At 30.7% G+C, this 144,179-nt stretch overlaps 1 protein-coding gene across 1 annotated transcript; it reads right to left on the reverse strand.

Annotated features, from left to right (window-relative positions):
* Window positions 1-4,941: 4,941 nt before the first annotated feature.
* On the reverse strand, window positions 4,942-69,549 carry RasGAP1 (Ras GTPase activating protein 1). Its single transcript, XM_075379584.1, has 17 exons — window positions 69,411-69,549; window positions 58,694-58,814; window positions 50,210-50,402; window positions 45,903-46,127; window positions 42,480-42,664; window positions 40,515-40,692; window positions 39,309-39,457; window positions 37,337-37,650; window positions 33,129-33,235; window positions 31,245-31,400; window positions 27,417-27,490; window positions 25,156-25,262; window positions 23,895-24,019; window positions 21,495-21,613; window positions 17,653-17,798; window positions 9,911-10,091; window positions 4,942-5,246 (listed from the first exon to the last, which is right to left on the reverse strand). Exons 1-17 carry the CDS (start codon window positions 69,463-69,465, stop codon window positions 5,114-5,116), a joined length of 2,568 nt encoding a protein of 855 aa, XP_075235699.1. The 5' UTR covers window positions 69,466-69,549; the 3' UTR covers window positions 4,942-5,113.
* Window positions 69,550-144,179: the final 74,630 nt, after the last annotated feature.

Here is a 144,179-nt window from a genome sequence, read left to right on the forward strand (position 1 = left end):
CCAAGATATGTAAATTTTACATACGTTAATTCATACTTATGCAAGAAATCTCAGATAAAACTAAAATTTATGAATGGTACTTGAAATACTGAAGTAAGAAATATTATTAAATTTCTAAATTCTATTTTGAGTGCCACATAGTGAATGAGGTATGAACTATGTGCTGATTTGTTATCACTGAATTTGTCATAAACTGTATGAAACTTGCTTGGGGGGGATGATGTGCCTGCACCATCAATCGATCTGCAACCTGCACATGTCTGGCAGAAGTAACGTGTGATTGTCTTATAGAAAGTAACAATTCCTGATGCCTAAAAAAAAGATACTTGTGACTCAAAATATGAACTGCCTCATAAAGAAGTGCAATTAGCATGGAACTAAAATTGCAAGAATTATCGAATACTGATTTAATGAAACTGGAAGACACAAAAATTGCTAATAAAATAACCAAAAATTCCAAGCTTGAAGAAGAGCCAAAGAAATTTGTTCTGAAAGAAATGGCATTTCAGGAATTACGTTCACGTCGACACAGTTCAAGAAGATGCATTCAAATGCATTGGGTTTCTTTAAGATGCAAACAATGGTTGAAAATTCCTTTACATGTTATAGAGAAATATGTGCGGAGAAAAAGAAAGCAGCAATTCACATACTGCTAGATATATTTTTTCAAAAGATCGATTGGCCTAGCAGCAGTCATCGAGCTGATAACATGGCATCTGCTTCACATGATGTCATTTCCTCTGACGTCACTGATGCTGCATTTGAAGACTTGGATGTTGATAATTTTGGTAATTAGATAATTAACTATTGTTAAACTGTTACTAATTACTAATTTTTTTACCATCAGAGTTGTTATGAGGTTCTGCATACTCTACTTATAAAATATACTACGTAATTGAGTTTTTGCAGTCCAGTATATTAAACTATTTTTTTTTTTTCATAATTTTACAACAAATTTTAGGTTAAGTAAAATTCAACTTGCACAAAGAGTCCGGAATGATATATTTATAAAAGTTTGAGAACTGTCTGTAAAGCCCTTTGCATGATGTGCAAAACCTTTTGAAATGACTTTTCAAACCTTTTGCTTAAAGTGCAATAATATCAATTATCATCCATTTGCACAGATATTAAAGATAGCAGTTTTTAAAAAAATATGTTATAGTATAAGAAAAAAATAAACAATTATTTTTGCTTCATGAAATAATTTTCCAGAGAAGCTTGTACATGAGAATATGAAAATGGAAATTTTATAGCGTATAAAAAATGCCGCGATTGACCAGGATTTGAACCAAGACCTCCTGACGAAAGAGTGAGATGCTACCACCACTCTGCCTCAGAGGTCAGCATATTATAATTATATAAAAAATAAATTTTTTAAAAAGATTAATAATTTTTTTTGAAATTATCTCTTTATAAAAATATAATTGATTTTGAATTCAGTAAGTATATTTTATAAATAAAAAAATCTATTAAAATTAATATTTTACAGTCGACAGCCATATATGATATAGCATGATTTTTAGCCTGTCAGTCAGCAACCAGATGAGATACGGTGTTGGGATTCCATTGTTCTAAATGAGTTTTCCTGTATGCTACTTGTTTGCCGAATTTATCAACCAATACAGTTCATTTTCTTTCCACTGGTGTTAATAGTTGCTAGTTCTGTTTAATTCAAACGATTTTTTTTCTTCTTCAATTTTCTATAATTGATGTATTGAGCTATTCTCTATATGGGAAGCCATTGATCTCCATGCTAAACACTAGTTTCCAAGACAACTTATTTCAGTTTGTAACATATACTAGCACTATAAAACCCTTTTTTGTATGTATGAATTTTGGTTTTCTAATTTAATTTTTTACATATATGTTATGCTAGATTTATACAAGTGTTATGATATAATTTTTTCCTTACTAGTTAATGTAAACATTTTTCAAAATAGGGAAAACATGGCATTATTCAATAAATAATTTTGAACAACGTAAAACCTAAGATGCTTTAAATATTATTTTAGTAGAAACACCAAGATCTGGAATTTAATTTTATAAAAATATTACAGAAAGGTTAAAAAGTAAATTTGGTATGATTTTTTGTAAATAGGTGATAAACTTCAGTCTGGAAGATTAAAACAGGTGCATGAGCTTAATCTTGAAAAGTTAAAATAAAAAACTACACAAAAGTTTACAGTTCACTTTTTAGTTTCTTTACAACTTTCAATGTTTATTTCTAAATCATTGTTCTTTCAAATTAAACATAATCTAACTTCTGATTTAAAGTTATTAAACAATTATACATTATTTTTATGTGACAGTTATTATTATTAACCACTACAAGAAAAAATTGGATTTTATTATATATAAATAAAAAAACACCATACATCGCCGATCTCCATGGCAGAGACTTGACCATTCATCTGAAAGTCCTGTGTTCAAATCCCAGTCAGGCATGGTATTTTTCATACGCTACAAAATTTCATTTCCATATTCCCACATAAAAGCTTTTTTGGTGAATAATTCATAAAAAAATTATAACTCAATAAAAAAGATAAAATACAATAATATATTTTAAAAACACTTAATACAAAACTAAAAATTAAATTACAACATAATAGGCCTACTAATTGTTCGGTAATAATTAAATTAAATATATATATATATATATTCTTTAATTTAATTATTTAATCCAGAATCTACAATGATAAATTTTGTTTTTTTCTTAGCATCCTCGCTTAGAAAAAAAGCAACATCGTTATAATTAACGGCAAATAAATCATTAAATAATTATATAAATGTTAACCCTACTTCAATAAATGATTAATATAAAATGGTCCTGTATTCAAACAACAAAAATTGAAATCATTACAGTGAAAATAGTATATTTTTAAAAAAAATCAGAGTAACAAGTTAAAATTTTCAATCAAAACAAATTAAGAGAAATTTTGAAAACTTTTAATAAAAAAAAAAAATATTGCATTACTTACACAACTTATAACATTCAGATCAAATGAATTGTTCATAAATATATTTTATTAAAAGGTCATGATTAATAAATAGTATCAATTAAATTACAAAAAAAATTTGTGCACTCCAAGGCAAAGCACAGATTTGATTAGTATAAAATAAATACACAACCAGTATCTAATCCAAATAACAAGTAATCAAAAAAGGTAAAAAATTAATCAAGTTCATTATAAAACCTTTTTATAACGTAATAAAAATAAAAAAATGGATAAAAAATGTATCTTACATAAAAAAAAGTAATTATTTATTTTTAATTAACTTTTAATATGGTTGCAGATATATTTTTAGAAGTACAAATATTATACAGAACTATTTGGCAAGGCTGATTAAAAAATCGGCTATAAGAAGAATTAAAAAAGTGTTTGTATGAATCTGGCATTGGAAATATTTTTTCTTGAACAAAATTTTCTATATATAATTTTCTTTTATCAAATTTTTATTATTGCAAATGAAATTTCTAAAATTTTATACCGTAAAGTAATTTTACAAATCCTGTAATTAATTCTGATATTTACCTATTGTTATTTTCAATCGTTTTTAAATATATATTTTTTTAATTTAATAGAAATACTGTTTTATCTTTATACCTGATATTTGACTAGCATCATAAACTTGCTGGCTGTTAAATTAAACGTTCTTAAACAAATTAATGAAGGTGAATTGTTAGCGATATAACATGATCATGTTTTAAGTGCAGTTACTGTGTAAACTGGGAAATGCAACAGTATAAAAATTATGAAATGATATTTCTTGCTATAATATTAAAAAATAGTAGCTTTAAAAATTTACTTTTTTTTAAATTTATAATTTTACAAAAATCTGTGGGCCTACTGGTCTACATTAGTTTTAGTGGTGATTTAATTGTATTTGTTACCATACTGAACCTAATTTTATTTTACAAGGTAAATATTTTTTTTTTTTTATAAATAAAAATATGAAATGGCAACTTGCAGAATTATAGATAAAAAAAGATTAATAATAAATTAACCGTGAAAAATCCTGAATCTGGTTCATTTTTTTATCGTTTACTAACAGTAATGAAAATAAAAAAGTAATGTCAAAGATCTCTCATTATTTACAATTTAGACTTAAATTTCAACTTCAAATGACTTTGATATTGGAAGTAATGGACATTTTTTAAAAGAAAAATTACCTGTATTATTACAAACACATCTTAGAAGTAATATATAATTTAAATAATTCTGATACAAAATATAATTATAAATTTTTTATGACAAAGGATAATTGAAATAAGTAACTGAGTGAATAATAAACTTGTTCATAAAAAAAATATATTGCATTACATTTAAATGTCTTTAAGGTATTATTAATGATTATTCGTAAAAAAAAATGTAATAAAATTAAACTGATGGGATGAGTTTAAAATGAATGACAGTTTTAACTGATTACTCTAAGTTAGTTTTCAAATAACTTTTTTTAAAGTTAAGAATTTTATACAACTTTTAATAATGAATTCATCAATATAAACAGATACATATAGTTAAAAGATATTGAACTGCTCTTGTAAGAGAAGTAATTTTTAAATAAAATAATATCGAATTTTAAAATTTCAATTAATAATTTTAAAATAAAAATTAAATGAATTATTATTATTATTATTATTATTATTATTATTATTATTATTACTATTGTAATATGGAATACCATAAACTTATTTATAAAATCACAAAATAATATGGTTTTACCACATTTTAAATTAAATTGTTAATTTTTAGGTAATATTTGTGCCCATTTCACTGTCAAAATATAAATAAAATAATAGGAATGGCATAACTATATTAAATATCTATTAAAAAATATTATCAGTCAAATAACCTAACTATGATTTGTTCTTTACAATGTATGGTTAACATGTAAATATTATATATAAAAAATAAAACATAAAAAAGATTTTATTTGTGACGAAAATTTGTTGTAAAGTTAAAAATGAGTACATTACATTTTTAATATTAAAAAAGAAAAAAACCAAGAAGAAAAGAGAAAAAAAAGTTATATAATAAATGTATATCTACATATAATTATCACCTTACAATATAAAAGATATACAGTTCTTTTACAAAGTACTGAACTTATGTCAGCATTGTTGATGCTGTGGCGTTTGTTGCGGTGTTTGCTGATTTTGTTTTGCTGATAATGGTCTTAATGGAGTTATTGAATCTAATCTACCAGCCAGTAAGAGATAATTATCATCACCAATAGGAGCTTGCCTAAAAAAAAAATTAATAAAATAAAACATAAAAAAATAAGCTATTTGTAAAATAAATAAAACCGTAGAATAAAAAAATCCAAACTTAAGGTCACTTAAGGAAAGGCACACACCTAAGAAACTATAGAAAAAATATATAAATTAAAAGTAGGCATAACTTTCCTGATTTTGCCTTTGAGAAAATTTTTGTTTCAAATATGACATTGGTTTTTTAATATTAATGATTTTATTATGCGATATTTCGATTGCAATTAAGAAAAAGATCAAAATATTCAGTGAAAAAATTTTAGGTTTGATTTGACCCCCATGATCAAATGACATTTTTATCTTAATAATTAAACTGTACTAAAAGTATAATTGACAAGAAAATCAAATTTTTAGTAAAAAACTTTGGGTTTCAGTTGAACTCCTTAATCAAATGACATTTTTTTTTACAAAAAATGAAATTTTTTAGCATAAAAACTTCAGTTTCATTTGACTATCTTGCTTGACAGCTATATCTCATATAACAGTTTTAATAACAGTCATGTCTTCAAGAACAGATAAGCATCAGAAATTAGAAAAAATTCAAAATTTTCTAATTCTTTGAAGACCACTTGACGATTTTTCGTCAGGTTCAGTTTATGGTATAAAGACCAACTGGCGACTTTTCATCAATCTCATTTTATGCAATTTGGTGAAATTTTGTCAGTGTCAAAATGATGTTTGTACTGATCATCTGTTTGATTGTCATGGCAGTTCGTTTGATAGAGGTTACGTTTGTTATTGTTTAAAGTCGCACATGACATCGCAATTAATATTCGGATGGCACAAAAATAATTATAATACTGATCTTAACGACTGTTTATGTTTTTATTTTACGTAATATATAAATGTCATTTGTTTGTTATTGTTTTGAGTTGGCCGTGAAATCACAGTTCATTCCGAGTGAAAAAGAATGCTTTATTTTATTTATTTAGTTCTTTTCCAATACTGTATTTATTGGTGTGTTACATACTACGTAGATGAGCCGAGAACATTGTGCGTTTATCATTATTTTTAGTTGTTTGTCATTTTCGGATCATAATATTACACTTATTTCATGTTATTTTTTCCAGCAATATTTATTAGCAAGTTGCTATACACGCAGAATAAGTGGTGTATTTCAAACACCAAGTGAAAATGATCACAACTTAGGAATGTTCAATCTGACAATGATTTGTGTACTAACAGTTATAAAAAACTTAATTTTACAAATCTGACTAAAATTTTTCAATTTCTTGCCAAAAATCATGAAATTTTCAGGTTTAACACAAAAGAAGGCAAAAATTCTAAAAATCACGAATCTCATAGTAAAATTGTTTCTTGATTTTGAGTTAAGTGACTTCAAACTCATTTCTTTTTGTTTTTTTTATTCCTTTTTTTGTGTTCTTTAATCTTTAAAAATATTTTTGAATAAGGTATAACGACCCCAAAAAAATTTGTTGTAGATAGTGCATTGGTTTTCTGAAATTTAAAAAAACTGCTAAAAATATTGATAATAATAAAATTTTATAAATTTTTTAGCACAACCTACTTTTACGGTTACAAATTGTCACCGTAAGACAGTGTACAGTTTTTTTACCCGCAATAATATAAGCATGCAATTTTTTTTTAACAATCTCCAAAAAAAGGTTTAGTCCTCAAAGGGTTGAATTCTTAAAAGAGGTAAGTCCCATCGGATTCCCATTTTTAAAAAGCTCCAAAGTCTTCAACTTTAATACTTATACACAGTTGGATTTTCAATCTTGAAAATTAAAGTTTTAGGTACTTTAAGTTTGGGTTGGGTCCCATTCAGTCTCCATGTCTTTTGGAGCTTAAAAATTTAGTCAGTCCGATTTAGTGCAATAATATCCAACATGTTTAAAAAAAAATTACAGTTAATTAAAAAAAAAAAATACCTATGGTAGCTTACTTAATAATCCCTTGTCTGATGGGGGTTGAAAATCAGGCTAAAGCTGGAATCTATATATATATATATATATATATATATATATATATATAACAAAATATTTATGGCAAACATCAACTTTTTTAGTTAAAATGATTTTTGAGATAAGAGGCAAAATTAGTTTACAAATAATATTGAATACCACCTCTAAATCTTAAATCTTTAAAAATTACTAAAATTTTTAAAGATTGGAATCTTAAATCTTTAGAATTTTAAATAACTTAATAAGTACTTTTGTCATATACAAGCTCAATTTTCTATGACCACTATAAAAGAACCCAAAATTAAAAACGGAGAAAACTATCCCCCTTTTTAAATTTGTCCAAAATTTAACGCCATCAATGTCCTACATATAGAAATATTAAAGGTATTTTTGAAAAATTTATGTTACATCAGTCCAGAGATATTCATCAAAATTCAGACCAATGCATGTACTTACATATATCTTCCAGAAATTTTTATAACTTTTTGTGTTCTTTGGTCTGAGGAAGTGTCAGCAAAAATCCTGATATCCAAAATTTTGGCTGATCACTATACGTTTACTTTATAGCTATTATGCTGTAATAACAATGAAACTGTACATGAGAAAACAGAAATATTAAATTATGATGCTTTTGAAGAACATAAGGGACGGATGCAAAGTATCTTTAAGTGAAAATTCATTATAACAAATACATTTTCACTAGATATTTTACACATTTGACATAAATACAAAGAATGTTTTGGAAAGTACGGTGTTACAGCATTTTACAAAAATCAAAAAATGCATATTTTAAATGAAATTTAATGACATATTACACAAGTATACCACTATTTTCCTACATGTCTGTAATTCAGTTTCCAGCATTTGGTCAGTTGAGGTTTCAACTTTCATATTCCTTATTACATGTTCTGCTGCCATTTCCTTTGACCATTCACACAAGGCATTCTTCACCTCTTCATCAATTGAAAAGTGTTTTTTTCTGCCCTTATGGTCTTTCAACAAACAGTGAAGTCACTTGCTGCCAGGTTAGGGCTATGAGTCAGATGGTTCAGAATATCCCAACCAAAAAGGAGATCGACCGTTTTGCATGCGATGTAGGGCCGAGCTTTATCATTCATGTCTATTGCATAAAGGGAGTGTCCCTTTGTCAGCTGCCTTCTTCTTTTGTTTTGAATGATCCGACAAATTTAAGTATTATCAGCATTTATGAATGGACCTGGAGCCAAAAATCTGATAAGTAAAATTCCTTTTTATTCTCAGAAAAATGTCACCATGATTTTTTTTCAGAGACTGTTGCGTTTTGAATTTTTTGCCAATGGGAAACCAGTATGACCCCATATATAGAATGCCTTTTGTATTAAAGTGTGTAATGAGCCACCTAGGTTTATCCCCAATTACAACAGATTCAAGGAATTCTTCACCCACAAGCTCATAACAGTCATGAAACTCCCGAGCACAATTAACTGGACTTGTTTGTGTTCTTCTTTTATAACATCCACTGCTGAAAATACAAACAATTGTTTACCATTTTATACAGTATAGTTTTATAGTTCTACTGACTTCTGGGCACATTTCATAAAGTTCGTCCACAGTCAAATGACATCTTCATGAATCAGCAGTTGGAGTTTGTCAACAAACTTGTCTGTGACAATCGACAGTCTACTGTTCCTCTATTTAACGTGGATGTTTGTTCTACTACCTTTAAATTCTGTATACCACTTTTTTTCTTTATCATGTGACATAACATCATCACAAACAGAAACAATTTCATGGTGGATGTTGGTGGATTTTTCATTTTTAGCGACAGCAAGATACCAGATGAGGAGTCACACTTCACACTTGGTGGGATCAAAAATTACCAAGTTCATGTCAGGCTTGTCCTCTTCACTTAGACCTCCATTTCATGCAGGAATGCCAACTTTGAAACAAAAAATTTCCCTCGAAGCTACAGACACATTGTAACTTAACTTTCTGAATATATCTTGTTTAATTCATGTACATCCGATTGTTAATAGATTAAAAACTGCAACAGTTCCACGTGTTAAAATTTATAAATGTGCATACTTTTGCTTACGGGATTTATCTAAATAAATAAAAATAGAAAAAAAACCAGTGGTAAAAACCAGATGACAAACATTTCTATGTTTTATAGGTAATACTTCAGCCAATGAGAAAAACTTATTAAGTAACTGTTTTCATTTTCAATAAATTAGCTAAATTTGAAAGATTTTTCAATCAATTTATTTAAAAATTTACTTTTACTAAAATCATTACTCTATAAGTTTTTAGATAAAATTAATTAGAAAAATCTGACTTTTCTATATAATCATTTAACATGTATTTACATATTTAACAATTAATTAACATCCTCAAAATTATTATTTTATTTTATACCGATTTTATTTAATAGTATTATTAATAATCGAGCAAATTTTATTCGTTAAGTTACTTCTAATCATTACCATTAATAACTTATTTACTCACATTAATTACATACAATACTTTTTTAAATATTCACTTTAACAAATTATGAAAAATGTTGGTTGAACAATATATAAATTTAAATAATAATTTATCTGAATTTCATCCAATAAAACAGGATAAAAAAATTCTTTTTTATTAAGAATATTTATCAAAACACCTTCACTTAGTTAAGATTAAATGTTTAAAAAGTTGAAAACAAAATTAGAAAAATTTATAAAAAGTAACTTACTTGCTGCCATATTTTGTTTCTCTTGCTACCATTCTTAAATAAGATCTATGCTCGTGTTCTAAAGTAAATGCAGCCTCCCTCAACGCATTCAGTGTTTTAAAACATGACTGAACATCTTCAATTAATGAATTTGGCAAAAAACAGATATCACCTGTATAAACAGCTTGGCACTCACATGCTCCTGCAAAATAAAAACAATAGAAATAGTAACTTTTCTGTTACGTATAATTATGACAAAATTTCATTAATTATTATCGTGTCAATGCTGTAACACTATGGTTTAGTAAAACAAGAACTTTTACTAGTCATTATTATATACCTATTTGTCTTATTTGCAAATATAATGGTAAAAGCCACATTATTATTGCGTCTTAGATGGTTTTGTTATGAGTTAAATTCTATCATAAGACAGAATCTAGTTTTTCTATGCTGATGGCTCATGAGGCAGACATTCCTCTTCTCTTATGTTAAATTTTCATTTACATTTGGTCATGACCACATCACTTGCCCTGGATAGGCATGATGCAATTTTTTTCAGCATTTTTCAGTAAACATCATTATTGACTGCACAGCCTCAAGGCAAATGCATATGTTCTAGTTGATGAAATATATCACCATTCTATAGACCAGGGCTTCTTAAACTGTGGGTCGCGACCCCCAGGGGGGTCGCGAGACTACTGAAAGGGGGTCGCAAAGATCTGATACTTTTCAATCATTATAAATAAAATTTTAAAATTAGTATACACACTACGTACAAATATAAATACAAATAAAAATCATACAAAATACTATTGTAGTTTTATTATAACTATTTTTTGAAAAAAGTGGCAATGCAAAACTGTTATGTAGGGCCTATAAATGAAAATATGGAAGTAGCATTTAAAATAATAAATACAACGCGCTCCTCGATTTTCAACTGAACGTTCGACATTGATGTCTGGCCGCCGGCGTCAGTGTTTGCAAGATAACTTAGTGATTATAAGTACCCAGACGCCGTGTCGCCTTACAGCTTACACATACAATACGGAAGCATAATCAAGCTAGGCTAGGCGAATCGGCATATTATTTCTATAAAAGAATAATAAAAAAAATTAAATGAAAGCTTCTTTTTCGGCGTCTTTGTGATACGGTGCCTTTGTGCGCTGCACACTTTGAACACGCCATGCGTCGGGGTTGATCTGATCGTAATTTGTTGTCATTGCACTGGTAAAGATTCGAGTGTAGTTATTTTTCTGTTTGTACTTCAGTTTGGACTCAGCTTTGTCTTCGTAGTGACATGTGTGTATTTACTGTGTAATTTTCAGTTGGTGTTTTTAATTATTACGTTAAAGTTCAACTACATTTTGTTTAATTATTTATTATTATTTAACCATCATGGATAAATGGCTAATTAAAATTCCAACTAATAAGTCTGCCACGCCGTCACAACCAAGTTGCAGTGCTTCAAATCCGACTTCTAGCAAAACAAAAAAAAGAAAATATGACGAATCATATTTGCAGTATGGCTTCACATGCTCTTCTCACAACAGTGAAGAACAACCAGTGTGCTTAATTTGCAAAGAAGTTTTGGCTGCAGAAAACATGAAACCGTCAAAACTGCAACGACATTTGAATACTAAACATGCAACGTTATCAAAAAAGCCAATAGAATATTTTGAGCGTCTTTTGCAAACATCAAATAAAGAAAAGAACACTTTGGAGAAGTATGTTACTTTGAATGATAAATATCTATTGGCATCGTATGAAGTTTCGTATTTGATAGCAAAAACGAAAAAGCCTTTTACTATTGGAGAGCAACTTTTACTACCTGCAGCTATAAGAATGTCTGAAATTGTTCATGGAAAACAGTATGCTGCTGAAATTAGTAAAATTCCATTATCAAATGACACTGTGTCCAAAAGAATTTCAGACATTAGCAATGATCAATTTCAACAGCTTCTTATGAGGCTTAAAGACAGCTCAAAGTTTGCAATACAACTGGACGAGTCGACAGACATTTCAAAAATGGCACAGTTGTTACTTTTTGTAAAATATATTTATGAGGGAAGCATTCATGAAGATATACTGTTTTGTCGTCCTCTGGAAGGTCATACTCGTGGAAAAGATATATATAAAAAAGTAAATGAGTTTTTTGAAAAAGAAGGATTAAATTGGAAAAATTGTGTTGGTGTGTGCACGGACGGTGCTGCAGCAATGACCGGACAAGATCTTGGTTTTACAGCATTTGTTAAAGCTGGAAATGATCATATTACATTTACACATTGTATGATTCACCGAGAGGCACTTGTTGTTAAAAAAATTGCACCAGAATTAAACACTGTGTTTTTTGATGCAGTCAAAATCATTAACTTTATTAAAAGTCGAGCACTTAATAGTCGATTGTTTAAAAATTTGTGCATTGATATGGATTCGGATTATACAAGTTTATTGTTACATGCTGAAGTTAGGTGGCTATCAAAAGGTCGAAGTTTGAAACGATTATTAACTTTAAAAGATGAAGTTCTTATATTTCTAACAGAGCAAAATTTTAATTTGGCCGATTATTTTCAAGATAATTTATGGCTTCTCAAGCTATGCTATTTGGCAGATATTTTTGATAAAATCAATGATATGAATTTATCAATGCAGGGAGTCTGCGTTAATATGTTTATGTTAAAAAATAAACTTGAGGCCTTTGTTAAAAAAATTCTTATATGGAAGAACAGAGTGGAAAGTGGATCGCTCGAAATGTTTCCATTTACTGACGAGTATATAATTAGTAACAATATTTCAAAAAAAGATACTCCTATAACAAAAATTATAGTTAATCATTTGAAGGATATGGAAGTTTACATGCATAGGTATTTTCCCAATGATATCGATACACAACAATGGATTTGCAATCCATTTTCAATTGAAATGGAAGAAATTAATTTTTTTAACTTAAAAGCACAAGAAGAATTTGCCGAATTAACAAGTGATACTACCTTGCGACTTAGATTTTCTCAAGTGCCTGTGCATGAATTTTGGATAGAAATCAAATCAGAATATCCCCTACTATCGGAAATGGCAATGAACAAATTACTGCCATTTTGTACAACATATTTATGTGAATCAGCCTTTTCCACATTAACTTACATAAAATCAAAATACCGTTCAACTTTAATAAACGTTGAAAATTTATTACGATCTGCACTAACTCAAATTGAGCCTAGATTTAATTATTTGTGTAAAAATAAACAATCACATCCGTCACATTTATTGTTTGATGTTAATAATATGTTTTTATTAAAAAAATTGTTACAAAAGTTTATTTTTTCTATTGAATATATAGATATAGTTTTATGTTTTCTTATAAAAAAATTGTTACACAAGTTTATTTTTTCTATTGAATAAATATATATATAGTTTTATGTCATTCTATTTATTGTGTTTTATTACGACCGATATCCCGTCAACGTTTCCAATTATATGTATGTGAAATGAATGGGTACGTATTCTTTAATCCTTATTTTATTTACATTGTAAAATAGTGCGATATTACATCTACATCTACGGTTAATATATATTTCATTATATGGAGGAGGGGGTCGTTTAAAATTTCGTAAGCTTGAAGGGGGTCGCTATATAAAAAAGTTTAAGAAGCCCTGCTATAGACTATCACTTCGTTTCAGGTGTTACGAGCAACACCCATATCTTGTCTGCAATGATTACACAGGCACCTTGATCTCTGTACCAATTCAAAAATCCCAATGCACTGCCCAACCATCTTGTTTTGTAGTTTTCCATAAGCATCTTAGGCATCCAGCATGCACAGAATTACCAGATAATTCAATTTTCCTAACACAATTTTCTATATCACTGATTGTGAAATTTCTGGAAAATACATAGAAAGAGAACTGATGGTGACTCATCTGTTCTTTCATCTTGTCATCAGTAGCATTCAACAAAATGCGGATAATCAAAGACGATTGATAATCTGCTTCTTTCATCATCATTGTGAATGTTATTGCATCCATCTCTCAACCATGAAATAACTCGCTGAATTTTCTTCACAAGCACTGCAAATCTGATGGTGAATTTCAGCTGGTTTAATATTCTGTACATTCAAGAAACAGGTCACAGGCCAATTTTCAAATCTGATGAGCGTCTCAGTTTTTTCAACCGTTGAAAAACACACATTAAGTAACATACAGATTAGATAACTGAGAAGGAATGGCATAAATCAGCACACATAAACAGAATCACAATCGTAGCACTGCAGTAGCAATATTTAGAAATGGAACTCACTCTGGATATATCCCGTAATTTGTTTTAAATATTAAGTTTTTGTAATAATTAAATTATTATTTTTACAATTGATCAATCCTAATCAAAGACAGTCCATCTAAGAATTGACCCTCTTCTTTTTTCCTAAGGGAAGTACTGTGGGAGTTGGTCAGTCAGTACTGTGGCCTGATTCAATCTATAGTACCTTTTGGGAGCTAGCAAGGTAACAACTTACCTAGAGCTTAAATGGACCTTTATTAGAGCTTAAATGGTTAAATAACCCCATATATTGATCAAAATGTACAAGTCTTTGTGTTTTCTATTTAGAGTAGGGGTTTCAAAAAATGCTAAACCGTTAGCTGAAGTAGCTACTTGTTAGAATCAAGCTTCCCATTCATTTTTTCTAATCAATCACATACTATTGCATCAAACTGTATATTTGAAAAATATAATTTATCAATTTGTATTTTATAAGGTATTTTAATAAAAAAAGTATATAATAAGAATAAATAACTTTAAAAATGTATCATGACTTATTCAGAAAATACAAAATTCAATTAATTAAAAAAAAAGCTTTTTATAATAAATTAAAAAAAAACAAAACAACAAATTTTATGTGAAATAACAACAAAACCTAGGTGAGACTTATAATTATATAATTGTAAAATTTATTTTATCTTGAAGTTTCTGTCCTCTAAATAAAATTATTGAGCAATTCTTTTTATAAATGTTCAAATAATTGTTAAAAATTCATGAATAATTTATGCAGGGTGTCCTTTAAAGGTGAGAGGCCAAACACTATGAAGTGATTCTACTTAACATACTAAAGAAAAAATGTTCAGTGAACATAGGTCCAAAAAAGCAATTTTTCTGTCAGTCGGACATTTTTTTTTTAAGAAAAAAATTATTTTTGAAGAACGGTTGGAGATAACACAATAAAATTTTAATCTTTGTTTTAAACTAACATTTTTTGATAGGAAAAAAGTGATATTTTTCATTGGCAAATTTAAAAATTGCAGTCATTTCAATTTTTTCAATCTTAAATATCCTAGGAATTATTAATTTATCAAATTGTGTTGTAGTATAAAAATTATGAAGGATTTTTTTTTAACAAAACAACATCTTAATAGTAAAAATCCGATGAGAAACAACAGAGTTATTGCAAAAAGTACGCCTAAACCGATATGGCAACCATTTTGTTTTTTTATTATCGTGGTTTCTGATTAAAACTGCTAATTTTAGCAATTTTAATCGGAAAATTTGATTTACTTACTAAGTGAATCACAATGATCCAAATCCCTTGAATAACAAAAATTGAAGCTTAAATAACATATTAAAAAAAGAACCTGGTAAAGTATTGCATGATTTTTCCAGCTCAGCCGAACAAATCATACACAATATTTAACAGTTAGAAAAATTGTAGTAATTTCTTGATAGTTCTATAAACTTTCAAAAAATACTTAAACCAAAGGGAAGTAGAACAAAATAAATATATATTTTAATTTTAAGAGGTGGAAATTGTTTGAAAAATATTTTTTTTACATTATTTATATACGCATATATATAACAATTTTTTTTTGAATAAAGTTTTCTCTAAAACACCTCTTAATAAAATCAAAATTGATTTATTTGTGATATCCCTTCACTCCCATAATTAGTTGTGAAAAAAAAAGAATATGATCAATGTCCCATATATAGAAGTACTTGAGCCAAATTTGAAGATCGATTTGGTCAATCCTCAGATACAGAGTGTCCCATATAAAACGCAGCCCATCTATCACTCATCCATGAAATTTCAAAAGTCAAGCTTACTCCCCTACTCGTTACTGAAATGGACTCGTCCAACATCTGAACATCGCGGCGACACAGTAGAACACTACCGATAGTAACAACAATGCAATCATAATTTTCAGTGTATTGCTAGAGACAAGATGGTGTTTTCGCTAGATGAACGCGTTTTCATTCTTGAGTCGTACTTCAGTACAAAATCAGCGGTTACAGTGCAAGATTTGTTTCGCCATAAGTACCCAGATAAACCAGCTCCTAACAAAACATCAGTATTAAGGTTAGTCGCAAAATTTAGAGAGACCGGTTCTGTTAATAACAAGGAACACAAAAGATCTGCGTCAGTGTTGAATACAGATACAGTCGCTGAAAACAAAGACCGATTACTCGCCTCGCCAAATAAATCAATCATACGTTTGTCTGCTGAAATTAATTTGTCTAAATCAACTGTTCGTCGGGCGACCAAATGATTACAATTACGACCTTATCGCATTCAAACGGTTCATCGACTTCTTGAGCCCGACAAAGAAAAACGGCTACAATATTGTCAACGTTTTTGTCGATTCCTGCGTGAGGGAATTAACGTTATGGATTCGTTATTTTTCACAGATGAAGCACGGTTTCATTTGGATGGCTACGTAAACAGCCAAAACAGTAGAATTTGGAGCGCTGGAAATCCCCACGTTTATCACGAAAAACAATTACACCCGCAGAAGTCAGGCGTGTGGTGCGCGATATCGCGGAAGAAAATAATCGGTCCTATTTTTTTCGAGTACACCATTAATGCAGAATGATATCAGGATATTTTATTTCGGTTCATCGCACTCTTGGAAGAGGAAGACAGACGCTGCCGGCTACAACATGATGGTGCGACATCGCATTACACAGGTTCAACTTCTGATTTCGTAGAGGAATTCTTTGGTAATCATGTTATTGGTCGAGGCTTGTGGCCACTAAGATCTCCAGATTTGACTCCGGCGAATTTTTTTCTACGGGGTTACCTCAAAGAAAAAAGCCTACAGCAACAAATCACGAACACTTGAACGATTGAAAGTCAATATTGAACGAGCTGTATTAAATATCTAGCCACAAACTTTGAAAAAAGTTGCAAGAAACGCTGCAAAAACAATTGAAGCTTGTATTCAAGAAGATGGCGGCCACTTCCAACATTTACTCTAAATGTAAGGTAATGGATGGTAATAATAAAAATTACATTTACATTTACACATGCCTTTTTAATATTGCAATACCTACCAATATAAGGTTGGGTTGCATTTTATATGGGACACCCTGCATAAGGCCAAAAGCAGTGCAACTGCTTTGTAAGCATATACATTTTTTTTTTTGGTCTAGATGAACTAGTGCACCCTGAAATGTAAAAATTTACAAAAAAAACCAATATCCCATTTTTGACATAATCATCAAACTTTACCTTTAATATAATTACTCTAGCTGTATTCGCTGGTAAAGAAAAAATCTAGAAAAAGCTATTAATATTGCAAATTAATTATTAAGGAAAAGGCAAATCTTTAAAGAGTTGTAAATTTAATTTTTGACTTCTCCCAATGAAATAATGTTTTAAACTCTGGCTTCTTTTTTTTTATATAACATTTTGATTTTATTGAATAGTAATTGATGAGTACTTTAGAAAAATATTCTTTTTTTACTGAATTAATTCAGAAAATAATTATATAAAAAAAAATACTTACTCATAACATTTTCAAGACGACCAATATGAGATATTGTTAATGAATGTATTCTTGCTAACTCACGTTCAGAATCTATATTTGTTTGTAAGTCTAAACTGTTTGAAACATCACTGCAACCTGCTGCTGATTCACTAACTGCTTTACAACTGTTAAAAGAAATTCATATATAAAAAAAAATAACAAAATTGTAATTGCATCATAAGACCACCTACCACATCTGTCAATTTATCAAGGTCAGCAGACCTGTTTACAAGAAAATAATATTTTGTTCTCAATAAATGTAGTTTGTTTTAATACCACATTTTTCATTATACACAACAGTGGTGTTTTATGTATAAATATATCTGTCATAAGGGGTATTTGCTAATTACCTGGATTTGTGAAGATTGCACCATAAATGAATAAATAACAAAAATAATAGTTAATACCAAAAAAAGTTATACCACTGTTTTTTTTTTTTTATTTTGAATAGTGGAACTGTCTTTTTTACTTCCTTGTACGAAGTAAAGGATATATATCACGAAAAAACTAATTTGCATATTATTATTATTATTATGAAGCTGAACTTTTCTTGTTCACGTGAACAAAAAATATTCACCTACAGTTTTTGTAAGTTTGGTTATAAGATTTCACCTTTTCTTCATCCACCGCAGTGGCCTTTGTATAGGCTAAACTGAATTATTAAATTTTTACATTTCAAATATCCTTTCAAATAAATAATTGAAAAGTTATTAACTGGATACTTCCAAGGCTTAAAGAGAAAAAAAATCACTGTGTATACTTTGAGTTGCATCAAATATTACAAAATACTTAAAAAAAACCTAGTAGGAGGTAAAATAATATCCCTAATAACCCAAAACCTAATAATATACCTTTTGGTTGAGTTGATTTTGTACTTACAATCTACATGGTAAGTACAGTTTGCATTAAAAATTTAAAAAAATAAATATACTCACTGTATAAGGCGAGATAAAAGAGTAACAATCTTTTAGTTATGCATGTTAAATCTTTTTTACTAAGTTTATCTTTTTCCTTAATGACAACAGCACTGTTTACAATTTATAACAATATTTTCTGCTGTATTATAAGCAAAGTTCAAATTTGGCAGTCGAGTAATTAGGACATATTTCATTTTATTAGGATATTGTTATATTGTGATTGGCAATTTATTTTGTTTGAAAATGATGGAACAAATAATTTGCATTAAATTTTATGTTAAAAATGAAATAAAGTGCAGCGAAGAAGTTATGTCAACACCAAAGGTTTATGAGTGGTACAATGGTTTCAAGAAGACTTGAAAACGACAAAAAGGTTGGACATCCCAACTATCAACATCTGATGAAAATATTGACAAAATAAAGGACAATATGATCAATAATTGTTGAATAACTATTACAGAAGTTACAGAAGAGATAAGAATCTCTTATGGCTCGCATGAAAAAAATTTGACCAACATTTTGGGTATGAAATAAGTAGCAAAAAATATTTCTTTCAAAGTTGTTGAATTTTTAACTAAGGCGAAATCATGAAAAGTCCCAGAATAATTTGTTAGCCGACATCAATAATGACTCAGAATCATTAACAGAAACATATTTTGTATGTTTATGATATTAAAATGAAAGTTCAATCATCCTGCTGGAAGCTTCCTGAAGAATCAACTCAATAGAAGCGCTTAAAGTTTGATCGAATGTTAAGGTTTTCCTTAATTTAAAAAAAAATTCAAAATGGCATTGTTCAATATACATTTTGACCGCAAGGTTATATCATCAAAAACATTACTTTTATGGCTCGGGTGAAGCAATTTTGACTGACATTATCGGGATGAAGTATGTAGCAGCAAAATTTAATCCAAAACTTGAATTTTCAACAAAAGAGACGTACAGAAAAATTATAAGTTGACTTTGCTGATAACTCAGAATTACTCAAATATGTCATAACAGGTGACAAAACACAGGTAATGATATCGAAACAAACTCCAATCATCCTGATAAAAAATAGAAACTTCGTGAAGAATGAAGACTGAAGAAAGCATACTGAGTTTGACTAAACGTTAAGGTTCTTCTAACAGTTTCTTTAAAATTACATTGCCATTTCCCCTGTTATATAGTCTATCCACAAGGTGTATGGCAAAACAACAGTTTTAGTGAACAATTTAACTCAATCTAAATGAGGCAGTCTGTTGAAAATTACTGTAAATGAGAATAACAATTCTTGGAATTTCTACCACAATAATTCTCCAGTTCACACTTCACTATTAATCGTTATAATTTAGCCAAAATAATGATGCAATAGGCTCTGTGTATTTTTCAGACATGGCACCCTGTGACTTTTTCTTGTTCCCATCGATTAAGAAAACATTAAAATAATAATGATTTGCGAAGATAGGTGAAATAAAGAAAAAAAAATCATAAAGTGAACTTAAGACTATATTAAAATTTCTTTCCATAACTATTTTGATCACTGGCATAAGCGTGTCACATCTCTGGAAACACACTTTGATGGGAACAATATCAATGTAGAATAAGTTAATTCTTTTTGATAAAAATTTTAATTTTAATTATTTTTTTTATCATATCTCAGCTGTACCAAGTATAGGCAAGTATTTCTTAGTCATAATAATTTTTTTTCACAAAAAGAAAGTGTTAACATGTATACTACAGTATAGGTTATCTGAACTAGAATATACAGATGAACATTTCAATAGAGGAGGAATATAATATACATATATTAATAACTATACAGTAACTAACATTAATAATTAATTTGTATTTTACTGTCACTGCCTTATCAGATTGAATTTTTCATCTAAATCATATTGTAAATGTTATACTGTATGTTAATTTCGTTAATTAAATAACAAATTGACTACTATAATTACTAACAAACGTTTTACATAATTGTGTAAAGTTTAATAACTTAGGTAATTTTAGTAATGTAATAAATTTGTCAGACATTTAATATTACTTGTACAAAAAGTAAATATTGCAGTAATTAGCTTTAAGTTTAATTTTAAAAATGAGATAAAATTGTTACTTATGTAATAATATATGCAGTCCATCATTATATATATTTAATATTATATGAAATATAAATCATCAAAATGCAGTAATTAGATAAGTTAAAATTACCTTATCAATTTCCAATAATTGATTTTCGTTGTATCCACATCAAGATGGTACTGAATTCTATAAGCCATTAAATTATAATTTTTTTAATCATTTTTCATTTTATTTTAAATTGTTTGCTGTTTTGAAATTTTGAATTATTTCAAAATTTGATTAAATTCAGATTCAATTCAGAAGTTCAAAACAATTAAAAAAAAATTACAAATTATGAAAAGAACATATTTTAATATACGTAATACGTATATATATATGTATATTACATAAAATATTATAACATTATTAAAAGAAAAAAAAAAATTGTAAAGGACGTGGCATGAGATAATTTCATTCCTGAAATTGGCATACCCATTCTTACGATAAAAAGTATCTTACGGTAGGTTATTTAAGGAAAAATGAGGAATGCTGTTGGTTCTGGTTGTCTTCTTTAGTAAACCAAACATAATTTTAGCATTCCAAAATTTGTTGAATTGCTGAAAATATTCAGATCTACAAATAATTCAGTTTGTCCAACATAAGCACTAGAATATACTAAACATCATCATCAACAGAAAGAGAAAAACTCTGATTAGTTCCTCTACTAACTGAATTGCTTCACAGCCACACAAATAAAAATTTAATGTTGCATATTCTTTTAAGAATAAATAATGAACTTTGTCCCAAAATTATTGTTTAACCCAGTAAATACTACACAATAAAATTATAATAAAACAGACGTACCATAGCCAGTGATTATTAATATAAGCTCCTGGATGATATTTTGACAACCGATGATCATTTGTTCTGCATATTTTTGCTAGCATATCAACCCACTGTTTTTCTTCTACACAGTTGCTTGCCTAACATAATAAGCAATTAAATTTAAATATAAGTGAAATATTAAACATAGTATATAAATAACAAAAAATAATAACTATTAATAAAAATTCTCAGGGAGGGGATTTTATTTAATGAATTTGAACAGTACACTAATATACAATAAAAAGCACCCAGTGTTAAGTGACCTATGTGCACCAGTTTATTATAATAAATGGTTTAAATGATTGAATTTTTCCATTTCAGGATGTTACTCCTTAAGTCTTTCCAAATATTCCAACCATTATGTTGTAGGATTCAGTTAATCATTTTACCCAGGATCTAGGAAAAATGCTATTTTTATTTCTAACTACAAAGAAAATAAATAAATTTAAAAATATACCTTTGCTTTTAATAAAAGTAAAGTCTAAAATAATATTAGTAAGTAAAAGAAAACATATAAGCTTATTAAAAGACAACTTGCTTGTAAGATATAATAATTCCTTGTCATGTTGACATAATAGTTTTAAATTGAAATAAACATTCTACCAATAAATGGTTCATTTTGGGATAAACCATGGTAAAAAATTAATCTACATAATCTTGTCAAAAATTACATTTTATATTTATCTGCTGAGGATTTACTAATTTTCCAAAAATGCTGTTTGTTAAGTGATCTTAACATTTCAATAATAGAAAGTACTAAAATTATTGAATAGATAAGTGATGTTTCTCAATGTAATCATTTTTTAATAATTTCAAATAAACACAACAGATAAGAACATCTTTTGGAAAACCCTTTACAAAATGTTCTGAACATACTGTACAAGCCCTTCTAACATCTTGTTAAAAAAATTTTGCTTCAGGGGTGAACTGGGAAAGGGTTGTATAACTTTCCAGCTTTATCCTTGACAGAGCTTTTTAAATATTAAATGTTAATGGCTTTAAATTAAAACTACAATTGCAAAAAGATCAAAACATTTAATAAAGAAGTTTGTGTCCAATTTGACATCTCTGATCAATTCAAATTTTACTATTAAAAGTAAATTGAATTTAAAATCATCTAGTGCTTTGTATGACACAGGTCCTTTACAGCACCGCTCCCTCCATCCATTTCTATCCCAAACTTTCTTCTTCTTCATCCCTTTGTAATTTTCAATCTTCACCTCAACTATTAACTTCATCCTTTTTTTCCTCACTTCCTTTCCCCTTCTGCTGATCCTTCCCATGCAATTATCAAGATTCCGTTTATTCTAACAACATGTCTTAACCAGTTTCCTTTCCTTTTGTGAATTTCCCTTTTAGTGCTTTTTCTTCTGTTCTGTTTCTTCTGTTCTTCTGTTCTTTACTTTCTTATTCCTCACTTTATCTGTCCATCTTACTCTCCCCATCCTTCTCCATATCCACATTTCAAAAGTCTCAACCAAGTCCCTCTCCCTTATTGTTTATGCTTCATTTCCATACATGTAATTAGAATATATTGTTAAGAAAATAAAATTTTTTTAATAAAAAGGTGTAGTCTCTTGTTTCAACAACTACCGCAAACAAAAAACATTTTTAATAACAGCTACAACTTTAAAAATAGATAAGGTATTGGAAATTATAAAAAAATCAAAAAAATTGTTTAATTCTTAAGTTAGAACCAATGGAACCCCCTTTTTAAAAATAGATTTCCCCGTTGTACACATTAATACTGGATAGTTGGATTTTCAACCTTGAAAATTTTTGCTTCAAAAAACTGATATTTTAAGTATGAGATCAGATTAAGTGCTGGAGTTATAATTTTAGATGACTTAAAATAAGTAAGTACTTTCAGCATATTAAAGCTCAAAATTTTCTATGACCAGTGCATAAAAACATTACGTATTTTCAGAGAATCTATGTTGAGCCAGTCTGGAGACATGAATCAAAACACAGGCCAACATATGTATGTATATATGTATGTACATACACCTTCTAGAAATTTCTGTAACTTTTGTTTTGTGTTTTTTGGATTACGGGCATCTTTTAAATGTCAACATTTGTGATCACTCTCTGATACCCAAATATTTTGGCCAATCACTTTATCTTTCCCTTGTAGCTACTGTAACAGCAACAGAACTATTGCTGGGGGTGAAAATTTGATCTATCAGAAACTTTCTATTACAATACATTATACACAATATTAACGTGATTGACAGTATATACATGATTGTCAGGGGGAGGGGGGAATTTTCATTAATAAATAAATAAAAATTATTAGTATTTAAATTAACAATGTTTTACAGAATTTATTAAAATATACATATAAATAAAGGTTTTATTAAGTTATTAACCGATACACACCTGTAAGTAAAGCACCCTGTGTGGTTGTACAATTTGAAACATGTAATTTTTTTTAAATGATTCATGATGAACCCTTTCTACAGCCAATATGTCTGATAGTGGTATTGAACAAAGAGGTTCTTTACCTAAAAATAAAACAATTTTATTTTCAAATGTTAAAATAATAATCTAACTACAGACACAAATTAAAATGTTAAATCATAAAATGTTTATTTTGCACCAACAAAAGTAACAAAAATAACTGAGTTTATATGCTGAGGTTATTTCTTATTATAATTGATACTTAAACAATTAAAAATTATTATTATTATTATTATTATTATTATTATATTATACAATATCAATAAATATCAGTAAAAAAAAGTGATAAAAAATGTTGTAGCATTAAAAAATGTCATGCCTAATTGGGAGTTAAACCTTGAACATTCAGGATGTAAAACAGAAATTTCATCACTCTGCTATAGAATTAACTTTAAAAAAATTTAATTAGAATTTTTAAACTTATTGCTAAGTTTATTAACACTAGTAATATAAAAATTGATGTAACTCAAATAATGGGATTAGGCTTTGCTTCAATGACAGGTTTTTTAAGACGACTCTAATGAAATCGGTAAGGAAATTTAGATTATATTCGAGAAAGGCATGTTTTTATACCATGATTATGCTGCTGAGCCCTCAATTCCTATCAAAACAGTTTAAAATTAGTATATATAAGATCGCTTAATTTTACCAGTTGTCTTAAACAGTTATGAAACGTGATTGTTTAGGTTAGTGACTGAAAAATGAGTTTGTTTTTTTAAAAATAAACTTCTGGAAAAATATTTTGTCCTGTAACTGAAGAATGTACTGGAGCGGTGGAAACAGGACTACTTTGAGCTGTAAAATTACATTCAAATTCAAACATAGTTAAAATGATCAAAAATAATTGTGCTGGGTGGGAAATGCTGCACAAATAAAAATAACTGCTACAGTTTTAGTTGAGAGACCAACAGAACAAGACCTTTGGGTAGACTCAAATTTTATTGAGAAGATAATATTATTAGATTTGATCTGAGGAAGAACTCAAGAATAACAGTCACTCGGGTTGCTCTTTCAACTTTGGTGGATCTTTGTTAGTGCAGTTATGAATTTTGATGAATTCCTAAGGCCATGAAGTAAGTAACATTAAACTACATCGATTAACATAAAAAATAGATATACTAGAATTAATAAAATATATTGAATTCATGAACAAAATTTAATAAAAGTAAAACAAAATTACCTTTAAATTTAGAATACGTTAAATCTTGTGTGGATAATCTAAAGTATCTTTGTTTAAAGTTTTTTCTACCAAACCTTTTCCTTCCTTGTGCTCTTTTTGTCATAAATCTAAATAAAATCAAACAAATAATAAAAAAAACATTATTTTAAATACAAAACAAAAGAAATTTCAAGATATATTTAATAATTTAAATACAAATATAAGAAAAAACTTATACAGCAAATAGATATCAAAGGAGTATTTAAAGTCTGTTAGATATAGAAGGAAACCCACCAGGCTGGTCTAGTGGTGAACGCGTCTTCCCAAATCAGTTGATTTGGAAGTCGAGAGTGCCAATGTTCAAGTCCTAATAAAGGCAGTTACTTTTATATGGATTTGAATACTAGACCGTGGATACCTGTGTTTTTTGGTGGCTGGATTTCAATTAATCACACATCTCAGGAATGGTTGAACTGAGTCTATACAAGACTTCATTTACACTCATACATGTCATCCTCTTAAGTAATACCTGAAAGGTAATTCCTGGAGGCTAAACAGGAAAAAGAAAGAAAGGTATAGAAGGAAACTTCGATCAATCTTTCTTTTGGTAGAAGCAACATTCAATATATACATATATTGATATATGTATATATGTATGATATATACATATGATATATGTATATTTATTAATATACTACGTATTATATTATAGTATATACTTCTGTGTAATTTCTATTCTTAATATATATAAAGTAAGAATAAAAATTAACAGTGCATGATGTAATACTCATCTAACTTTAAATTGAATAGTTTACAGTATTTAAAATTAAAGCTTATAGTTAACAACCTCTTCTTTTTTTTTAAAAAAAAGGTGAACAACCTGTTCACCTTTTAATCCACTGACAACTACATACTGCTGCCTCTATTAAAAATCCTTCAAGCGCTGAACACTTATCATTAAACAATAACTTTTTTACTGTTCTATTAACTCATAAAAATTAACATTACGAATATTATTAATTTCCCCAGAAATCAATTTAAAAATGCCCAAAAACTTTTACACAAAAAAAAGAAGAAACAATTATTTATTTGTTAATTTATTGGCTACTTTTTTCTTTTCACACCAGTTACTCAGCTGATGATTGTTCAACAATATGAAACAGTCATCTAGTGTTAGGTTTTAAGTCTCCCCACCACGACTTTCAATAACCACTTTCTTTCTCTTATTTGTTACAAAGGTTTAATAAACTCTTTTATCAAGTAAAAATTGTATTAAATGGTGTAAAATAATTGAAATTTTATCTTAAAAGAGATCTTTTTTAGTGTTATTGTAACTTTTGAAATTTTTAGTGATTCTATATCATTATTTTTTATCTACACAAAAAAAAATTTGTCCATAAATTTATATTTTCTTATTATCATTATGTTTTTGGGGTACTTCTGGTCCAATGATTTTCCAGTTACTTGCAATTTTTCTACTAATTATTTATTCTTAGAAGTTCAAAAAAATTATATTCTTACAATGTTAAATCGAATCAGAAAAATTATATGTTAAAAAAACTAAGCATTTTAGTATACCTATCGTAATTATTATTCTTATAGGAATGAAGTGTATTTGAAAAAAATAATTTTTAAAATAACTACTTCATTAATTGCCAGACAGAGTAAAGCACTTTAATGATAGTGTAAATATAATCATATGAGATACTAAAAAGACAAGAGGGCATGAGTCATTTTCCCTGTGAAAGTAAGTTAAATATTTCTACTGATGCAAAATATTTAACTGCACTTCATTTTCAAATACTGCTTCATTTCTAACATATAATTGTTAATTTACAATGCTATAAACATTTCTTTACAACATTTCAAAATGAACTAACCAGTATTTTTAATTAATTTTTAAAAACAGCATTACTAAGTGAAATATTTAATTATAGAAAAAATAGCCAGATGGAAAAATTAGAATATTTATTTAACTAATAATACTTAAAAAAAACAACTAAAAAAATTATTATGATGATTATTATCATTATCAAACTTCAAACTCATTAGAAAAGGTACAATATGAAAATAACACATCTTCCTAGAGCTGAATAGGCTTTATATAACAGTAGATTGTCATATAAGAGAAACAAAAAATCATTTGATACAATGACCTTATAAAGAAAGATAAAACACTTATAGACTAATTTAATAGCTTAACGAAATGAAGTATGTACTGTTGACATGTATCCACATCAGTCTATGTAAAAAAAAAATTAATTAATTAAAAGATAACATACCCTTCTTTTAATATAACAGGAGTATCCATACTTCTTTGAACGGGATTTGAAGAGGCAGATATTATTTCAAGAAACTGAAAATAAATAAATTTATTTAATAATTATGCATAAAATAATATTCTACAGAGGCAAAATATATTATTTAAAGTTCCAGTACAGAAAGAGATGCATTAATTTGTTATTTTACACCAACTATCCCAGTCTTTCTTATGCTTATAATCACGTTATAAGTAAAGCATCTGTAATGTAAGAGATACTTATAAAGTACTGCTTTCTCTTAGAGGAGTGATGCTCTTTATTCTGGATGGTGCTTAAAATTACCCACTGAAATTTGAAAACTGGAATCTTGTTTTAATACAGGTATTAATTTCTATCAATACAGTTTTTTTGTCCTTTATTATTACTTATTAAATTTATCACTAGAATTCCTTGGATGTCATTAAAACAGCAGCTAATAGTCCAACTGCTATTTGCACTCTTATGTATTCTGTTATTCATACTTATAAAATGAAGTGTTATTATTCAACATAAAATATTGATAAAGAACAGAATTCCTTATCCTTGAAAACCTAGTACTCAACTGGGTTTAATGCAACAATTAATAAATGGAACATTTTCACTCAGTACTACCTACTTACATAGCAGTTAAAAACATCAGAAAGTATTTAGAACAGTATGGTTTTAATGCCTACTGTCTAGGCTTGTGAGAATAACTAACACTAAAATGTTTGAAGGCAGTCATTCAGAGGTTTAGAAAAAATAAGGCTTTCTAGAGAAGAAAAAATTTCCAGATGTTCAGTTTAAACATTTTTACACAGGGAAAAAACCTTTGTGCTATTACACAAATATTTTGCAAAACAACTGTTTTAAATATATTTCTCTTCGCAGACGATCAGCTTATTACACAGCCCTCAGAAGGTTAACAGAGATCTTTATATGAATTAATTAATATATGTGGTCAATATAATTTAAAAATATCAATGAATAAAACAACGGTTTCCTGGCCTTCAGGGGCAAGGATCCGATAAGATCAAAAATAATTTTGGAAAACAAACCAACTGAACAGGTTTTAAATATTTAGAATGCAATATCAGCTTTACACCAGATGTAGATGCAGAAAATAAAATTCAGATTTTTCAAAATATGTGTGGACAATAACAAGATACCTTTGCAATAAAGTTAGAACAGATTCAATACTACAGGTTTAATGCCTGCCAGGATATTGAGAAGAACAAATTTTCTGTAACATGCATATCTTTCTCAAGAGTATGCAGTCTTCTAAAAAATTATCTTTAACGTAAGTCAAAGTTTTCATAATTGTTGATTGGTATATACTAAGACCATGATTGTGTTTCACACTACACTATAACACAGTATGATTTAATGAAGTCTTTCATAGCTGGGTAAAATTGGACAATAGAGTTCCAAAGAAACTGCTATTCAAGAGTGCCAGAGGTTATTTTACCTCTGGCTTATTTTCTGAAACCCTGATCTCATTTGGGAAATTAATAGAAATAATTTTGCTTGCTTATAATGAAATACGAGGTGCTACAAAATAGTTATATAATATCACATCATAGGAAAAATCTTATTTGCCACAATCACCTTCAAAGCAGTCTCCTCGGGAGATTAGACACTGATCCCAGTGCTTCTGACACAAACGGAATGAATCCTGAAACTTTCTTTTTTTGTGTATTAAGCAGTGCCTGTTATTTTGCTTTTCCTATACTGTGTCAAATCTTGTATCTTCAATTTGGAGAAGAGAAAAAAGATACACAAAGCCAAGTCAGGCAAATATGATTGGTAAGTAACAACCGACATTCTGTTTTTCACCAAAAACTTCTACATGATGCTTAGAGATATAATGTCCTGCACTGTCATGGTGAAGGACTAAGACATTTTTGCACCTCTTCTCTACATGTTTCCTTTTATATCCTCTCTTACCAGTCTTAGGACAATACAAAATAATTAATCCAATCAATTAATCGTCTAAACAGAAGATACAAACCTCTTACAGATAATCCATCAGTATCAAAGAAACAGTTCATTAAGGATTTGATACTGACTTGATGGACTTTTTTTGGCAGAGGTAAATATGTTCCACTGTAACTGCTGCTTAGTTTCAGAGTCATATCCATAAATCCAACTTTTGTCACCTGAGTTAATATGAGTCAATTTGAAGCAGTTCTTTCAAATTCACTCCAAAATTTATGCTGTTTCTGTTCATCACTCAGCAGTCACGGCATGACTTTGCACAAATTTTTCTCACGTTCAATTCTTGTGACAAAATCTGTTGAGATGTACCAAACGATAATACCACAATGTCACAAATGTTTTTTGATACTCTCTGCCTATGATCTTCGACAATGCCAATCCAACAGCAATGACATTTTCTGGGGCAATGCTAACAGATGATCTACCTGAACATTCATCATCACCCCAAACAGACATTCAGCCGTTTTTAAAAACATTTAAATGTGACATATGTTTCTGTCCAACCTAAATTTTTACTTGACCAGCTTTTTATTTTTACTTAGCTTTTACTGGGTAAAATAGCTGTATTATTAAAACGGAACTTGATACAGATACATTTTTCTCTCAGATAAGTTGTTGCAAAATTGTTATCAAATGTGACAATGGACAACATAATCAAATGAGATAATGAAAAACTGTCTGCCTACAACAAATAGATCTACTTGGTCCATAGTCATTAGGCACACTGACATGATGGATACATTATGCTGCTACTAGTCGTATTTTGTTGTACTATTATTCTGTATTCATTCAAGCACATTATACAAATTTCACAAACGTTTGGTTAGCACCTTGTAAATTCAGATTGAACGCTTGGTACACTTGTACAATGTGATAATATAGAAGGAAGACAGCATGAGTGTAAATGTTACTGAAAAAAAAAAAAAAAATGTTTTTGTTTCATTTAATGAATAGTTTATATTATACGATTCAATATTTACAATTGCATCATCCAATACAATCAGTTGTGATAAACAAATAATAGCGAAAACTGTAGATGTAAATTTCATCAACAGTTTAGTCCACTTAGCAGTCCAAGAAACACCAACATATTTGGCTCGGCAAATAAAACATTGAAAATTACATCATTCCATACTTTATTATCTAGCATACTTGCATGGAATGGCAAAACATCTTATACCAACCAACCTTACAACCAAAATAATACATTTATTTTCTACAGCAAATATTAATAGTCTCAGAGCTACTGGTGTATGTATATCTTTCTAAAGCTTACAGCAAATGTTATATAGATACATCTACAACTTTGTAGACATACATTTATAATATGTGAAAGAAGGTATCTACCTATTTTTTCACTTGTTTTAACAACATTAAAACACTTGGATATAACTCTTCTTATCTGATCCTTTGTAATGTTTTTTTTTAATTTTTTTAATACCATATTTTGCAAGTGGATGGCACAAAAATTACATTAATTAGCAAATTGAAGTTGACAATAAACATCAATCGGGGTAATTGTTTATCATTTCTTATATTGACAGTGATTAGGTAATTATCTTTTAAAGTTTAAAAAACAATGTAACTAAACATTTTTATCATTATATAATCATGACAGTAATTATAATGGATTAATGAGAAAATGCTAAATAACACAACCCAATGAAATATCACATAATCCTGATATATCATAAATACTGTTAATTCTTAACATACTCAAAAATGATCAACAATGTTATAACTTTTCAACCAATAGGAAACATTTTTAGTGATACAGATTAATAATAATATGTATATAAGTGTAAGTTTTATAAACTTTTAATTACAAATTACCTGTCTCATAGCTGTTATGTGAGTTTCTGTATAAAATGCCTGATACATTGAACTCATATATTCTTCATTACATCTAGGTGATCTTGCTGAAACTAAATTACATAATGACTGTATTGTTTTAGAGATCAACGTTAAAGTTCTATTTGTTTGTACATCCTGAAACAATAAGTAATATATATTAATCATATTTTTAATTAAAAAATACAAGAGAATCCTTCAAAATTTGGATTTTTTTATGAGTAATTATAACAGATTTATATAACTACTATTACGTTCCAAATTTAATTTAACCCTTCCAATAAATTTTGTAATTAAAAACCAAAAATAAGCATAGAGGCTGAGTTTTATAGTTAATTCTAATAAACGGTATTTCTTAGAATTTTTAATTGATTAAAATATTTATTTTCAGTAGAAACAACAGGGTGAGCATCCCTGATTATAATTTCATAAAGATATGCAGATTTTAGCGTATGAAAAAACCCAAGCCTGACCAGGATTCAAACCCAGAATTTTCCAAATAAAAGACAGGGACACTAGTAATCTACCATTCCAACCCCGTAGGGGAAGACACCCGCCTTGTGAGATGCTTCTGGTGGCCACCCACCCCTATTCCTAGCTCTGATGGGCTTTAGTGGGAGACTATTAATCTACCACAGAGATTGGCTATAAATATGCTGTATTTATAATGACGTATGGGTCCATAAATTGCTAAGCAATGTAGGATGAAAAACTGGGCTGCCATATCATCTTGTTATAAATAATATTCCTGAATAATGATTTTACGAAATATTGAACATAATAGGCAATTAAGATTGCCTGCATAAATTACAATAAACTATTAATAAAAGCACTTTATAACTACCCTGAAATTCAAAGTTGCCTATGTAAAATGTCAACTTCAACTTTAAATGTTTTAGAGATAAGACAAATAGATAAGGGAAAAATGTTTATAACTGTAAATAAATTCTTTTTTTAATATTTTTAAAAATCACTCAAATATTATGAAATTCAGATATTAAAACATGTATTTTTTTAAACTTAAATCGTTCTATTATTTTAAGTATACATTCTTTAAATTATTTCTAGATATAATCTTGTTTTCCAATTCATTTTAACAATTATTTAGTACAACTCTTCATCTGTACTATATACAATGTTTATTAAGAAAAAATCCCAATTTTCAAATATAATTTTACAAATGATAAATATAAAATATCACTTAAATGTAGAGATACTATGAAAAAATAACAATAAGTTCAAATCTCATTAATTTTTTTTTTATGAATAAATTTTGATGTGTACCCTGTAGCCATCCAATTGATAATCAATTTGCTATCACCATATTCTTACTGATATAATGGTTGTTATGAAATTAATAATCCTCTCCCATAATTAATCAAGATCACAAATTTTCTTTAGTATTCTGTAGACAAAGTTTTTTACATGATCCCCACATAAAAAAATAAAGACGTGTAATATCAAGTAAAGTAAGCTTTACAAACAAACAAACAAACATATCTTATATGTACAGATTTTATTTCAACTTCTTTTTTTCAAAAGTGAAGAATAAGGGATGTTACAATCATATTTATGATGAAAAGAATTTCATAAAATAACAACTAAATTAAGCATGTTATTTGATGCACTATTAACATGATACTGCCAACTACAAACCTAAGTGTAATTATCACATAGGAGTACCAACTTTTAATATAAAATTCAAATTTTTACGATAAAAATATTTAAAGTTACTGAACCTAGTTGAAAAATTGAACGTTTGTATCTTCATTAGTAATTAAATATAAATTTGTAAAACCTATTAGTTATATTTATAAATACACTATTCTCTAATAAAAATGAAAACTAATAAAATAATGTACTTACAATTTGTTCAGTAGTGAGATCAAATAATCTAGGACCAAGTATGGCCGGTGCAAAAAACCTGAGAAAAATAAAACCTGAAATAACTGAATATCTAACTTCTTTATTATCTGTAAAAAAAAAACAAAAACAAAAATAAATAAATATAAAAGTAAAAATATGTTAAACAGGAATTAATATTAAAAAAAAAAGAACACCCTAATTTCAATAAATAAAAAAGTAATTTTTTTCAGTAACATGTAAACTGTTTTAATATAAAAATACATGTATATTTAAAGAATGAAAAGTAAAAGGATTTAAGTCGTTTTACTTTTCTGATAACACAGATAAATTTTTTTGTTACATCTGTCTGTTCAATTTACAGTGAAACTATTTTTTTTAAAATTGACTAAATAAATTTAACATAATTTTAAGCTGATGGATCAAACCACAAAATATCTTATTTAACTTTATAAACGTTATATACCAATATCTACTTTAATAACATCAAATTATCTTTGATAGAAAAGAATTCAAACCTTTTGCAATATTAAAAAACTATTTACAATATGTATGAATTACTCACACATTTCATAATACATCCAGCAAGTATTACGATGAGTAGAAAAGTTTTTAGAAATGGAAAGTGAGAAGGATAGAGAGAATGAAGGAAGAATGTAAACAGACAAATACAAGTAAAAAATATGAGAAAAAACAAAAAGAATCAACGATAAGAATATTTAGAAGAGAGTAGAAAATTTAAAATCAAAAGAATTCTTGAAAATAAAATAATTGTTGCAATAAAAGATGTTGTTTTAAACCCATTATGCTTGAATGAACAATCGGCTGTTGTTATGTTAAACAATTTATAGGACCAAGGATATAAATAAAGAAAGGGTCAACAAATGGTGTATGGAAAATACTCTCAGCATCAAAAATGCATTCTGTTTTCCAATTAAAAAAGTATGACAAAAGTCCTATGTTCTGCAATTATGGGTAAGAACTTTTTATGAGTTCATTGTAAACAAGAGAAACTACTCATTGTTAAAGTATAATATTGTTTCCTTTTTGTAAATAGAAGGAAATCTTTCAATAAAGTTCATTTTTGATTTTATAATTGTAATCTCACAGCTTTCATTTCCTAATTTTGCGTTACTTTCATTAGTTATTATAATTTCATAACATAGTCAGTATTATTATTTGTGACTAAACATATTATTTGTTTCTAAATACGAGTAGTTTGATACTAAAATAAATTGTATTTGTAAGAATTTGAAATATATACACGTTCTGGCAGAATGATTTGACGATTTTGTAATCACTGTTATGTTGGCAAACTGTTAATGAGTAGACTGTCCCTCCTAGCATCAGTCATACTATTTCAGTTGCCTTCATGAGTTGGTCGGATGAACATCATGCATTTGTGATTGAAGCCTATTTTAAAAGTAACGATTCCCTTATCACTCACTACACAGCGTTTATTTTTCAGACATTTTAAATTTAAATTGAAACACATCTGTTCTCAGTAGGAATACAAATTACTGTGGATAAAAACTTTTGAAACTCATGGTTTATTTAAAAATGGTATCAACCTAATGTTAACACAGTATGAGAACACCCAAAAACATTGATGCTTTAAGGTTAACTGTAACACAGTCTTTACACGACATTCAGCAGTGAAGCATGCTGCTTCACTAGGTATTTCTGATTGAAGTGTAAGAAGAATTCTTCGTGACAACCTTCAATTCCACCAGATGATGTTAATGCAGGAATTCTATTAAGTGACTGGACATCTCATAAAGCAGATGCGAATTCATCCTTGAAAATGTCTGCCATGACGCCATTATTCTTTTAAGTGACCAGGCACATTTTCACCTCTCTGGAGGATCGGTCAATAAACAAAATTACCATTACTTAGCTGCCAATAACCCACAAGAACTTTACCAGCGACCACTTCACAGTCAACATGTTACAGTGTGAAGTGCAGTTTCAAAATTCATCACAATAGGCCGATATTTTTGTATGGAGTCAAATCACAGAGTAACAATAACAGCTGTTATATATACAATACAAAATAACAAAAATTCTTATCAAATTAAGGAAGAGGTTTGCCTAATAGTTCTATAAAGCATTAGCTAATTACCAAATGGATCTGAATCAAATGATAAGAAAGAAGAAAGACGTGATAACTCTGAAATGGAGTTGTAGAGAAGAATGGAAAAAATGAAGTGGGCAGACAAACTGAAAATAGAAGCGAACATTATTTGATGTAGCAATAAAGAGGAATAAAATTGTTGAGAGCCCATCCTAGATAGAAATTATTTTCAAGAAAGGATCAAAAAGTGAAAAATAAAACGAAGGGAAGAAAAATCAAGAAAGATTACAATTAGGGTGCTATCAACATTAAAGAAGCTACTACTAAGAAAAACAAAGAACTTCAGTTGTTAACTTGAAAGGTAGTCAAGAAGAATTTTTACATAATTTGCAATATATAGAATAGTAAAGAGTATATAATAAGATATTAGATAAAGGTGTCTAACCATACATGTATGTTTTACATGAAAATGTATTAACATGGTCAACAAGTTCAAAATGACACTCCAGTGTTGTATTCACAAAAACAATTAACACAAAAATTGGGTTTTTATTATATAAAATTAATAAAGATAATTAACTAAGAATCATCAATAATATTATTAGTAAAATTAACTTACCTGCTAAAATAATAATCAGACAAATGTAGCAAAAAAAAAAAAAACAAAAACAAAAAACAGGAAAATATATTAAAGTAAAAATAACTACATATATGAAACGGTCAATGCTGATATATATATACATATATATTTGGTGTGTTTGTAAAGTAAAAACAAAACTGAGAAATATGATCAAATATTATTACTTATGCATAAAAACTACATTAACTAGTTTTCTACATAGCTGCCTTAAACTTCAACACATTTTTCATAGTGTAGTTTTCAGAGCTTCTTCATTCCCCCCCTTCAAGTGATTTTGCCAGCGACTTAAACCATGCAGTAACACAATTTTTTCAATCGATCATCATTGTCAAACCTTATTGATATAAGCCAATGTTTAAGGTGAAGAAAAAGAAAAAAAATTGCTGGGAGAGGAGACGTATGTGACACGGTGAAACACCGGTTTCTGAAATTATTTGTTAACTTTTTCAAACAAATCATCCGTTATCATTGATGGCTGGCCTTCTCAAAATGAACACCACTCACTTAGTTTAACATTACTCATAATATTCAGCCTTTAAATGAACAAATTTCCCTGTGAATTTCACCACAGAATTGTTTTTAACCATAAAGAATCACATTACTCTTTGTAAGTCATACTTGGAGGATCATCAATTGTAACATTTATTATAAATTGATGAGTACAAACAATTAACAACAAAATGACCAAACTATTGTTGCTAATAGCCACTATTGTTTAAAATAACAGCTACAAAAACACCATCTATTCACATCACATATATAGGCAGCAAATTCAAAATGACCTTACTTTAGAAACATATCTTGTATATATATATATATATATATATATAATATAAATGAATAAAAGTTTTAATCTATATTAAAATATTTTTCAAATTAATACATTATAACACCATTTCTTTTATTAACATGAGAATTAATTATAGACCAAAATAAAACTTTATTCTTTGTGATTAATCCAATATCCCAAAGACAAGCTCAAAGCTTATGCGTGAACATGAAACGAAAATCTCCAAGATTGCGACTGAATTTCTATTTTTGTTCACTCTATTACTTCTTCATTTTTTACTCAATATATTCTCTCCAATCTCCTTCATGTCCACATTTTGAATGGCTACAACCTTTCTTTTTTTCCATTTCTTATTATCCATGTTTCACATCCACAGGAAATTCACTCAATAAAATAACACTTCATACAATATCAAGGTCTTTTCATCACTACGTAACTGAATTTTTGTTTTTAAGGCTTCCTTACACCTACTAATCTTGTTTACACTTAAGTACTTACACCATTTTATTTATTCAATTCTTCCTTCTTTTATGGAGACGTTCACTGGATTACTGTCTCCTACCCGTAGATTAAAATATAAGAGTTTTCTAGTGAACAATTAAACTTGCACTGTACTGAAAGAGTTTAAACTTAATATAGTATAGCAACTTATAAAGTATAATATAATAAATATATATGTGTGTGTGTGTGTGAAAGCTGTAACTTACCGGGAAAATAGTTTGTTGCCAATTCTCGTAAATCATGGAAAACTTGACACAATAAAGTAGGACAGCGTAATGCAGAACTAGTAATCGCTTTGAATATATTTTCAACATATTCTTTTAGATTAACAAGATTAGTTTGTATTACATTCGGATCTCTAACTCTAGTTGGATCGATTTCACACGGTTTCCTTTCACTAAAAACTTGATCGAGAGCAGGTCGTAAAGTTTCATGTAAATAATGAAACCCTGCCAACCTCATTACTTCATCCATCATTTTTGATACCAAAGTGTTACCACGAAATATAGTGTTTGCATCACTGAAAAAATAATCACTAACTGAATTAAAAATAGTTAACAATGATCTACATTATTAGTAAGTAAAAACAAGCACAAAAATTGTAAGACTGCATAATCTTTGCAATTCACTTAAACAATTTCAACCATATTTCATCTATTTATCAACTGATTTAAAGAGATGAGGTGTAATTTTGTTCACAATAAAAGGTTTAATATTTTATCTTATAGAACATAATTTGATAAAACTAATATTTATAGAGCTATTATTGATTAAAATATTTTTTAATGGCTGCAATTTTGGAATTTCCAAAGGTAAAATTTTAAGACATGTTTTTTAAAAATTTTGTCACAGAATGTTCACCAAATTTCATTAAGATATCTTAATCCATTTTAGAGTTATAAATTTAAAATAATATTACAAAAATGTTTAAAGATCTTTAAAAACTTGCTTTATATTTTTGGTCATACATTAATCAAATTATTATCATACATTGCATGATTTTAATTAGTAAGTTAATAACTGTGCCAGAATTGAAGGCATTTTTAAATACTATATTAAATACGAGCTTAAATCCTACACTATTTTTTTTAAACTTGTATTTAAAAGTACTCCTTCTTCTAATCTGCATTAACCTTCATGCAGATTTTCTCAGTTTCCATGCCACTGGCCATAACACACACATATAAATGGATAAATACAGTAATAATTTCACAAAACGTAACGTTCATGTTGTAAGTTATTTCTTCTGGGTGTGAAGCGAGTGTTTTTGTTCTTGATTTTCTTGTTTAAATCTGTGGTATCTTCTGGCATAAGGCCAATTGCCTTAAAATCCTCTCTTATTTATCAGATCCATCTGCATCCTGTCTTGGTGTTTTTTGAATAGAGATTGTACTGTACTAGCTGTTACAGAAGTCTTGAATCTCCATGATATGTCAATAGAATCCTAATCTCCTCTTATTCAAGGTACCAGTGATGGATTCTAACTCTTTGTACACGACTTTCGTCTGACAACTTATCGGACAAATCCACTACTGCCCATCTTTCTACTTTTTATTTATGCAGGTTCATCCAATTCTTCTTTAGATTCTCTGAAGTTTATCTGTTTTTTATTGCTTGTTCAGGTGGAAGAGTTTTTCTGCTGCATAAGTGGCTTCTGGTTTTAAAACTGTGTTGTAGTGTCTTATTTTTGCATTTATTGATAGGCATATTTTATTATAAGTGTGTAACAGGTTAATTTTTCAGATTCAGCTAGTTTGTTTCTTCTTATCTGGATCGAGGATTTTTCATTTGGGTTTTATTATTATTTCTCAGAGGTATTTAAATCGGGTTAATATTTTGGTTTTATAACCCTTTTATATATACTTCTTTTAATCATGTTGGTTTTTGGGGCATAATTTCTATCTTTTCAAATCATAATATATATATATATATATATAAAATGATTTATTCATATGTATAAGACAATTTTATTTCATGATATAGGTTTGAACAATTCATGTTTCTTGATACTGTATTATCAAATTAAGATTATTTTAATGCATACAATATATTGTTCTGTGGCAGATACAATGGCACAGATGAAATTAAAAGCCCAATGTTTTCTTATGTCGAGAAATAGTAAAAATAAAAAAAAAATTGATATGTATGAAAGAGAGATAATAAAACAGATCAACTTACGTCACTTTAGATATTTCCCAAGTAGCAAGAGCTTTAATCATTGGTACAATTTGCCCATGATGCATTAATATCCTGACAAGTGGTTGGGCAGCATCAACTTTACTGGGAATTATTTCACCAAGTAAATAGCAAGCACTAGATGTAACTGGCTGAAAATATAAGCCAAAAATACATTAATAACATAAAAAAAAAAAAACACTTTTAGAATTACTTCCAGATAATAAATTAAAGTATATAGGCCAAATTCTATAACAAAAAGAACTTATCAAATCAGTAGAATAGATTATTAAACAATAAAAAGTTTATTTAATTTTCTTTTAAATCAGTTTTCATTTTCACAAACTTATATCTGATGCTATAAAAATATTTCGAGTTTACACTCAACAAAAAAATTTTAAATTTGGAACTTTTGAATTAAAGCTTTGACCTTCACAATATAAGAAACATTATTCTTTTAAATATAATACATTGCTAATATCTCTCCGATTTTGGCTTCATGAATGTCTGATTAACTAAAGATATCCAGTATTACTTGTAAATTCACACATGATTTAATTTCAAACTTATTGAAACAATTATTAATTAATATTGATAAAAGAATAATTCAAAAAGAAATAATGGAAAGCAACAAACATGTTATCTTGATAATATGACCAATCAAACCAAATTTCAGATCATTTGCACAAAATATCCTTTTCACATGGCTCAAATACAATATCTTTCACTGTTGGAACTCTGACAATTGAAAATTTACAGTAACTGGAAAATGTTAAAAAAAGCATTGGAATTTTAATCCTTTTGATATAAGATGTCACTCAAAATACCTTCAGCCGGTTTACTCCTTTATTACTATAAGCTTATTAATGCATTTCAAGTATATGCTACTGATTTTGTGAATTTCATACAGAATTGTTATTTTCGCATTACTCACATAATTAAGATCTATGGGATCACAAAAGTGAATACAACACTGGTTCCAATAGGATCAATGCCAGCACAGTTAATGACTCTTACATATGATACAGAGATATCACCATCTGAGCTTCACTCATCTGCAAAGTTAATTTTTTGATCCACCGTACAACTTTTTTTTAATTTTTATATTTACTTAAATGCCTAAACAGAATATAGACTTTACAAATAATTTTAAGTCAAAATTAAAATCTTATTCACGCAAGAGTAATACATATTAAAAAAAAAATGTACCTGAACAGCTGGGCTTTGTATTATCAAATCCCTAAGTTGATTATACATTTCACTTGGAAAAACATGGTCAGCGGTATAATGAATTTTTAATCTCAGTGAACCCATATTATTTTCATCAACACCCAAAGCAGAAGGTGATAATTTTGTAGAACAACGTTTTCTAGGCTGAAGAAAATACCTAAAAGAAAAAATAATTATTAATATTTAAATATTAAAAAAAATTCATTTATGAAAAATCAATTTAGATTTTTTGTTTGTACTAGATGAGCCAGTAATTAGAAAACTGCTTGGAATGATCTTTCCTTAAAAGAGCAAACTATTACTAAAAAGAAAAATATTTTCATATCAACCTATGAAGATGACATAAACGAATAAAAGATAATTTTTGAATAAGCAATAAATTTGTCATACTTGTTAAGGCATAATCCTGAAATTTGATAGGAACACTTATTCCCAAAGATTTCACAGCAGTTTTTTCCCTTAACCTCCAATAGACAACAAAGATTTTTACTAAGAATTTAACATAAATACTATTTGCATTTAAGAGAAGAATTGGAAGTCCTAGCAGAATTTTAATGGGTAATCTATAGGAAGTTTCAATGGTTTAAACTATTTTTACGCCAACTTCACAGTTTAATGAAATTTTCTGAAATAATATTTCATAAGGAACAATCAACAGCTATCTCATTCTTTATTTTACAAGCACAAGTACAAACTATCATTATGTAGTATTTCATAAGTATTTTTTTAATATTATTATTATCTTTTATGACCACACAGGATCACTTAGTCAGTCCATTATCCAAGTCTCTTCAATGGGACTGTTTGGCCTTGCAGTCCTCCCAGTACTTTTTCATACATTTCAAACTTTGTGCCCTTTCTAATGTTGAAAATGATCATGTTGCAAGTGTTTCCTTGTGAGTGTGAAGCTAGTGTTTTTGTTCTTGATTTTCTTGTTTAATTTTATCTTATCACAGGTGATAAAATTAAATAAGAAAGGATTTAACGTAATCCACTGACATATTATGGCCTTATTCACTAGCACAAGGCCAATTTCCTTCAGATCCTCTCATTTCTCTGATTCATCTGCATACTGTCTTGTGTGTTTTTCGAGTCAAGATTATAATATACTAGTTGTTTCAGAAGACTTGAATCTTGCATCCTCATGATATGTCCAAAGAATCCTAGTCTCCTCTTCATGGTGGATTGTACACGACTTTGTTGGGTTTTCTAGTCTGCCTTTGATTGTTTGTTTAGGTGGTGGCAGAGTGTTTCTGCTGCATAAGTGGCTTCTCGTTTTAAAACTGCATTTATTGGCATGTTTTATTGTAAGTGTACCAGGTTAATTTTTGAGCTTTAGCTAGTTTTTTCTTCTTATTTGGATCGAGGTTTTTTTCATTTAGGTTGTTTGTTATTATTTCTCCGATGTATTTAAATCAGGTTACTATTTTGATTTTATTATCATTTATGTTTAAGTCATTTAATTGTGTTAGTTTTTGGGGCATAATTTTTGTCTTTTTGAATGATATTTTGCGGCCAATTTTATTTGCAATGTTTTGAAGTTCTAATATCTAATTACCTAGATATTATTAATCTTACCTAATAGATAATTGCTATTAGATACTTATTAGGTAATGATAACTACCTCTTCATTTCTTCTAAAATTTAACGCTAAATCAAATTTTAAGTATTAAAAAGTAACCTTAAAATGATATTAAATGTTTACCATTTAGCATCAAGCTCCAGTAAAACAAGAAAGAAAACATACATCCTCAAAATACAGCTAAAATTACACATTTACATTTCTATTCATATTCACTATTAAAAAAATGACAACATATAAATTAAGAATCATAAAATATCATTAATAAAATTTTAATGAATTGTATTCAATAAAATTAATGAATTCATTAATAGATTTCTTTAAAACAAACCATAATATTTAATACAAAAAACGTTATTTACCAAGCATTGGACGGAGTATGTTGCTGTTGTGATAAAGGAATAGTAACTTCACCTAAAAATACGTTATTACCAGTTGCATCATGATACAAAGTTACGACAATTTGTGACCATTCTGCATCATTGTTTTGATGATTAACTTTGTATCTACTATCACTACCTCGGCCTGAAGGTAAACTAGGAAGTAGCTGTAACAAATAATGGAGATCTTTTTATACAGTGGGTTTTTATATATAAATATCTAACTAATATATAAAATCATAATGGCTGATCTGTTAAGATTTTCTTATTTAAAAAAAATTCAAATAGTTAAGGGTTCAAAAAAAGTTTCAACTTCTATTAACTACATACTTAGAAATTTGTAAATTATTAATTCACTGATCAGAATCACAGGTAAATATATATTTTAGATTTACCAATAAATTTACTTAGGCTTACAACAAGAAATGAATCTATTCCATCTGCTGAAATTAATTGATAACAATTTCAAAGGTAAAACCTCCACAAATAAAATTACATTACTTGTATAATTAAATAAAAATATATCAATCCATATTATATATAAAATAAGATACATAATGAAACAATTACTATCATGAGTCCTTTTTCTTTTCTTTTTTCTGTTTAGCCTTCAGTAATTACCATTCAGATAATACTTCAGAGGAAGAATGCGGATGATATGTATAAGTGTAAATGACGTGTAGTCTTGTACAGTCTCAGTTCCACCATTCCTGAGATGTGTGGTTAATTGAAACCCAACCATCAAAGAACAACGACGGTATTCACGATCGAGTATTCAAATCCATGTAAAAGTAACTGAATACTATGACTTGAACAACGGAACTCTCGACTTCCAAATCAGCTGATTTGGAAAGAACAAATCATGAGTCCTAAATCAAGATAACCACACTCTTACATTTCCACAATGCTTGGAATATCTCGGCCAGTAACATCCTCAAAATTTTATTTTAAAGTTGAACAACCAAACAAGTTGCCCTCTTGCCAAACAAAACAAAAATATTTATTGAAAACAGAAACATAAACAGGCATTATAGAAGACACATAAAAGGTAATTTTCAAAGCACTGGCATACTTGGAAAAAATTAAGTGAAGGGTCATAAGAAACCCAATGAAAAAAGAAAGAAAAATAGAAATGGTGTAAACCATCATTGCATAAAACATATAAGTAATAAGAAAATAACCAATTTCTCATCTCAATCATCAAAAGAGAACAGTAGAATTAAAATAAAGAACTCAAAATTATTTAAAAAACAGAACATTCTAAAAATTGAGTAAAGTGGCAGTGACCTAGATCATCCATAATAACCTGACTCCTATTGATCACAAACAACATTAAATGCATTTTATAATATACTGTGACTTGGGTAAAAACTAAAACAATCAATACAACAACATTTTTACTTTTAATTTTTAAATAAATTATCCATTCCGTATTTTTTTCAGAATTCATCCCGAATCATGTTTCAAAATTTTATAAAAATATTAAAAATAAAACAGAACTCTGTGTGGCCCAACAAATAAATAAATATATATATGACTGACCTACAGAATAAAACTGGAAAAATTATAAAGCTAAAAGACAAAAGCATTAGATTTAAACAAAAGACAGACAAACGACAAAATACAACGAAGAGGGTGTTTACGGATGAAGAAAAGAAAGCAAGATCTGAACGTATGAAGAAATATTAGGCAGCTTGGAAGAGTAAAATACACTTTTTTCAGAAAAGATCTAACTAAAATTCAATTAAGTGGTCCCATGTTGGCCTTAAAAGCATAATAATAATAATAATATATATATAATATTTTTACTAATGTTGAGTTATTGTGGATCAGGGTTCTAAGATAGGTATTCTATGCTATAACCCATTTAATTTAATTATATCTTGGATGGAAACACATCATATTTTTTTTTAAGAAACTGGTTAGTCAAATCTGCCAAACAAAGATCTATGTTATATTACATAATGGTTGAATAGCATAATGTAGGATCCTCTGTCTATTCATCTACAAACAGTAAACTATATGTTCAAGAGTATGTGTGTTGTTTGCAGTATTATTTGTTTTTAGTATCCTTCATTTAATTAGGTTAGTAGGCAAATATTTGAATGATGTCATCAGTGATGGAAGGAAGATCTATGCTGACTACATAGTTGGTCAGCCATTATGTTAACCAACATTTGACTTACTTTTTCTCAAAAATTACAAATTTATACGTAAGTCTTTGTTCAACCACATCCTTCATTATTAAAAATGAGCAGATTCCCCGTTTAAAAGTACAGTGGAATTACAGTTCATGTATTGAAATTATGTTTACAAAATGTTATTCCGTGTAATGTGTGCTAGCTTACCTCATCTTCTAATCTAATAATTTGCATTGTATATCATTAAATTGTAGAATATATGATCAAAAAATACATCAGATTTTTAAATTTCCCAGGCTGTATAAGTGCAATTGTTACAATTTTATTTTGAATTAGTACACTTGTCCCTAACATAAGTTAACATTGGTAGCCATATTGGATGCTTAGTTTATTGTTGGCTGTCAAAAAGGTTGCACATGTTTTGGGATGGTTGGCGATTTTCAACTTGTGGAAAACATGGAATAAAGGATTTGCATTAAATTTTGCTTTAAGAATGGAATAAAGTACAGCACCACCATGGAAATGCTGAATGTTGCTTTTGGCGATTCTACAAGCGTTTACAAGTAGTTCAAATTTTTCCAAGAGGGCTGTGAAGGCATTGAAGATTACGAACACCCTAGACGTCTCAGCACATCAACTGATGATAATGTTGAAAAAGTGAAGAAAATAATTATGGACAATCGCTGAATCAATAAGGATTACTAACTGAAAGTTCTATGTTATTTGTGTAAAGCCATCTGAAGAAAACGCCCGCATCTGTGGTGAAACAATTCATGGCAACTACACCATGATAATGCACCTGTTCACACTTCACTGCTTGTTCGTGAATTTTTGGCTAAAAAGACTGATACGATACCTCAACCTCCGTATTCGCCGGACATCGTCCTGTGTGAATTCTTCCTATTCCCCAAGCTGAAAAGAGCCATGAAAGACAATGTTTTGCCAACAATGAAGATATAAAGACAGATATGCTGAAGAAACTAAACGCCACATTGGAAATTTCATTCCAAAGGTGCTTTAAAGATTAGAAAAAGAGCTGGCACAAATATATTATATCTGAAAAGGAGTACTTTGAAGTGACAAAATCAATACTGATAAATAAATAAAGATTTTTTGTGAAAAACTAAAATTCCACGTATTTTTTAATCAAACTTTTTATCAATAAATATGAAAAAAATCTTAAATTAAATTTGACTGGAAATAATTTTTATTTGAAAAATATATTGTTTAATACACATTTAAATAAAACTTCAATAGAACAAACCTCAAAAACAATTGTTTCATCAAACACAGGTGAATTAGTCTTCTTTCTAACCCTTGTTCGTCTAGTTTCAACTTTACCATTAGTTAATTTAACAGACACTGTAGCAGATGGATCACAGCAACCATTTATTAAAGTCAAATCACTACACTCACTTATATGTACGCACAATCGGTCTGACAATGAATCCATACAATGCTCAAGTTTAACCTCTATATGAACTTTGCCCTATGCAAACAAAAAATAAAATTTTAAGCAAAATATGAATATATTTGTTAAACACACTAAGCTATCATAAATATTTATTTCACTGGGTATTAATATTTTTATTTTTTATTTATTTATTTTTATTTTTTTGTTTGTTTTACCTCCGGGTCCGCATTCAAGCATTTCATTCCGCAGAGGATGAGATGAATGATTTGTAGCGTGTGTGAAAAATGCCATGCCTGACCGGGATTCGAACCCAGGACCTCCGGGTGAAAGGCCGAGACGCTACCACTCGCGCCACGGAGGCCGGCACTGGGTATTAATATTACATTTTTATTTTCACACTCTCATATTTCTTGATTCGTAGGATTTATGGTGAGATATCAATCCTGATGTAATTAAATAAAGAAGGATGTTGTCATCAAGAATTAAAATTTCTTTCAAATTTTCTTCACTTGTTAAATCATTTAGCACGTTATTCCTTAAACTGTTATACATTTTCATAGAAATCCTACAATTAAATATTTACAAATTCAATATTATCAACTAGTAAGTATCTAGAAAGTAATGGAAATACTTATAGAATGCGAACAAATAATAAAAAAATGTGAAGTCAATTAATTCCTTGTTGTATTAGCTCAAATTTGAACCACATTTCTTGATAACAAATATGTTATTGTCGTTTTCCTTAACAATTTAAAATGGCTGAAAAATTATAAATTTCAGTCAGAATTTGAAGTGTAAAAAATGTGAGTATCATTCATACTAGATCAATTAAGTTACTTAGTGACAAAAAAATTACGAAAATTCCAGACACTAACTCACTAAAAGTCAATTGTCTGAGAATCTATTAAAAGTAATATAATAATTACAGAAAATTTATCAGATAAGTTTACGCAACACAGAATGATTACCAAAATGACAGAAAAATATGCCAACCTCCATTATATCAGAAAGCAACCTATTTCTACTTTCCTAATAATAGTATTGCTCTTGTAGCAGCAGTGCTATAAAGATAAAATAAAAAAAAAATTTTAAAAAATATTTGATACATATAAAAAATTATTTTTTAAGAAAGCTTTTATTTAACTAATATTAATATTAACATTAATAAAAAAAGGAAACAAATTAGAAAAACCCTCTAAAAAGTAAAAAATAAGAATTAAATCAAATTGAGAATTTTAAACAAAAAAATATAATATATTAACAAATATAAAAATGCACTGAAAAGTAAAAAATAAATTATATAAATATCTAATAAAAAATAAATAAATTTAATAATTATTAAATTTTTAAATTAAGAGTAATGAAAATATTTAGTTAAATAAAAGTGTGGCACAGTTTTTATAATTTATTTAAAACAACACAACATTTACTTTTACAACAATTAATCTTCATTTTCATTTTCAATAATGACGCGAGGAGGCGGAAAGGTCTGCTGGAACCTCTCCAGTTGAGACTGACTAGCTACAAGTAACAATCTGGGAAAATGCCCCCACTCGCTTTCTTTATACGTGTTCTCACATAGTTGAAGTTCATCTTCAAATTCTGCTTGTAATCTAAGCCAAATTGAACACACTCTTTCCACTGAAAGTTTCATTTAAATTAATTATGAATTTTTATTTAATGAATTTATAATTACAATTACAATAATTAATCATTTTTCATATTACCATCAAAATGTAATAACTTTGTGCAAGATTTCTAAATTTAATTTTTATTTTTAATCTTATTAACCCTTAAAGGTCATTTTGGTGCAAATTTGAACCACCAAAGAATTAAAATTTGAGTTATTTTATTACATATAAATAATAAAATATATACATATACTAAACAACCTCATTAAACAAAAAAATATATTTTAAAATATGGCAAATGTCTATAAAAAGATTCGAAAAGATTGTTATAAAAACTGTGCCACGCTTTAGTTAACTAAATATTATCATTACTTTTAATTTTAAAATTTAATAATTATTACATTTATATATTTTTTATTTATTAGATATTTATATAATTTATTTTCTTAATTTTCAGTGCATTTTTATATTTGTTAATATATTATATTTTTTTGTTTAAAATTCTAAATTTGATTTAATTCTTATTTTTTACTTTTTAGAGGAGTTTTCTATTTGTTTCCTTTTTTTTATTAATGTTAATATTAATATTAGTTAAATAAAAGCTTTTTTAAAAAATAATTTTTTATATGTAATCAAATATATTTTTGTAATTTGTTTTGTATTTTTTACTTTTTAGTCTTAATGAGCAATAAACTTTTTACATTCAAAAAAATACTCTTAATAATATTTATATCTGAATATTATTGTTTGTTCAAGTTTGTTTGTTTATTAAGACTAAAAAGTAAAAATATTTAATTTTACACATTGAAGTTACATACGAGTACAAAATTTCAATCATTTTCGTATGATAGTTCATGAGAAATGAAAATTTTCTACTAAATGCATAAATTTAGCTTAGTGGTAGCGCGTGGGGGTGGGTCATATCAAATTCCGACGCTGTAGTGCTGTATTGTGATTAAAGTTACATACGTGTACCATATTTCATTGATTTTCATACAATAGATCAAAAGATATAGCAGTTGCAAAATTTGATTATACCTAGAGCGAGTTAAATAAAAGCTTTGTTTATTAAGACTAAAAAAAAATAAAAATATTTATTTTTACACATTGAAGTTACATACATGTATCAAATTTCATTGATTTTCATACAATAGTTGATGAGAAATAAAAATTTTAAGCAACATGCATGAATTTGGCGTAGGGGTAACACGTGGGGTAGATGGGGGTGGGTCATATCCAAATTCTAACACCATAGTACTGTATTGTCATCGAAGTTACATACGGGTACCAAATTTCATAGATTTTTATATGATAGGTCAAAAGATATAGCAGTTGCAAGATTTGATTGTAACTAATGCAAGTTAAATAAAAGCTTATAAAAAATAGCAACTGGCCAAAATTTTTGATATTGGATATTTAGATTGACATCTATTATCCTGATATGAACATAAATTCTTTAAAAATGGTTCAAAACTTTTCTATAAATTGGGCACTGATAGCACTAAATTTTGGATAAAATTAATCAACGGAGCAGGATAGTTTTTACCATTTTAATTGTTTTGTACGATGGTTATAGAAAATTGAGCTTTAGTTTGAAGAAAGTACTTATAAAGTAGTCTAAAATACTAAATTTTTAAGTTCATTGTTTTTAGGAGTAGTAGGGAATATTCAACATAATTTCTAAAACGATTTTACCTTATATTTCAGTTTTTTGATCAGCTGACCAAAAAAGTTGAAAATTTCCATCAAATATTTGGCTATAAATATATATCCCAGCTTTGCCTGATTTGAAACCTCCATCGATCAAGGGAACATCATGGTACCCACATTTTTTTTTTTTATAATAAACTATAAATTTTAGTCTTGTTGAATAACATTGCACCAGGCCAAATTATTGAAGTAAATAATTACGTCAATAATTTTAAGACTCCCAAAAACAAGGAGGGGGGAGTATAATGGGACCAATATATAAAATATCAATTTTTTTTTTAATTTTAATTTTCAATACTGAACATCTAGCTGTACCTAATATTAATATAAACAACATGAAACATTTTTTTAAAACAGGGATCCTATGAAACCCCCTTAGGAATATTTTAAATATTTTCTTTATAATTTCTGTTACTTTATTTGTTATTCAAATTGTGGCCATTACTAAAATTGTAATTTGAGATAGCTGTCAACTAAAGGAGTCGAATGGAACACAATTTTTTTTAAATAAAATTCTATTTTTTAATGGAGCATAATTTTTATGATAAAAATATCATTTGAACAAGGGAGTCATCAATTAGACCTAAATTTTTTAACTGAAGATTCTGATCATTTTCCCAACTGTAGATTAAATATAACATAATTAAATCATTAATAAAAATCAATAATTAATAATTAAATCATTTAATAAAAATTCTACTGTATATTTGAAAAAAAATCTGGGTTAAGGGCAAAACAATGAAAGTTATGTTGCGTTAATTTTTTCTTTAGAATTATAATTAAATTATAAATTGCTGTACATTATACATTAATTACCTGAACTTCAGTATCAGCATTTACAGGCCGAATCTGAAACCAATGATCTTTGTTATGATATAATTGTAAATCTTCTCTTTTAATTGCAACTTTACCGATGACACGATCTGTTTTATCATGATCATAAACGTACACACTTAAATAACGAAATCTACGTGGTACACTAAACTGGAATTCTTCACCAAAAAATGGGCTATAACAAAAACAAATAAAATATTTTCACAAAACCAAAAAAGGAATTTATAAAACTAAAATTATATATTAATAATTACAATCTGCATAAGAACAATAGTGCGGTACACAAACCAAATCGGTGATATAACATAATGTTGCAATTCCCAATGTTAAAAAAACAACATTATCTTAAATCTTATTGTATTTCATAACTGGTATCTTTATCTATCAGATAAAGACTCAATAATGTAATAACACTCATGGCAATCTATGTTGTAACATGATTTCTTATACTGAATCTATTGTAAATAAGAGTTTACATTCCACATAAATCACTCTTTATTTATTAACATATGGCACATAAATAAGCCAGTAACTCACAAACTTAATAATGGAAATATTAAGATAGGGTATAAATATTAAGATAAGGTCACATCCTTTTGTATCAACATTGAATCAAATTAATTAAATAGATCACTTTTCTTATTAGAAATATCTTACTATATCAAGATAACTTAAGATGTGAAAAACTATGAACATAAATAAACAAAATACATCACACGTTAAATTTTACACATAAATTTGTTTAATAGATTAAATTAAACATAATTAAAACAATCGAACAATTAAATATGTTAATTTTCACTACTATAAAAATAGATCTCTTATTCCGATTAGTACATAATAATAAATTATATAGATCATTTCAGGAATAATTAGACGTGTTGCTTCACAGATAAAAAAGGAAGTGCCCTAGCATTTAACTAGTTGGTTCAAGGAACCTAAACCGAACTGTTGTGTTGAGTTATATGAAAATAGTTTTGATGTCTGTTTTTATAGAAGTGAGACTATTCTTTTTTTCAAGGATTGCACATTTATAAATATAGATACAAGGATAAGTTAATGTGTTTAATTTTCTAAATATTGATCTATGCGATTCACACTTATTAGTACCAAACTCATTAGCCCATCTGTCCGCCTATTTTAGTATGTTGAAAATTCGGTGTTGAAAAAGGGAACCTCAAAAAGTAATGTTATACTTCAAATGAAAATATTTGTGTAATGATAAATTACTAATAATATTGAAAAACTTATCATTTTATTAAGCACTTAGTACGGTTTGTTTTGTTACAAACAAAATAAATTCAAACATCCCAATAGAATGTCAACTAATAAAACACCTAAATTTCGCTTTATATATAAAAAAAAAACAAAAAATAGTAGACAAAACACATTTTCAACATATAAAGAAAACCAAAGACAGACAGTCTTGATCATAATACTTCAAACCACACACACCTAACCTCACATACAGTATGTGCTTTTAGAACTATACTCTGCAAACTTCTCATCTCACCCACATCATTTCAAAACTAAATAGAAAACTCATTACTATAAAATATCTAAAAAAACAAATGGATTTAACAGCACACTTTGATATCAAAATAATAAAAACTAAAAATATATCATATTAACAAACTTAAAAAGAATTTTAGAAAAAGAATTAAAAACATTAAAAATCATTATTATACAAAGATCACAATGCTCCTAACATACATAAAATCAACTCCTTCGACTGTACAATGTTCTAATCGATCAAACAAGCCACATCTAGTTTTTTAACGATTGAAAAAAAATTTATATTAAACATACTATATTACAATATAATAAATACATACTTTATAAAAAAATATTTTTTTTGTTTTACTACTGAAGGTCTTTTTTGAATAGGCATTTTATTTAAAACGAACACATTAAACAAATTTTTAATCTATTTACAAACATAAAACAGACTAAAATAATTAATATTGTTATATTACCAATAAAAAAAAATAAACTACAACCTTGATTACTATTATTAAATTGTTGTGTGATGTTACTCCAAACAAGAGAAAGCAAACCGTTTATGCGATTGGAATCTAAATCATTACATGGAAGATATCTAAAAATATGATCCATTTTATTTTGTAACATAACATGTAGATTAGATCTACATATAACTACAAAGCAAAGTATACTTTTTTGAAAGAACACAAATGGCTGTATCCATTTTCTGTTTCTACCATAATATTTCAATATCAATCAGACGGTTTAAGAATTTAATAATGATGAAATAATAAAATTAATTTAACAGGAAAACACATTTAAAATACCTTAAACCAGAATTTATCATCAAAATAATACCTTAAACAGAAAAATGATTTATGACAATGCAACTGTTTAACTTTTCTATGAAACTTAGCTAAGAAATCTGCACAGTATGATTTGAAGCAGGTTTAATCATAATAAAATACATATCTTTCTTATCATATTTCAATAAATAAACCAAGTATTATATGCAAAAGCTTTTGTTTTCATTAGTTAACAAGTCATAACTTATTATAATTTCACTACTATATAAATAAATAATTTATTTTCTATTTATTCCCAGTAACTGAAAACTACGGAACAAATCATTACAAAATTTCAACTGAAGCTTTCTTATAGACCCTGAAGATTTACCATAATTCAAACCAAACCATCTCCCTACTATATAATTCATAAGTAAAAAAATCTGATGTGGACATCACATGACTTCCTTATACTATTAAATTACATATACACATTTTTAAAAAAAATGAAAGTACATAAATTATCAGTTAAAAAGATGATAAATAAAAAGAGGAAGAAAACGTTAAGACCAAGGAAAGAATAAAAAGATTAAGAGAGGGTGATAAATACAAAGAGAGAGAAAATCTGAAAACTAGAGAACGTGTACACGAATTAAGATAAGAAGAATTTATCAAACCAAAGAGCGATTAAATGATTGGCAACAAAAAAAAAACAATAAACAAAACGTTGATCAACTCCAACTTATAGAGAATATTATTCAACAATATCAGAGGAGACATGAACTAAAAGATAAGAATTTTTTGTAATTTATTAAAGATCAGGCATGAATGCCTCATTGTATAAGTTTTTCTTGTGAGGGTCTATTTTTCAGCCACTTTGTAGTTAACTTTAATGTAGGTAAAATTAAACAGAAATTCCAGAATAATTAAATAAAATTAAACTAGAAAACCAAAAATAATATGATTCTAAATTATAATTTTCAATTAATATTAAATAATCAGATGTTTCATCAAATCTACTACATATACACATATGTAATAATGTCTATTAAATTACATATACACATTTTTTAAAAGTACATAAAATTTTATTTCACTAATAACTTTTGATTTTTTTTGTTATTATTGAATAATTATTTATTGTAAATTTATTTTTACTTTCGTGGGTTAATAATAAATTATTAATAAATCAATATATTTAATTTAAAAAAAAAGTTAAATAAAAAAGGAGATGTCTGATTTGAACCTATGTGCCTTCCTCTCATACATCCAAATAATTCATTAATTAAAATTTCACTTGATTATAACTCTGGAACCAATAAAAATAAGTACCCCTTATATATCATTAAAAAGCTCTCAATGAGGGCTTATTACTGCAGTTAAGAAAAAGTCCAAAATCCAATTTTTTTGGATTTTGGGCTTTTTGGACACTTTTGGTTCAGTTGATTCAATCAAAAAGGGAGGTATACAACTAGATGTTACAATAGTCCTAAATAAAAAATTTCAACATATTACTACTATTAATCGTTTTTGAGTTATCCGACATATGTACATACACACATAGAGACATCACGCCAAAACTAGTCAAAATGGAATCAGGGATGATCAAAAAAGATATTTTCCGTTGAAATCTGAAAACCGAAATTTTTCACGATCATAATACTTCTTTTACTTCGTACAAGAAGTAAAAAACCTTAAATAAATAACAAAGAACTTTTTTTATTAATGTCGTTTTATTTTAATGTCGTTATCTATATCAATCTGCATAAAAGTTTTAGAAAGAGGAAGAAATAATGTTTATTTTTTTTGTTGAGATGACAGAACTCATCAGCTTTGGTCATTTAGCCCAGTGGAATTTTGTTGTGTAAGAAAAATGCCATTCCTGACCTCAAGATTTGAACCTGGGACCTCCGTATGAAAGGCTGAGAAACTACTACTCTGCCACAGATATCAGCTTTCTTTATTTTATTTATTATTATTAATTGCAATAAAAAACATTTATTAAAATAAAACCGCTGGAATCTCAACTCATATCTCGGTAAAATAAATAATTAGCAATGATAAAAAATCATGCTTTTTCATGAATTTCTCTTTTGCTAAATTTACATACAGGAAATACATGTTTTCCTTTTCCTTTTTATTAGAGGATGTGGTATATAGGAAAAAATATGCAGAATTATCTTCTACAATATCAGTTAATTATATCACTAATTCATTTTTTAACCTACTTCATAAAAGGAGATGGTTATCAAACTCATATGTTTTTGTTTTTATTTTATGTTCAAGCCTTATTTTACTACATCAATTGAAATAATACTGATTATTTTTTAAATTAAGTATTTTCACAAAAAAAGTTTAGGAAATCTAGCCAGAATACTAGAGTTAACAATAAATAATATACATTCTCACATTCCATAGATCCTTAAAATCCATTTTTTGGTAGCAAAAATAAATTACAGTTGCTATTAACCTGGTGACAAATTCTGTAATTCAAAATTTGAAGAACTGAAAAAGTATTATATCTTGTTTTAAGAACTTTTTTAAGTTGGTATTATCACTCTTATTATATTTGAATGGTTTATTTTATTAAATCACCAAATAAAAATAATTACAAGGCATTTCTCTTACTCTCTCTGTACATGAATGCAGGCACACACACACACACACACACACACACACACACACACACAGAGTGATTCCAAAAGAAAGGAAATTGATTCTACAGCTTGATACAAGGGAAAAAGCTCATAAAAACATATGTTCAAGTTATGGCTGACAAAAAAATTGATGTACACCATCGGTAAATTAGATCATCAGACCTTACTCCTTTAGATTACTGTTTATGAGGATGGATGAAATGTGAGGGTATACAAGCAAAAAGTAGACACATGTGATGAACTGATCACTCGCATTCTCCAAGCTGCTCTCCTCACCAAGGAACTTGAAGATATCATTAGGTTGGCGACAGAAAATGTAAAAAAATGAGTTGAAAACTGCATCGGTGTCAATGATGAAATTTTTGAACATCTATTGTAAATTAATACAGTATAAACTACAGTTTATTTTTTTAAAAGTATTTTAATTTTTCAAAGGTTTAAATTTACTGTAATAAAAACAACTGTTTTTAATTTTTACAAATTCATAATATTTTGTTGTTAAGTTTTGTTTTTAATAATAAAAGTTGTTTTTTTTTTCATAGACTTTATTACATGAATTTTCTCAGAATTAAATCCCTACAATGTTTTAATAATAAAATTATTCATTTATTAGTCATTTAACACAGTTATTATACTTCAAACATAAAAAACCGTGTTTTCGTCACTGGATTTTGTTTATGTTGAATATCATGAAAACTATGGGAGATAAGAGTTCTGAGGCCTGTTTTATTTGATTTTTCAGGTCAATAACACACAAAACCATGAAGTTTACTCCTTTTAAAGTGCCTTAAAAATTTTAGTATGACCTCATTTTAGTAAGGGAAACTGAAATCCAGACAAAAATTTCCAGTAGCCGTAACTCAATAACTGTTTTCAGGCATATGTTTGTATGAATTGTTTCCTTATCTCAAGCTACAGAATCAGTTCCCAAATTATTTCCTTTTCCTCCTGAATCGCTCTGTATATATACTGGTTTCGTAAGAAAGTAATTTTGGTTTTATAGTGTGAAATAAAACAATTCTTTTTATACAAAGAATGAACATTAATCAATTATATATTTTCCATTTTGTCACATAACATTTTACAATTTTTCTGGCATATTATGATGGCATACTCATAAAACTTCTGGTCCTTGTCACCAAAAATCTTAAGAAAATGTAATTTCAGGTCATCATCATTAATGAAAGTTTTACTAATCAAAGAGTTTTGCAAACTTCAAAATAAATAATAATCTGATGGTGCAAGATCAGAGCTATATGGGGATGAGACATCACTTTCATGCCAAGTTCCAACAATTACCAAAGATGTATGAGGCCTTGCATTGTCTTCGTGGAAAACAATTCCTTTGCGATTTGCCAAATCTAGCCGTTCTTTTTTGATTCGTTCCTCTAGTTCCAGTAATTGTTCACATTAAACATCCGAATTGACTGTTTGGTTCCTTGGAAACAGCTCAAATTACAAAAAATCTTTGTAATACCACCAAACTGACAGCATATATTTTATTGACACTATTCAGCTTTCAATTAGCTTGTGTTGGTCGATCATGATTGAACCATAATTGTTTTCGATTAATGTTATTACAGATGATCCATTTTTCATCACCGACAATTTGTTTCAAAAAGAGTCGACTTCACTGCATTTGAGAAGCATATCATGCAAATATTGATTCGTTGTGTTAAATAAACCTCTTTCAATTCATACGGAACATAAATAGTGAACTTCTTAAAGAGTCCAAGTCAATTGATGTGATTTTTTATTGTTTGTGCGATATATTTAATCTCTCACAGTTATATGATGATTCGATCCAATTATGACTTTGGTTTGGTCTTCTCAACTTCAGTAAATTGACCAGAACGTTGGCCATCTTAGAGAGAAAAATTTACAGAATGCAATTTTTTAAACAGATTCTGAACGTGTGTTCTGTTACGCAATCAACACCATAAACCTCATATATTTATTTGTGAGCCTCACCAGCTTTCTTGCTTTTATGGAAATAAACAAGTTAAAATGTTGAAATTTTTTTGCAATCCAAGTTGGTAAAATTTACCAACTAACAAGTGCAATTAACTTGCACAATCTGCATCTAAATATGTTAAAAGTGACAGCTATTAAATCTCAAAAGAAAAAATCATAACACTGAAAGAAGTCCTTAAAAAAGCAAAAAGCTATCTTTATGAAAACCAAAATTACTTTTTTGCCTTCTTTTATTTTTCTTTTTTCAATGAACTTTCACTCCGTTATTATAATCATTACTTCTGCCTTTATTTACTTTTCTTGAAATTTACACTTGAATGATTCTTACAGATAATCTTCTACTTTATTGGGAAGTTGGTCAAAATAGTGGTCAAATTATAATTCAAATAAATTATTCATCTAAATAAATAAATTATTTATTCAAACCCTATGAACTTAATCAGTTTTTTTTTTTTAATGGAAGGTTGTGTATTTACTGAACTTCAATAACATTTCAGATACAATTTTTCTGAACAAGACAATAACTCTGAGAGTAGTGTGACTTAAAATGAGATGTCAATTTTACAGCATCATTTTCTATTTTTAGTAGCCAACTTCATCACATAACATAGGAAATAACAAAAGTAAAATGTAGACTACCCTACAAAAATCCTCAGCCAAATCGTGCATTGAACCATGTTAAATGTTTAAGGAAAAAACTGGGTAGGAAATATTTAAATCAAATCACTGTTCAGATAAGGTGGCTAACACTTGTACACTGAGAAATGATTCACTAAGGCTATGATTACTTTTAGTTGTATGACACCTCTTTACTATGGCCGATTAAGGTCTAAATTTTCTTAGAAAGATCATAAAATGAGATAAGACATGATGTTTTTAATATGATTCACAGACAAAATGCCAGTCATCAAAGAGGAAATCATTTCTGCAGTCACAGAAATTTTGTTTGGATGGTAGCGAAGACAAAACATACATCAGAAGATTTTTATTTTTTTATTTTCAGGGTCCTGTTCACTATAAATTTATTTCTGATGGGCAGACAATGAATAAGAGAATGTAAATTGATATTTTTCATGTACAAGTTGCAGTAAGAAGGAAAAATCCTGAAAAAATGGGTAATAAAAATGATTTTTAATTGTTTCACTATTTGAAATCCACTCTCAAGGGGGAAAGGCAATAGAACGGTGGCAATGAGACAAAGATGCAAAAGAAGATAGCTCAAAACAGGTTCCAGGAATGTTTCCAACAAGTTTACAAACCCTGGTAAAAGTGTATACCTCCTAAAGTAAACTACTTTGAAGATAACGTACTATAAAATGTTTTCATGTATGCAGGTTTTTCAAAATAAACTAATTCCAGGAATTTATTGAACCTACCTTGCGTAAATAATTTATAATTACTTTTTACCGATTATTTTGAATGAAATGCAACATAATCTTAATAAAAGTTAACAACCATTTCAAATTATTTATCATAATTCTTTATCGTTTAACTGTTATTAACACTTTTGTAGAATACAATATATATATTTTTAAATATTAAAACTTATAACTTAAAAAAAAACTTACTTTAACGTTCGTTCGATAGTGGAAGTTCTAAAAATTTCTTCTTGATCTAAAGATAATGTGCAATAAACATCACGCTGTGTTACCGACCCATGATTTCTATTAGGCAGATTTTTTGCTTCCCCTAAAAAAAAAATGAAAAATTTATTATAACAAGGCTTAGTAACTGAGAAAAACAAAATGCACCAGTTTTATAAATCTACGATTATTTCTTCTACAAGATATAATTTGAAATCTAATTTCTGTCCGTATAACCAAAAACAATTCTGTAAAAAAAAGATTAATTACTTAGGTTTTAAATTAAAATAATAAATAAATAATATATAAATATATATTTTTTGGTATTTAAGTATTAACGCCACCGCAGCTACAGCTTTATTTAAAAACAAAGTAATCAATCGGATTTCGGTGGAAAATGGGCCGATATAGAGTTTAACATAGATTCAAAACAGTCTCTTTATTAATTTTAATAAATGGTTATTTAAATATTTATTTTATAAATATAATTTAACCAAACTTAACCTACACTCCCTAACCTTGACTAATTATAACAGAAGTGTTTTGATTATTTAAATAATAAATAATTGCAATAATTACTGAATTTATTAAATAAATACTCAAACAATTACGGTCTTAATCAGTCAAGGTTAGCGAGCGAAATGAGCGTAGGTTAAGTTTGGTTAAATTATATTTATAAAATAAATAAATATAAATAACCAATTATTAAAATTAATAAAGAAACTGTTCATTTTCCACCAAAATCCGATTGACTACTTTGTTTTTAAATAAAGCTGTAACTGCGGTAGTGTTAATACGTAAGTACCTATATTTTTTTTAATGACCAAATAATTTAAGAAATAAATACAGACATTGAAATAAAGTTACTGTTGATGCATTAAATAACTCATTTCAACTGTGTTCCAGATATGTCCTATAAGTAATAGACAGACACTCCTGGGTATAAGAAATCAGTTAGAAAACCAAACAAAGAAAACAATAGGAAGCAAAACAAAACAATTGCAATATTTTTCAACTCTTATAAGCAAGAAGAAAATGAATTTCATGCCAATCTCCATGGCGGAGTCATAATGTATCTCCCTTTTATCTGGAGGTTCCCGGTTCAAGTCCTAGTGTGATAAGCTTCAAAAATTAATTTAACTGTTATAAGCTTGTTTTGTAACTGGTAATGAAACATACAACCTACCATAAAAGTACTTAAAATAAATGACAATCAATGAAACTTTATAAAATTTTCAGAATATATTCAGAAAAAAGCTCAGCTTTCTGGGCAAAAAAGCAATTCTGAACATATAGAAAGTGACTGTAAAAGTACTAAGGAACAAAAAAAACTTGTATACCATCATACCAAGTAAAATTATGATAAACAAACAAAACATTTACAAACAACACAAAATAAATAAATGTAGCATTTCCAAACAATTATACTTTTTCACAATGATGGTTACACACAGTCAGTTACAACTTAGGACTGTTTCCAAAATTTGGAATCATAATTTTAAATGATGGAACAGAAAAACTAGAGAATAATGTTTAAAGGGGAATTTAAAAGGAATGTGACCTTTGCATATAAAACTACACCAAATAATCAACAACGTAGCATAAATCATTCTTTAAATACTTATGAAACCTCTCTAGAGCAACAGTGAATTTAATTTTTCAACTAATGAATGTATATTTTATTGATTCATCAAAATTAATGTTATGAAAATTTATTAAATTACTATAATAAAAATAGCAGTAAATACAACACATTAATTTCATAGGTATGCAACATTGTTTAATAATATTCTACTGATCGTGTTGTTGACATTAACATAAATTAATTATAAATTATTAAGGCATCACAAACTTATGTATTACTATGCCACATGGCTGCGATCACATTTTTTTTTTTTTATAAAAATGCGATCTGGTAAAACCAAGAATATGAATCATGACATGTATTCATTTTAATTTTATTATATGATGATTTTTAATTTTTTATTTTACTGATAAGTGAATCTTTACAAGTTCCTGGAAATAAATAAAACATCCTGCTTTAATTTTTTTTATGAACATTAATTTTATTAAATTAACTTCAAAAAAGATATATAATTATTGAAAAAGCAACAAAGCAAATTTTTTCCTCATATAATGTTTGGAGACCATTCATAAAATGAATAATGAAATTTTTACCAGATCTATGTCTACTCCTACTCCTTCATTGTGATAAAACATATTTTCTAAACACCCTTCCAGAAAAAATTTTAAATCCAATTTTAGAATTTGTAAATTATTATTAAAAAAAATATTTTCTCCTAAAACAAAAAATTAAGATATTTTAACAAAATTATTATGATTACATAGAAAAAAAATATTGATTTAAAAAAAATTCCAATAAATTAGAAAATAAATTGTTTGCTTAAAAAAACAAATGGGAACATTAATTATTCATTTTATTTAAAGATAAAAAATATATACATACAGAGGGTAAGCTACAAGTTAATTTCTACAATTAGTAATAAGAAAACAACAATTAAAACAAAAATAGTTTTTATTAGTACACACTGGATGAAATGTTCGGTATTGCCCTCCTCATAAACATTCACAACAGCATTATACAAGTAAATTACAAATTTTTTTCTATTAAAGATGTATCCCGATTTGTAAAATTAACCAAGCTTTCAATCAACAACTTCAGGTGGCTCAAACCACATGGATTTGAAGAAAATACTGCATCACTGACAATTCCTTGGAATGAAAAATGTCAAAATACATGGACACCTTTCGATTGTTATATGATGACCTGTCCATTTAGAACATTTTGATCGAGGTAGATTCTAACTTAAGGAGATGCCCTATATTGCTGCAAATATTGGGGAGCAACCCATATTAAATATAGTTCATAATATCTCAAGTTATACATCATCAATTACACTGATAAACATAATTTTTATTTCCTAACATGCAACACATCATTTTAATCTGTTGTTTAATACTAAAAATGAATATGAACTCAGAATCTTTCTATCACCCATCATTTTTGAAAAATGTTTAAATGTTAATTAAATAATTTTTTTTCATTTTCAACATATTGTTAGCATTTTAAGGTCCTATATTGTATTTTGTAAGCTCATTTTTTATTGTTTAACTTTGTTAACATAATTTGTAAGCTATAAATAAACAATACTAAACAAAGAATTAAATCATATCAAAGTCACATATTATGACATCATATCTAACACCGAAGAGCGTGTATTCATGGGCAAGATTAATCATGTATGAGCAGGTCAAAACATGTAGCTGAAAACACAGCTGTGTTGTTTGTATTAAGCACTGGATTCAGCAATGAATTAATTTTGTTCAGTCTTATTACTGTAATTTTATAACACTGCAGTGTCATAATGCCTTGAAATTGTGTAAATGATGTGGATGCCTTTTGTTATGTATGCGGTGAGTTTACCGTAAAATCAAATAGAAAAAAACATTACAATTTTAATTAAACAAGAATATCATTTGTACTTTCAGTGTAAAACTGGAGATCAGGATAAGAATTGGGCTCCTAATACAGTACATACTAATTGTTCTGTATATTTAAGAGGATTTCTGAGGTACATGACATATCGTGTACCTTTCACAATTGATTACCACAGGTAATCAATTGTTACTTTTATTTAACAAGTGTGTCTGGAATTTCTAAAAAATCTAAACATACTGTAAAATATTCTTCATTGCAATCTGCAATCAGGTTTGTACCTCACAATGAAATTATTCCAGTTCCTGACCCACCTGTGAATGTATGTTTCTAAAACAGCGATGAAGAATCAGGCAGTACTGAAGAAGCCAACAATGATTTTGATTTTGAATTATCTTCTAATAAGCCACATCTTACATTAATGGTAAATTAAATAACTTAGTTAGGAATTTAAATTTATCAAAAAGTCAAACTGAACTGTTAGGATCAAGACTGCAAGGTTCAAATTTACTTCAAGAAAATACAAAAATTTTGAGCTTTCGAAGCTGATAAAAAGAACTTTATTGATGAAAATAATTTGGTTTATTGCACAAATATTGATGAGCTTATATTGCTCTTCGGACAAGTTCATAAACCTCAGAACTGGTGCCTTTTCATAGATTCATCCAAGTATAGTTTAAAAGTGGTTCTACTACACAAGGGTAAAAATATCTTTCAACACCAATCGCTTATGGTATTAATCTGAAAGAAAACATATGTAATGAGACATTCTTAAAAAAATAAATCATAAAAAACATAGCTGGAACATATGTGCTGATTTGAAAGTTATAGTTATTTTGTTAGGCATGCAGTTAGGCTATACTAAGGACATGTGTTTTCTTTGCGAATGGGGCAGCCGAGCTCAGGTAAACATTATGTTACCAAAGAGTGGAAGAAATAAGACAACTTAACTCCAAATGAGAAAAATATTATTCGTGAGCCCTTAGTTGAACCCAAAAAAATATTTTTACCCCATCTCAATATCAAGCTAGGACTAATGAAAATTTTGTAAAAGCAATGAAGGATAGTCCCGGATTTTTGTACATCAGTAAGAAATTTCTGAATGTAAGTGAAGGAAAAATTAAAGAAAGAATATTTGTTGGTCCTCAAATAAGAGAATTGGTCAAAGATGATGTATTTAACTCGATGTTAAATAATGTAGAAAGTGCAGCTTGGGCTTTATTTAAAGACGTTTGCAAAAATTTTCTCGGCAAAAAAAATTCCAATGATTACCACGATATTGTTAATCAACTTCATACAGAGCTATGGGATGTAATATGTCTTTGAAAATACATTTCCTCCCACTCACATCTCAATTTTTTCCTGGATAACCTCAGAGATGAGGTTATCCAGTGAAGAACGTGGTGAATGTTTCCACCAAGACATTTAGGTGATGTCAAGTCACTATAAAGGGAAATGGGATACTAACATGCTAGCCGATTACTGTTGGACACTAATTCAGGATGTGCTTGAGGCTATTTATAAAAAAAAAGCATGAGCGAAATCATTTTAACACAGGTATGGCCATGCAAAACTAAAAACTTTCACAGATTTTAACCATATTTTCCCTCAATTTTTTTTAAGCATAATTTATTTAAAACTAAGAGTGACAGAAAAATTGTATTTACAGATCTGTAATGTACGCAAAAAAACAATTCAAGAAATGGCACCACACTTAGAGAAATATTAAAAAAATCTTTTTTTGTCTATCAGTGTTATTTTTAGATGGAAAAAACATTTAAGAAACACGGTCCCTATTCTACCATTTCTATGAACTTCAGGAAACATTAGGTTCCTGCTCCATAATTATGTAAGGATTTTCATCAGGCAAACACATAATTATGATGGTTTATTAGACCATTCAATTAGAAGCACATTTCATCGGACAGTATCACTAAAATAGAAAACTGAGGATATGCTTTACTACAAACAAAACTTCACCTTCCATCGAGATCAGCTTCGCAAAGTGCGTGATGTAATCTTGCCTACATTTAAAATTCCAGTTCTTTTAGAATATTTTGTAAAAACTTGTTTTTCTGGGTACTTCTAGCCTAATCGAAACCTTTTTGTTGATGTTTATGGGTTTTCAATAAATCTGGGTAAAAAATTGTTGGTTTACTAATCTGGAATAATTCCAGGGATATCTGAAGCATTTCTTATACCTCCTGTATATCCAAATTGGGTTGTATATCACACAATTGGTTGATTGGAGAAGAATAAACATTGCATGCATAGTGTGGAGGAATACTGATTAATCCAGGTTAAACATTTGAAAGTCTTCTTTATTTATGTCAGAAACATTAACAATTGGTAAAATGTTCAATATTTATCAATTCATGCTCATTTATCCTCTGCATTACTCTTCGAATAATTGAACATCCAACACTGGAAGTCATTTGACCGACCGGTCTGTACCCACATTTATATTTACTTTTCCAATATTTGTGTTAAGTCATTATTTCAGAAGAATTGAGATCTTTTTTTAAAAAATTCAAATAGACCATGTTTACACTCAAGAATGCATCATATTAATAGAACAGGTAATATGTTACAATAAAAATACATAATTACTCCTAAAGATAAGTGAAATACAATAAATTTGACTTAATTTTAAATTTTAAATAATAATTTACAATTAACTCATCAAGTGCAGTTAAGTCAGTTATTTACTACTGTTGTATCACTATTTGGGTAGCATCTTGGTCTTTCATCTGGAAATCCCAGGTTCAAATCCCGGTTAGGCATGGCATTTTTCATACGTTACAAAATTCCAATTCCATGTACAACGCACAAGCTTCAAGGTTATATGGTAACATCATAAAGTCAAAAAAAAAGAAAATTTTAGATATACCATCTACTTCGTAAACAGTCATTCTTTCAACAACATAGAATTCTTTATTGTACACATAAATTAAAAAAAAAGTTTATTTTTATTCACAATAAATAAATTGTACTACTCCATTTTTTTAATAGATATAAAATAAACTAGTGGTAACTTTTTGGGCTCAAGAATGGAACATACCTAGAACATTAACAGATTATAGAAAGAAATAAAATATAAAAACAATATACAATTTTGGTTTATATTTAGTGCAATTTTAACGGCAAAAAATTATGTTCTTGCTTAAGCATCCAAGTTTCAGTTGCTGTAACTAACAAATGACCAAAATAAATATCATAAAAAAATTCAATTACTCATATAACTTATGAAAGTACTAATATTTTTAAGGAAAAACAATTATCCCACTACAGAATTAACTGTAAATTCTAAATAATTACAAAAAAATTAAAATATTAAGAAAAATATAAGAAGTCTATTAGAGAAACTCATATAAATCCATATACAAGAATCAAATACCATTAATAGGAGTATAAAATGAAGGCAGGTGAGATTTAATTCAAAAGCTATTGAAACAAAGGATCCGTCTATCTTTTTATTTGTATACAGAAAATAATTTTAGGAACTAAGAAGTTAAATTTGAAATAACTATGACTAAATTTGTGTAACTATCAAAGAAAAGAAGATAAAAATGTTTTTAACTGATCATTTAGTAAACACAAAAAAAGTATTATTATTATTATAGTTATTATTAGTATTATAGTATTCTGAATAGTATTATAATTTTTACAAGTAATTCTGAATAGTATGGATTTATTGTTAAGAAAGCAGTTTAAGAATAAATAGGAATAGACAAGGATTATGAAATTGAAAGAAAGTTGAATAATATAAAATTAAATTTTAGGAAAACACAATATATCATAATTTTGTACTGAAAATCATAAAGAATATGATCTAAGACAGTGATTAAACACAGATTAATACGATCAAGCAAAGGGATATGTTAAGTGTGAAAAGTGTAGAAAACAAAAACTGCAATATATAAGTTATATACTGAGGATATAAGATTAAATAATTATTCTGATTAGCACAGGACAGCAAGGAATGGCGAACAACATTAACCCACTCAAATAACTGACTTAAAAGTAGCCTACTATTCAATCAAAGAATTTTTTTGTTTAAACGTTTACAAATATTGTTTTAAAGGATTTTTTCCAAAAAAAAAAAATAATTTTCTAAGCATTTTTACAATCAAATGAATATTTTTTACCCACACAAATATATATATATAGTATAAATAAGTTTGTTAAAATTGTTTATTATAGCCTACTTCATAATAATGTTTTTTCATTATAACTACTCCTCAGGATACGTCAGTTTTACTATAAATAAATGTGTAAATTTTAATAATTAACAAAATTGTACAAATTATAATAAGCAACAAAGTAATAACAACCGTGCTTTAAGTAATATATGCATACTATGACTGTAAGTTACTGGTAAGGTTATGAATAAATAACCATAATAATCTATCAAGTAGATAACTTATACTCCATTAAGATGAAAAATCATTGTAATAACTAGTTGATAAGAAAAGAGATTTCCTAAATAAGACATTCATTAAAATATAAAAATAATAATAATAAAATACGATTTATTCTTTAATAGAACTAGACATTTTAACAAAATATGAAAAAGCCTAAAACTGAAAACTTTTTACTTATAGTATACATAAATTTGCTATTACCAAGTACCTAAATTAGCCATTTATTTTAATAAAAGTTATTAATATTAAAACAATATTTTTTAAATTAATTAACCAAAAAAAAGTACTGAATATTTTTATTTAATAGATTTCTAAGTAATAGTTAATTAAAAATAGGCCTATTTATTTTTTTTATATGGGTCAAAATATATTCTTTTAAATATCTAGTTTTGTTTTTTGGATGTAAATAAATGTTACGTAAACAGTAATCAACTTTATTTAAAATTATTTTTCATTTCCTGTACACAAGACTCATCATTTCCAAATTTGTTTTAAAAATTGCCACTTTTATTACAATAAATTGCATTATTTTGAAACAGAATATTCCACATTAAAATAAATTACTTTGGAAGTGTTATATAATATTATTGACATAATGTTAAAAATAAAAAAGAAACGCTTATTTTGACTTTCGGACATCTGAATACAACACACCAAAATTTGATCTGTAGATATAAATGATATAAAACTTACAAAAGTAGAAGTTTACATAAATTTAAAAAATCATATAGGCCTAAAATTTAACAAAAATAAAATGCACACATCTAATCAAAAATAATTACATTGCGTTCATTATACCATGATAATATCTCCTAAATTGAATGATGATGTTGACTAGATAAACCACTATTTATCAAATCACAACCTAACACATAATTAGCAATAACATTAACAATAATAACTCAATTTCTTTCTTTTCCTCATATAATCCACATGAGTAATAACCGCATACACAAGAACTTATTTTTTTTAATATTTATTTTTTATAAAAATTTTTACATAACTTTTTATATGTGTTTACATAAAAGAAAAAAACTATCTAAATTCATTTCTCTAATGATTATACACACAGATTTTTTAAATAAAAAAAAAAACTATAAATAAAAATTAATTAATTTGAGAAACTACTGTGTTCTGTATGTATTATTTATTAGTAAAATAATAATTCTTTAAATATTTCAATCATAACATTTTAAAAAATAATCGCACATGATAAAAATCTTATATGATTCCTGTAAGGAAACAACAAGAGATAATTTTATTTTAAAAATGTATATATTTCTTTAATGGTTCATTGAAGAAAATTTTTAATATATTATAAACATCAATATTCTTATGTGCAAAGATTTTATCATAAATGGGAAAAATATAAGAGTAAAAATGATGATCTTTCAATAGAATTTTATGGATAGTAAGCTATCTGTTACCATTTAATTTTAATATACTGAAGAAAAAACATATCTAAGCATATAATACCCAAAGATCATAATTTAAAAATACTAGCGGCTAAAATATATTTTAATGTGAAAAAGCACAAAATGTAGCAGTCCAAATGGGCATACCTGAATGATAATTCAAAAATATTCTCGACCTTAAACCTAATAACCATTTAAACTGAATATCAATTAGCAGCCAAAAATTAAAAAAATTTTAAAACTAAACTTTATTTTGTACATTAACTTACATGGTAAAAATCTACAGAAGTGTAAACTTTACCCCAAGTTGGTTTGTTTTTTTTTATGTATATATCAACAACACACTAATATTTTGCCAAAGTAATAGTTATATTCGATTGTTAATTAATTAATGTAATGCACTTTACTTTAAATACTGCTAATTACAAAACTAATAAAAAATTATATTTTAACTTTTTTTTTTAATAATAATAATTAATGCTGTTTATGTAATTTTTTGAGATTTATTAGCTTTTTAAAAAATATTTGGTACATTAACAAAATATGATATTTAAGTAGCATACAATTATAAAATTTTCAATATTTCTAATAGATAAAAACAAATACATTTTAAATTTACTAATATGTTTAAAAAAAACATTTGTATGTAACTCAATTTCACTAATCGAACTTTGGTAATTACAACTAAAAGTCGGCTACTACTGAAGCAATTACAATAGATGTAATCCCATAATTTGTAAATAAAATCTAATATATTTAACTGCAAATAAAGTTCTTACAACAACTGGTAGAAAAGATTAATAAAAACAAAAACGTAAAAATTAATTAACAGATAAAATTCAAAATAAATTTACATTAAGTTAATATTTGCAAATATGAAATTTTAATATGAAAAATTAAAACTACATATAAAAGAATAATTTTTTTTATGAATGACGACATTAATAAAAATTAAGGCGACAATGCTAAAAATAACACATTAAGAGTAGCCGATGAATGAAAAATGAATAGTTAAAAAGGAAATTAGTATATAAATTGCCAATATTAATTCACGAACATATAATCGCACTGATGTCCTTTGCTGAAAAACACAGTATTACTTCGATTAATTATCCAAAACGAATATATTAAAACATTTTTTTTTTTAACTATATAATATAAATTAATTAAATACGAGTAAAATATTAATATGAAAATAAAACTTTAATAAAAAAAAGAATATTTACTAAGATATACCAGTGGTTTATTAGTTAATAAGCCTACACAACAAAGGCAGGTGACAAGTAAATACAATAAAAAATAAATTTAAACATATTTAATAACGAAAAAAAATATGCAATCAATTAATAACAACTAAATACACAATCTAAAACACTTCATTAATAGTTTTCACAATGTAAACTCACCAATTTTAATTTTTAACCGTTCCTCAACACGTACACGACGTGCACCGTCCGCCATGATTACTGGTTACTGCTTAGTTGAATGGAAGTTTACAGTGCATCCAACATAACGAAATGAAATTATGTAGAAAAATATTACCCGGCGCCGGTTATGAAATGTAAAACCCGTATTTACTATACATATTGTACTATACGTATACATATACTAAAGCGTAATGACATGAATGAATTGGAAGTATATTACTTTCATTTTCATTCAAGTCCAGTGTCGCTGTTCGGGTTTTTTTTACGTATAAGTTCATTTTTTTACCATATCAAACGGTTGACGATTTTGTTGAAAAATAAATAAATAATAATACATTTCATGGATCATTTTAATGAGCTAAGTGAATTAAATAAATAATATAAAATAATAAACTGTATTAACGTAGACGGTATTTAATAATTCTTATTTCATTTAATCAATTATTCACAAGGACAATTTTATTACAAAAACTTTAATGATTCATACAGATTTAAAAAAATAAAGAAAAAATAACAAATAGATTTACTAAATAAATTACATTTTTTTATGAATTATTCAGTAAATATGTGAAAAAATAAATAATTTTACGATTATTTCAGCACAGATTTAATAATATACCAATTTTATTAGTGGTGATTTCATCGTAAAATAACATGGCAAATAACCTAAAATCAACTAACGAATTGGGTTATTCTATGTTTCGCTTCTGAACTCTTTAATCAATAACTTTTCACAGCAAATTTACTTCTTTATTAAAATTTTAAAACAAACAATTCGCGCGTAAAAAATGATTATATTAATTATTTTCTGAATTATAAAAAGTTTTGTTTTTTAATAATGATGTGTTCAATATTTATTTATCTAATGCTTACATCAACAATTTAAGATTCATTTCCTTTTGCCGACATTAAAATAATTATATAACATGCTTGCTACATTAATATATTTCTCTGTATTCAGTATAAATAATTGTGATGGTACAGTAGGAAAAATTCTGTCTATTTTGAAATGTAATTTTTATTTTATTTTATTTTTTTTAATATTTCAATTTAAATTTAAATTTCATTTTTGAAATATGTTCCATCATTAAAAAATTTTCATCAAATCAAGGATTGTATCTTTGCCGATGATTTTGAAATATTTATAACTCGCTTAAAAAAAAAATCGGCTAGGGCTGTGTCGGGGCGCACGGCCGTTGGTTTAATGTGAAACGACCAAGACTTAACAGGGAGAGCCACCATCGTATTTTTTGAATAAAACTAAAAGTCTCCAATGGAAAATTTTAGTTTCTTCATTTTATCAACTTTACAGATAAATTGATCGGTCTGTATGTCAGCGAGTCATTTCTAGTAACTCTGTGATTTACTTTTCGACAGAGGTATGGCTGTTATCTTCACTCGTTATGTCCATTACTTCGGGTACAGCAATGGTAGAGGTGCTCGCGCCGTCGGCGTCGTTCACTGAGCGCGCCGTGCCAGCTTTGCGACGCTTCTGAAACAGTCTCGCTCGTTCGACACCGGACATTGGGGTACCTGTGCGTGACCCATAACCTCTAATCTTCCCTTTCCAACGATATGCGTAATTTATATTTCCGGCCGTCTTTTCCCCGGGCTGAGGCTGACAAATTGAATTTTTATACTTTTTTTTACATGTTTACTTAATTTTTTTACACGTAAATATTGTCCAAAATACATTTATTATTACTTAAATCGATCTATCTCGACAAACTAAACACAAACACACGAATCACCGCGCTATCACATCTAAGTCGTGAGCTACACTGATTGGAAATGAGCGAGAGCGCCAGTTTTGGCCGATCTGCGCTGTGCCCCCTCCCAGCCAACCCGCTCCCCAGTGATGCAAACTCAAAGTCATATCGGCGAACTGACCATGTAAATTATAAAATGTCACCGCATTTACGTCTCTGAGACTTATAGTTGGGGAGTTATTAAGACATGATGATACAGACCGTTTCGTTACGCTACAAATTTCTGTTCTCGTACCCGTATGTTTCGGTGTGATTTTAATGACGTTTCATGTCAAAAAATCACAAGTGATTTTATTTAGTTTCCAAATTATTTTTTAATCAACCTACACAATAATAACATATTCATGGAATTTCAGTTCAAAAAAATGGAAAAACAAAATTAAAAAACTACTTCTTTTAGTTTCTCGGCGAATTTTTTTTTTTGCGGACGAAAAACGCTTTCGCGTTATCATCGCTCAGGCTATATTAATGAGAAATGTGTAGTGATCATGTCAAAAATGAGGAATCGGTTCTTTTTACGTTTTAGGTCCCAGCTAGTTAATCTAAAACAAACAAAAAACATAAGTATGTGCGTACCTATGTATGTGTGCCCCATCGCTTCTGTACTTATGTCTCAGAATTTACCAAACCTATTTTTTTTTCAAATTTAGCTCAAATATCTCCATATACATAGCATTAAACATGTTATATTTTCAAAATTTGTTAAAAGGATGGAGATATCGCGACAAAACCGATTTTGATTTTTTCAGGAGCATTTTAAAGAAAATTTTATTAAAACAAATTTGTTACCTACAATCAACATATAAATAATAAAAAAAATCAACCCACACTCTTTAAATAGAAATTAATGATTTTTGCTCTATCACCCTTTATTTTCACGTTTTTTTTTTTATTTTTGGAAGTTTATACTTCATATATAAAGTTATCAAGAAATACCTACAATTTTATTAAATTATAGACGCCAGACCAAAAAATCTGTTTCGGCACGCCGGAAGGCAAAGGTAGATTTCACCAATGCTAAGTAGGGGATAAATAAGATTTCTACCTTAAAGTTAAAAAAAACTTCAAAATCACTCAATATGAAAATGGTTGCATGTGAAAAAAAGGTTCACATGTTTAGCATACGACAAGCCTCATCTTACAATTCCAGCAACATATTCGTCACCCCTTGCCGTAAGGGTTGGTCATATCAAAAATTGTTTCATACAAAAGTTTTAGGTAATGTTTAAAGCACAAACGACGACTTTAAACCGATTTGATACTGTGCCTATTAAGGGAGGTATGATTTTTTGTCTACGAAACCCCATTTTTTTTCACCCTCTAAGTCAATGGCTGGTAAAAGAAAAGACTACTTAGATAAGTTTTAGGCCCTTATCTAACCTTATCTTACCTAAGTCCTACGCAAGAACTATCGCATTAAAATAAACAAGAACAAAACAAAAGTAATGAAATGTAGTAGAAATAACAAAGATGGACCACTGAATGTGAAAATAGGAGGAGAAAAGATTGTGGAGGTAGAAGAATTTTTTTATTTGGGAAGTAGAATTACTAAAGATGGACGAAGCAGGAGCGATATAAAATGCCGAATAGCACAAGCGAAACGAGCCTTCAGTAAGAAATATAATTTGTTTACATCAAAAATTAATTTAAACGTCAGGAAAAGATTTTTGAAAGTATATGTTTGGAGTGTCGCTTTATATGGAAGTGAAACTTGGACGATCGGAGTATCTGAGAAGAAAAGATTAGAAGCTTTTGAAATGCGGTGCTATAGGAGAATGTTAAAAATCAGACGGTTGGATAAAGTGACAAATGAAGAGGTATTGCGACAAATAGATGAAGAAAGAAGCATTTTGAAAAATATAGTTAAAAGAAGAGACTTTAGACTTTTTAGACTTATAGGCCACATACTAAGGCATCCTGGAATAGTCGCTTTAATATTGGAAGGACAGGTAGAAGGAAAAAATTGTGTAGGCAGGCCACGTTTGGAATATGTAAAACAAATTGTTAGGGATGTAGGATGTAGAGGGTATACTGAAATGAAACGACTAGCACTAGATAGGGAATCTTGGAGAGCTGCATCAAACCAGTCAAATGACTGAAGACAAAAAAAAAAATATATATATATCTTATCATTTAACAGGATCTGGAATTTTTTACTATGATTTTACCCTAAAATTTTTACATCGTGTCTTAACAATGACAAAAATTTAATTTTTAAGCCAATTATTAGGATTTTTACAATTTTTTTTAAACCTATTTTACACGGTACGTAAAATCAGGTTATTCATTTTTTCTTTTTCTTCGTTTTAAGACAAATACAAAATAAATTGTAATTATGCTAATCAACAGAAATGTTTTTAATAATAGAATAAACATAACGAATGTTTCAAAATATTATTGCCGGCCTCCGTGGCGCGAGTGGTAACGTCTCGACCTTTCATCCGGTGTTCTCGGGTTCGAATCCCGGTCAAGCATGGCATTTTCACATCATCCTCTGAAGAATGCCTAACTGTGGATCCGGAGGAAAGAAAAAAAAAGTTAAATTAGCGTCTCGGGCTTTCTTTCATCCGGAGGTCCCGGATTCAAATCCCGGTCAGGCATGGCATTTTCACAACGCTACAAATAAATACCGGTAGTCCCGGATGTTAAACAAAAAAAAAAGTTACAAACTTATCACCAAAGATACTGTTAAACAAAAAAGATGTTAAACAAAAAAAAAAGTTACAAACTTATCACCAAAGATACGTAACTAATAAATGTAATAAACATATTTTTGTTTAAATTTGCTTCTTATGTTAAAAAAAAAAAAAACAAATTTATAATTGGTAATAATATATATAATTGAACATTTCATGATTAGTAAATGGAAAAGAAATTTTTTCTCGAAGTGGCTTTTTTGGGACCACTCCAAAATAATTTCCTTTTTACCCGCTTTTCGAAAAAAGTTTGATATTACTTCTGATTACAAGGTGGACGAAGGTGGGGATGAAAATGGATTTTCTTTACGTTTTGAGGCATAAGAAGTACGAAAATACCATTAACTTAATTTTTAATTTCTTTATATGTATATAGGATTATATATAACATTTATGAGGCTCAAAAATATGCAAAACTACCAAATCAATTTCATTTAAATTTAGATATGCTGTAGTAGTATATTTGATGTTGTGCATGTGAAAATTTTATGAAGATTGGTTGAGTCCTTCTTGAGTTATACTCAATTTAAGGCCGAAAAAATCTGAGCAGCGGAAGTTAGAAACATGGTTCGTTATGATAGTGTAAAAAATTGACGTTTCTTATCTCCGCTATTTATTGTTGGCAATATTAAACCAAATTAAAACAGATTAAATTAACGAAAAGTCAATCTTCATATGCAGAACTATGCAAAAGTTTTGTTATTGAAATACATCATATTTTGTAGGTTTTACTCCGAAATCATCAAACAGATGAGTGGATTGATACTATTCTACATTGATTCATTTAAATCGTGTGATTCAAATAGGATTTCAAAAGTTTAAAAGCATAAGAAAATTTATTGAGATAACTTAAAAATTCGGTTAAGATCTTATTTCATACAAAAACACATCAAATTTGTCACCCAGCATTCATTTTTCTATTTGTAATACGACATACATCCCACCTAAAATCGATTTCATTCCACAGTGTAACCAACAAATTGGACGTTAGTTCTGCAGTTGAGTCGTTAGTTTTAGCTCAACAAGATCAGCAGTTAAAGGTGGTATCATAAACCGGGTTTTTAATGAAACCCCGTAAGAAAAAATCTAGCGGGGTCAATCCGAGGAGCGAGGAGCGACTGGACCTTCACGACCGATGTAGGAATCGAGGATCAAGAAAATCTCGCACCTCTACGCGGTAGCAAGCTGGTATCCCATCTTGCTGATAATAATGGCGTCTATGTTGGGTTATCATCATCATCTAACTGAGGAATTAGAAAATTTTGAAGCACGTCCTGATAGATAAAGACAAAAAACATTGACCTTAGGGTTATTCCAAATGCGGTAAAAAGTTTCATGAGGGTTTTCGTTACCCCATATTCGGCAGTTATGTGTGTTCACCTGGCCACTGATCTGAAACGTTGATTCATCATTAAAAATTACATCGTCTAAAAGTGTATCGTCTGCAATTCTATCCATTATTTCTACAGAAAACTGCCCCCGAACAACTTTGTCGTTATCTGTAATGCGTTGAACCATGGTTAGTTCGTGCACTCGTTTACGTAATACACACCAAACAGTCGTTTGCGGAATATCAGTCTTACGTGACGCATGTGGGATTCCTTCGGACTACTGCAAATCTTTCATCTGAGTTCTACAGCAGCTTCGTGGACGCGTGGGCGTTCTTATGATTTACATTTAAAAGGATAACCTGTATGAACGAAGGTGAGGTGCCAAGAATAAATTGTACGCCTAATAGGATACTCCATACCGTATTCTCTACGAAAATTACGTTGAACTGCCGTTGCTTACTGCAAATCGTGAAACAAAAACCCACAGCGAGTACGTTCTACACCGGTAAATTTAACACTGGTGGCCGAATTCATTACTAATGAAGTACTTGAGTCAAAACTTGATGTGTTTTCCAATAAAATGAGACCTCAACCGAACCTAAATAAATCCACCATTTTACATCCATTTCAGTGATGAAAAGCCGCTGTAAAAGAAAACGTAGTACTAACATGCTAGCCGATTACTGTTGGACATTAATTCAAAATGTGCCTGAGGCTATTTATAAAAGAAAAGCATCAACGATCAAGCAATTAAAAAAGAAAAATTTAAAGACTAGTCACAGAAACAGAAATACTAATGCAGAAACTCTGAATAAATAACAATCTTATACTACATGATACTGAAGAATTGTAATTTTAAAATTAGATTAACTAACCTAAACAATTATTGCCTTTAAAGTTGTGAAGTCCTTTTTGACACACCCGGCATTCTCTGATAATCTTTTAACCTCAATACGTTTATTTTATTCTTCATCCTTAATTATTTGTTTAAAATACTCAAATTTTTGTTTTTTCTACAGTTTTTACGTTACATGTACTTCTATCGTCAAATTAATAAACCCGGTTATCTTAACACTGTTACACCAATGTAGTGTTTTAGAAATTTCCGTATCGCTAGACAATTATACGGTGTGGACTTGGTGTATATTTTGAACATTTGAATTAACAAATTATTTATTCATTGTTTGTGTAAACCTCGTGCTGAAAGTACGTATTTATAAATTGCCACGTCTCTCTGACATGTTGCGAAGCATTTTTGAAATAATTGTTCGAAAGTAGTGGACGCTCCCGTATAGGCACTGTGGAACTGCAGCACCCTCTATTTCCACTTGATATCATCGATAAAATTTAATATAATGAGTGCTTTTTTTTAATTCTTTCTTTACACCTGTACAATATATAATCCTTAACCTTAATGCCAGTTACCATCCCCCAGTTTATGAAAAGATACAGAAATCTTTGTATTAAACTGTGCGCATCACAGTTCCAGCGGCGTGGTGTTTAGCTGTTGTGCGCATACGCACATAGGAAGTTGCAGGAGAGTTTGTGAGGGAGCGAGAGCCCTGTCGCTCCCACAGTGCCGACCCTGGTGTGGTGATGGAAGGTAGTTTTTTTTTTTTACTACGCGTGTGAATGGAACGTTCCTTGTTCGTTCCCTTTTCTAGTTTAGTCAGAGGAAGGAATATGAAAGCGGTTTAGTTGTTTTTTCAGTAGCGAACAGAAGATGGCGGAAAGCAAGGGCTGTTTGATCGCCAAATCTGTCCAAAAACACCCTGGAAGGGCAAAAGAGAAGGTAATTAATAAAAACTAATTATGTGTTTGTTTCTGTGTACATAGAAATTTAAATTAAGCACCGTTGAACTGTAGTATTTTTAAGCGGACATATTAAGTTATTATCTAATAAGTTCTTTGTTATTTATTTAAGATTTTTTATTTCGTTGTATAAATCAAAGGAAGTATTCTGATCGCGAAAAATTTCGATTTTCAGATTTCAACAGAAATATCCATTTTGACTATCCCTGAATCCATTTCGACTAGCTCGGGTTGATGTCTGTACGTATGTATCTCGCTTAACTCAAAAACGATTAGCTGTAGGATGTTGAAATTTTGGATTTAAACGGTTGTAAGATCTATTTGTGCACCTTCCCTTTTGGTTACAATCGACTGGACCAAAAGTGTCCAAAAACGCCCAAAATCCAAAAACATCTATTGATTTTTTTCTTGACTGCAGTAATAAACCTTCATTGATAGCTTTTCAACGATATACAAGTGGTACTTATTTTCATTGATTCCAGAGTTATAACCAAATAAAATTTTAATTAATGAAATATTTGGATCTTACAATGGGAAGGCAAATCGTCTCGAATCAGAGTTCATTTCCGACTTTTTTTTTTAAATTTAAATATATGGTTATTAACCTGTGATTGTAAAAAAATGTAGACTGGAATAATATGTTCAGCATTTTAAAAAAATTAGGGTTCAAATACAGAGATAGAAGAACAATTGCTAACATGTACAGGAACCAAACAGCAACAGTAATAATTGAAGAACATAAGAAAGAAGCCGTAATAAGAAAGGGAGTCCGACAAGGATGTTCCCTATCTCCGTTACTTTTTAATCTTTACATGGAACTAGCAGTTAATGATTTTAAAGAACAATTTAGATTCCGAGTAACAGTACAAGGTGAAAAGATAAAGATGCTACGATTTGCTGATGATATAGTAATTCTAGCCGAGAGTAAAAAGGATTTAGAAGAAACAATGAACGGCATAGATGAAGTCCTACGCAAGAACAATCGCATGAAACTAAACAAGAACAAAACAAAAGTAATGAAACGTAGTAGAAATAACAAAGATGGACCACTGAATGTGAAAATAGGAGAAGAAAAGATTATGGAGGTAGAAGAATTTTGTTATTTGGGAAGTAGAATTAATAAAGATGGACGAAGCAGGAGGGATATAAAATACCGAATAGCACAAGCGAAACGGGGCTTCAGTAAAAATATAATTTGTTTACATCAAAAATTAATTTAAATGTCAGGAAAAGATTTTTGAAAGTATATGTTTGGAGTGTCGCTTTATATGGAAGTGAAACTTGGACGATCGGAGTATCTGAGAAGAAAAGATTAGAAGCTTTTGAAATGTGATGCTATAAGAGAATGTTAAAAATCAGATGGGTGGATAAAGTGACAAATGAAGAGGTATTGCGGCAAATAGATGAAGAAAGAAGCATTCGGAAAAATATAGTTAAAAGAAGAAACAAACTTATAGGCCACATACGAAGGCATCCTGGAATAGTCGCCTTAATATTGGAAGGACAGGTAGAAGGAAAAAATTGTGTAGGCAGGCCACGTTTGGAATATGTAAAACAAATTGTTAGGGATGTAGAATGTAGAGGGTATACTGAAATGAAACGACTAGTACTAGATAGGGAATCTTGGAGAGCTGCATCAAACCAGTCAAATGACTGAAGACAAAAAAAAAGATTGTAAAAAAAATGTTACAGTAAATAATAATTCAATAATAGCAATAAAAAATAAAAAATCAGAACATTTTAGTGAAATAAAATTTTATGTACTTTTAAAAATACGTATTTGTAATTTAATAGGCGTACAAGGAATCATGTAATGTCCACATCAGATTTATTGAAACATCTGATTATTTAATATTAATTGAGAATTATAATTTAGAATCGTATTATTTCTATTTATGCATTTGTTTCAGTCTACTTGATAATAAATATTGCTATAAAATTTTACTAAATTTTATAGCAAGGATGTACCTTCTCCTATTTTGTTTTTTTTTTCAATTTGTTGATGGTTACATCAAAATAATTTAAAAAACATAGTATTAGATACTTATAAGATTTACATTTATTTAAAGAGTAATAAAGGAATTTTTACCGTATCCTAATTTTTCAGGTAAGGTTGTTGAATTAATAATTGTATAAATATTTGATGTTAATAAAAACTAATATTTCCGCAATTGCGTAGCTGTCCACTTTATTAAAGAATTGGAGGATCGTATCTCAATATCAAATGAAATAAGTTTAAATGAAGTGCAGCAAAAAAAGTGTATATGTAATTTAATAGGAATACAACGAAGTCATGTAGTTTCCACATTATTTTTTTTTATTTTATCCTTATATAAAATTTTTTTTGGCTACTTTAAAAGAATTTGTTATAATATAAATCTCCCAGCTTTTTATTATAAATATTATAACAAGAAATTAATCATTGGCAAGAAAATACTTATTATTATTACTCGTCAAAGTTTAGAAAGTTTGAAAACAAAGACGAATAATAATTTTATTAGGGATGATTAAAGTACTGCTGCTACTGTAAATTATAACGGAACGGAAAGGAAGGAAAACGGGAGAGTTTATAATCTTCCTACAAATCAGAGCCTGGAAGAGTGTCCCTTGCTGCTGTGTCTTTCGTTTATAGGGTGGGTGATTATTTATTTAGCGACAGTTATAGATTTTTAAGTTCTATTTATGGATGGAATTGGTATTTGCGTTCCGGGAAAATTGTAATGCGAAAGGATAGAGAGACAAGTCTTGCACTTCACCCCTACCCAGCGCATTAACTGAATCCTTTAAAAAACATTAAAAATTAATAATATTAATAGTGTACACAATAATAAATTCTAATATATAAATAATTAATTTTCATTACTTCCCTCGAAATACCTAATTAAAATAATAATAAAAATACCTATTATTAAGAAAAATTATTATGATTAAGAAAAATGAAAGAATCATGGGCTAAAAAGTTGATTAAGCGTGCCCTCTAAATGGCCTATTCGAAAAGAAAAAAAAACCTATTCATTATTAACATTATATCTTTTTATAAAAAAATTATTTATTTTTAACCGACTTAAAAAATTAGCAGGTTATCAATTCGACTGTATTTCTTTTTTAATGTATGTTACGCAATATCTACGACGTTAGTAAACCGATTTTGATATCTTTTATTTTTAAACAAAAACGTATACTTCGGAATGGTCCCACATAAATTTTCCAATGATAATATTAAGGAAAATACCAAAAAAAAAAAAACCGAACGGCTCGACACCACTAGCCGCTGACCGCTAGCACCAGTACCGTTCTGCTCTGATCCCTGTGTGACTAGAATATTAATAACAGTGTATACGAAGTCTGTAAATAAAGTAATGAGACTAGTTTTTTTTTTTTTTGGCAGCCAAAGTGGCAACACTGTAAAGTTACTAGTAAACATATGGTTATATGAACAGCTGATTTACATTAGATATTAATATGTTTAGTCTATTGTTGCCACGTCAGACGTAAATAAACTTTTCATGAAACGAGTTTTTGTTGTGCGTTACAAAAATAAGTGATACTAATTATGAGCAACGTTGTGCAATCGACTCGGTGAGAATGCTACTGAAACTTTTTCAAAATTGAAAAGGACGTATGGAGATGACGCTCTGTCAGAAGCCCAAGTTTTTAGGCGGTTTAAAGGATTTTCAGATGGCCGGGAATCATTCACCGGGTTGGTCTAGTGGTGAACGCGTCTTCCCAAATCAGCTGATTTAGAAGTCGAGAGTTCCAGCGTTCAAGTCCTAGTAAAGCCAGCTATTTTTACACGGATTTGAATACTAGATCGTGAATACCGGTGTTCTTTGGTGGTTGGGTTTCAATTAACCACACATCTCAGGTATGGTCGAACTGAGAATGTACAAGACTACACTTCATGACACTCATACATATCATCCTCATTCATCCTCTGAAGTATTATGTAAACGGTAGTTACCGGAGGCTAAACAGGAAAAAGGAAGAAGATGGCCGGGAATCAATTATGGACGATCCACGCTCTGGAAGACCGTTAAATTCAAAACGTGACGACAATGTTGAGCGAATCGGAGACTTGATACGATACGACCGGCGATTAACTGTCAGAATGATTGCAGAACTATTGAATTTGAACCGTATCACAATCCATCAAATTTTGACAAACGAATTGGACATAAAAAAAGTTTGGGAAAAATTGGTGCCAAAAAACCTCACTGTTGAACCGAAAAACAACAGGGTGGAAGTCTGCCGTGATCTTCTAGGACGGATTGAAACTGATCTTGATTTCTAAAAAAAATGTTATGACTGGTGATGAATCTTGGATATTTGAGTACGATCCAGAAAAAAAACGCCAGAGCAAGGAGTGGCACAGTTCAAACGTCCCAAAAAAGCAAAAATGAGCAAATCAAAAATCAAAATCATGCTAATTTGTTTCTTCAATAATAATGGCGTTGTTCATAAGTAGTTTTTCCCTAGAGGACTGACTGTAAATCAATATATTTACCGAGAAATTCTTGAAAGACTGCGGAAAAGAGTTGCCCGCATGAGACCAGCCATCAAAGACAACTGCATCATGACAATACACCTTGTCATATTACACTCTCAATTAATGAGTTTTTGACAAAGAAAAACATTCCTATATTTTCAACCATCTTATTCTCCTACTTGAGTCCCTGCGACTTTTTCCTGTTCCTGACTTTAAAAAAACACCTCGAAGGACACTACTTTGAAACAGTAGAAAACATTAAAAAAAAAAAGAAAAATGTAACCGACCATCTGAACGATATTCCGGTTTCTGAGTTCCAACACTGCTATGAAGAGTGGGAAAACCGTTTGAAGCGTTGCGTGGCTTCCCATGGGAACTATTTAGAAGGTGATGGAGTCCATGTATAATTGGATTATAAATAAAAAGTTTTTCTGAACCAGTCTCATTACTTTATTTACCTCGTATTTTCGTTGTAAAATCTCCGTGAAAATATTCATGGCATTTCTTTCTCTATTTGTCTTCCTTCTGGGACTATTTTTTAACTTTTCAGTACTAGTATTTTTTGAAGTGGTTTTTATTTTTTATTATAAATTATTCCATTTATACAGATATTCAGCCGAAAATTCAGAACGAACCACTGGGATTTATCTAAATGATTATTTCGTATATTAAATTTATTTAACTTTTTTAGGGTTAATTATAGAGATAAATTTAACCAGATAATTCGGTTATCAAGTGATAGCCGATAAGGCTTAAATTATGTCTTATATAAAAGAGAATGTCCTGATCGATTCACTGACTCATAATCAACGTACAACCAAAACTATTACAGGTAGAGACTTGAAATTTTCAGGGTACCTTAGTATCTTTAAGTAGACGTGCACTAAGAAAGGATTTTGCGAAATTTTGATTTTAAGGGGTTCAAATCGATAAAAAACTAAATTTCGTTTTAACAGCGCTATCTGTTGGACGTAAAAGCAACATACGCTATACAAAATATTTTACGATTCCATTGCAATGTTTCCGATATGTGCATCCGCTAAAGACTAAAAAACTACTGGACCGATTTACGCGCGAGGAAGAAGGGAGAAAGGGAAAAATCGGAAAAGGGAAATAGGAAAGAAGGGGAAAATGGACAAAAGAAAAAAGGGAAAATTGGGAAAAGGAAATGGAAAGGAAAAAGAGAACAAAGAAAAGAGGAAAGAGGAAGGGGAAGAAGTAAGGGAAAGAGAAACGGGAGAAAAAGGGAAGGGAAAGCGAAGAAAGCCATGACCCTCTGATCGTGACGGGAAGCATAAGTAATTATAGAGCACGGCGAAGCCGCAATGGGGATGCTACATTCGGGATTGTAAAAGATTATCACAGAATACCGGTTGATGCAAAAAGGACTTCACAACTTTAAAAGCATATAAAAATTTATTTTGATTCGGTTGATATCTCATTTCACGATCTGCAGTCAGAAATTGCAATTCACCATAATTTTCGTGGAGAGTACGATAGGGAGCTTCCTAATAGGCGTACAGTTTACTCTTAGCACCAAACCATCGTTGAGACCGGTTATCCTGTTAAACATATAAAATCACCAGGACACCACGCTTCCCTGAAGCTGCAGTGAATCAACTCAGAGAACACTTTGCACTTTGTCCGAAGAAATCAACTCGACGTCCGTCACGCGAGACTGGCTTTCCAGAAACGACTATTTGGCGCGTATTACTTAAACGATTGAACGAACTAACCGTGGTTCAATGCATTGCAGATCACGACAAAGTTGCTCCGCTGCAGTTTTGTATAAAAATGCAGAAGATATATTTTTAGAGGATGTAATCTTAAGTGATGAGTCAAGTTTCACAAGTGGACAAGGAGACTTATTCTCAATCTTAAAGAGGGGTTGGGTATGGAGAAAGGCGGACTAAATTTCCACACCACTCAGTTGATGACAGGACATGGGTCGTTCGGGAAATACCTTAATAGAATCGGGAAAAGGCAGACGTCAAGGTGTCCGTACTGTCAGGAAGAATACGACGCGGAACACACCGTATTCAACTGCTATAGATGGGAGGGTCTCAGACATGAAATAAGGCATAATAACCTGACACCTGACAACCTGGTTAGCTGGCTAATGCAATCCAATAACAACTGGGATTGGGTTTCCAATTTTGCGAGCACCGTCCTCAAATCTAAAGAGGAAGAGGAGAGGGATAACAGACGATAGGCGCGAAGATAGGGCAGGGAGGACAGTCCCACCCCGGAGGGCCCGTATGCTTAGGTATGCGGGTTCCGATGGTGGGGTGGGAACTCCTGGGGTTGCTTGAAAGGGATAAAGAAAAGACCGAGTCCCGGCCGTCGGTGTCGGTTCCTGGGGGCGCTTCGGTGTTTGCTGGGGCTGGCGCTGCCGGTTTGAGGCAGGCATAAAAGAGTAAAGACCGAGACCTGGTTCTCTGCGTGTGGGGGGAGGGACGGCATAGCCGGACCTTCCCTTACGTGCGGAGGATTAGAGGCGGGCAGCAATAAGAAAAGATCCGGAACCGGGGGGGGGGGACTGACCTGCCGTGCCGGACGTACAGCCGGTGGGTGGGGAGGCCCCCTTAGAGTCACAAGGACACATCCCTGGGCCGTGTATACTTGAGTGGATGTCCGGCCCAGGGATGTAGGGGAAAATAAAAAAAAAAAAAGTTTCACATTAGCGGCAAGGTGAACACTCGTAACTGCCGAAAATCGGGTAGCGAAAACCCTCATTAAACTTTGCAGTACATTCGTGATAATGTTAAGGTCCGTTTCTTTGTGCCCTAAGCAAATAAAAACTGTTCGGCCCGTTCTTCTTCCAGGAGGCAACCGTAAACAGTATCGTTTATCTGGACATCTTTTAAAATTTTCTAATCCCTTAGTTGATGATGATGACCTAGATAGACCTCATTACTATCAACAAGTACGGATTTGAATACTAGATAGTTCTTTGGTAGTCGGGTTTCAATTAATCACACATCTCAGGAATGGTCGACCTGGGACTGTACAAGACTACACTTCATTTACATTCATATATATCATTCTCATTTATCCTTTAATACCTTATGATAGTTTCAGAGGCTAAACAGCAAAAGAAAAAGAAGACGGGACACCAGCTCACTATCGCCTAGAATTTCGAGATTTTTCTTGATACTCGATTGCCAGGTCGATACCCGAATTTTATGGCCAGTCGTTCCCCAGAATTGACCCTGCCAGATTATTTTTTGTGGGTTTTCATTAAAGATCGGGTTTATTTATCCACCATTGTTTGCCGATCTTTTTGAGCTAAGACTTCGAATTAAAGCCGCAGCTGCAGAGATAACGTCTGATTTGCTGGCTACAGTCTGGAATGATCAGGTTGGATATGTGTCACATTACAAGTGGAAGCTATATCGAATCAAAGGGAATGTTGGGTGACAAACTTGATGTGTTTTTCTATGAAATGAGACCTCAACTTAATCTGTAAGTCATCTCAATAATTCTTTATATGTTTTTAAAGTTGTGAAGTCCTTTTTAAATCAACCGGCATAAAGCAATGTAGAATAGCATCAATCCAGTCTGATGAAATCGAAGAAAAAACGTACAGAATATGATGTATTTCAATAAATTAAAAAAAATTTGCAGAGTTCTGCACATGAAGACCGACTTTTTATCAATTTAATTTGATTTTAATATCGCTAACAATAGATACAGCAGATAAAGAAACGCCAGCTTTCCAACTTACAGCATCATAACTTGCCACGCTCATATTTATTTTACTTTAATTGAGCGTAACTCAAGAACGACTCAACCAATTTTCATCAAATTTTCACATGCATAACTTCAGATACACTACTACAGTCCGTCTAAATTTCAACGGAATTGATCTTGTAGTTTTGGAAATTTTCGGGCCACAAATTTTATATATGTAGACCTATAAATAAATATATAAGAAAACCATTTTTAGTGAACGGTATTTTCTATTTCTCATACCTCAAAACGAAAAGAAAATTTATTTTTACCCCCACTCACACCATGCGATCGAAGGTATACCGTACTTAGAAAAGTCGGTAGAAATTAAAAGAAAATACTATTTTAAACAATTTTAGAATTTTTTTTATTTTTTATTTTTTATTTTTTATTTTTTTTGTATTTTAATGAGGGATCGTTCCCGATTTTTTTATTAAAAGTTTCAGTAACTTTTTAAGGAGTTATTTAAGTAAAATATTTTAGAGGATAAAAGTGTACAAATTAATTTTCTTATGATAGAATGACCTTATAGGAATTTATACACCGGGGAAAATAACACCGTATAATTCGGCTTATTATTAAACAAAATAACACGTAATATCAAAAATATGACTATTACAATGTTAGAATACAAGTTAATAAATTGAGAAAAAGAAAAATTAAATACGATAATTTTTTACTAAGATATACGATAATTTTTCATACGATAGTTATTGTATAAACGGTAACAGATTCTAGAAGAGACATTTCCTGAATGGTTTCCCCCACTACAAATGGTGTATCATTCATTAGCGGAGCAACCCGACTAAACCACACCTTTATACCACACACTACTTCCGGTGTTTAGCTTTTTAAAGCTGCTACATTCGCCGCCGCCAGGCTTCCTACGAATATAGATAGATACCCGAACTACGTCAAACTAATTAGGAAATTTTGCTTTACTTCCGTTCCAGATATACTGAATGCATGCACGCGACGTTAACATACATATTTAACGCAGGCTTACTTTTAAACTGTTCATAATCCAATCAATTTTTTAAAGATGATTTCACCCAGTTATTTATAATAGATGTTATATTTAATTATTTTATATGTATTTTTTATTAAAAAAAAAATAAAAATTAATGGATGCCCATTAATGATTTTTATTTTAAACCATATCACAGCTACAATTTTCATTAGAAAAAGGAAATGATTGCTTTTAACTCTTTTTTTTTATATATAGGGCTAAAATGCTTTAAAAAGAAATGTGATCCGTGCAATATAAATAAACTGATACATAGGTATGCACTTGAGTAACAAATTATTTTTTAATCATTTTTTATTTTTTGTTTATAAAAATTGTTGCATCGCAAATTATAAAGATTGCATCATTATTATTATTATTATTAAAGTTGTTTCTCATCATTATTAACAGTTTTAAAACAGAGCAGTCATTTAAATCGTTGAAAAAAAACCGTAATTTTGCAATGTTCTTTTTATCAGATTTTTTTTTTAATGCATATATTTCCCCAATTATTGTCGGGTTAGATAAGATTTTTACTGCCGGAACGAACCCATATTCCAATTTACTATATGAAAAAAATCTGATGTGGTCAAAACACAATTTCCTTGTACGCCTATTAAATTACGTATACACGTTTTTTGCTGCACTTCATTTAAACTTATTTCATCTGGAAGTGAGATACGTTTCTCCATTTGTTTAATAAAGTGGATAGTTACACAGTTGTTGAATTATTAGTTTTTATTAACATCAAATATTTATACAATTATTAATTTAACAATCTTATATAAAATATTAGGATAGAGTAAACGTCCCTTTATTACACGTATTAGTAGATCAGAAAATGTTAAAACCAAAGAGAAAATATAAAGGAAGTAAATATTAAATAATCAGATGTTTCACCAAATCTATTATGTATACGCGTATGTAATAATGCCTATTAAATTACATATACACATTTTTAAAAGTACATAAAATTTTATTTCACTAATAACTTCTCTTCTTTTTTTTTTTTTTGTTATTATTGAATTATTAATTATTGTGATTTTCTTTTTACAATTACGGGTAAATAATTATAAATACATTAATAAATTTAAATTTAAAAAAAAGGAGATGAAGTCTGATTCGAACCAATGTGCCATCGCATGTAAGATCCAAATATTTCATTAATTAAATTTTTATTTGTGTATAACTCTGGAATCAATAAAAATAAGTACAACTTATGATATATCATTGAAAAGTTCTCATTGAGGGCTTATTGCTGCAGTTAAGAAAATGTCCAAAATCCAAAAAAAAATTGGATTTTGGGCTTTTTTGTACACGTTTTGGTCCAGTCTATTTTAATGAAAAGGAGGAGGTACACAACTAGATGTTACAACAGTCCTAAATCCAAAATTTCAACTTTCTATGGCTAATTGTTTTTTAGTTTTGCGAGATACGTACGTACAGACGTCACGTCGAAAGTAGTCAAAATGAATTCAGGGGTGGTCAAAATGGATATTTCCGTTGAAATCTGAAAACCGAAATTTTTCGTGATCAACATACTACCTTTACTTCGTATAAGGAAGTAAAAACGGCATGTCTGACCGGAATGACATTTTTCTGAAAGTAATGATGTTTTAATTAATTTTTATTACTTCAAAAATTATAATATAGGGTTTTAATCTTCACTTATACTGTCATAAAAGAATAACAATAAAATTAAAAGGATTAATTTAAAAACTTACAACATAAAATACAATTTAATTATTTTATCTGCCCATAATTGTTTAATAGCCATCACGAATTGATAAATAAACTTTTTTAATCTGATCGGTTCATAAAAAATATTATATATATTACATGAGGATCAGGATTAATGGTATTTTATTTTTTAAAAAAGGAACTATCCCAACATTTGCCGCATCAAAGATGTTGAATCGCGAAAGCATCATAAGGTTCAAAATCTATATATATTATAAAATAATATGTAAATCATTCATAATTAACTCTCAGCAAAAACTACTGAAGATAAGTTTATGAAACTTTGAATACATATTCTTCTTACGGTGTAAGTTCACACTAAGGAAGGATTTTTTTTTAAATTGCTAGTTTAAGAGTTAAAATAGAGAAATAATGAGATTTTAATTATTTAATTTCTCGCTAACAAATAAAGATATAATTTTAATTTTTGTGTGCGTAATATTCATGTAAATATATATAAAAAAATTCTAGATTTTTCGAAAAAAAGCGGTGAGGAAAGATAAAAAAAATTTGAACAAGAATTTCAAATTTTCCCCATTTCTGACTATACTAAACGAGATATTCACTCGATTTGAGCTTACAAATATTTTTCAGATAAATATCGAAAAACGATTTTAGAAGTTTTTTGAATTTCGATTTTTTAAATGAAGCGACGGTGAATGTCGTGGTGCTCAACCAACACAGCCACTGCTATTATTATTGTATATGCGACGCGACTCGGTACACTTACCTAAAGTTACTTGATTAAAAAAACATAAAATTAAAAAAGTTTAAAAAAAAAAGAGAAACAAAATACCATCATATCCTTGTGGTGTTTGTCGGGTAACGTTAAGAACCGGGCAAAATACATTTTTATTCGTACGATGATGAACGGGTAATCACCTATAACTACTATTTTTAAGATGAAGTCCGACTATTTTGAAATCCGCGGTCTTCAGATCACTCAAAGTTTCGGGTCTTGTACTAATCAAACATTTGTTCTGAAGAGATTACCATGTACTGATATTTTTTTCATAAATTGAACAAGATTTAATTTTGATTTATTATAAATATTCTCACAATCTTGAGTTTAATAAACACCATTGGTCCGAGGGGTGGGGCAGAGCCTGACCGGCTAAACATCCGCTGACGGCGATGGGAAATGCAAGTAAGCATATAGTGCGGACGAAGCCGCGATGAGGATGCTAGTATACGTGTATATATATATATATATATATATATATATATATATATATATGAAAGTTACTATCGCTGATTCAACTTCCTCAAACATACAAATGCCTCTATTTGGTATATAAACCGTGATCACGGTTTATATGCCAAATATAGGTTTATACACCGGTAGTCCCGCGACGGGAAATTCCTACAACTGTGTTGTAGCTTTTTGTATTGCTATTATAAATTTTTAACTTAAATAATTATCTTCAGATATAGATAAAAATTGCTAAAACGATTTTGATAATTTCGTATAAACAGGGGGTGAACTCGTACATTTTCAACTACCGAAAAGTTTGATTTTGTAGCAGATGAAAGAATATGATACAAAACCAAAGGCGTCTGGCTACATGATAATTTTATGAAAACATTTCGATGTTTACATTGTTAAGAAGTAACTTTATCATTTTCATATCAAATGAATTACTTTTTTTGTGAATTATATTTTTTAACGACTAACGGATATCCGAAAGCATCTTCGTAAAATCTTCGTACGGTCTGATTTTTTATAATTTTGGTTATTCTTTTTATCGGTTCATAATTTTTTAATAAAATTTCAATAAAAATAAAAGTGAAGTGATGGTTTTAAATCAAATCAAATAATTTTTATATCCATTAAAACAATTAAATACATTATCATTTGTCATAGACCATTTAAGGAAGGGATAATATAATTCATTGAGAAATATTATAACAATGAATATAATATTTCATGTTATAATAAAACATAGGTCAGACTTTTAATAAAAAGAAGATTTAAGTCGAAAGAAAATTTTTATTTCTCCCAAAAAGCAGTAGCGGATCGGCGTTCCGGTACCAGTGCATACCTCCGTAAAAAAAAACCTGTGCGCGCGCGTGTGTATTTTTACTAAGTGTTCCTTTCTAAATGATAAATAAAATTTCATTCAATTAAGAACATAACGAAAATAATTAATATGTGTATTTTAATAATGAAAATTATGTAAAATTTAAATCACTAGTGGCCCCCTTTCACTGCTCCGCATCGTTATTAATATAAACTAGTGAATGTTATATACTTTTAAAAAAAGGCTATAAACCTAGTGGACCCGTGCTGCTCCAAAAAATTATTATTACAAACAAATGACATATTTAAAAAAAAAGAAATCCCTTTCGGCAGGCCGGAAGGCAGAGGTAGATTTCACCGGTGCTAAGAAGGAGATAAAAAAGGTTTTTACTTTAAAGTTAACAAAAACGTCAAATCTACCCAATACCACAATGGTTGTATGTGAAAAAAGTTTCAAATGTTTAGAATACAAGCCTCATCTTCTTCCAGTAATATTTTGGTCATCCTTTGCCGTAAGATTTGGTCATAACAAAAATTATTTCAGACAAAGGTTTTAGGTAATGTTTAAAGGACTAACGAAACTTTAAACCGATTCGATATTGTGTCTATTAAGGGAGGTATGATTTTTTTGTCTTCGAATTCCCATTTTTTCCACCCCCTGGGCCAATCGTTGGTGATATCAAAAGACTTTATTTAGATAAGCTTTAGGCCATTTTCCATGGAATAGTAGGAACTTTAAACGAATTCGATATTTTACTTAATAAGAAAGTTATAGCGATTTTTTTTTTTTTTTCGAAAAAGCCCCTCATTTCCACCCCTATGGTCTGATTATGCTCATTAACGAACTCGACTGAAGTTTTGGATCGTTATATTTTATGTATCAATTTGAAAGTGATTGGTGCAAAATTACGGCAGTTATCGTGTCCACAAGATATTTTTTTTTTTTTTTTGTCTTCAGTCATTTGACTGGTTTGATGCAGCTCTCCAAGATTTCCTATCTAGTGCTAGTCGTTTCATTTCAGTATACCCTCTACATTCTACATCCCTAACAATTTGTTTTAACACAAGATATATATATATAAAAACTTTTGAACTGACGATCGTTTTGGGTGTTTGGGGGATGTGAAATACGAAGATATGTCGAAATTTTCCGGAAGTCGAATGATGGTACCTATTACAACAGGTAACTTTCTTATAAAATCTACCTAAAAATCTGTTTAAAATATTCTATTTACAATATCTAAAAAAAAAGGTTTTAAACCTAGTAGACCCGTGCTGCTCCAGAAAGGTATTATTACAAAAAATAGGCTAAAAATTATTCTATTTACAACACATTTCACCCCAACCGCTTTGTTCCTCCCTCCAACTACCTCTTTTGTTTCCTACCACAAGTAAAATGTGTGCTCATAACCTACTTCTTGTTCGTTTAGACGTTCTACTGGACGAAACGGGCTGATTTTTTGCTTGGAATGCCCGCAGATGTCATCAAACATCGACAGACTTTCAAAGTGATTTTCTTGTGAGTAATCACCTCAAAGTTCCTCAATTAAAGAATAAATGAGGATTTATCAGAGGAGACTTAAGTTTGGGATCCGATGAAGCTTGTTGATATATATATTTGTTGGTCATTCCGAGCAGAATAGAAAAAAAAATCAGCTCGATCCGTCCAGTAGAACACCCAAACTGACTGAAAATAAGTTTTCAACCCAATTTTTTTAATAATGGGCGTTTCAGAAATGGCTATACGATTTTATATGACTATAACTATTAAATGTTTTCTTTTTTTCGGTAATTTTTTATATTTATATACACCAAATTGAGTAGTGTACAAATTTAACCGTGGGTCCGCTTTTGCAAAAATATTATGAAAACGGTCAGTCCATAAAAGATTCGTAACTTTTTGGCTGCTCTCGATCGTCCTTCTGAACACGGAATTTGAAATTTAGTAAAAAAATCTTAATACACTGGGTTTCCTCTTTTCTTTTGTCTGTTTAGCCTTCGGAACCACCGTAAAGTATTACTTCAGAGGATGAATGAAGTAACCAGGCTTGTTACAGGAGCTTTCCGTACCAGTCCGATTGACAGTATATTGTCACAACCAGGAGTTATGCCGTTGAACTACAGAAGGGAAACAATGTTGCTAAGATGTGCAGCTTATGTCTTTGCCTCCCTAAGACATATAAATTATGTTTCCTTTGATAAACACAGTTTGGATCACATCAACTTCACGTCGACCTCAAGAATACGCATTCCTCGGACCAGTTTATGGAGAATATTAAACAAGGGTTTACATTTATTTATATGCACACAAAAATCAGCTGATCCAAGAGTTGAAGGTGATGGACTATTATCAACGCAGAAATTCTCTTTCTTAGATGTTATAGAAAAAAAGAAACAGATCCACTTTTTGGGCATAAAATCATCTTTAAAAATGAGGTTCATTTCTCATCAAACAATACAGTTAATAAACAAAAATGTCGCATTTATGGGGGGAAAACCCTCCAATTATTCACGAAAAAACTCCTTATGCGGAGAAATGTACGGTTTGGTGCTGTTTATGGCCCGGAGGAATCCTAGGCCCATTTTTCTTTGAAAAAAATCAATTGCCAGTCAAGACAATTCTGTTACATTGAATGCAGAACATTATAATGAGATGCTATCAGACTTTGTATGGCCTCAATTAAATAGAATTGATACAATAATCTTTATTTTAAAACAAGATGGCGGTACATACCACACAAAATTAGAAAACATCGCGTTATTTCGCTCGAGATTCCCTGGACTTGTTATCTCACGGAATAATGATGTGAATTGTCCGCCAAGATCTTGCGACCTGATCCGTTTAGACTTTTATCGTTGGGATTATTTGAAAAGTATTACTTTACCGTCTAGATACCGCTATAGCTCTAGAAGGAAAAGTATTGTAATCGGTCCAATTTGGGCATATGCGGTTTTCACCGGATCTTGTTGTTTTGACACCAAAAAAAACCACAAAAACGGGATGGAAATTTTCCAGATGTTAATGTTCGTATATATACGTTTGTGTGTGTGTTCCGTGTCAGCCTCTAAATCACCTTATATCTCCAGAACTACTCTCTCTCGTTTCCTGTTTAGCCTCCGGTAACTACCTTTCAGATCAGAGGATAAATGAGGATATGTAATGAGTGTAAATGAAGTGTAGTCTTGTACATTCTCAGTTCGACCGTTCCTGAGATGTGTGGTTAATTGAAACCCAACCACCAAAGAACACCGGTATCCACGATCTAGTATTCAAATCCGTGTAAAAATATCTGGCTTTACTAGGACTTGAACGCTGGAACTCTCGACTTCCAAATCAGCTGAATTACTGGACCGATTTTGATTAACTTAGATTACTTTTATACATTGATGGCATTAAATTTTCAACTTTTTTTGCTAATAATCCAGGAAATATTCCAGCCTTAAAAGATAACATCCGAGTCACCGTAAGGGAGATTGAAGTTCCCACGCTCGTAAATATTTTTTGAAAATTCAAAGTTCTCATCAATGCTTTCCAAAGTGTAGCCGTTGTGGACATTTAAAGGAGATTATCTTCGATCTTTAATTTTAATTGTAGTCAACAGTTTTTTTAATTTTAAATGAATAAACCCGAAATATTTCGTATAGTTTGATTTTTATACACAAAAAGAATCCTAAAGCCATTTTTGGAACACATATACATAATATTTTTGATAATTGAACTTTATATAAGCAAATTTAGAGTCGGCTATTAAATATAAACAAACTGATTTGATTTACTTAACAATTAAAAACATTTAATCAATAAAAAATCAAATATAAAATTTGTTTTTTTTAATTTTTATAATATAGAGTTTATGAATATAGAGATAAGGAATAATACAAAAAAAAACAGGTCAATTGAAGTTTAAAATCACTGAATAGAAAAAAAAAATTGAGAGGAAAATTATTCGGAAATATTTTGAGTTAAAAAAACTCACGTAATAATCTAAACTGTTATTAGAAAATGGTTAATCTATGTTACATTTTTATATACTAATTTGTAATTATCGTTTGTCAAGGTTAATATATATATATTCAGTAAGAAAATATACAAAGAATAGAGTCATAAAAATAAAATTATATAACAAAATAATAATAATTATTATAATTTCAGTACGGTAATAAAATTAAAAATAAAGTAATAAAACATTTTCTTAATTTATTATTAAAGTAATTAACATAACAAACAACCATTATAAATATAATTATAATTAAAATACTTTATTTCTTTGTACGAATGGCAACATTGATTGTAATTTAAGCAAAGCATTTGCGTTTAGTCAATAAGGTTACAAAACAGAAAGTAGTGGGGGGTTTCATTCATTCATTTTACACATACACACACACACACACAAACGCAACTCCCCTTCAGTTTATCGTTCCATTCATAACTTCATTCATTCATTCACAAAACGCCCCCATACAGTGACATAGGCCTAGGCCTACTACTAAAAATACACATACACAACACGAGGCAACGCATAATATAATACACAACTTTGTTATGTAAAGGGTAGCACAATTCTGTGAAAAAAAAAAAAAACAACAAACTGCTGTCACAGGAAATGGTTTGCCATACTGACGCAAATATAATTCTTTTATTACGCTATAACAAAACATCTAACAGCTAGTCAGTCGTCTTTAAATAAAAACCAATTCTAAAGATTAAAGAAAATTCAGTGTCCGGCATATTAAAAAAAAAAAATCCTGCTTTGTATATTTATATTAAACCATTCACTTATATACAAACCACCCTTGTCATTCGCATAAGACTTCAAATAAACGTATATTTAGTTCCTAGAATTTCCTTCTTCCGCAGGAAATTAATTGTATAAGGAAAAAAAACTCAATTTTCTATTCGTCAAAAAATATTATGTACGATCAAAGAATTCTATCAATTTTTATATCGAGGATTGGCTGATAGCTCAGTAAATTAAAATAAAAATTTTTTTACAAAAAAGTAAACAAGTTTTATGTCAAATAAATATGTGTTATTTTCCTTTATATATCATTTTAAATTAGTTTATCATATATATCTTTTAATATCCTTAACCATTGAAGCTTAAAATTATTATAATTCCAACTAAAAAAAAAATTTTTTACTTGGAATCTTGACTTTTGACACCTAAGGAAACCAAAAAACCGGATGGAAATTTTCGGGATGTTAATGTTCGTAAATATATATATATATATATATATATATATATGTGTGTGTGTGTGTGTATGTGTGTGTTCGGTGTCGGCCTCTAAATCACCTTACATCTCCAGAAGTACGAGATAGATTTTGACCTAACTTGGTCAGATTACTTTATAAAACACTATATGCCAAAACTGAACCTATTACAATACCTTTCTTTCTAGAGCTATAACTCTGCTACATCGCTATCTAGACGGGAAAGTAATAACAGAAAAAAATATAATTATATAATTCATAAAATAAAATATAATCTGATCCATACATTATATAAACCAATTTATAATTACCTACAGCAAATTTATTAAAAAAAGAAAAATTATTTTATTTAAATATTTTTCTCATGAAACGTAAAGATATTTTTAAAAAATCCCTTTCGGCACGCGGGAAGGCAAAGGTAGATTTCACCGGTGCTAAGTAGGGGATAAAAAAGATTTCCACCTTAATGTTAACAAAAAAATTCAAATTGACTCAATACGAAAATGGTTTCATGTGAAAAAAGTTTCACATGTTTAGCATACGACAAGCTCCATCTTCTTCCAATTCCAGCAACATTTTGATCATCCCTTGCCGTAAGGGTTTGATCATATCAAAAATTGTTACAAACAAAAGTTTTAAGTAATGTTTAGAGGACTAATGACCACATTAAACCGATGCAATACTGTGCCTATTAAAGGATTTAAGGGATTAAGGGATTTTGTTTTTTTTGTCTTCGAAACCGCATTTTTTTTATCCCTGGGCCAATAATTGGTGATATCAAAAAACTTTACCTAGATAAGTTTTAGCTCCTTATCCAAAGAATAGTAGGAAATTTAAACGAATTCGATATTTTACTTAATAAGAAAGTTAGAGCGATATTTTTTTTTCGAAAAAGCCTCCTCATTTCTACCCCACTGGTCTGATTTTGCTCATAAACGAACGACTGAGATTTTAATCGTTATATTTTATGTATCAATTTGTAAGTGATGGCGCAAAATTACGGCAGGTATCTTGTCCACAAGAAAGTGAAATATATATATAAACTTTTGAGCTGACGGTGATTTTGGGGTCTGGCGAATGTGAAACGCGAAGATATGTCGAAATTTTCCGGAAGTCGAATGATGGTACCCATTACAGTAGGTAGCTTTCTTATGAAATCTACCTAAAAAAGAAAATTGTATAATTAATTCCAAATGGAATTAGACCTGTAAAATATATATATATATATAAATAATTGTGCAATATTAAAATTATATATTTTACGTGACGTTTTTATAAAATATATCATCAATTTTTAAATATAGGTCAGTCAAAATATAAACCGCATTTTCATTTTTAACATTTACTAGTACAGAATAAAAATGCAAAACATATATATTACTTTTGTACGTAGTTTCCTAGATGTTCTGCACATTTTTTCCAAGGTGCGGGAAATTTATGGATTCCTTCTTCATAAAAACTTTGAAGTTTTATCAGGAAAAAATTGCCCACCAACTCTTCTACTTTATTGTGGCTTTGGAAATAAAAGAATACGCAAAGAGCATAAGTATGGACTGTACGTGTTGTGAATAATAATCTGTTCTAAACAAATCTGATCGGCTGACGGTTTTTTTCCTGAAAACGGCTTTCATTTACTCAAGAGCCGATAAGATTAAACAGTATTCATTGTGTAAGATTTTTAAAGAAAATCGATGGGTAATATGACTTACCGGTCGTAAAAAAGAAAGTTACGAATAAATTTCCAACTGACGAAAGCGTTTTCGCTTTTACAGGACAAGGTTCTCCACTCCTACACCGCTCCATACTCATCGATTTTGGCTAGGAAATTTAGTGATGGACCCATATCTTATCATAAATGATTATTTAATGCCAAAAATTATATCCCTGTCGTCGAAATCGATTCATGAACCTTTGGCAAATTTCCTATTGGGCTGTTTCTAATTTCGTGTCGAAAGTCTTAGAGCCTACCTCAAACTGATTTTTGGGGGACTCGAGGTAATTTCTGATAATAGAATGAACAATTCCATGATTGATAAATACTCTCGAAATAATTTCAGTCCTCTAAAGCTGCTGAATATCTATAATAAAGTTACGGATAGATCGAATGTTAACATACGTCACACATAACCTTGAACGCCTATTTCAACTCATATTTTCTGAATCAGTCGTAGTTAAAGTCATACTTCCAGACTACGCACACAGTCTAGTCATAATTTTACATTTGACTGACCCACAAGCCTATATATAAATAAAATGAAACACCTGTTTTAAGGATAAATTAAAAAGGAAATTCCAAATACACCAGGGCGATTCAAAAATTATCTATATTTTCTGCATAACACCTTCAAGGTGTCATAATGCCTTCTGCGGAAGCGAGCTTAGATTTGGTCACGCGTGTGAATCCCGATTGCGTCATTTACCTTCCGGTTATTACAGTGCAAACATGTCCACTCTGTTAGCAGTTTCCACCAAGGAAAAACAACGGGCTGTAAACCAATTTCTCTGGTCAGAGAGGCTGAAAGGGACTACCCACAGGGTTTTCTTTTTCTGTTTAGCCTCCGGAACCACCTTAACGTATTAACTTCAGAGGATGATGTGTATGAATTAAATAAAGTTTAGTCTTGTACAGTCTCAGGTCGACCGTTCCTGAGATCTGTAGTTAATTGAAATCCAACCACCAAAGAACACCGATATCCACGATCTAGTATTCAAATTCGTATAAGAAACAATGCCTTTATTAGATTTGAACCGTAGAATTCTAGAATTCAAAATCAGCTGATTTGCGATGATGAATTCCCCAGTTGACCAACACGGTGAGTTAGCCTTATCTATCTTTTTTTTTTTTTTTGTTAACCTCCGGATCCACAATTAAGTATTACTTCAAAGATTGAGATGAATGATTTGTAGCGTGTATGAAAATATCAAGCCTGACCAGGATTCGAACCCAGGACCTCCGGGTAAAAGGCCGATGAAGTTGCTTCCGCTTGTAAGATCCTAATATTACATTAATTAAAATTCTATTTTGCTATAACTCTTGAAATAATGAAAATAAATACCACTTATGATTTATCGTTGAAAAGCTCTCAATGAGGGCTTATTACTGCAGTTAAGAAAATGTCCAAAATCCAAAAAAAAATTGGATTTTGGGCTTTTTTTGTACACGTTTTGGTCCAGTCTATTTTAATGAAAAGGGGGAGGTACACAACTAGATGTTACAACAGTCCTAAATCCAAAATTTCAACTTTCTATGGCTAATTGTTTTTTAGTTTTGAGAGATACGTACGTACAGACGTCACGTCGAAAGTAGTCAAAATGAATTCAGGGGTGGTCAAAATGGATATTTCCGTTGAAATCTGAAAACCGAAATTTTTCGTGATCAACATACTACCTTTACTTCGTATAAGGAAGTAAAAATGCCATGTCTCACCGGAATGACATTTTTCTGAAAGTGATGTTGTTTTAATTAATTTTTATTACTTCAAAAATTATAATATAGGGTTTAAATCTTCAATATTATATTGTAACAAAAGAATAACAATAAAATTAAAAGGATTAATTTAAAAACTTACAACATAAAATACAATTTAATTATTTTATCAGCCCATAATTGTTTAATAGCCATCACGAATTGATAAATAAACTTTTTTAATCTGATCGGTTCATAAAAAATATTATATATATTACATGAGGATCAGGATTAATGGTATTTTATTTTTTAAAAAAGGAACTATCCCAACATTTGCCGCATCAAAGATACTGAATCGGGGAAGCATCACAAGGTTCAAAATCTATATACATTATAAAATAATATGTAAATCATTCATAATTAACGCTCAGCAAAAACTACTGAAGATAAGTTTATGAAACTTTGAATACATATTCTTCTTACGGTGTAAGTTTACACTAAGGAAAGATTTTTTTTTAAATTCTGAGTTTAAAGAGTTAAAATAGGGAAATAATAAGATTATAATTTTTTAATTTCTCGCTAACAAATAAAGATATAATTTTAATTTTTGTGTGCGTAATATTCATGTAAATATATATAAAAAAAATTCTAGATATTTCGAAAATGTTACCTTAAAAGGGGTAGGGAAAAGTAAAAAAATTTTGAACAAGGATTTCAAATTTCCCCTTTTCTGACTATACTAAACGAGATATTCACTTGATTTGAGCTTACAAATATTTTTCAGATAAATATCGAAAAACTGAATATTTCCGTTGAAATTTGAAAACCGAGATTTTTCGAGATCACAATACTTCCTTTACTTCGTACAAGGAAATAAAAAAGAAATTTTTTTAACATGTTAAAAGTAATTTTGAATTAAACTAATATTTAAAATGAACGTAATACTTGTGAAAGAAAATAATTTTAAAAAATGAAGAAAAAATAAGAAAAACACCTAATTTTTTGTTCATATGTTTGAATGATCAATAATTATGTAATACTATATTTAATATATAACGTGTCAAAAACTATTTAACTAATGTACAACTAAAAAAAATAAATGAAAATTAGTTTCATTTACAAAATATAGCACAAGTAAACATTAATGAAGAGATAAAATAACTAACTACAATGCTGACGTCATAATCCCATCTGGGCTAGTACGTATTTACATCGTGATCTCTACCGTCTTACTCTAAACACCGTGGGAATAATTAAACAAAATTTCCATTTCCTTGCTAATCAGGAAATGGGAGTAAAAGTAGAAGCAAAAACAAAATAACTTTTTTTCCTTTTTACAGTGGAACCTGTTTTGCGATTTGACTAAAATATATATTGCACGCTTCGACTGTAGAACAAGCAAGTTTCTTTATTTTATTTCCAAAATTTCGTTATTATTGTTGGAAATTTTTTTTTGTAATTTTATTTTGGTACGTAATGATTCAGTTAAATAATAAGATATGCCATTAAGATTCAAACCTTTTTTTTTTTGTTTGTTTAAGCTCCGGAACTACCGTTAGGTATTGTTTCAGAGGATGAAATGAATGATTAGTAGCGCGAGTGAAAATGTCATACCTGACCGGGATTCGAACCCGGGGCCTCCGGATGAGAGGCCGAGACGCTACCACTCAAGCCACGGTGGCCGGCAAGATTCAATACTATACTTTAAAAACGTGGCATTAAAGAGTAATAAAAATTATTTACGTGAATTATGCACAAAAATACGAAATTTATGTATAAATTTTAGGAAATAAAAATGTATGATAAACCTATTAAAATTAAAAATATAAAACGTGAAATAAAAGTCAGTTTTCTTCTACATTAACATATACATTTTTTAACAGAAGGGAAATTTTAATTTTGCAGTTGGTAATATTCAACTGATTTAATTACTATTCAATATTGTTGTCCGTTTCATTTTTTTTATCTACGAAGGTCAATCAAATATAAACCGGACTTCTGCCTTTAAAACTCGTGTACGAAAATTAGTGAGCTGGCACCAAGGATATTTAACGGAGAAGATAAAGGGAGAGAGGATGGTCCAGTCATATCACGGTTTGTTACCACCGTATTGGGAAAGGCTCTCCCAATCGATTTAGTGGAGAAATTTCGGGCAGCCATGTGGAAATTGCGAAGAGGCAGGGTGGCCGAGGTATTTGGGATGCGGTTTCGAGCTGGGCTTGTACCGGAGCGGAAGGTGATCAAAATGCACCGGTTCTAAATTTCGAACAGTTGCACCCCCCTGCGGAGAAGGCTTTACAACCTTGCGATGGAAGCATGGCAGCAATAATGACACGCCACAAGTAAGTGTAGGTTCTTGTATAGATTTATACACGACTTGGGGGATGGTACGCATCTAGTTCGTTTTTAAGGGCAACGGGAGCCCAAGTGCTCTCCAACCACGCGAATTTGAACCGATATTTGTTTCGGTTCCACCTGGCAGCTGATGAGCTGTGCGTCTGCGGGGAGGTCCAATCGAACAAACACATGATGTTCGACTGCCCAGCTCTTAGTGGGAGGGGCAGAAATCAGGCCACCATGGAACTTAGAGGTAAAGGGAAAACTGACCACTCATAAGCGGCGAGTCAATGTGGCGTGAGCTGCATTGTTGGACCATGTGGGAGGTCCTTAACGCCGTTGCTTTGTTCAACCGGCATCAGTAGTGTAAGGGATATAAGACTCCTACCGCTAGTCGTAGGAAGCTACCCTCGAGAAATGGCTGATCATCGGTCAAATATAGCTCCAAGCGCTATAATATGGTGGACAGGTACTTTCTGGCATTCAGCGACCTAGGCGCTGACAGCAAATTGCTGTCCTTGAAATAATAAATTTTAATTTACTAACAGGTCATATATTTTAGTATGTAGACGGTGTGCGCCTACCCATTTTAGTAATATATGACTAGTGAGCGGTGGGACACGCAAGCGATTGGTGTAGGGCACTTCGCTTATTCCGCCCATGCAGTTAGGTAAGCTCTAGGAGCTAATTAGGATATTGGTCGCTAAACCGTTTTGAAGAACAGTAGCCGTTTATGGTACGGACATTCGGTCTTATGCTTTAGGGCAACCGAATGGGGTAGTGGTGGAAGAAATGCCAGACAAACCAAAATATCATGGTTTGCGCTCTCTGGTCAGTACCTCATCTCAGAGAAAGGTGTTTCATGTTCGGTTGTCCAACGTTTTATCGGGAAATATCTTACGAATGAGGACGCCAAATCCTCCGAAATTTTGATAGACTACTTGTGTAGTTTGATGATATGACGTTGTCACATAGCTAAGTCTACCATTGAGTGAACAAATTTAAAGAAAGGCTGTAGTAAATGAATTACAATACGCGTTCAAGAACAACTGTGACTGACGACAGCATTTAATCGATCCGTGACCTTTCTGAAGACGATCGATATCTTACGGTCGGTGAAATCGCTTCGGACATGGGTATCACTCATCGAAGTACCCTATTCCATTATTACAAAGAACCGCCGTGTCTGTAAGAGGTGGGTTCCAAGTTTTTAACCTGAAATCAGGAACAGGTCCAACAGGAAATTGTCAAAACCTCGGAATCAATTTCGGGGCGTATCGATTAGTCATTTCTGATGACTATTCACTAACGAGTCGAAATCCAGTATCGAGTATTTCAGTATAGAGTGGCAGAGGAGTGAAAAGACTTGCCCTGTAATTGCAAAAACGAATCTGTCAGTTTGGAAAATTCCTTCGAACCTTCTTTTTTAGGATCGAAAAGAGGTGTTAGTTACAGATTTCTCCATGAATATCCCAGTACGAATCCCGTCTGCTACATCTAGCAGCTGTTGGACAAAGTGAAAGCCGCCTAAGGAACAAAAGGCAAGGTCAGCCGTTCGAGATGTAATTCTCCTTTACGAAAACGCCAGGCTTCACTCAGATGTTAATACTCGGGATAGAGTGAAAGTCTTTTTGAAAAACCCTAGAATATTTCCCGTCATTTCACTTTGTTTAGAATATTAATGAACCATTGAGAGGTTATCGATTCCAGAACAACAACGAAGTAGAGGAGTTCGTACGCAATTGGCTTTCAACACGTCCTCAAACCTTTATGTTGAAGGAATCTACAAGATTCCCAGCAAACGTTTGGAAAAATATATAGAAAGAAACTTCAGGGAGACTATATAGAAAAGCAATTTCCATTTTTATTTCATACTACAGTAAATATTGTTAAAAACAAAAGTCTGCTCTATATTTACTGACCTGTTTATTGAGAATCATGAAGTTTAAATACAAAAAAACCGATGTGAACACCACATCACTTCCTTTTATGCCTATTAAATTACGTATAGACATTTTTAAAAGTACATAAAATTTTAGTTTTAAATTTAAGATTTTTTCATTTTTTGTTTTTTTAATTATTATTTATTGTAAAACTTTTTTTACAACCACGGGTTAATAATTATTAATAAATCAATATATTTAAATTAAAAAAAAAAAAATTAAAAAAAAGGAAATGAGGTCGAATTCGAACCGATCTTACAAATCTTTGTAAGAGAAAAGTATTTTATTATTAAAATCTTATTTGGCTATAACTTTGAAACCAATGAAAATAAGTACCACTTATGCTAAATCGTTGATAAGACTTATTACTGCTATTAAGAAAAGGTCCAAAATCCAAATATTTTTGAATTTGGGATTTTTTTTTACATTTTTGGTCAAGTCGATTGCAATCAAAAATGGAGGTGCACAACTAGGTGTTACAACAGTTCTAAATCCAAAACGTCAACATTCTACGGCTAATCGTTTTTGAGTTATTCGAGATAAATACGTACGTATAGACGTCATGTTGAAATTAGTCAAAATAGATTTAGGGATGGTCAAAATGGATAGTTCTGTTAAAATGTGAAAACCAAAATTTTTCGCGATCACAATACTTCCTTTACTTCATGCAAGGAAGTAAAAAGGAAAACCGTGAATTGAATATAGATTACAGATTCTCCATACGATTAGACATTCCTAGAATTTATTACAATTAAGGAAACATACACCTTATTTATGGAAACAATAGTAAAGAGCTCTTAAAGGATAACCAAATAAAAAATTTCCCTTTTTGACAGGAAATATCCGGAACAAATTTTGTAAAAAAAATTTTAAAAAAATTAAATTTTAAGTGTCATCGGTCATGATTACGTTATGCCGCTTTGTGAAGATGATTTTTGATAAACGGGAGAGATTTTTTATTCGTTGTGAATTTCTCTTCCAAAATTATATTATGATAACACCAAATTGAATGCCCTAGTAAATCGTCATAAATTTTTTTTTATCTGATAAAAATCTTCTATAATTAGAGGGATAAGAAAATTAATGTAACAAGAGTTCATTTTTATTGTGAGATCATACCAAAAAAACAAGGAATATTGGGATCTTACTTCTCCTAATATGGTTACCAGGAGATCATATCTTGAAAGTATAAAAAGTATTATTAATTTTGAACATTTAAATGTATGACAAAAGTCGTTTCTATCTTTGTCAGCGAGGTGTGTCCGCTCCTCCTTATTATACTCAAGTTAAGGAATATCTGGATCAAAGTTTTGTGAATCCATAAGATGCCAAGAAACAATGAAATGGTCCGTGATTCATATTTAGGATACTTTTTTTTTTGTTTTGGATTATTACTACTAAACAAATTTTCTTCGAATCTAAATGAGATTGCAATCGATTGATAGTTTAATCGATTTTATAATCGTGACAAAATTTTATTTGAAAAAAAAAAATAAATCCATTGGTTAAATACTGTTACAAATATATAATGGAAAAAATAAAATTTTCAAATCCTTTAATATTAAATAAAAATAAAAAAATTAACCCGCCTTTGATATAATACAAAATGATTAAGAAGAAAATTCTTTGTTTTTAACAAAATTTCAGAACATTTTGTAGTGGTTAAACTAAAGAAACGTCCACACAAACATAGGTTTGGAAACGTTTCGTTAGCGAATGTCGCCTGGCGAAACATTTCGCCCTGATTTCTGGGTCTTCAGTAAAAGACTCTAATTCTTGGGATCCAAATTAAGAAATATATTTAGTAATTTTATACGAATTCTAACCTGAAAAATTGAAGAAAAAAAATAATTCTCACAACTGTTCTTTTAGTACTTTTTGAGAAACCAGAGGTTAAAAAAATATAAAAAATTATGGTCGTAAAACATAATATTTTATATTTGGGGTAAAAGAATTCTCTTAAATGGTTAATAAATATATAAATGTTTTAAAGAAAAATTATAGAGAATTTGGTTTTGTGTAAAATAGTATAAATAAAGTCCACGGAGACTAAATACAACGTAAGAATTTCGAAATTTAAAAAAAAAAAACGTATCAAAATATGGCAGATTTTAATTTGGTATTAAAAAAACAAAATTTTCAATATTTCAAAAGAAATAAATAAAATATTTTACAAATATAAATAATCAAATTTAAGAAAAAAAATTATCAAATAAAATAATAAAAAATTTAATTTTAACTTGCCGCTTGGCCTCGCTTCGCTCGGCGCCTTGGTTTTCCAGGTTTCCAAAGTTCTTTTTTTCAATTGGAAAATTTTTGACGTTATCAACTTTACTCCAGTTAAGAGCTTAATGTTTTTAGAAAAAATTTCATGCAATTTAGATACGTTATCTGATAACAGAAAATCCATTTTTTTTTTAATTTACCTACATGGGGGCTGCGCCCCCAAACCTAATCACATTTTCCTTTGCTCAGTTGTTTCAGTCGAACGGGATTGGGCTGTGTGTATTCGGTCGCTTTCCAATCTTGACTGTCTTTCGTCTTCAGTCTCGCCGCACGAACAGTTTTCATCATACGTGCTTTTTTTTTATTTCTCCCGATTTAAGAATGATTTCAGGCATGCTAAATGATGTTTTGAAAAAAGATCACAGAATTTAAAAGATTGCAGTTAAATACTTTACACGCTTTAAATTAGTAACACACACATGATAAACAAAAGCAGCTATTTATTTATGTTGTTAAACTGCTGTAAAAAATTGTAAATGAATGAATCGTAAAAATTACATATAGATGTGCGCTAAATCAATTGAAACTTAGGAATAACTGTACGTTAAAACTTCAGCCCTTTTCAAAATTAATAGATTCAAAAAAATGTTAGCTAAAAATTAAATTTTTCTTGAAAATCAAAGTCATTTTGAAAATTAAGTAAGCTTTAAGGAAGAAATAAAGTGTTTTAAATTTCGTTATATCGGAGGTCCAAAAAATTTAGCCTATGTTCACCGCAGGGCTTCAAAGTGTAGGTGTACAAAATTTTAGTCAAATCTGTCCGGTAGATCTCGAGTTAAGTTGGAACGGACAGAGAAACAAACATTGATTTTTATATATATATATAGATTTGGTACTATATTTATCATATTTTTCAATCTTCCTACAGATTATTCGTCTAACAGGAGTATTTTCTTCACATTAATTTTTATCTTCCATTAGTTTATGTAAAAAAAAATATCTAAAATACAAATATTATTTACGTGATCAGCAAGATGAGTTACAATCTCAATTTTAACAATAATTTTACTTTTTTAAAGAATTCATTCGGAATTTTTACTTAAAAAAATATACGTTTAAATTTCTCATCCAACAAAAAATAAATATCAAACACGAATGCCAAAAAACAAAAAAAAACATTGCTATAAATAATACGTTCCTCGTTCGTTCCCTTTTCTAGTTATTCACTGGAAGGTATATGAAAGCGGTTTAGTTGTTTTTTCAGTAGCGATCAGAAGATGGCGGAAAGCAAGGACTCTTTGATCGCAACAAATCTGTCCAAAAAACACGCTGGAAGGGCGAACAAGAAGGTAATTAGTAAAAACTGATTATGTATTTGTTTCTGTGTACGTAGAAACCTAAATTAAGCACCTTTGGAGTATAGAGTTTTCAAGAGGAAATTTTATTAACTTATTATGTAATAATACTAAAAAATATTATCTGTATTGATATTTTATTATTTATTCGGTTAAACGGAATACGATTTTTAACCACAATGTGCTTAAAAACCGTGAACCATATTCTTGAATGTGATAAAGTATTTTTTTTTTTGTCTTCAGTCATTTGACTGGTTTGATGCAGCTCTCCAAAATTCCTTATCTAGTGCTAGTCGTTTCATTTCAGTATACCCCCCTACATCCTACATCCCTAACAATTTGTTTTACATATTCCAAACGTGACCTGCCTACACAATTTTTTCCTTCTACTTGTCCTTCCAATATCAAAGCGACTATTCCAGTATGCCTTAGTATGTGGCCTATAAGTCTGTCTCTTCTTTTATCTATATTTTTCCAAATGCTTCTTTCTTCATCTATTTGCCGCAATACCTCTTCATTTGTCACTTTATCCACCTATCTGATTTTTAACATTCTCCTATAGCACTTTGATAAAGTGTATAATTAGATTATTATCCTGCTTCCGGCTATTCTATTCGATTCATTTTTTCCCGTTCTTTTATTTTACAGAAAACCTTAACCGTGGCCTTGAAAAGGCCCAGAAGAAAATTTTCTGGAGCAGCACCTCCACTAATTTTAGCTACGAGCCGCTACTGTCTTTCATATATTTATTATCCATTTAACAAAGTTATTTTATTCCAAACATAAAATAATGTATTTTTCGTCTTCAATCTTGTATTTTACTCCAGATTTCTTGAAAACTACTACAAATATATATAAACAAATTATAAATACATAAAATACATTTCTAGAACCTTTCTTTCAATTTTTCAGGTCTGATTTCAAAGAGAAACCATTAAATTTACTTCTTAATTTGGGTGCCAGCAGCTACATCACAGCTTAATTTTACCGAACGCACACAAATCAGGGCGAAATCTTTCGTTAAGGAAGAGTTTCCGTACCTATGTTTATATGAACTTTCTTCTTTATTTTTATCAGTAGAAAATATTTTGAAAGTTTGTTATATTCTTCGTGAATCATTCTCCATATTACGTCAGTTAAATAGTTAATTAATTAGAAAAAAATTAAAACTGTAACGTAATTATAACGCAACGAAGTTTTTTTTAGAAATGATAATTAATTCATAGGATGTGGGATGTATACCTATTTTAGAATATATATATAAAATTAATTATATAATGACAATATATAGATAAATCCATAAACCCTGCTAACAGAAATAGAAATACATCAATAAAGATACAAATATTAATATAATTAATAAAATTTAGATTATAATTATTTGATTTTTGAATTTTTTTTTCGTATTTAGTTGTCAATATCGTCTCAAAATTTCATGCATAACGAAAAATTAAATTTATCTACAAAACAATTCATAATCAACCACCCAGCAAAAACTACTGAAGATAAATTGATGAAAATTTGTGCTCTTATGGTGTAAGTGAACACTAAGAAAGAATTTTGTGAAATTCCGAGTTTAAAGATTAAAACCGGGTAATATTAAATTTTACAATTTTTTGAATTTCTTATAGCAAATGAACTTATCATCTTGATTGCTGATGTACACAATCTTCATATGAATATATAAAAAAGCAATTTCTAGATTTTTCGAAATTCGACATTTAAAGAGGTTTTTCTTTTCTTTTTTTTTTTTGTCTTCAGTCATTTGACTGGTTTGATGCAGCTCTCCAAGATTCCCTATCTAGTGCTAGTCGTTTCATTTCAGTATACCCTCTACATCCTACATCCCCAACAATTTGTTTTACATACTCCAAACGTGGCCTGCCTACACAATTTTTCCCTTCTACCTGTCCTTCCAATATTAAAGCGACTATTCCAGGATGCCTTAGTATGTGGCCTATAAGTCTGTCTCTTCTTTTAACTATATTTTTCCAAATGCTTCTTTCTTCATCTATTTGCCGCAATACCTCTTCATTTGTCACTTTATCCACCCATCTGATTTTTAACATTCTCCTATAGCACCACATTTCAAAAGTTTCTAATCTTTTCTTCTCAGATACTCCGATTGTCCAAGTTTCACTTCCATATAAAGCGACACTCCAAACATACACTTTCAAAAATCTTTTCCTGACATTTAAATTAATTTTTGATGTAAACAAATTATATTTCTTACTGGAGGCTCGTTTAGCTTGTGCTATTCGGCATTTTATATCGCTCCTGCTTCGTCCATCTTTAGTAATTTTACTTCCCAAATAACAAAATTCTTCTACCTCCATAATCTTTTCTCCTCCTATTTTCACATTCAGCGGTCCATCTTTGTTATTTCTACTACATTTCATTACTTTTGTTTTGTTCTTGTTTATTTTCATGCGATAGTTCTTGCGTAGAACTTCATCTATGCCGTTCATTGTTTCTTCTAAATCCTTTTTACTCTCGGCTAGAATTACTATATCATCAGCAAATCGTAGCATCTTTATCTTTTCACCTTGTACTGTTACTCCGAATCGAAATTGTTCTTTAACATCATTAACTGCTAGTTCCATGTAAAGATTAAAAAGTAACGGAGATAGGGAACATCCTTGTCGGACTCCCTTTCTTATTAGGGCTTCTTTCTTATGTTCTTCAATTGTTATTGTTGCTGTTTGGTTCCTGTACATGTTAGCAATTGTTCTTCTATCTCTGTATTTGAACCCTAATTTTTTTAAAATGCTGAACATTTTATTCCAGTCTACGTTATCGAAAGCCTTTTCTAGGTCTATAAACGCCAAGTATGTTGGTTTGTTTTTCTTTAATCTTCCTTCTACTATTAATCTGAGGCCTAAAATTGCTTCCCTTGTCCCTATACTTTTCCTGAAACCAAATTGGTCTTCTCCTAACACTTCTTCCACTCTCCTCTCAATTCTTCTGTATAAAATTCTAGTTAAGATTTCTGATGCATGACTAGTTAAACTAATTGTTCTGTATTCTTCACATTTATCTGCCCCTGCTTTCTTTGGTATCATAACTATAACACTTTTTTTGAAGTCTGATGGAAATTCCCCATTTTCATAAATATTACACACCAGTTTGTATAATCTATCAATCGCTTCCTCACCTGCACTGCGCAGTAATTCTACAAGTATTCCGTCTATTACAGGAGCCTTTCTGCAATTTAAATCTTTTAATGCTCTCTTAAATTCAGATCTTAGTATTGTTTCTCCCATTTCATCCTCCTCAACTTCCTCTTCTTCCTCTATAACACCATTTTCTAATTCATTTCCTCCGTATAACTCTTCAATATATTCCACCCATCTATCGACTTTACCTTTCGTATTATATATTGGTGTACCATCTTTGTTTAACACATTATTAGATTTTAATTTATGTACCCCAAAATTTTCCTTAACTTTCCTGTACGCTCCGTCTATTTTACCAATGTTCATTTCTCTTTCCACTTCTGAACACTTTTCTTTAATCCACTCTTCTTTCACCAGTTTGCACTTCCTGTTTATAGCATTTCTTAATTTCCTCTTAAAGAGGTAAAAAAAAGTAAAAATAAAAATTTGAACAATGATTGTAAATTTTCCCAATTTCTGGATATACTAAACGAGATATTCAGTAGAGATTTTCAGTAGATATTATTCGTCGGCCTCCGTGGTGCAAGTGGTAGCGTCTCGGCCTTTCACGCAGAGGTCCTGGGTTCGAATCCCGGTCAGTCATGGCATTTTTCACACACGCTACAAAACACTCATCTCATCCTCTGCGGAAAGAATTGATTGACTGCGGACCCGGAGGTTAAACAAACAGTAGATTTTCAGACTTGGACTTGCAGAAATACTCTTCACAATAAATATTTACAAATCACTGTTTTGTTTTTTTTTTTTTTTTTTTTTTGAATTTCGAAGTAGGAAGTGTTGTAACCGTGAAAAATTTCGGTTTTCAGATTCCAACGGAAATATCCTTTTTGACCATACCTGAATCCATTTTGATAGTTTCGGGGTGACGTCTGTACGTACTTACATACGTATGTATGGATCTCGTCGCTTAACTCAAAAACTATTAGCCGTAGAATGCTGAAATTTTGCGTTTAAAACTGTTGTAAAATCTAGTTGTGCACTTCCCATTTTGATTGCAATCGACTGGACCAAAAGTGTCCAAAAAAGCAAAAGTGTTAAAAACCCAAAAGTGTCCAAGTGTTATAGCCAAATAAAATTCTAATTAATGAAATATTTGCATTTTACAAAGGGAAGGGTTTCGAATCGGACTTCATTTTCTTTTTTTAACTTTTTTTAAATTTTTTTTTAAATTATTAACCTGTGATTGTAAAATATTTACAATAAATAATAATTCAATAATAATAATAATAAAAAAAGAATATGAAAAAGTTATCAGAAGTTATTACTGAAATAAAATTTTATTTACTTTTAAAAATGTGTATATGTAATTTATTAGGCGTACAAGGAAGTCATGTAATGTCCACATTAAATTTTTTATTGGGTGCGACGGTGTACGGCGCAGCGGCTCAACCAACAAAGCCACTCTACCATTATTACTGTACGTGCGAAGCGACTAGCTGCACCTGGCTCCGGTTACTTGAATAAAAAATATAAAATAAAAAAATATTTTAAAAATGAGAAACGAAATACGGTAATATCCTACTGGTGTTTATCGGGTAACACTAAAAACCGGGCAAAAAATATTTTTACCCGTACGATGTACGGGTTACCTGTTCTAACTAATATTTTTACGACAGTGACCGACTATTTTAATGTTTCGGATACTGTACTGATCAAACTGTTGCTCTGAAGAAATTACAACACAATGATAGTTTTTATAAATTGAACGGTTTTTAATTTTTATTTATCATTATTATTTTCACAATCATGAGTTTAATGAACACAGGTGATCCTGGGGGGGGGGGGCAGAGCCCTCTGACTAGGCGGGACTGTTTAGTTATAAAATTATTTATATTATAATATAAAATTATTTTTAAATATTATGTTAAATAACATCTTTTTTTTTAATTTAAAATAAAAAGCTGGGAAAGATTTTTATTCTCTGGCACTAGTGAGGGCTTTCCTATCAAATATTACTACTTAGGATCGCAACTACGTGAAACATTCAAGTATTTAAGTAAATGAAATTCTTTAAATAAAACTTCGAGATACTCAAAATTAGTTCCTCCATTCTGAAAATATCTAATAAAATTATAACGAATAAAAAACAAAAAGGAAATTGAGCTTGTTATATTTCCCCTCATCTAGAATGTCTAATTAGATAAAAAAAGTGACTCACTAATACTGGATGCCCGAAAAATAATTACGCGGTTTAAATTTAATTTACTTTATACTTAGAATTAAATGTACGTGCTTTATTACATGAAAGTACAAAGAGTAAAGTTTTTTTTTACATCTTATTGTAACTGAATATGAGTACTGTTTACAGTCCTACAGCCGTCAAACCGACAATCCACTTTTTTACGATATACAACTACAAGAATAGCTTGCACAGCTGTCGTTTATCCTTTGACAAAAGTAGTGAAGTGACTGGAATTATTTTTTCGTATACGATGTCTGTCATATTGTCTCAAAAGAAGAAATCCAACGGCGTCAAATTGGAACTTTTGGTTGGCCAAACAATGGGAACACCTCTGCCTATCCGGCCTTCCGAGAACTTGTCGTTGAACGCAGTCCGTACAACTTTTGCATGTTGTGGAGAGGTTCCATCCTATTAGAAAATTATGCCCTTTATGATTTCAACCTTTTCATATAAAACCGCTAACTTTTCTCTTTAATTTGAGTCCCATGAATTACCGACTTAATTTTACCGGAGACGCAGAAATCAGGGTGATACTCGCAACGAAGCGTTTCCGAATCTAGATTTATATAATATTTAGTTTTACTTTTCCTTCTAGATAGCGCTGTAACAGAGCTATACATCTAGAAAGGAAAATATTATAATCAGTCCAATTTAGGCTTGTGCGGTTTTCACCGGATCTTGACGTTTTGACCTAACAAACCCAAAAAACCGGATGGAAAAATTTACGAATGTCAGTATTCATACGTACGTCTGTAAATTCGGTGTTGGCCTCTAAATCATCTTATATTTCTAAAACTACTGGACCGATTTTGATTAAATTTGGTCAGATTACTTCTATATATGGAGCATTGATACCATTAAATTTTCAACTTAAAAGGTCAAGGAGGATGAAGCTGTAGAGCAATGTTACCCTCAATATCTCGAAATTTCGCCTAATAAGGTCATATTTTTCTTAGGCACATTTATTAACAATTAAAAAATAACAATATTTTTAAAAAAATTTTTGCAAAAGCGCACCCAAAAAAATTCTGTTGTAGTAGTCTGCTATATTGTGACGTCGCAGGTGAGGGGTAGAATTAAATAAATGAATAATATTTTTTATTTTGTTATTTTGTTTTCCTACATTCCCGAGCCGGACATCCAATTAAGTATACTCGGCTCGGGGAAGTGTCCTTTCTGGATCTTTTAATCGCCTGACTCTAATCTCCGATGGAAGAAACCAGGACCGGCTATGCCTTTCCCAGCCCCCCCCCCCGCCGGAGACCGGGTCTCGGTCTTTCCTTTTGCCAGCCTCAAACCGACGGTGCAGGAGCCGAAGCGTATCCGGGAACCCACACCGCCGACCGGGTCTCGGTTTTTTCATTCACACCTAACAGACCCCAGGAGTCCCCGCTTCATCACGGGATCCTTCATACCAGGGCATGTGAGCCCTCAGGAACAGGGCTGTCCGCCCAGCCCTGCTATAAACTAAAACCCTCAGTATCCCAGTCGTCTTGCATCCTTCTTTTATTTGAGGACTGCTCTTGCAAATATTAAAAAATTATGCCAGTTTTCGGACATAGTCAAGAGCCACTTTGAGAGCTGCTCCGAATAAATGAATAAAAGTGTAAAAAAGTAACTCTGGGTCTGGAACTCGACCGCCCGGTCGACTAGGTACTTGGTGCGTTAAGCCTCGCGGCTACAGTAAACGAAATATTTTCTATGCATGTTGTGAAGTTACATTAGTTAGTACCGACCGTCGCCGTTAGTAACGCCATACTCGTGCGAATTAAATTCGTTATGCGCGCGCATTTTTAGTTACAATCATTGGATTAAATAAACGAAAAATTTTAATAAAATTAAAAATATTTCAGATTAAGTTGTGTGTGTAAATCTTGCATCAGAAACAATCCGCTGTTGTAGGATTTCCCCGTCACGCGGCTATTAGCCGCGTGACGGCTTCACGTTGCTTTACCGCGTTCACGGTAAAGCCATTGTGTTGTCATTTTTTTTCTTATATTTATTCGTAGAACATGTCCTGAATGTTTGTTCGTATATCACTCTACATTCTACTTTTTTGTATATGTAATTTTAGGTTGTATCGAATAAAATTATAAAAAAATAAAAATTTGTTAACAGGAATTCAATTATAAATATATTACGAATCAATAAATATAAAATTTAATTTTAATTTGTTAAAAAATAATTAACCGATTAAAAATAATTAATTAAGTAGTTGAGAAAACAATATAAATAATTTCACATATGTGTAACAAGCACCATTAAAATACAACTGATAATATTATTTCACAATAACGATCTACGCATACAAAGGCTTGTTTGTTTAGTAATTATCGATTTGATTATAGTAGCGTGTTTATTTATTGTTATTTATGTGAATGTCATTGAATTAAAATTTCCATTTCCATTCATGGATGACCTTTATTAATTTTTCATTCATAATTTTAATTTAAGTACAATAAAATACGATAGTTAAAAACAGACATTAAGTCTTATTAATGATTTATTATAAATACTGTAATTTACGTACGTAAAATAAAACTATCTGTTACTTTTTTCCGATTTCAACTAAAGACTTAAATATCTCTTCCAAAAAAATTCAAGAAAAAAGCTTCTCATGACATGCTTGATGCAAACAAAGACAAGTCGTTTCATGTTTTTTTCTGCATTTAACCATAAAATACAATAAAAAATAGTCATGTAAAAGTAATAGAAATGTAAATAATATTCAGTAAAACAAATTTCAAAAAAAAATTAATTTTGTTCGTACAACAAGGACTTGATGTATAAAAACATCATTACTCTAGTAGAAAGCAATACAGAATTATTCTACTTAAACGAAAATCTTTTTAAATGCATTACAACTATAATAAAGAATGATGTAAAGTAAAACAATAAATTAATGTACTATTTTCGGTTTTAAAGTTATACATTATACATTCATTTTTAATTATAAAAATTAATTTAAAAAAATATATATTTAAAAGCTTTTTTTATTAAATATAAAAAAATTCTAATGAAAATACATCCTGACCCCACAGAGAAGACATCCTCCATGAGGTAGTTTCGGTCGCCACGTCACCCCCTCCGTATCTAGTACTTATGGACTTTACCGGAGGTCATCTTCAGAACCCCGGAAAAAGGTATCTCAGCCATGTTCTTGGCTCAGTTAGAATACCAGCGATACGAATACTATATGTGATATTCCCATAGGTGTACTGCTTGGAAATGAACTTTAAAACAAAACACACCTATGCCCAGTCTTTAACGAAACTGAGTGACATGAAGGAACAGAAATTAAAAACGCAAATACCTACCCGATAGGTTAGAAGTTGAATTCAACACGCGACTATAACATAATACAAAACAAGAAATAAAAATAAAACTAAATAAATAAAACACTACAAAAGCATGAAACCTTATAACAGAAGAACAACAAAACACTAGTACAGGCAATTTGTCATCAAAATAGGCTCTCTCTTTTTCCTGTTTAGCCTCCAGTAACTTACCGTTTAGATAATTCTTCAGAGGATGAATGAGGATGATATGTTATGAGTGTAAATGAAGTGTAGTCTTGTACATTCTCAGTTCGACCATTCCTGAGATGTGTGGTTAATTGAAACCCAACCATCAAAGAACACCGGTATCCACGATCTAGTATTCAAATCCGTGTAAAAATAACTGGCTTTACTAGGACTTGAACGCTGTAACTTTCGACTTTCCAAATCAGCTGATTTGGGAAGACGCGTTAACCACTAGACCAACCCGATAGGGTCATCAAAATAGGCTGTATTTGAAAATCCTAACCTACCGATTGATCTTTTGTCCATGCGTTAGGGATGATGAGGGAAGCTTAACTCCAGATATTTAACATCCTCCCTAACATAGATTTTTTTAAAAACTGAAGTTGTAAAAAACGTTGTAAACGAAGTTGTAAATGAGTAGACAGACCGGTTTCGAACACGAGCCCAATTCAAAACATTTTCACACTTTCACAAATTACAGCTCCAAAACTGTACGTCGTACAAGAAAATTGTTTAAATAAAAGTTGTCTGTTTTTTTGAGATTAACAACTTTTTCATATGCAATACAGACGAAAAACAATTTTTTCCGGTGAAAAACCGAAAAACACGTTTTTTACAACTTCAGCGCCACCTAGTATTTCAATTTCAAATTATACGGCATAACTTCAAAAACATTAATGTAGAGGAGAATGTCCTCTACATTTTTTGTTTGAAAAACCTTTCTCTAAAATGCATAGATTCAGAGAAAAACGCATTTCAAAAACCTTTTGAGTTTTCAAAAATCTTTGGGAGGGGGATGTTAAAAATCAGGAGTTAAGCTTCCCTTATCACCCCCTAACATATGGAAAAAACATCAATCGGTAGGTAAGGATTTTCAAATAAAAATACAAACGACTGTACTACACAGGAAAGACCAGGCGGAACCCTAAATTCCTTCAGCAATCCTTCTCTTTCCAGGTACCCGTTGAAATTTTCAACGATTATCATTCGGCCATGTTTTTGCAATTCTCACGAAGATGTAATGTCGACCCGATAAATAGTCTCCGTGCGCATAAGTTCGTATTTTGCGCATTCATAAATTACATGGTATGGGTCATCTAGTTGTCCACAATCTGGACAAACACCTGAATCCACCAGACTTTGCTTTGACCATTGCCCCAACCGGTCCGCAGATCCGTTTCGGTCCTATCCTATACGGCACGATTAGCTGGGCGATGCGGTCTCAGAGCGCGGCACTTTCTACCAGATGTCCAGGGAACTTCCCCAGGGTGGTTGAGTAACGAGTACTCCGTTGTAACCCCGGTAAACCAACTTGACGCAACCCGTACCTGAATCCACCAGTCCAAATCGCTGTAGTCTGTTTCGGAAGGCGCCATGACCAGAAATAAATTGCGTCACATACTTCTTAAGGTGAACCCAAGGAGCGTCCAGCAAACCAACAATGTCAGGGAAGAGATCATGAGTATAATCCAACCTTCTGCCTCATCCCATTTCGCCTGTTATAAATCATTGTCATGCCGTTCTAACTCGCGAATTTTTTCTGACGTTAATTCACCTGACTTCTTAGCAACATAACCTTGCTGATTATCTGACGCAATTAAATTTATCGGTTTCACGCCTGGAATCACCAAGATTGTCTCCTGTGAAATAATTCCGTAACGTCCCGTTACCGTTAATAATATAAGGCGTTGAACTCTTAATAATATATCCCTAGAGTTTTTAAATTTTAACCTATCCGCTCAAACAGCGGCCGAATATAGCATAATTGCCTTGCAGAAGCCCTTATACAGGATATTCATAGTCTTCAAATTAAGACCCCAATCAGGATTGACCACTCGTCAAGTAACAAAGAAGACACGACAGATCTTCTCCGTGACGTAATTAAGCTGCTTTTTGAACTTCAATTTCTCGTCAAGAAACACACCGAGATAATTTTGAATTTGAAAATATTTAATACGAAGGTCTGACATCGAAACACGAACCTGACGCATCCAGCCTTGAAGCCCAAACTACCAAACAGCCTTTAAGAAGCATTACTGTGGTCTTCTCCGGGCTGACGTCATCTTATATTGATGACTCCGCAACTCAAGTATCCTAGAATCAAATAATTTAAATTTAAGCTATTAATTTTTAATAAAAAAACTAAAACAAAAAATTAAATATACGCCCATTACGATTTTAGTTTTATTACTATTGAAATATATATTTTAAATATTAACATTAAAAATATATTTTATATATATAAAACATTTTCATAATCACGGACAATAATAATAATATAAATTTGAATTTAAGGCCTGGATTCTACGAATTGTAATTTACTGCTTATACCCGCTGTAATTACGGCAGAAAATATATACAACGTAGGTAAATGGAAGGGGCTTTACGTGCTGTATTTTGCAGAGGCACCAAATCATTGGACAACTCCAAGGTCATACTCCCGTTCTATTGAAGAACATATTCCTTTTTTCTAGCGACAATTTGTTGCTATTACCTGACATCTATAATGCCGCTGCATTTCGCCTATCAGTCCAATTTGTTTATACAATCCAGTTATTTTAAATAATCATCTTTATACACTGATAAATACAACGCTGTAAAAACTGTCTCCCCAACGCACAGTGCGATTAGTTATTAGTTGTGGAGCCAAGCAACTCAAAATCTTAACAAAAAATTACTTCTTCTAAGAGCTTTATAATATGGCGCATGAAAATACTTCTTTTTATATGCTGTGTTCAACGTAAGAGCTAACCTAGCTGGTGTTTGTAGTATGAGATTTTACTGCATCGTGTGAGATTGTATTATTGCAATAATATACCGGGATTCGAACCCGGGACCTCCGAATGAAAAAGCGGTCCCGGGTTCAAATCCTGGTCAGACATGACATTATCACACGCTATAAATCATTCATCTCATCCTCTTAAGCAATACCTAATGGTGGTCCCACAGGTTAAAAAAATAATAATAATAATAATAATAATAATAATGTACCGGGTGACAAATTTGTTAGTCCTCAAAAGTATTTATCGTCTATCGTGCCCAACAATGATATAACATTAAATATAGCTATCATGTAACTAATTCGACTCAAAAGGCGCCAAATGAAGACATAAAAAAATAAATCGTATCATAAATCAATCAAAATATATAATTTGTACGCTTAACTTTCGAGACAGTCTATTACAAGGCCCACGCGGTTTGTTTACAACAAGGTAACTCTTAAAGTGAATGGAGTATACCAGCCAAATCTAGCTGTAAAGTGTCGCTTGTATACACGTCGAAATTTTCAGTACGCAGAGCCCCGATTTTACTTTTTCCTACAGGTATTACTACAGAGGATGATATGTATGAATTAAGTGAAGTGTAGTCTTGTACAGCCTCAGGTTGACCATTTTTGAGATTTATGGTTAATTGAAACCCAACCACCAAAGATCACCGGTATCCAACGATCTAGTATTCAAATCCGTTTAAAAGTAACTGTCTTTAACGGGACTTGAACGCAGATACTCTCGACTTTGAAATCAGCTGATTTGTGAAGTCGCGTATACCAGTAGCCAACGCGGTGGGTAACAGAACCCCGACCTAAGTCATTTAAATCTAATAATAGTTTATCTCAATTAAGATGATAATGCAGAAAACAACGTACGAATGGATAAAGATGAGTTTATAAATGACAGCGCGATTAACAATGATGACGTCACCATATCCGTTACTGATAATTTTTGTAGAAAATGTGTATATTGAGATCACGCGCTGCGTATTGGCTTACAATTGTAAAAATAAGATATACTGTACTTTGTAATTTTATTGGTAAATAATTTTTTTTTTTTTTGCGGAGGGAGGTGGAAATGCATTTACGCACGGAGTGTCGGGCTCCCACTGATGGTATTATCCAATCACTATCATCAGACTACCGACTAAAACCACCCCCCTTTCTAACAGGACTCGGCCCGGAACCGTTTAACACTATACTTCCGGTCGAGTCCTTCTATACTAGCCTGATTAGGTGCTACCTAATTTTCAGGACAATCCAGGTCAACCTTTTTGGTCCTGAGAATGTTGTCGACGAATCGGGCTACACTTTCCCAGCTGCTCAGGTCACCGAGCATAATCGCAACCACGTTGTGGGGACTCAGTGCTCCGAGATCCGCCTCTAGTGTCCCTCGATCTGCCACCCACCGAGCACATTTGAAAAAGGTGTGCTCAGCGTCGTCCCGTACACCGGAGCAATACAGGCAGTCGGGGGCCGGCGCTTTCTCTATGACATGGAGGTAAGCGCGGAAGTATCCGTGACCCGTTAAGAATTGGGTCATGTAGTACTCCACCTCTCCATGCCGTCGCTCCGTCCACAGTCTGACGAGAGGGATAAGCCTTGCGGTCCATCGTCCTCTGGTCTCGTGGTCCCAGGTCTCTTGCCATGCGAGGAACGTGCGAGTGCGTTCCTCGTTGGCAATGGTCACCAGGTCTTCGCCTGCCCGTCGCCTCCTGTAGATCACAATAATAATAATAATAGTAAGAGGACGTGTACAAGTACCTAGGATGCGATCAAACGATAAAATTGGAGCACAAAGCCATTAAGAAAAAACTTAAGAAAACGTATGAAAAGAGATTAAAATTAATTTTAAAATCGGAACTTAATGGGGGAAATAAAGTGAAGACAGTGAACACATATGCAGTATCAGTACTTACGTATGTATTAGGTATAATAAAATACAGTGAAACAGAGTTAGACGAGTTTAACAGACTCACTAGAAAAATATTCTACCAAGAAATGTCCCACCACATCCACTCGTCGAAAGAAAGATTCACACTCCCGAGAAAGGAATGTGGAAGAGGAGTACTCGATATTAAAAATCTATGCTATGGCCAGAACGAAAACTTAAGGGATTACTTCTATGCCAGGCAACACCCCTGCTATCAAGCCATCGTAGCGGCAGAAACAAAACTATACGCCATTAAACCTAGCCAACAGGACTAACAGCAAAGAACACAAGAAAGAGAGCAATGAAGATAAAATTCTAGATTGGGGAAGAAAAGAGCTGCATGGGAGATATAGGCACCGTCTAGACCAGGAAGGAGTCGACAAAGCAGCTTCAAATAATTGGTTTGTGCAGGGAAATTTATATTCTGAGACGGAGGGGTTTATATGTGGCATACAGAATCGAGTAGTAGCAACGAGAAATTTTAAGAGAATTATTCTTTAAAAAAAATATCAACAACAAATATAGGCTATGTATGCAGCACAATGAAACAATAGACCGTATAATCACAGGTTATCCGATTCTAGCTCCGACGGAGTACACCAGAAGACACAACAACGTGGCAAAAATTGTACATATAGAACTCTACGATAGACACAAGTTAGAGTTTCAAAAAGGGCCCTACTCTACTTATGAGCCAGCCTCCTTTTTGGAGAAAAACAACGCAAAAATTTTCTGGAACCAGGGAATTGTAACAGCAAAACTCATCAACTGTAATAAGCCAGATATAGAAGTAGTTGATAAAATGGAAAAAGTAACTTACCTAATAGACGTAGCCATCCCATCAAGTAACAACATCAACACTAAACGCAATGAGAAGCTGCAGAAATATACAAATATTGCTTTTGAAATTAAAGAAATATGGAATCAAAAAGAAAGTTTATATAATCCCGATAATTATATCTGCGGAGGAAATAATACCATCTACTTTGCACAACAGTCTTGAAAAACTGAAGATCAGTGGAAGACCCACGCGATAATGCAAAGGAGCGTGATAATTGACACCTGCCATGTTGCCCGGAAGGCACTTACAATAGCAAGCCTAATTTCGTTGGTATAAATTACTCCGAGTTTAGGGAATGTCACCGGCAAAAGTAAAGGCTGTGAAAATGTGAGATAATAATAATAATTTTATTTATTTATTTGTATTTTTTGTGCAATAGGACAACTACCTAAAGCCTTTGTGTATTACACAGTAATACATAAAAACATTTACAATAAGTATAAGTTAATAAGATATAGAACTCGGCGGAATTACGCCGGAGAGGATCATAGACAGAAACATGTACAGAAACAAAACAGATAAATGGGAAGTTAAACCAGATGCGAAACCAGAATCCTAAACGACATCGTCCGAAATGGTCTGAAGAACGGAAGAAGGCCTTTTCAGAAAGAATGAAAGAATTTTGGAAGGAAAAGAATAATGCCAATCGAAACAAATATGAATCATGAATGCTTAGCGTCTTCCATTGGGAAGTTCTCGACTTATAATAATAATAAGTTAACAACTTATATATAAATTAAAAACACAACATTTAAAATAAATACAATTCAGATCATAATTTTTATAATCATAAAATAATAATAATAATAATGAAATATTATTAAAACATTTTTGATCGAGATGCATCTGTAGCCTGGTTGGAGTTGTATGCTGAGTTGTTTGCTGAGACAGAGGACCCTGTATTTGATATACAGGATAGGGTCATCAGCACACTCAGCTACAGAAAGAATGTCGTTAAGGATCCTGCTGCAACCATTTACCTGTGCCGTCTTTGTGGATCGACCAACGATTCCATCGAACATGTCGTAAGCTGGTGTCATTTTTTAGCTCCAAGGGAATACACAGTCCGACATAACAACGTGGCAAAGATGCTTCACCAGAGGCTCGCTTTGGATCTAGGTCTCCTTGCCGTTTCAGTCCCGTATTTTAAGTATACTCCTCAGTCCGTATTGGAAGACGATCGATATAAACTGTACTAGGATCGTACTGTTCTGATGGACAGTGGAGCATTAGGCCAGACATTTTTCTGACCAAGAAGCAGGAGAAGATCACCTTCCTGATTGATATCACAATCCCATTGCCCACTATCAGGAAAAAATAGTGAAGTATAGGGATTTTTCAGATCAAGTCAGGGAGATTTGGGATCAGGAGAAGGTAATGATGGTCCCGGTGGTTTTGGGCGCGATGGGAGAGATTCCACGTTCTCTGCATGATTCATTAAGATCCGTTGGAGTACCAACAAATCTGTTCCGACCGATGTAGAAGGCTGTGTTGCTGGATACATGCCGCTTGGTCCTTCGGTACGTCACAGGCTCGAGCGGTAAGATAACGCCTGTTATTGAGGGGGACGATCAGGTAGAGCTGGAGGCGGGAGACAATGGCCGTTAACATCTGGCAGTTCATAAATTTTCACGTCTGGTATTTTGTCTTTCATTCATATATCTCACCCACAGTATTTAATAGTTCATGTTCCCATTTACAACGCATGTCAGAACAATAGTTATAGCTCCTGCGCCTAGCCTTTCGACCGGCCAGGATGCTTTTTACTGGGCTTACCCAAGAGAATAATAAAATATTATTAAACAAAACGTTTATGACATAAAATAATAGACATACAACGCAACCAATTTAACAATAGATGCGGAAAGAATGTGAACTATTGGTTATTCTTCGTTTGTTAACATGAATACGTTGTTTTAATATAACTAAAGGCTACTTCCATACACACAGGTTGTATGTAACAGAGAAAAATTACCCTTGATTTATACATTACCGAGCAGTTCCGTCACTGGACAATCCTAGTTGCAATATAAAGAGTTCAGTTATGTTTTGGGCGATCGTGGAAATAAGTTATCTTTATGCTATCGTTTGTGTGCGTTATCTGAATTGTTGCGCACTGTCTTCTACTTAAAGATGGAGTCGAGGCCCCCATCGTGAGCTCTTCTTGTAGATCTCTGACGCGCTTGCCAGTAATTGGAAAAGTTTTCGAAAAGATTCTGTACCTTCGTATTAATGATACGTTGAATTCAAGGAAATTTTTGATGGATGATCAATAGGTTTTTTGTTCAGGTAGGAGCCTGAACAAAAATCATAAGGATGCTAACAAAGGATTCTCAAGGTTATGGACACCTTCTTCTAATGAGTTTCGATATGGTTTAGGCGTATTTTTCGATATATCCGGAGATTTTGATAATTTATGGTAGCCCTCTGCCTTGTTTCAGCTTCAGAAGCGTGGTAGTACGCTAGATGAGATCAGTGTTTTATTCAGTTTTTTCAGGAGTCTAATTATTAATAAAATAATATTTTATGTACTTTTCATATTAAAAAAATGTTTATATGTAATTTAATACGCGTATTAAATTCAAATAATGGGCAGGCAGGAGTAGGTTTCGTGATGAACAAGAAGATAGGGAGCAGAGTGGAGTATTTCAAGACGCATAGCGATAGAATCATTGTAATAAGGATAAAATCAAAACCTAAACCGACAACGATTGTTAACGTCTATATGCCTACAAGCGCCCATGATGATGATGAGGTAGAGTGTGTATACGAAGAGATTGATGAAGTAATTAAACACGTAAAAGGAGATGAAAATTTAATAATAGTTGGAGATTGGAATGCAAGCATTGGAAAAGGCAAGGAAGGAAATACAGTGGGTGAATACGGGCTGGGCAAAAGGAATGAAAGAGGGGAACGACTTATAGAGTTTTGCACGAAGTACAATTTAGTAATTGCCAACACCCAATTTAAAAATCACAATAGAAGAATATACACTTGGAAAAAGCCAGGCGATACTGGAAGGAATCAGATAGATTATATCATGGTTAAGCAAAGATTTAGAAATCAACTCGTTGACTGCAAAACTTACCCTGGAGCAGACATTGATAGCGACCATAATTTGGTGATAATGAAATGTAGATTGGGGTTTAAAAGCCTGAAGAAAAGGTGTCAGATGAATCGGTGGAATTTAGAGAAGCTTGAGGAAGAGGAGGTAAAGAAGATTTTTGAGGAGGACATCGCAAGAGGTCTGAGTAAATAAGATAAGGTAGAAGATGTAGAAGAAGAATGGGAGAATGTTAAAAAGGAAATTCTTAAATCAGCAGAAGCAAACTTAGGCGGAATAAAGAGAACCGGTAGAAAACCTTGGGTTTCAGACGATATATTGCAGCTGATGGATGAACGTAGAAAATATAAGAATGCTAGTGATGAAGAAAGTAAAAGGAACTATCGGAAATTAAGAAATGCTATAAACAGGAAGTGCAAACTGGTGAAAGAAGAGTGGATTAAAGAAAAGTGTTCAGAAGTGGAAAGAGAAATGAACATTGGTAAAATAGACGGAGCATACAGGAAAGTTAAGGAAAATTTTGGGGTACATAAATTAAAATCTAATAATGTGTTAAACAAAGATGGTACACCAATATATAATACGAAAAGGAAAGTCGATAGATGGGTGGAATACACTGAAGAGTTATACGGAGGAATGAATTAGAAAATGGTGTTATAGAGGAAGAAGAGGAAGTTGAGGAGGATGAAATGGGAGAAACAATACTGAGATCTGAATTTAAGAGAGCATTAAAAGATTTAAATGGCAGAAAGGCTCCTGGAATAGACGGAATACCTGTAGAATTACTGCGCAGTGCAGGTGAGGAAACGATTGATAGATTATACAAACTGGTGTGTAATATTTATGAAAAAGGGGAATTTCCGTCAGACATCCAAAAAAGTGTTATAGTAATGATACCAAAGAAAGCAGGGGCAGATAACTGTGAAGAATACAGAACAATTAGTTTAACTAATCATGCATCAAAAATCTTAACTAGAATTCTATACAGAAGAATTGAGAGGAGAGTGGAGGAAGTGTTACGAGAAGACCAATTTGGTTTCAGGAAAAGTATAGGGACAAGGGAAGCAATTTTAGCGCTCAGATTAATAGTAGAAGGAAGATTAAAGAAAAAAACCAACATACTTGGCATTTATAGACCTAGAATAGGCATTCGATAACGTAGACTGGAGTAAAATATTCAGCATTTTAAAAACATTAGGGTTCAAATACAGAGATAGAAGAACGATTGCTAACATGTACAGGAACCAAACAGCAACAGTAACAATTGAAGAACATAAGAAAGAAGCCGTAATAAGAAAGGGAGTCCGACAAGGATGTTCCCTATCTCCGTTACTTTTTAATCTTTACTTGGAACTAGCAGTTAATGATGTTAAAGAACAATTTAGATTCGGAGTAACAGTACAAGGTGAAAAGATAAAGATGCTACGATTTGCTGATGATATAGTAATTCTAGCCGAGAGTAAAACGGATTTAGAAGAAACAATGAACGGCATAGATGAAGTCCTACGCAAGAACTATCGCGTGAAAATAAACAAGAACAAAACGAAAGTAATAAAATGTAGTAGAAATAACAAAGATGGACCACTGAATGTGAAAATAGGAAGAGAAAAGATTATGGAGGTAGAAGAATTTTGTTATTTGGGAAGTAGAATTACTAAAGATGGACGAAGCAGGAGCGATATAAAATGCCGAATAGCACAAGCTAAACGAGCCTTCAGTAAGAAATATAATTTGTTTACATCAAAAATTAATTTAAATGTCGGGAAAAGATTTTTGAAAGTGTATGTTTGGAGTGTCGCTTTATATGGAAGTGAAACTTGGACAATTGGAGTATATGAGAAGAAAAGATTAGAAGCTTTTGAAATGCGGTGCTATAGGAGAATGTTAAAAATCAGATGGGTGGATAAAGTGACCAATGAAGAGGTATTGCGGCAAATAGATGAAGAAAGAAGCATTTGGAAAAATATAGTTAAAAGAAGAGACAGACTTATAGGCCACATACTAAGGCATCCTGGAATAGTCGCTTTAATATTGGAAGGACAGGTAGAAGGGAAAAATTGTGTAGGCAGGCCACGTTTGGAATATGTAAAACAAATTGTTAGGGATGTAGGATGTAGAGGGTATACTGAAATGAAACGACTAGCACTAGATAGGGAATCTTGGAGAGCTGCATCAAACCAGTCAAATGACTGAAGACAAAAAAAAAAGAAATACGCGTATAAGGAAGTCATGTAGTGTCCACATCAGATTTTTAATTTTTATAATTGTTTTTATTATTTTGATTTATACTTACTTATTATTATTTATTTAATTAATTTTATTAATAAAATAAAAGAAAGGGATATAAATTCATATTTATCAGTAATGAATATACATAAATGATGAAACTTACTGCCTGTCAAAAAGATTATACAATTTTTTTTTTTTAAATGTTTATAAACAACAAATAATAGCCCGGCCTCTGTGGCGCGAGTGGTAGCGTCTCGGCCTTTCATCTGGAGATCCCGGGTTCGAATCCCGATCAGGCTGGCATTTTCATATACGTTACAAATCATTCATCTCATCCTCTGAAGCAATACATAACGATGGTCTTGGAGGTTAAACAGAAAAAAAATTACAAAAACATATTTGATTACATATAAAAAATTATGTTTTAAAAAAGCTTTTATTTAACTAATATTAATATTAAAAGGAAACAAATTAGAAAACCCCTCTAAAAAGTAAAAATTAAGAATTAAATCAAATTGAGAATTTTAAACAAAAAAATATAATATATTAACAAATATAAAAATGCACTGAAAAGTAAAAAATAAATTATATAAATATCTAATAAATAAATGTAATAATAATTAAATTTTAAAATTAAAAGTAATGAATTATTTAGTTAAATAAAAGCGTGGCGCATTTTTTATAACAATGTTTTCTCGAACCGATACCCTCAAGCTCCTGACCACCTCTACATGACTAAACTCATTTTTTGAGCATATGTACAGAACATGATAAGCATCATCCGATAGTAAGCATTGAGAACATTTAGCAGTAAAGCCAAATCGAGCCAGCCTGTCCCGAAATGCGCCATGTTTCGAAAAGAACTGAATCACATGATAGTTTAGGGAGATCCATCGGGCGACTCTCAACGTCCTTATATTTGAAAAGAGACCAGACGTAAGGGCGTTATTTAAAACTTGGCAATTTTAAATAACTTAATTGACTTCATCATACTAAAGTTCAATTTTCTACGACCGCTAAACAAAAAGTAAAAAATTAATACGGTGAATGTTTATTAAACTTGGACAATCGGAGTATCTGAGTATACTATAGTAATTCTAGCCGAGAGTAAAAAGGATTTAGAAGAAACAATTAACGGCATAGATAAAGTCCTACGCAAGAACTATCGCATGAAAATAAACAAGAACAAAACAAAAGTAATGAAATGTAGTAGAAATAACAAAGATGGACCGCTGAATGTGAAAATAGGAGGAGAAAAGATTATGGAGGTTTAATAATTTTGTTATTTGGGAAGTAGAATTACTAAAGATGGACGAAGCAGGAGCGATATAAAATGCCGAATAGCACAAGCGAAACGAGCCTTCAGTAAAAATATAATTTGTTTACGTAAAAAATTAATTTAAATGTCAAGAAAAGATTTTTGAAAGTATATGTTTGGAGTGTCGCTTTACATGGAAGTGAAACTTGGACGATCGGATTATCTGAGAAGAAAAGATTAGAAGCTTTTGAAATGCGGTGCTATAGGAGAATGTTAAAAATCAGACGGGTGGATAAAGTGACAAATGAAGAGGTATTGCGGCAAATAGATGAAGAAAGAAGCATTTGGAAAAATATAGTTAAAAGAAGAGACAGACGTATAGGCCACATACTAAGGCATCCTGGAATAATCGCTTTAATATTGGAAGGACAGGTAGAAGGGAAAAATTGTGTAGGCAGGCCGCGTTTGGAATATGTAAAACAAATTGTTAGGAATGTAGGATGTAGAGGGTATACTGAAATGAAACGAATAGCACTAGATAGGGAATCTTGGAGACCTGCATCAAACCAGTCAAATGACTGAAGACAAAAAAAAAAAGAATTTTTATTTGTTCTTGTTTATTTTTGTGTAATATTTTATACCATCAGTGCCTCATATTTAGACATTTTTTGAATCACTTTCGAAGAATTTAAGTTGACCCAGTCCGGATATATTAAAATACAAACCAATACATGTACTTACGAACATACATCTGTAAATTTCTATAGATTTTTTGTGTTTTTTCTGTAATAATGTGGTCTTTTTTTCTGTTTAGCCTCCGGAACCACCGTAAGGTATTACTTCAGAGGATGATATGTATGAATGTAAATGAAGTGTAATTTTGTACAGTCTCAGGTTGACCATTCCTGAAATGTGTAATTAATTGAAACCCGACACCAAAGAACACCGGTAACCACGATCTAGTATTCAAATCCTTATAAAAGTAACTGTCTTCAAAAGGATTTGAACCTTAGAACTCTCGACTTCGAAATCAGCTGATTCGTGATGACGTGTTCACCATTAGACCAACCCGATGGGTTGTACTAAGGGGATCTAGAAATCTCTACGGGTCTAGAAACGTTGACATTTGAAAAAAAACAAACCATTCATAACATGTTTACTGATCGCTATATTTGACCTTCATAGCAATGTTTCTGGAGCAACAATACAGATGTAGTCGAGAAAGTAAAAATTAATTTATATTTCATTAAAAACTTTTATTTATTTAATCATCTATAATAAACAATCAATCTGTTTTTATTCCGCTTCTTTAATCAAATTAAAAAATATTATCGATATTGTTGATAAATATTTTTGTTTGAATTACATGTGAAGGTTTGCTATTAATAAAAAAAAATACTTCATTAAATAAGTACAGGTAATAAAAATTATTATTTGTTATAATATTTCATCATAGAAATGATTTTTTTAAAAGTAACAAATAAATAAGTAAATAAAAATATAATACATAGGTAAAAAATTATTATTTTCTCAGAAGTTGGCTAATCTGTTAGTCTGCGCTCTAGCGGGGATAAAGATTAACGATCCCGTAATTCAAACTGTTACTACGGTAACAGAATATCCGTTACCTAGACAACTCCTTAGCAACTGAGTACCGCTGAAAAATATTTTTGAAAAATTTAATTAAGTACGAAGTGAATCTTTATTTAGATGTTTGATTGTATTTATACAAACACCCACTCAAAAACCTACACAATTGAAAATCCAGCCAAGATAATTTTCTAATATCAAATAAGTTACCGGTTTTGGTATTTCTTTTTAAAGTAATTTTAAATAAATAACGGAAATTACTGTTTATTTATAAAATATCTTAAACGTAATATACATTTCTAAAAATTAGTACATCCGAGATAATTACGACTTCCTGATCAAAATTAACCTATTTTTAAAAACTTATTTCAGGATTTTATAAAAAATAAATTGATAAATTTTAATTTATTTTTTTTTTTTTTTTAGTAAGGTAAATTAATTTTATTTTTTGGTTGATGAATCAATTCATCACAGAAACTTACAGAGAAGGCTGTACGTAGGAATATGAAAAGAATTTTTTTAGCGTGTGAAAAATGTTCTGAGGACTCCCGAATGAAAGACGGAGATGATACCACTTCACCAGGGAGATAAATATTTGTTTCTTTACATTATATTTTCTTGTCTTGTGATAAATATGATGTGTGTAAGCCAATTTAAGGAACAAATGGTTTTAATTAGAGTCGCTTTCTTTTACAGAAATGATGTTGATTATATCTAACAAGATCGTACGGTGAAAAAATTGAAAGTATAATTTGTGTAGCTGAATATTAAAAATTCATAATAATGAAAACTAATCCTCCAACATTATTAATTTTTTCCAAAATTTAATGTCATTAACGCCCTATATACAGGCGCCCTATGAAGAAACGAAAACATAAATTTATTAATTTATTTCTTTGTCTCAAAGAAAATTTTATTAGTCATTTGACAAAGCTATTATACTGCAACCTAAAAAAAACAACTTATTATTCGACACCGAATTTTGTCTCTTACACTGGATATCTTAAAAACCTACTAAATTTACAAAGTTCCAGGACTTATTTTATCCTGTTTCCCAGCTTAAATTATATAAGAAACCACCAACTTCACTCTTTGCCGGCCTCCGTGGCGTGACTGGTAGCGTTTTGGCTTTTCATCCGGAGGTCCCGGGTTCGAATCCCAGTCAGGCATGGCATTTTCACACGCTACAAAAATTGTCATTCATCTCATCCTCTAACGGTAGTACCAGAAATTAAAAAAAAAAAGAAAAAATACTACTTAGTTTGGGTTCCAAAAATTACAGTAGGGTTTCTTTTTATTAGAAGAGCTGAAATGTAGGGGAAATTTTTCGCTAGCCGTAACTCGAAAACAAAACATTTCCAGACGTATGTTTATATGTTCTTTTCTCGTTATTTCCACCAGTAGAGAACATGTCCTGAAAGTTTCTACGTTTATTCGTGGGACACTTAGTATAAACAAAGGTTTATGAACAATTTTCCAAGAATTTGAACCTGGACAGAAATTAAGTTGGTCTGTTTTTTGTTTGATATTTCCACACTCGATGCACCAATTTTGATTAAATTTGAACACAATTATTTCTGTATATGAGTCATCGATGTCATTTAGTTTTGATCAAAATCGGTCGTGGTTGCAGGGAAGTACGGACCTTTTCGGTGCCGTATATCAAACTTTTACTCGATGGATAAGTAAATTTTTTAATTTAATTCGGTAACTAAGATAATTTCTGACGGCGTTTGGTTTTATTCTAACTCCCTCCCCCACCCAAAAGCGATGAGAGTAAAAACCTTTCTGTTTTCTTATCGTTGTTTCTGTATGCAAAATCACATACTTGTATTAACTGAATGAATACTATCGCGTGTTCGCGGCTCGATCAGGATAATGAGAGATTGATAATTGAAAATGTTTATATAATTACAATTTATTAGTTTAAGACGTGAATAATAATAATAATAATAATAATAATAATAATAATAATAATAATAATAATAATAAAAGTAAAAAGTAAAGTAAATAATAATAAACAGTGATTACATGCAAAACAAAATTAAAGCAATCATCAGGATTTATTTACAGGTAGTTAAATATTGGAAACCAGAATTCAGACCCATTGATAAAAGACATTAGCAAGACCACAAGTCTTAACACTTTTAACGAGTAGTCTAGTATTAACAAAAACAGTATAATAAATAAGACAAGCATAAAGTTCTTTCACTTCAAATACCTTTCACAAGTAAAACTACCCTAACACTTTATGAATGAAATTTAGTACATTATCTCTTTCACTTATAGTCTAACAGTAACACACCGAACCACTTCTTGTTTTAATGTACTGAAATTACTTGTGACGTCACCTTAATCGGGTCGAACCTGCACTAGAAATTCGCTCCTTCACTGATCTCCTCTCAGAATACTCTCTTGAAGACTGATTGCCAACTGGCCTTCCCCGGAGTTTCTTTACCTGCAGGACCAGACTCCAGTTGAGAGTAAGAACGATCGACCGAGCCCTTTCATTCCTACGCATTCCTAACATGGGTCCGGTAACTCTTCTCGCGAAACAACATCTGTTTAGTTATATCAGCGGTCAGTATTACAAAGGACGATTGTTAAACGGACCTGTTACCTTTACTAAAAGGTTTCTTTCAGCTCCTTTCTGGATTCCTCCCATTATTAGATTTTCTACTACTTTCTTTTTAATCGGCAGGATTCCGTTACTCAGATCCGTTATACCGGTCTTCTTACAATACATTACATTAGTATCACTCTAGTTACGTATTTGGGCAATTTTATTCAGGGTTAGAGCATAATAACGAAGAATTCGTTATTACATTCAATATATATGTGTGTGAACACTTTTTACCTTAGATTTTGATTTGAGATTAAGCATCGTTAGAGGATTAAAAAATACAGGAATGGTCGCGATAGGCTTTCGGGTTCACCTAAAAATGGCCGGTAAAATTAAAATTATGTGATAATCATTACGCAATTAACAGTGTTAAGCTATCAAGTTAGTTAACAAACGCACTAATTTAAGGTTTAATAAAATATATAAATATCAATTTTGTAAATCAAGTGTAAAACCCCCAAAATGATGGAAAAACTACTTTTTAATAAATGAAATAAAAATAACCCTTAAACCGTCAAAACACGAGATAATGTTAACTTAGCGTGTGTACGACTCAAATAGAGATTTATTAATAAATTCATTTCAACTAACTGAAATTAAAAAAAAAAAAAAAAAAAAAATTAAATTTAAATTTGAGAAATGTATAACTTTTTAACTGTAACAAATACTGAAAAGGAACCACCGTCATATAATACTATAAATTATAATTAATATAATATGCGAATAGTAATTCAATCGGCCACGTAACCTAAGAGAACTTTAAAACGTAAAAATAATCCTTTATAGACCTAATCTCTAAGACTGATGTAATCTTAATGTACAATAATGACATATATTAAATGTTATAATTACATACATATATACTCTATACATATAACTTCTATAAATAGGAACTGCAATAAACCAAATGATAATACTCAAATATATTATACAAACATGTAATCATCCGAATTACGTAAAATTAGAGGAAATAGCTTTGTTAGAAATTAATTAATAATTGAGAGAACATTAATAATAACAAGAATGTTCGTTCGGGAAAGTCTTACTACACTTTTCATTAATAACCGATTTATTTTTTTACTTTTTTTCGTCACTTATCATTTTTCTAGATATCTTCGATTGGATATACGAGATCTGTTCAAAAAATAACCGAAAACTTTTAATTACGCACCAACGGAGATATTTAGTGACGTGCAGTTGGCAGCATTGTGTTCCGCATAATCACCTCAGTAACCACACGTTCTTGGATTGTTGATATTTCATTTATTTTTCGTGTTATTTTTATTTGAGTGCAACGTGTTTAACTGTTTGTTGCGATTTTTGGGAGCAACGATACAACGTAAAAGTTTGTGTGAAACCGGGGAAAACTTTCACAGAAACGTTTAAACTTTTGAACCAAGTTTACGGAGATGATATACCTCGTCATGCGCAATGTTAGGTTTTCACGATTTAAAAGCAGTCGTCAGTCAATCGAAAATGACCCTTAACCAGGAAGGTCTTCGGATTCAATTGATGACATCCGGGTTCAGAAAAATCTGGTGAGAACTTGTAGAAGAGGTTAGCATATCAATTTGATCATTCCTTGATATTTTGAAAAATAAAACATGTATGGAGTTGTAGCTAACTTTGCTCCTCGTTTGATCACCGAACAGTAGAAAATACATCACGTGGACTTTTTTCGGCAACTTCTAATGATGAAACATTAATGCAAAGGATCATAACGTGAGACAAAAGCTGGGTTTACGGCTACCACATCAAGACAAAAGTTCAGTCATCACAATGGATCGACAAGGGACGCCCCCAAAAAAAAACATCAGTTTCGATCCAATGTCAAAGTGATGGTCTCTTTTATTACAGATTTTAATAAAATTGTGTATTTTTAACTCTTTACCTTAAGGGAAAACAGTAAACCGTGCGTACTATCAATGCGTTTTACAACGGTTACGTGGAAATATCCGAAAAAAGAGACCGGATTGTGGTGAGACGGTTCCTTCATGACGACAATGCGTCCGTACACTCAGCTTTGTCAATTCGTCAGTTTTGTGCCAAAATTCAGATGACTGTTCTCCCACAGCCTTCCTACTCGCCAGACCTGGCTCCTTGCGATTTTTTCTTATTTCCGAAATTAAAGTCGGTGATGAAAGGACGCTGTTTAGAGATTATTGATGACATTAAAGCAAATTCGTTGCAGACCTTAAAGGTTATTTCAAATGAAACTATCCAACACTGCTTTGCCAAGTAGAAACACCGCTGGGAAACGTGTGTGAATAAGGGAGAGGAGTACTTTGAAGGGAGAAGGACCAATAATTTGTAACATTAATAATAAAAATTATAATGATAATGGTCGGTTATTTTCTGAACAAACCGCGTACCAATTTTTTATGAAATTTTGAATTCTGAATATAGGTCATTGATTCCAATAAAACCTTTGTTAAAATCGGTCAAGGCGATGGGATGATAAGGGTTACACATCATCTCAAAATTCTAATTACAGTAAACTTTAATGTTCAACTTAATTATTATAGTAAACAATAATCAATAGACGGTGAAGCTCTTGTTAACGAAATAGTTTTTTTTTGTCTTCAGTCATTTGACTGGTTTGATGCAGCTCTCCAAGATTCCCTATCTAGTGCTCTTTTTTTCCTGTTTAGCCTCCGGTACCGTTTAGATAATTCTTCAGAGGATGAATGAGGATGATATGAGTGTAAATGAAGTGTAGTCTTGTACATTCTCAGTTCGACCATTCCTGAGATGTGTGGTTAATTGAATCCCAACCACCAAATAACACCGGTATCCACGATCTAGTATTCAAATCTGTGTAAAAATAACTGGCTTTACTAGGACTTGAACGCTGTAACTCTCGACTTTCCAAATCAGCTGATTTGGGAAGACGCGTTAACCACTAGACCAATCCGATGGGTTCCCTATCTAGTGCTGGTCGTTTCATTTCAGTATACCCCCTACAACCTACATCCCTAACAATTTATTTTATATATTGCAAACGTGGCCTGCCTACACAATTTTTCCCTTCTACCTGTCCTTCCAATATTAAAGCGACTATTCCAGGATGCCTTAGTATGTGGCCTATAACGAAATAGTAATTTTTTTAATGAAACAAAATAATAAAAAATAACTATTACTGATTAATTAATATATGACCGTTAATGGAATATCAATTATCCAAAAACGGTCAAATTCGATGTGAGGATGTTCAATAAATATTTAATTAAAGTATATAGGACACATTTTTAGATTTCTTCATGTTTCACGCGGATGTAAATTCCAGAAAAGTTAAAATTTAGTCAAAAAGATTACTTTTCTTTAGTTTTTATTTTTTTATAAAAAAAAATATTGAAATGAAACTTTGTGGTTAAACAGAAAAAAAAAAAAGTTGAAAAGATAAAATAAAATAATTTTTGATTTTTTATCTTTATTATTAAGCGTACTATTAATCTTAAAACTAATCGCTAAAGACAATAACGCAACTAGTATAATTAAACGTTGAATGTTTATTATACTAGGAAATCTTTATTCTATTTTCGGAAGTGACTAACGACTCAGGTAAGCGACAAACATCAAGTTATGTTTGTACTTAGTAAAGAAAAAGGATCTAATAATTTCTTTTTCAACGTGGACAGTTTTAATGATAATTCTAAGTAAAAAGGAAGGCGGTGTAGAGACGTGTCAGTCACTGCGTAAACTCTGTAACCGATTGGTTAGTGTTCAAAGTCAATCACGTCACGTTTTCTTTTGAAAAAAAAATTGTTTTGTAAATTAACAACGCATAATTTTAATTTAACTGCTGCGTACAATAAAAAAAAGCAAAACGTTTTTATCTAATAGAATAAATAGTAAAAATAAACAGTTAAATACTTTATTTAAATGTATACATCATATAAAGAGGAAGAGGGGGTTTTTCGGGATAAAAAACTACTCGATCAATAACAACCAAATTTTTTTCTCTTTTTCCTGTTTAGCCTCCGGTAACTACCGTTTAGATAATTCTTCAGAGGATGAAATGAGGATGATATGTATGAGTGTAAATGAAGTGTAGTCTTGTACATTCTCAGTTCGACCATTCCTGAGATGTGTGGTTAATTGAAACCCAACTACCAAAGAATACCGGTATCCACGATCTAGTATTCAAATCCGTGTAAAAATGACTGGCTTTATTAGGAACTTGAACGCTGGAACTCTCAACTTCCAAATCAGCCGATTAGGGTACGCCACCACTAGACCAACCCGGTGGGTTAACCAAATTTTTACCAACATTTCTTAACATAACTGAGAAGGATTTTAGATATATTTCATCTCAAAAAATCTCGAAAAAATGTAATAGTGGAGATTTACCGGTAGAAGCACAAATTTTAATGAATTGAATTAATGAACTGTGAGTCACGCAGTTTGTGAACTGGGTCTGAACTAAATGATTCGAATCAATCGAATGAATAATATTATAAAAAATAATAAAATTAAACTTGGACTTGGCGCTTTCCGCACAAGTCCGACGGCTAGTCTGATGTCTGAAGCCGGAATAATGCCACTACATTATAGAAGAGAGATCCTTTTACTAAGATACGCAGCAAATATATGGGCTTATCCTGCCCATATAAATAATAAACTTTTCAACAACCATCCTATGGCTGCATTATACGAACGTCGTGCTACCTATTCCAGACCAGCCGGAATTAGGAACCACGAATTAAGAAGTAAATACGAAATTGCCATTCCAGATACATTGGCAATTTCTACTAGAGAAATACCGCCATGGCTCTTGCCAGTGGTAAATACAAGGTTGGATCTCTCTCAAGGAGAAATAAAAAAGAAACCAGCAGTGATCATCCAACAGGAATTTTTAGCAACCGTCAGTGGTTACGAAGAACATATTAGAATTTATACTGATGGTTCTAAAACCGAACATGGTGTTGGATGCTCAATATATGTAAATGGAGAAGCCCACTTTTGGAAAATGCCAGATGTGGCCAGTGTCTACACGGCAGAACTCACTGCAATTCAGCAAGCTCTTCGCTACACTGAACACTATTGCGAAGACAGAGTGCTAATATGTTCAGATTCTTTAAGTGCACTTGTCGCAATTCGGAACAAGAACATTAAGGATGTCCTAATTGCAAACATCCTGTCCATTTTATACGTTCTAAATCAACGAGGACAGCGATGCGTATTTGTATGGACTCCGGGGCATGTTGGTATTACAGGTAATGAAATCGCAGACGAAGCTGCCAGAAAGGCAACAGTCTGCGATGATTTGGATGTATTTCCTGTAAGAGTGGCAGATCTTAAAAACCGTCTAACAAACATAATAAAAAACAAGTGGAATGCTGAATGGAAGAGTTTAAATACAAAATTAAACTCAATAAAAACTTCTCCTTATAAATGGAAAAGCGAATTTAAGTTGACTCGCCGTGAACAAGTAGCGGTGACCAGACTTAGAATCGGTCACACGCGATTAACAAATTTATATCTGTTAATCGGCGAAGTGAGACCAATGTGCGGTGTTTGTAATAAAACACTGACAATCAAGCATCTAATAGAAGAGTGTACCATATATGAGGACCTCAGAAAGAGGTTCCGTCTTAGAAATAATATTACTGCTGATCTGGATAATTGAAATGAAGAAAATATAGTTGCATTTTCACACGTCAGTGGACTTCTTAAAAGTCTATAAAATGAAAGTTTAAAGCCGTGACAAAAGAATCTCTAAGCGGTAGTTATATATATATATATATATATATAAGGGAATCTCGAAGCGTGGCACGTATAGTAACGGGAGGTAGCCCTCTTGCCTAGGCCATTTTGGCTCACCTGCATTCAAGAGAAGTGAGTCGGGGTGTGTCCGATGATGGCATGGGGGACCCTCAAAGGTGGATTGAGGGCGCGAGGCTATGGGTGTGCGCGGTGCATGCCTATAGCCTGTTTATAAGAAGGATTCAACTGCCACGGCACCCTGGCGCGACTGATATACTGCTCAACGGCAGTTCTGGTCGCCCCGAGGGTGCTCAAATAAACTATAAACGAGACTCGTAGAAGAAAGAAAGAAGGATGTGGTATGGATGAGTTGAATTTTTAATTTCATGGTCTTTTGAGAACCTTATCTCAAATTTTAATATCGGGGCCCTTTACACCCCGTAAGTGTTGTGTGTTGTACTTGTCTTTTGTGTCTTATTGTTTTGTGTAGTTTGTGTTTTTAAATAAAATTTAAGGGTCCTTTACACCCTTACATATGACTATCCAGATGGTGATAGTAATTTCTTTTAAAGAAAATGACGAGGGCTAATGACCTTAGCAGTCGATGCCCGTAAAAATTCAGATAAAAAATAAAAAAATAAAATTAAATTTATGTAAATAAAATAATACTCAAAAAAAAAAAAATCAAAAAAAAAATCTGTTCAACAATGGGCTTCCCGTGGGGACTGTGTATGAGGCTAGAGTGGTGAGGTACGCGAGCACCTCGTGAGAGGCTAGATTAATCATCACCATCATATAGTAACAAACAAGGTGCCTCTGTGGCGCTGATTTGGGGATGATATCTTTGCAAACAATCGTCCGATTTTCAAAATTCAAACGGGGTATTTGTTAGTAAGCTGAAGGCTAATTTTTGCATGCATAAGGTATACTCCCGATGTAACAAATCACGGTTATTCGGAAATATATATATATATATATATAAATATAAAGTTTGTCTGCTTATTTGTTATCGCATCACGAGAAAACCAACCGACCGATTACTTTCAAATTTTCACTATTCCAAGAATGGTTTAAGGCATCGACCGAGGCTCTAGCTCCCTTGAAGATTAAGATATTAAAAATATTCATTATTTCTTGGCCCCAAGGGGGATGAGGTTGTGAATTAAAAATATTCATTAAGGAAAAAATAGATTAATTCTATGAAGTATATTCATTAATATATTTCTGCCACCATGGCAAAGAAATAAGTTATGAATTTTTCGTTGTCAAATATGTGTTTACTTTAGTTACCATAGCTACTATTATTCTCTTTTGTAATTTAGTTTTTTCAGGTTTCTATAAAGCCTGAATTCTATAATTATTATTTATCAGTATTATTCTCACAACCATGAGTATAACATACGGTGCGGTGGTCCAGGGGGTGGAGCCCTCTGTAGAGATGGAAATGACGACCGAAGCAATTTCTGCGACTGTCCAGGGCGCCAGTTCCTCTGCCAAATTAGGAATAACGAGCAAAGCCAGCTCTGCAGCCATGGGGTAGGCCCCGTAGCCCGAGGAGCCCCTGAGTTGGCTCTAGGATTCGCCTAGGTTAACCTGAGCCCCGAGGGTCCAAGTTCTGGCTAGACGGATCAGCTAGTTTATTTATAAGATTCTCAAAAATGTATTTATTTTTTAAAAATCGTTCTACTTTCGTAGTTATAACAGCTTTTCGGATCCTGGTATTTAAATTTCTCGATATTTTGAAGTCTTTGAGTTCATAAATGAAAAAAAAAAACATATTAAATTCTAAAATTATAAATCTAATTAAGGGGACCTTAATTAAAAATGTATTAAAAAATACATTTTCAAAAGTTAAAATTCATGAAAGAAATTTCAAAATTGAAACCGGTGTTAGACAAGACGATGATTTCTTTTATTTTATTTTAATATATTTTCACATAAAGTAAATTGTGAATGGCGAAAAGAGATTGAAAGTCAAAAAACTTCAAATCTTAAAAATTGCAACAAAATACAAAGAGATATCAATAGATTTGTTTCGCTTTTACAGATGATAGAACCAAATCTACCGGGTTAGTCTATTGGTGAATTCGTCATCACAAATCAGCTGATTTCGAAGTAGAGAGTTCTAGTAAAGGCTGTTAGTTAGTTTTATACGGATTTGAATACTAGATCGTTGATACCGGTGTTCTTTGGTGGTCGGGTTTCAATTAACCACACATCTTAAGAATGGTGGAGCTCAGACTGTACAAGACTACACTTCATTTACATTCATAGATTTTATTGAATGGATGATGCAACAAAATCATGAAATTTGAACTGATGTCGTTACAAATTAAAACAAAGATTAGCGGACGAAAATTACGTACTTTAATATCGATGTTAAATAATTTACCTATGTAGGCCTAGTTAAAAAAAAATCTGTTTCAACCCAAATACTGTTGAAGTTACTAATTTGACATGGCTCGAAATTATTTGGTAAATAAGAAGGGTAAAACAAATTATACAATTAAAATAATGGATTAATTAACATTGATATCTACTGAAAAAAATAGAAGGTATGACTACGTTGGTACTAAATTACCACCTTTTGTCAGATAATCAGTAAAATAAAACCAGTTGTAAAAGAAAATTATGAGGAATAACTTGCTTTAATTCTCTAAATTTATCTGATCTCAAAAAAAATGCATAGATGATAACAGAATAATTAAAAAATTGACTGCGATATAGGCAGGAGTAAAGCGTGGAAGAATTTTTTGAAAAAAAAAAATACAAAAAATGGACGCTTTTCCTAACAATCTATCTCACAAAAATTCCGATAAAAAATTAAAAATTTTGTTGGCTATAATTGTAAGAGGCGTGACCAGCCAATTACAACTTTTAGATAACGGACTAAACAAATCATTTAAGATAGGTTGACACTATGCCAGAAACCAGTCGAGATTATAAGTCTCGACCGGTTAAACAAGTTATAATGTTCGACCTTGTATATTTTAAACACACATCACGACTGGAATATCTAGAATCAGTTTTAGATTTTCATACGAGTGCGTTGACGTTGTTGTCTGGTATACAAAAGTTATTATTATTTTTTGTTACCGATTAATTAATTAATTTTTTTGATTTTAATTAATTTTATTTAGTATTATAATATATTTTCCAAATAAAATATCACCATTGTTGGAACGATGAAATTTATACATTTTTACTAAAATAAATAAATGTTGAGGTCTGAAATGAGTTTTTGTTTTTTATTAAAAAAAAATAATAATAAAAAAAAAATTATAATAATAATAATGAAACTCAAAATTTTAGTAAATAAGAATTTAAAAAGAAAACAAGTTTTTCCTTTTTTTTGTCTTCATTGACTGGTTTGATGCAGATTTCCAAGATTCTCTATCTAGTCGTTTCATTTCGGTATACCTCATACATCCCTAAAAAAATTTTTTTACATATTCCAACCGTTGCCAGCCTGCACAATTTTACTCATCTACCTGCCCCTCCAATAACAAAGCGACTATTCTAGGATGCCTTGAGATGTGGCCTATAAGTCTGTCTCTTCTTTTAGCTATATTTTTCCAAATGCTTCTTTCTTCACCTATTTGTCGGAACACCTCTTCCTTTATTTATAACTTTATCCATCCATATAATTTTTAACATTCTCCTATAGCACCGCATTTAAAAAAGTTTCTAATCTTTTCTTTTCAGATATTCCGATCGTCCAAGTTTCACTTTCATATAAAGGCTTCATCCTGACCCCGTACAGGAAGACACCTACCATGTAAAAGTTGCGATCGCCACGCCAACCCCTCTGTACCTTTTTCTATTTTTCCTGTTTAGCCTCTGGTAATTACCTTTCAAATAATATTTCAGAGGATGATATGTATGAGTGTAAATGAAATGTAATCTTGTACAGTCTCAGTTCGACCATTCTTGAGATGTGAGGTTAATTGAAACACAACCACCAAAGAACAACGTTCGTATCCACGATCTAGTATTCAAATCCGTGTAAAAATAACTGACTTTACAAGGAATTGAACGCTGGAACTCTAGACTTCCAAATCAGCTGATTTGCGATGACGCGTTCACCCCTAGACTAACCCGGTGGATTACCCCCTCCGTACCTAGGCCTGTTGGGCTTTACGGAGGTAATCTTCAAAACCTTAGTAAAAGGCATCTCTCAGCCTTGTTCTTGCCTCAATCCGGATGTCACATGTGATATTATCATCGGTGTACTACTAGCCCTAAAAAACAACAAATCTAAAAACAAAATACATCTTACGTTAGTCTCAAACAAGACTGAGTAGACAAAATTAGGAAAGGAACTGAAATCCACTACCTACCCGAAGATAGAAGAAGCGAGTTCAACACGCAATTACAATAAAACAAATCAACAACAAAAACTTAGCAACTACAAAACAAACAAAAGAAGAACACGGAAAAGCTCACGCGGTACCCTAAATACGAAATTCTCAACTATTATCCATTCGGTCTGGTTTCGCCAATTGACACGGAGATCCAGCGCCGACCCGATAATACCGAGCTGACAGATAGTTTTCCTGCATATCAACTTATACTTTGATCAAACGTATAGAACATGATGTACATCGTCCAACTGTCTGCAACGCGAATATATTCCTGAGTCCACCAGGTCGAACTTCTGCAAGCGCCATGCTCAGTAAGATATTGCATCATTTACTTATTCGGGTGTACCCAAGAGGTGCCCTACAAACTAAAAACATTAGGAAAGAGACTATGCGTATAAAGTCTGCCCTCTGCCTTATCCTATATGGCCTGCCAAAAAGCATTACCTTGTTATTCAATTTCCCGAACTTTGTCAGAAGTTATTTCACCTAACTTCTTGGCGACATAACGCTGATGCCATTCTGACGCAATCATGTATATCGGTTCACGCCCGCAATCACCAAGATCACTTCTCGTGAAATCGTACGGCAGCCATCCGCTACTCTTAAAAGTATAAGGCGTTGAGCTCTAAACAGTATGTCCGATAGCTTTTAAACTTCAGCCTATCCGCCGAAACAAGCGTCGCATATAGCATAATTGTCTCGCAGACCCTTATACAGGATACTCATGGTCTTAAAATTAAGACCAAATTAGGATTGACCACACGCCGAAACCAAAGAAGGCACTACAAGCTTTCTCCAACAGGTATTGAAGGTGCTTCTTGAATTGCATTTTTTCATCGAGAAACACCTCGAGATACTTTTGAGCCTGAACGTATTTTATGCGCTGGCCTGCCGTTGAACCACGAACCTTTTCTTTTTCCTGTTTAGCCTCCGGTAACTACCGTTTAGATAATTCTTCAGAGGATGATATGTATGAGTGTAAATGAAGTATAGTCTTGTACATTCTCAGTTCGACCATTCCTGAGATGTGTGGTTAATTGAAACCCAATCAATAAAGAACATCGGTATCCACGATCTAGTATTCAAATCCGTTTAAAAATAACTGGCTTTACTAGGACTTGAACGCTGTAACTCTCGACTTCCAAATCAGCTGATTAGGGAAGACGCGTTCACCACTATACCAACCCGGTGGGCCAAAGGTGAACTACAAACCTGCCGCCTCATTGCCAAACGGTCTTTGAGGAGCATCATAGTTGTCTTATCAGGGCTGAAAGTCATCTTATGTTGATAACCTCTCGGCTCAAGGACTCAAACTGAATGAAACTCAACCTCCCTCCGCGAGTATCCTTCGACCAGCAGAAGCCTATCATCAGCATAAGCCATAATGCGACACCCGCTGGGCAACCTCAGCTGCAGAAGAGAATCAAACTTCACCACCCACAACAAAGGACCAAACATGCTGCCCTGGGGATACCCCTTAGAATGCGTTTTGCCTATATATTTACATTAACTTTTTCAGATTAAATTTTCTACAAGTTTTGTTACTAAATCTTCAGCATTTATTAGTCATTTAACAAAATTATTGTACTATAAATCTAAAAAAAACTTGTTTTTCGATACCGAAATATATGATATTGGACGTAAAACACAAAATTCGGAGTCAAAAAACAATTTTTTTTTTTTTAGGTTTGTAGTACAGAAGCTTTGTTAAATGACTAATAAATGCGGAAAATTTAGTAACTAAACTTCTAGAGAATTTAATCTGAGAAAACTAACGTAAATACAGCCAATAAAAAGCAGATAAAAACTTTTAAGATAGGTTATTTATTGAAGCAAAACAAACTATGTAAACTGAGCTTACGTCGGATATCTTAAAAACTACTTAAAAACTACTGGACTTACAGTTCTGGAACCTGTTTTATCCTATTTCCCAGCTCAAATTACATAAGAAACTCCAACACTACTCTTTAATTTGAGTCCTAAAAATTACAATAGGGCATATTTTTATTAGAGTTGAAATCCGGGAGAAATCTTTCGCTAGCCGTAACACGTAATGAATATGTTTCATTATTTTTACCAGAACATGACCTGAAAGTTTCTTCGTGGGATACCTGTATATTTATTTTTAGTTTAAGATGGACGTAGTTTAGGATTGAGTTCCGATCCTTTGTAAATCGGATTTACTCGAGTTATTCCTTGGGAGATATGCAAGATATTTGCGTCCTTCACTCGAAGCAATTCCTCATCAGTACATCCAAACAAGACTTTTCGGTTTAACAGGAATAGATCAGATGGGGCCCTAGTCAAGACAATGACAATGATGATCCGTTAAAGGAGAAGTAACATTTTTTAAAGGAAGAATAATTTAATATAATAAAATGAGTGGTTAAAAAAGTTTCTTTTTAATTTTTCATTTT

Source organism: Lycorma delicatula, chromosome 12, assembly GCF_047948215.1.
Source record: "Lycorma delicatula isolate Av1 chromosome 12, ASM4794821v1, whole genome shotgun sequence".
NCBI lineage: Eukaryota > Metazoa > Arthropoda > Insecta > Hemiptera > Fulgoridae > Lycorma > Lycorma delicatula.

Excerpts from the sequence above, each read along its gene's own strand:
- RasGAP1 (XM_075379584.1), bottom strand. The coding sequence starts at position 69,465 with ATGGCGGACGGTGCACGTCGTGTACGTGTTGAGGAACGGTTAAAAATT. Across the intron at positions 37,651-39,308 it reads TGGGAAATATCTAAAGTGAC|TGATGCAAACACTATATTTC; the intron begins GTAAGTTGATCT and ends TTATTTTTTCAG. Across the intron at positions 5,247-9,910 it reads GAAACAAAATATGGCAGCAA|GCAAGCTCCTATTGGTGATG; the intron begins GTAAGTTACTTT and ends TTTTTTTTTTAG.